General features: G+C 45.8%; 3 protein-coding genes across 4 annotated transcripts; 2 read left to right on the forward strand and 1 right to left on the reverse strand.

The window, feature by feature from the left end:
* Positions 1-23,206: 23,206 nt before the first annotated feature.
* Positions 23,207-23,959, forward strand: RNF186 (ring finger protein 186). Its single transcript, XM_066609260.1, has one exon. The coding sequence runs from the start codon at positions 23,207-23,209 to the stop codon at positions 23,957-23,959; it is 753 nt and encodes a 250-aa protein (XP_066465357.1).
* Positions 23,960-26,373: 2,414 nt separating this feature from the next.
* Positions 26,374-95,675, forward strand: TMCO4 (transmembrane and coiled-coil domains 4). 2 transcript variants are annotated; one of them, XM_066606374.1, is made up of 14 exons: positions 26,374-26,470; positions 40,117-40,269; positions 40,379-40,553; positions 43,308-43,335; positions 53,463-53,595; positions 64,008-64,105; positions 65,287-65,430; positions 65,591-65,710; positions 65,789-65,953; positions 74,309-74,445; positions 81,604-81,688; positions 82,358-82,475; positions 85,020-85,137; positions 95,061-95,675. In XM_066606374.1, exons 2-14 carry the CDS (start codon positions 40,139-40,141, stop codon positions 95,472-95,474), a joined length of 1,866 nt encoding a protein of 621 aa, XP_066462471.1. In that variant the 5' UTR covers positions 26,374-26,470; positions 40,117-40,138; the 3' UTR covers positions 95,475-95,675. The 2 variants fall into 2 exon arrangements, with proteins under 2 accessions (XP_066462471.1, XP_066462470.1); XM_066606373.1 differs by lacking the exon at positions 26,374-26,470 and adding an exon at positions 38,040-38,127.
* An 8,339-nt stretch (positions 95,676-104,014) lies between these two features.
* Positions 104,015-116,779, reverse strand: HTR6 (5-hydroxytryptamine receptor 6). The gene is made up of 3 exons (XM_066572620.1): positions 116,039-116,779; positions 108,543-108,686; positions 104,015-104,434 (listed from the first exon to the last, which is right to left on the reverse strand). Exons 1-3 carry the CDS (start codon positions 116,771-116,773, stop codon positions 104,033-104,035), a joined length of 1,281 nt encoding a protein of 426 aa, XP_066428717.1. The 5' UTR covers positions 116,774-116,779; the 3' UTR covers positions 104,015-104,032.
* Positions 116,780-137,622: the final 20,843 nt, after the last annotated feature.

Below are 137,622 nucleotides of genomic sequence, written 5' to 3' on the forward strand. Positions count from 1 at the left end.
TTTTAGCGAACACTAACCCAGACAGGTGAGAACATGGCGGAACCACTACTCTACACCCCCTTCTGGTTTATACAGCAAAGCATTAAACCCATTCCAGGCTTCTCCAGAATGGCACTTCCTGTGTTAAACTTTATTTTATGACAGCGCACTGTGAGCATAAGGACTGGCCAGTCTTTCTTTTCTGCTGAGTTGAGCGGAACTCGAGACACTTCAGCACTATGGGACCCTTACATTATTCTTCTCCCCAAAGTCTGAAATTTAATTGTAGACTGACCTTAATCCTGAGATAGCGAAACGTGTCTGGTTAGGAAAAATACAGATGAAAGCGGCATGACCTTCGCTCTGCCTTTTTTTTTTTTAACTGAGATGGGGTGGGGTGTGCACTAAGATTAACAGTCTCCCTTTTATGGTTCATTCTCACTCACACACGTACCCCAGACCTAAGCAGTAACACTCCTCCCACACTCATCTCCAGCACAATAGATTTTAACGTTACTAACAATTCCTGGCAAAATTATGCACAATAAAGAATTCTTGTATTACAAATAGAGATGAGCGAACGTGTTCGGCCCCGCCCCTTTTCGCCCGAACACCGAACTTTGCGAGGACTTCCGTGCTCGGGCGAAAAAAGTTCGGGGGTCGCCGTGGCAGCGCGGGGGGGTGCGGCGGGGAGTGGGGGGGGAGAGGGAGAAAGAGAGGGCTCTCCCCTGTTCCCCGCTGCTGCCGCCCGCGCCGCCGCGCCTCTCCCCGCCCCCCGACGCCCCCCGAATCTTTACGCGCGAACACTGAAGTCCTCGGAAAAGCCGGTGTTCGGGTGCGTAAGTCCTCGTTAAGAACACGTTCGCTCATCTCTAATTACAAACATACACATTATTATTTAGAATAGCAAAATTAAGGAATCAAGACACATTCAAAAACAGAACAAAGGAAAATACCAAAATACCTGGTAAACTTAGAAGTGCAAATTTTAAACAAAAGCAAAGTCCAAAATGTTTTTTCCGGAACCACTCAAACCCACTCCACTGTACGAGTCCCCAACGGAACTTGAGGTTCCTCTGTTTCAGAGTCCGTGGTTGTGAAATCGGTGGGCCACTTTCCCAAGAGCTGATCCCAATAGAAGTACATATTTCACAGTCCTCTGCAAACTCACCCCTTCTCTCTTCCTCAATCCTGACATCCCGGAATACGAACCCAAAGTTCTGGTCACCATATTCCTTTATAAAGCGACGCAGATGTGGAGTAATGGCTTGTTGGGCTTCCCGGGAGGATACTATGTCATTAGGACGCCCTCTGCAGAAGTGAATTGGTGTAGTTTTTGAGCCATGGAAACGGGTTGAGTTTGCCCCGTCTCCTCTCGGGCAGGCTCAATCAAGTCTCTACCCCTCTGCCTTGTCCACAGCAGTTGGGGAGGACCTTTGCTCCATAAAGGTCTTTTGCTTCCTTACAGCCGACACTGCAGTTCCCTCTGAAGAATGGTACAGTCGTTGGCTGGGCGCTATCTTGCGCGTCCATCACAGTACCCGTATTCTCAGGCATAACTTGAATGTCCAAAATCACTTTTCCCAGAAACACCACACAGTCCTTTTCCATTCGATAAGGCATTTTAGCAACCACAGGCATTTTGTCAGCCATTATTCTCAATAGAGTCAATGACATACCTTCAGGCAGCGAAAAGTCCAATCTCACCCACTTTAACACGACAGGCGCAGAGGTTTCATCCTGGTTGTGATACCTCAACTACCTGAAACGTTTAATCACATCACTCACGCAGTTAAAGGGGCATACACACAAGAGTCCCTCACAACAGTCAGTCACATGCATTCACACCACAGCTTCAGGCCACTACAAATCCCCCCTACTTAAAGAAAGCCGACCCCCGGAGTTCTCTAAACTTAGAGCCAAGTGGCTGAGATGAAACTTCCCCCCAGAACACTAACCTGCAGCCCCAGGATTACAACCAGTCTGTAAAGAGAGTCTATACTAACTCCAGTAAAGAGCAGGTTGTACCCTTTTAGCGAACACTAACCCAGGCCACTTCTTCCAGTTCCGCGTGGCAGGCACTGGGGCTGCAGTGCTGGACGGAAGCCACCAGGAGAGCGGAGTATTCCATTTTTTATTTTAAAGCCATTTAAGCCTTTTCTTAAGTTTCGGAAAACCCATTTAGCTGTACTGAAACATTGTAACAAACAAGTAGGACAGAAGGGAGATTTGTGCTGCTGATGCGTGTCACTCACAGAGGACTACAGATGGTCCCCTACTTGTGAACATTTGAGTTACGAACGTCACTAGATACGAACATAATTATCCTGCAGTATGATGTAATGCTATAGCAATCTGTGTCTCCTCCCTTCCAGTTTCATCCCATTGCTTCTAGTCTTTCCTTGTGCAGATGAGAATAGGGCTGATCCCTCTGCACTGTGACAGCCCTTCAGATATTTGTAGACCGCTATTATGTTTCCTCTCAGCCTACTTTTTTGCAAGCTATTAGTAAATTTCCCCCTACATTGAATTTCACAGACGGTAACCGGTTTGCTCCTCTTTCACATTTTTTTTCCTGCCTGATAGTCATTGATTGTTTGTGCCAGGCTCCATTTTTTTGAGGTCTATAAGCTTAGAAGGGGGGGGGGGGGGGGGTTCTTTTTATCCTTTTCTCGCCATAATAATAATCAACTTTATTTGTATATCGCCAACATATTCCACAGCGCTTACATAGACAGGGGGGGATACAGAGGGACAAAATACAAAAATTACAGAGCCACAGTTACATATAGTAATCAGTTGATTGATACAATAGGGGTGAGGGTCCTGCTCCAACGAGCTTACATACTACGAATAGTGGGGTGATACAGAAGGTAAAGGGGCTGGAGGTGTGCACAGTATGGCGAAGTGGAAGAGTGAGCGATGTTATACACATAGACAATGGTCAGACGTTTAGCCGTGTGACAGCAGAAACAGTGTGACTGCAGGAGCGGTTAATGATGGCTAGCAGGGATTGCAGTCAGTAGGTCAGGGAGCATGTTATCAGGCGGAGAACAGAGGGGTTTGTTTAGGGAATGCGGTCTGCCTCCCTGAGAGGTGCGTTTTTAGAGCACGCCTGAAGTTCTGCGAGTACTGGATTGCTCGGGTAGCCTTTGGTAGTGCGTTCCAGAGGACTGGTGCTGCTCTAGAGAAGTCTTGGAGGCGGGAATGAGAAGTTCGAATTAAAGGGGCGCTCAGTCTGGTTTCATTAGCAGAGCGGAGAGCCCGGGCTGGTTGATGGATTGAGATGAGGTAGGCGATATAGGGGGGTGCTGAACTGTGGAGGGCTTTGTGGATGAAGGTAGTAAGTTTAAATTGAATTCTGTATTTAACGGGCAGCCAGTGCAGTGACCGGCACAGGGCAGAGGCGTCAGAGTAGCGTCTGGACAGGAAGATGAGCCTGGCTGCCGCATTCAGGATGGATTGGAGAGGGTAGCGTCTGGTCCAGGGGAGGCCGATCAGCAACGAGTTGCAATAATCGAGCCGGGAGTGGATGAGGGCAACAGTAAGCGTTTTTAGCGTGTCCACAGTGAGAAAAGAGCGGATTCTTGCGATGTTCTTGAGGTGCAGCTGACATGTTCGGGTGAGAGATTGGATGTAGGGGGTAAATGATAGATCAGTGTCGAATATGACCCCAAGGCAGTGGGTATGTTGTCTAGGAGTTATGGTGGCGCCACACACTGAGATGGAGATGTCAGGATGAGGTCGGTTAGTGGAGGGTGGAAATACCAGTAAGTCAGTTTTAGAGAGGTTTAGTTTTAGGTAGAGAGAGGACATAGTGTTAGAGACAGCAGACAGACAGTCGGTGATGTTTTGGAGGAAAGGTGCAGAGATGTCAGGGAAAGAGGTGTATAGTTGGGTGTCGTCAGCATACAGGTGGTATTGGAGGCCAAATCTCCTGATGGTTTGTCCAATTGGGGCTGTGTAGATAGAGAAAATGAGAGGGCCAAGGACCGAGCCCTGGGGGACCCCAACAGCAAGAGGAAGAGGAGGGGAGGTAGAGCCAGCAAAGGAGACACTGAAAGAGCGGTCAGATAGGTAGGAGGAGAACCAGGAGAGAGCAGTGTCCTTTAGGCCAATGGAGTGAAGCATACTGAGGAGGAGTTTGTGGTCAACAGTGTCAAACGCTGCAGGAAAGGTCGAGGAGGATCAGTAGGGAGTAATCGCCCCTTGATTTGGCTGTCAGTAGGTCATTGGATACCCTAGTAAGGGCAGTTTCTGTCGAGTGTTGAGGTCGGAAGCCAGACCGTAGGGGGTCTAGGAGAGAGTGCTCTGATAGATGGCTTACAAGGCGGGAGTAAACTAGGCGTTCTAGTAGTTTGGAGATGAAGGGGAGGTTTGAGATGGGTCGGTAGTTGGCAGCATCAGTCACGTCCAGAGTTGGCTTCTTTAGCAGTGGGGATATGATGGCGTGTTTGTAAGAAGAGAGAAAGATGCCAGAGGTCAGAGAGAGGTTGAATATAGTGGTGAGATGGGAGATGACCACTGGGGAGAGGGAACAGAGGAGGTGTGAGGGGAGAGAGTCACTAGCGCAGGTGGTGGGGCGAGCAGAGAAGAGCAATTTGGAGACTTCTTCCTCTGTCGCTCGTCTGAGTACAGACAGTGAGCAGGAGCTAGACGCAGTGCTGACAAGACTAGGGTCAGGGCTAGTTTGGGATTGGGAAGTTATTTCCTGACGGATGTCATCTATTTTCTTAGTAGGTTGTGGCTCACATATAGGTAACACAAACCACTTTAGTATTATGGCACTGGCTCAGCAACTGCGTTCACACCATTACTTGCAGGTGTCGGCTGTATTATGCCGATGGCACCTCACATGAATAGCCAGGATTGGAGATAACGATTATTCCTTATGTTTAACCCTTTAGGATTGCATGATCAATGCTGATCTGCAAAATATTGATCAGAAAAAATACTGTCATTTAACGTTAAGATATAACTTTTATTAAATCTTTTTCTAAAAACTATAAGGCCCCCTGTCCACAGCCGTAACGGAATATCGCTAGCGATATTTCACCGCGGGTGGGGGTGGGGGGGGGGGCGAGCTGTCAGGTCTCCGCACTGAGCCTATCTGACAGGCTCACCGCAGAGAATGGCGTCAAATCGCAGCATGACGCAATGTGAATCCCCCGAGAAGAGAATCGCTATGATTCTCCATTTGTGGACGTCAGGGCTGCGCTTTCCATAGCAACGCAATGGAAAGGGTTTACTGCGTTACCCGCAGCCAGATTATCGCCGCGCGTAACGCAATGAACAATCGCCCGTGGCCGCCTAAGGCTGGCGATTTGTCATTGTGAGATCTGTGGCGATAAATCTCCTGTGGACCTCGCATGAAAATGCAGCCGACGTCCACGAGAGGAGAATCATAGCGATTCTCCGCTCACGGGATTCAAATCGCAGCATGCCCCGATTCTCCACAGAGAGCCTATCTATTAAATAGGCTCATCATGGAGACCTATCAGTGCTCCTCCCTCCTCCCCTACAGCGGAATATCGCTAGATGGGTATAAATATAAAAAAAAAAAAAAAATCAATCATCAATCTTACGATTACTGTTACTAGTGGGGTACCACAGAGGGCAGTATTGGAGGGGTCACCATTAGTAGTTGGGGGCCACAGGGGACAGTATCGGAAGGGTCACTGTTACTAGTGGAGTGCCACAGGGGGCAGTACTGGAGTGGTCACCATTACTATTGGGGTACCACCGGGGGCAGTACTGGAGGGGTCACCATTACTAGTTGGGGGCCACAGAGGGCAGTATTGGAGGGGTCACCATTACTAGTTGGGGGCCCCAGGGGGCAGTACTGGAGTGGTCACCATTACTATTGGAGTACCACAGGGGGCAGTATTGGTCCCTATTCTTTTTAATATATTTATTAATGACCTGGTAGATGGATTGTGCAGTATAATATCAATATTTGTAGATGACACAAAACTATGTAGAGAAATTAACACAAGAGGGCAGAATGCAGTTTCAAGAGGATCTGTGTGGGTTCTGCACATGAGCAGGAAATACATGTCACCATTACACACTAAATGGGAAACCACTGGGGAACGCTGACATGGAGAAGAACTTGGGGATTTTAGTTAACTGTAAATTTAACTGGATTTGAGCTGGATCATATTTTCCTCCAGCAGGTTTCGGGTTATTCTGTAGCTTCCAAATTGTATAGTGTGCACACATCATCGACCAGATCAGACACAAGTGCCGGTCTAAGCCGGGAGTCTCTCTTTGTGTAGAGCCTCAGGCTTTTATTGTAATACATGACACCTGCCCTTTTATGGGCGTGCAACAGATTACATCAGTAACATATAGGATTCTCATTTGTCGGATCATATAGAATCCCCCACCCCTCTCCAAAGTCCACTGTGTGTAAGCCAGTCCTTTGTTCTATCAGCATGTGGTCAGAACTGAAAGTATCTCTTTGTTGGAGAAGTTTCTGTGGAGGAGGGGCTGGATACTCTTCTTCAGTATTGGAATGTGACTTAACTCTTTAAGAGGCTGCTTGTGGAACGTTTGTATTAGGCTAACATTATACTACACACACATCTTTCACCATGCCATTGTCCAGCAATTACTATAATGAAATTATGCAGTCATTAGCCTCTAAGAGTTAAAGTCACTACAGCTGCGTAATACATCTAGTTTAGTACAAATCGATAGACATTTTACACTAACTAATTATGTCTATCACAGATTAACCAGTGTCAGGCAGCTGCTGCCAAGGCAAATAGGATCTGTAGCAAACGGGGTGCACTCGCCTCGGGATCGCTGACCTCTGATATGGAAATGGCGCACCACACATGTAGAAACTCCAGAGACGTGGATTTCTTTATCCCTGGCTCCTGCCAGACTTTATTTTCACAGCACACAATAAAAACACAGTTCATATGCACCCCACTTTGGGTGTGAGTCCAGGGTTGTCGTCCCTGTCAGACTCTGGCATCTGCTAGGCCACCAGCCTGCAGCACCTCCCTCCTCTGCTGCACTGGTCCTCTCTCTCCTGCTTCCTGCACAGCTGCCGCTTTTGTAGCTAACTGTTGCTACAACTAGGGTATTAACCCTTTCTTTCCCTCTTGCAGGTATTAGAATGCCTGACTAGCACACTCTGCAGGTCATTTTGTGTAATGCACCGCTGCATACCCCCTGCCCCCCCGCCCCCTTGATATAGGATGTATCACACTTTCTTTTGGCCCTCCAGGGTCAAAACTCCAAGCTCGGGGGTCTCTTTCTATTTGTACTTGTCTGACAAGTTCTCTCTTGTCTTCACTCGGCTCATCACATCCTTGCAGATCTTTCTCAGAATGTGCCCTCCCAGCTTGCAGGTTGACTTCAAAGTGCAACTTTGTATCCTCTGTGGCTTGTAACTCATCTTTAAGTTCCTCTAACTGAATCTTGCTTTCTTCTACTTCTTTAGCCTTTTCTAGTTCATGTTCACCCTTTTCACCATCATCCTTGGAGCTAACACAGTCCTCCATTTCAGTGCACAACGGCTTGTTGAGACTTTCAAACGTAGCCTCCATTTTGAAGGTTTCTTCTAGCTTACGAACCTTGACTCTGTATTCTTCCAGTTCCTCTTGTAGCTCATGCTCCAGCATGACCTTGCTGTGGATTAGACCGGCTTCACACGGCCGTGACGGGCTCCGCTGCGGAATTCGTCACGGCGGCCCCCAGAGACCCCAATACTTACCTCTGGATCCGGCGTCCTACTTCCCGCATGACGCTTTGGCGCGTATGCGCAATAGAGCGCGTGACATGCCGGCCGCGTCATATGACACGCCCACAGCGTCACATGAAACGCCGGCCGCGGTAGGCGGAGAAGCGGTTTCACGCCATCTTCCGCTGTGCTACACACGGCGGAAATCCGTCCGTGGGAAGGAGCCCTAACAGTCTCTAATTCATTTTTCAATCCATTCAGCTTTATAATTATCTTTTCCTCACTTTGTAACAATTTTATTTCTTCTCTTAGTATAGTGTTATCGGTTAGACCCATTAGCATTCTTCGAAGTTCCTTCACCTCTGAATCTAACTTTTGCATGGTAGTATTTAGTTCACTGATGAGTTGGTCCTTGGAGCCAGCATCCCTGTGCTACCACCTGGACAACCTGTTTCTTCCCTTTCTGGGTTTGCTTTTTGAGGTCATTATACTCTTGCTGCAGTTCTCCCAAGATTTCTGCTGCCACTTCTAAGACCTTCTCAGGTACAGTAGCCTCACTTTCTGCCTTCTACTTGGCCTCTTGTGCTACAGAGGTCTGTTCAGTCTGCATATTTTGCTCAAGTCTCACCTGAATGACTTCTCTTTTGTTTACAGAAGTGATTTCTTTCCTCCAGACCGTCCACGTCTTTACAAACTGTTCACCTGGAGTGCCCAGATCACTTCACCACTTCACCACTTGTGTCTTGTTTTTACAATTCTTCATTCCTGCCACCGGTTGTTGGACCACATCCTTGCATTTTCTTTGTACCAGAGTTCGCTTTCCAGCATCATTATCAGGAATCTGCCACAAGACCTTCTTCTCTTTTACTTGCTGTCTGACCTGGCTCCTAGACCGCACTAGTCTCTGAACCCTCTTTTCAGCAACATGACACTGTGCTGCCCAGCATTTCATCTTCACGCTTGAATTCGTGGCGAACTTTTGGAACAGCCCCTTTTTCTCTGACATCATTTTCAGGGTGCGTGTCAAAGTTAACCCTTCCGACTTTTCCATACAGACCCTTTCTTCAGCACGCTCACATTCAGTGACATATCTTGCAGACCTGATTTTCTGCTCTGTAAGCTGCTGTTCACATATTTTCTGCATCTTTCTTAGTTTGGACACAAGCTCCACAGAAACATCTTCTATCTCATGCTGAAGACTTACTTTAACCTTCTCAAGCTTATCACAGGCAGCTGTCTTCTCTTCATACTGCTGCCTTGTAGCTTTCAACTTCTCTTGTATTTTTCTTTTCTGCTCTTCCACAAAATCCAAGCACACAGCACTCTTCTCCAGTCTATCTTCCAGATCCACCACCTCAGCCTGAAGTGTTGCAATCTGCTCTGACAGGTTTCTCTTAGCTTCTGCATCTTCCTCTACCTGCTTAAGGAATACATTTTTCTCATCCCTCATAGTCTTCAGGTGTGCACTGATACCAAGCCTCTGCTACGTCTCTTCTTGCAGTAACTTCTGGGACTCTTCACTCTGAGCTTCCAGCTCCACCTGCAGTCTGCTCAGACAACGCTGTCTGCACACTGTCACCTTTAGTTATTTTTATTTGTAGCTCTTGAAGCTGCATCTCTACTGTATTTCTCTTGCATTCAAACTCTTGCTTAGCCTGCAAAGGACCTTCAGCTTATGGATAAGCTCAGTACACTTGCTTTCCACAGGCTGTTTGACCTCTTCCAAGGTTTCATTCATCTTTTCAGCTTGCTCTAACCGTTGGGACAGTTCCTTCATAGCTAGCGCATGGGTCTGATTAAGGTCCTGGATCTGAGCTTCATATTCTTCAGCTTCCTCATCCAAGCTCATCTGTAGCTGAGACAACAGTCTCTCATGCAATGCCTCCTGGTTTTCCTTGTAACCCAGTACGTCTTTCAAGATCTCTGCTTGCTTCTCTGCCTGACTGCAAGCAGCTTTTTCTAGTTCCAGCTCTTCCTTGAGCTGACTTATTTGGCACTCCAAGTCACCAGTTTTCTTTGCCACCTGCATTTTCAACTCTGCCACCTGATTCTACAAACCTGTAGTTTGATTCCGTGCATCTGTAGAAGCTCTTTTTAACTTGCAACACGTCATCTCCAATTCTTGGGTTTTCATTTGCAGTTTCTTACAGTCCTATTCATACTGCACAGATTGTGCCTCCAGACATACTCTGCGTTCAGCCTCATCTCTCTCTACATCTGAGGTCTTTTATCTCTTCATGGGCTGTTGAAAGATATCCCTCATACTTCTTCTCACTTCTCATCTCTTCTAAACTCTGTTCACACTGAACATTCTTCTGTTCCAGCAACACCCGGTGATCAGCTTCCTCCTTAGCCAATCTCTCAAGACGCTCATTCTCCTTTAAGAGAGCTGCATTCTCTGCTTTCTGCTGCTCAGCTTCTTGGAGAGTACCTTCCTTTTCTGTTAGAGGAGCAGACAGATAAATTCCTAACAGCCTTTGCTTCTTGGCCTCTTCTCCAAGCAGACACAAGATAGTCCTTTCTTTCTGTAACTAAACTTCATAATTTCTATTAGCAGTTTGCAATGCTTCCTAAAACTTTACATATGCTTGCATTGGTGCAAATCCCTCCTGAATTTTAACCAAGCGTTCTCTTGCTGTCTCACCCTGAACCTCAGGATCTGCACTGACAACCTCACTTGTCTCACTAGCAGCAGCCGCCTTTTTCTTCTTTTTTTTGCAGATTTAAAACAATCTATCTTTTCTCTCTTTCAAGGCATAGTACTACTTACTCCAGCAATTCTAGTCTTACACACACTATCTTCATTATTACTTCCCTCTTTCACTAAAGGTGTACTTGCCCTGACTCACATGGGCGTTGGCTGCACTCCTCATTGCACCCTGTTCACATCCTGACTTTATTTGCGAAACATATCTACACATATTGGGTACCAAATACATTCCACCATCCCCCACACATGACATTTCAGGGTTAATGGACTTTTCTTGCACCACCCGGTCAGCACACAGTTCTCAGACAACTCTTTCTTAAATGTCCGTGCACACTGTACGGCTTTCATGGTATCATCGTGCACAGAAAGCGTATCCTGCAACACATTATGTACCGTACAGTTTTTGAACTTTTTTGCACCCAGTGCAGACACTGCAGTTTTCTCAGTACTCCCCTGCAAGGAAAACATTCTGTTATGCAGCATTTTAACCACATTGGCACCAATTTTTTCACTTTCAAGTCTATACCGCACAGTCTTTTTAGTGGTCTCACCATTCCATAGAATGTTATCACAGTCCTTTGGCGGGGACACCTCCTGTTGTGCCCTCAGAGCGCTGTAGTCAGCCTCCAACACTGACCAGTGGGGTTTTACTGGCCACTTTGCCACTGGACATCCAAAACATACATAAGTCCATCTGCAAACACCCCCAGCATGGCTCTTTCTGGTTGCCTCCTACACCACCCGCCATCTTGACTGTACAGTCCATAATAAACAAACAAGTTCACAAACTTGCCTCGCAGACTTCCTCTGCCTGGTCCTTTGCAACTGCAAACTTTGGCCTCCTGGCCTTTAACCGCAGATTCGGCCTCCTGGCCCTTTAAACCGCATCCAGCACAATCGAACACTCGGCCTTCGGGCCCTTTAAACGCTGCATACAGCAGCACTGCTCCCAGCAAACATCCACATGTTGCTTCTGCAGCTTTGTGCGCCACTCCAGATCTTGCCAGCGCATCCTCCACCATATGTAGCAAGCGGGGTGCACTCGCCTTGGGATCGCTGACCTCTCTTATATGGAAATGGGACACCACACATGTAGAAACTCCAGAGACGTGGATTTCTTTATCTCTGGCTCCTGCCAGACTTTATTTTGACAGCACACAACGAAAACACCGTTCATATGCACCCCACCTTGGGTGTGAGTCCAGGGTTGTCGTCCCTGTCGGGCTTTGGGCTTTGGGCTTTGGGCTTTGGGCTTTGGGCTTTGCTAGGCCACCAGCCTGCAGCACCTCAGCTCTGCTGCACTGGTCCTTTCTCTGCTGCTTCCTGCACAGCTGCCTATTTTGTAGCTAACTCTTGCTACAACTAGGGTATTAACCCTTTGTTTCCCTATTGCAGGTATTAGAATGCCTGACTAGCACACTCTGCAGGTCATTTTGTGTAATGCACCGATACAGATCATAGGGCCTAGGGACACATGACGAGGAAATTGTTCTTCCTCTTTAGAAGTCACTGGTCAGACCACACATGGAATATTGTGGACAGTTTTGGGCACTGGTAATCAAGAAGGACATATCAGAGGTTGAACGGGTATAAAGGCGGCAACTAAAGTAATAAATGCAATAGTGGACTACAATACCCAGAGAGGTCATCAAAATTGGGGGTATTTAGTTTAGAAAAAAGATGGCTGAGGGGCGACCTAATAACTATGTATAGATATATCAGGGGACAATATAGAGATCTCTCCCATCATCTATTATACCCAGGAGTGTAACAAGGGGGCGCTCTAATAACTATGTATAGATATATCAGGGGTCAGTACAGAGATCTCTCCCATCATCTATTATACCTAAGACTGTAACAAGGGGGCGCTCTAATAACTATGTATAGATATATCAGGGGACAATACAGAGATCACACCCATCATCTATTATACCCAGGACTGTAACAAGGGGGCGCTCTAATAACTATGTATAGATATATCAGGGGTCAGTACAGAGATCTCTACCAGCATCTATTATACCCAGGACTGTAACAAGGGGGCGACCCAATAACTATGTATAATATATCAGGGTCAGTACAGAGATCTCTCCCATCATCTATTATCCCCAGGACTGTAACAAGGGGGCGCTCTAATAACTATGTATAGATATATCAGGGGACAATACAGAGATCACACCCATCATCTATTATACCCAGGACTGTAACAAGGGGGGCGCTCTCTACGTTTAGAGGAAAGAAGATTTGTACATCAGCATAGAAGGGGGTTCTTTACTGTAAGAGCAGTGAGACTATGGAACTCACTACCTGAGGACATGGTGATGGTGAACTCACTAAAAGAGTATAAGTGGGGCCTTGATACCTTTCTTGAGTGCTACAATATATATCACTGATTACTTCAGAAGGGTCGGTGATCCGGGGATTATTCCGTTTGCCAGATTGGAGTCGGGAAGGAATTTTTTTTCCTTAAATGAGGAAAATTGTCTTCTACCTCATTGTTTTTTGGGTTTTTTTGCCTTTCTCTGGATCGGCATTGGGGAGTGATCGCCTGAACTGGATGGATGTCTTTTTTGGAGCTTGCATACTATGAGTTTAATCATTAGTTTCAGCAGTGCTGTATCTATCTGTTATCTGGGGTAAGATATCAGTGTATCCGCGGCTCTTGAGTTATATGGATATGTTATATGGCATGTTGTTGGATGTCTGATTTATAACCCTGATCCGTTTTATCTGAGGTGAGCCCACCTGGATTTGGACTTGGTTTTGCACTTTGGATTTGATTGAATATTGACTAAAGTATGGATTATTTTATCTTGGCTACTATATTGATGCTTTGTGATCTTTGTTACCATGACAGGCGGATCCCCGATGAGCCCTTGTGATTAAAGCGTAAGCTTTCTCATATGTACGACTATTGGTCTGTAGTGTCATGGGTGGCTGTGGGATTTCTGTGTAGCATTGGTAACTCCCTGGATTTACCATAATGTGTACCAGTCGTCGTATGATTGATCGCTTCCTGATTTATAACCATGTCAGCTGTTACTATATATTTCAGAATCTATCATAAAGTTACCATCTCCGGTTTACAGTTTTGTTGCGGCCCAGATCCATTAATACGGCCCCTTTCATGTCTCTTCTTCCTATTAGGGGTAGGTTCCAGTGCGGGGTCGACGTTCCAGGATGGCTACCCCGCTCATTCATTTAGAATATAGAATATGGGGGATAGCAGGGTGTTATAGTTTTCTTACTGCTTTTTAGAAAAAGATTTAATAACATTTCTATTTTAAAGGGGACTGATGTATTTCTTTTCTACTCTCCCGATCCAGCAGTGTTCCCCCCCTCTAAAGATCGCGTTGTACTGGAAAATGTGACTCTTTTCAGAGTCTTGTACATGTGCTTCTCCCATAGACTTGTATAGAAGAGCATACGCATGGGATTCTGAAAAGAGTCCAATTTTCCAGCACCGTGCAATTTTCAAAGGGCAACAGCATTGGATTGCGGAAGCTGGGGGAGTATAAAAATGAAATTACCCGACTCCCTGTCCACTCCCCTAATAGCACCATGTCTTAGTTTATGATGCTGCGGTGACAGGACAGGTTCCCTTTAACAATAAGTGACACAGTATTTTTATGTGACTCCTAGTTATAGTGACTTTGTGATGTCGGTTGGTCGGGGGCTCTGTGAAATGACCTTCAGAATAGGTCTTCCATGTTTGATCGGTGGGGTCTGCCATACAGGCACTCCAGATCTCCCTCCTGATGTCATCTTTACAGACTGCAGTTAGCCTGAACCATCTCAAAACAAGCTGCTGCAGCCAATGTCAGAATCAGCTCTGTTATTGGCTGCAGCAGCGGGTTTATGGGATGTCACAGGCTGATTGCAGTCTGTAAAAACAAACCGTACAGCAGAGACCTAGAGCCGCCCAGTGGGGGACAAGCAGCTGCTTTGTTTTACACCATGGGGGACCCCATAGGATGCCCTTTCATAGCTTGAACAACCTTTTAAGGTCCTGCTTTTACATGGCCCAATGATCAAGCATAAACGTTTGCCACTTCTTGTAAAAGAGCCAACAATCAGCAGAGAAACGAGCAAACGCTCATTCGTCGGCCGGTCATCTCATTTATATGAGCATACAAATGTTCCCTGGACGGCCTCACATCTCCCCGTATGAACAGGAGGATGTGCAGCTGACCAATGACTGCAGTACGGGGACAAATGGGCAACGCGAATCAGGCATGGGCCGAAGAGAAATAGGAGGGAAATATCTTAAGGCTGGCATTTCATACGCTGGTCTTAATATTATTTCCTGCAGCGCCTGATGTACATAATATATTTATGAAGAGACATGCAGCTTGTCGTATATTGGGCGCATCGCGGTTGCACCTCCACAAAAATGTACTCCAAGTCCAACCTGGTGTACGTTTCTGGTATAATTTACAGCAGTTTTTGGTGTACATTTTATAAAAATTTGTCTGTCTGTGGTAGCCATGCTGCTTTCTCAATAAGCCATACCCACTTGCTTTTTTCAAAAATGGAGACTGCAGTGCCAAAAGCTGAAAAATTACAAATTTTTGTATAAGTGCCTATTTGTGCAAAAAATTGCGACTTCTTTATGCCAGAAACTGGCATGTCCTAATTTGTTTAGTGTGTGTCTGTTCCGCTCCCCACCCGCACAAACCGCTTGTTTGATCGGCTATTTTGCTGTCTCACTTTTGTTTTTTCTCTTTGCTGTGTACCCTGCAGTAAAAACAACAATTCAACCTCATTCTATGAGTTACTATGATTGTAGCAGTGGCAAACATGCATTTTTTAATGTAGTCTAATAGGCGAGTGTTAATGGCAGACCCGTAGGTCTTTGTTAGACCCCTGGCTACCATGGTTAACCATTGGTCCCCCACAATCACATTGCAGGAGGCCAGTGGGCTGATAGAAGGAGCCCCCTTCCTCTGTCATACTGCTTAGATACTGCATTCACAATAATTGCGGCATTTAGAGGAGTTGTACTAGAATTGCAAGTTATTACATTCTGGTGCAACCCCTTAAATGCCGCAGTCACAGTGACCGCAGCATCTAAGAAGTATGACTGAGGAAGAGGGCCCCCTTTTATCAACCCACTGGCGGATCAGAAGAAATAAGGCATTTTTGTTTCCATTTATGAAAACCACTGTCCAAATAGATCCCTCCTAGGATAGAACCGAACAGCGTCTCATTCCCCAGCATTACTTCATGCTGTATTTTAACCAAAATCAACAATGGAGACTCCAAACGAAACTTCATACACTGATGTGAACAAGCTCCAACCTGAGAGGCCTTCTTAAAAAAAAGCCTATATACGATTTTTAAGGGGTTAATGGCTCAGAGTTAAAGATCATCTGATGCTAAAGATCATAGGTGATCATGACGTAGTGTTGGGGTCTCCAACTAGACATCCGGATCACAGGGCCTGTCTGCATCGCAGCGGTCCTGCACTACTACGTTGGGGGGCTGGAGCAGGGAGCGTGTCAGGTCTTCGGCTGCACGTTGCTCCTCGCTATTATTAATAGGAGACTTTGCTCGTCATTTATTGCCCTGTTTTCCAATTAATATTTTGCTTTCTCAGCAGATGGAGTTGTGCGAATCCCGGAGATTAGCGCTCCGAGAGGCCAGAGAGTCTCCGACCGCCGCCATCGTAATAATACACCTACTACTGCCTATACAGTGCATAGACCTCTTTCCTTATTAACCCCTTAGGGGGCTCGTTCCGGTATTGTATAACCAGAAAAAAAGGATAAAATAGGTCAGCACTTCCCAATAGAGCTATACAGGTGCACGTTAAACCACGGCTGCAACATACAATAGAAGCGGAACCCAAATACAGCAACAGCACTCATCATATATTTACTATCAGAGGTATACATACCTATAATAGATACTCTAACCACATTAAATAATGCAAGGTTCTTGGTATATAATTTGATCAAATTACATTGGCCCATCTACCAACGTCCAGGTGACCAAGCTCCTAAGGTGGTTTAATCTTAACCTGGGAAAGTTGGGTGCCTACCTCTCAGAATGCTCCTTTCTTGGAACTAAGCCTACAAATAAAACCAGGGAAGGTAGGATACCATTCATATGGTCAGTAGGAGGGACAGAATGTGGTTAGAGTATTTATTATAGGTATGTGTACCTCTGATAGTAAATATATTATGAGTGCTGTTACCGTTTTTTTGGTATTGTATAACCAACAGCTCTGCAGATTTCTCAGTACTGTCTACTTTGATTCCTCCTTATTTTTAAAATTTCTGCTTGCTGTCATTGAAATGCAACCCATGTTATGTCAGAATTCGACTGCCACAAGATCCCTAGCACAGCAGCCATCACCTTGATATAATCACAGGCAGGATTACAATGAAATGTGACATTTATATATAGATAACACAGGATCCACCGTTCACAATAGGTTCCAGAGGCGCAACTTGAGGCTCCTGGGCCCCACTGCAAAACCTGCACGGAGCCCCCAATTATAATGCTTGATTCATAGTACCTGGCTCCCTAATGTGGAGAGATAGGCCTTATGGGCCCCCTAAGGCTCCTGGGCCCAGGTGCAACCGCATCCCCTATAGTTATGCCCCTGGTGATGGTCACAGCTTACCTCCTCTCACTCCCTGCACAGAGCATGCCCACAACATTCTCCCACAGGCATCAATGAAAATCCTTTATTTCTTATGGTCCATGTGGCTGCTGTAACACAAATCTCTGAATGCTATTAGCAGCTCAAGTATGATGGCCAAAGGCATAGTTATAGGGCTTGCAAGGGTCACAATTGGAGCGTGTCCTTTATGCTAGGGGGGGCCCATGGGAAGTATGTAGTTATACACCGCTGGGTGGATAGAGAAGTTCTATTACACTGGTCTACAGCTAAAAAGCTTCAGAAACAAAAGTAGCCGAATATTACTAATTTGAGAGTGCTGAGCAAGAATATGACAAATGTTTTCTATCTACATATAATCCTGTTTTTAGTTTACTTTATTTTTTAAATATTTATGATATATGTTGTAACCATTATAACACATTTGTTGTAACCATTGTGCAACAACTCTTATACCAGCTGAGCACTCCGTGAACAGCTGGGGTATGAATAACACAGCGCTCCAGCTGTGTTCTGCATACACCGCTCGGAGCGCTCAGCTGTATAACAGCTGGCCGCTCTGAGCAGAGAACAGCTGGATGCAGAAGACAAGCGGACCCACTTGTCTTCTGCATACCCCGCTTGGAGCGCTCAGCTGTATGCCAGCTGGGCACTCCGAGCAGAGAATACCTGGATGCAGGACAAGTGGCCTCGCTTGTCTTCTGCATACCCTGCTCAGAGCCAAAGTGATCGCTCAATGTTTGAGCAATCACCTTGTGCTATAAATGCACACAACGATTATTGCTCAAAAGTGGCTCAAAAGAATTACAAAGAACTGCCAAACAATATGCTGTCACGTTATAAAAAAAAAACGGGCTGCAACATGTCTTTAAAAATACATTTTTTACATTTTACATAACTTTTATTTATCCTATTAAAAATTGACAAACATATATGACAACTAAAAATTTTTTTAAAAATAATGCCTCCGTTATCAATGCTGTGTTAGCACAGAATAACAGTAATTTTGATATTTGTTATTTCTTTTGTGGAGGTATCAAAGTGTAATAGGGAACACCCTGAAATTGGTCTGTTACCCAGAGATACAAGGGTCACAGAGTAACCAGTTGGCCCAGATTCGGCCTTGACTGTATTAAGGAATAAACCGAAGGTCTCGTATAATTATTCCACTACTTTGGTGCAGTTTATTATAATTTGTTGAAACTGGTACACACGTAGTTATTCTTAAAAAAACGTGGATATTTAGGAAGATATTGCACTCCTAAGGCGCAATGATTGATATTTTTTTGCAATCGATGCGCCTTCTTTTATTAAAACGATCGACGCGTTTCCTCGGCTCCTAATTATTTAGCCGATTCATCAGGATCAGAGTATCATGTTGTATTATTGTCCACTCAGGGATATATAACTGGGTGTTTACAAGATCGCACGAGGGGCGTGATGCTCAAATTACGATAAAGAGCAGTTAATTTTCCTAGCAATAATAGCCCACTTTGGTTACCAAGTTAGAGGCTACTTTACTGGAAAAAGAGATGTTTGCTCAGATACAGATATGCGATTGAGTCTATGATGACGTCTGATGAATTTAGGTCGCAATCATAGAAACATGTAATGCACTGCGGTGCTGTCATGCGTGTTATGTTTGCCGTTAAAGAGGCAATTATAGATGAGTGAATATGTTTCCACCATATAGTGCTGTAAGGTTATTCAAACGCCGAAAATGAGCTGAGGTAGCTGAATGAGCTAGATAACATTGCTCATTGAAAAGTCAGCTAACCTCCTAAGTTGATTCAGGTCTGCCAGAATATCATGAGACACAGATCTCAGCGGTTGCTCTGCGATTGTGTGTGTGTGTATGTGTGTACATTTGGAGTGGGCAACATTAAGCTAAACACTCCAAACGTTTGCATAGGCATGAATCAACTTAGGAGGTTAGCTGATTTCCAATGAGCAATGTTATCTAGCTCAGTCAGCTACCTCAGCTGTTTCATAGCACTTGAATAATTTCAATGGGCTATATAGTGGTGAGCTGACCCCCAATGAGCAATATCACCTAGCTCATGCAGCTACCTCAGCTGATGCATAACACTTGAACAATTGCAATGAGCTACATAGTGGTTTGCTGACCTTTAATGAGCAATAGTATCTAGCTCATTCAGCTACCTTAGCTGATTCATAGCGCCTCAATTATTTCATCTGAGCTATACAGTGGTTAGCTGACTTTTCAATGAGCAATGTTATCTAGCTCATTCAGCTACCTCAGCTCATTCTCGGCGTTTGAATAACCTTACAGCACTATATGGTGGAAACATATACACTCATCTATAATTGCCTCTTTAACGGCAAACATAACACGCATGACAGCACCGCAGTGCATTACATGTTTCTATGATTGCGACCTAAATTCATCAGACGTCATCATAGACTCAATCGCATATCTGTATCTGAGCAAACATCTCTTTTTCCAGTAAAGTAGCCTCTAACTTGGTAACCAAAGTGGGCTATTATTGCTAGGAAAATTAACTGCTCTTTATCGTAATTTGAGCATCACGCCCCTCGTGCGATCTTGTAAACACCCAGTTATATATCCCTGAGTGGACAATAATACAACATGATACTCTGATCCTGATGAATCGGCTAAATAATTAGGAGCCGAGGAAACGCGTCGATCGTTTTAACAAAAGAAGGCGCATCGATTGCAAAAAAATATCAATCATTGCGCCTTAGGAGTGCAATATCTTCCTAAATATCCACGTTTTTTTTGAGAATAACTACGTGTGTACCAGTTTCAACAAATTATAATAAACTGCACCAAAGTAGTGGAATAATTATACGAGACCTTTGGTTTATTCCTTAATACAGTTAAGGCCGAATCTGGGCCAACTGGTTACTCTGTGACCCTTGTATCTCTGGGTAACAGACCAATTTCAGGGTGTTCCCTATTACTTTTATACCTCCACAAAAGAAATAACAAATATCAAAATTACTGTTATTCTTTGCTAACACAGCATTGATAACGGAGGCATTATTTTTAAAAAAAATTTTTGTTGTCATATATGTTTGTCAATTTTTAATAGGATATATAAAAGTTATTTTTTAATAATAAAAATTAGATTTTCTAGTGGGTCCTTTTCAGTGAATTAATCTATACAATACTAGAACCCTACTGTCTCAGTGAATAAATTAGTTAATATATCTGAGCTAATCCAAGGTTTTCATTGTCATTTTCCAACTCAGCACATCCAAATCATAAAAAATTGACATATTTCCTTTCTGAAGCAAACAAAACGTTAACATTTGTTGACCACTGTTATGGTAAAGGGGCACATTTAGAGGCACTATGTCCAAAGGGCCACTATCATTACTATTAAAGGATTTGTCCGAGTGCTAATTTTTTTTAAATTAATGCCTGAAAATAAGATCCTATACTCCCCTCTCATGGGTCCACTCAGCTTTGATCTCACCAGTGCTATCATGTGTACAGGATATCACAAGCTGCTGCAGCCAAGTTAATTAGGTGTCAAGTTCTGCTATTGGATGCAGCAGCCAGTTACATTCCTTACACACGCTGACTGCAACCTGTAAATACTGTCTTATAGGGGAGATCAGAGTTGCTGAAACTGGACAAGCGGGCACACAGGGATTTAATTACGGTATGACGGTATTACTTGGTTATGTTTTGGCAATGTTATCTAGTCCGTGTACAGTGATAGTATTTAGTCACAGTATGCAGTTGATAAGTAGTCACAGTATTGCAAGGTTATCCTATCACGATATGGTGGTAATATGAAGGGGGGGGGGGGGCAAACTAAACTTTTGCATTGGGGCTCATGAGCATGTAGCTAGACCACTGATGATGATCACCCCCATAGTCATGTACAGAAAATAGAAACAGGTTAGAAAAAAAAATATGCGTCACTATCTGTTTTCTATTTGTAAAAAAAGATATAGGTGATACATTCCCCTTAAAGTTTATCCACATTTCCTGGTGACTCCTCGGCATAAGCTGCCATGTGTACATGAGTAAAATCACTGTATCTGGCCACTGTATGACATGTATTCTGCCTTTATCACTTGTTTTCCTCTCTGCAGGACTCATTTCTGATTCTCAGTTTTCCCTGAGCTGGTAGGTGCAGACTGCTGCTATGATGTCTCCATATACTGCACATATAGGAGAGCAGAATTGCTTCTGTGCTATCTTTAAGCTGGTGGATGTAGGCTACTGTTATGGTGTTTTCGTAAACTGTATGCAGAGAGAGAGAGAAGAGATCCTACTCCTCTATGTCTGCAATGTATGGAGACATCATAACAGCAATCTACACCCACCAGCTGAGATATAGAGAAGAAGAGATCCAATTTCGCCTATGTGTACAGTGTAGGAAGACATCATAGCAGCAGTCTACACCTGCCAAGTCAGAGTTAAAGGGATTCTGTCATTAAAAAAAAAAATCTATACTCACCTATTCCTCCCCAGGCAGTCTCCTTACCACATCTTCTCCCCGCCGATCTTCTCCTGTCTCCTGTAGTCCCGGGGGTCACCTCGCCTCCAGCCGCCACTTCCTGTGACGAAGCGCCCATTCTCTTTAGTCTTCTTCCTGACAGCTAATGTATGCTACGTCACTAGTGATGTACCGTTCATAGCTTAGCAGGGAGAGCCGAGCTATTGTAGAGACTGTGCATGCGTGAGGTCTCGCTGCAATGGTATATGAACTCTGGCAGCGAAACAGCACGCATGCACAGTCTCAGTATTAGATTGGCATTCCTTCCTAGACGTAATCTTCACTGACCTGCCAGAAGAAGACTGCAGAGAAAGACTGCTCCATAACAAGAACAGGATCCGGCCAGCTTGCGGTGAGGTGACCCGAGGGACAGGAGAAGAACAGCGGGTAGAAGATGCAGTAAGGAGTTTGCCTAGGGAGGAATAGGTAAGTATTGATTTTTTTTTTTTTTTAATGACAAAATCCCTTTAAAGAAAATATCCTACTCTTCTGTCTCTGAGCTGCTTGGTGTAAACTGCTGCTATGATGTCTCCATACACTGCATACATAGGAGAGCAGGATCTCTTCTCTATCTCTGAGCTGGTGGGTGTAGACTGCTGCTTTGATGTCTCCATACCCTGCACACTTGGGAGAGCAGGATCTCTTCTCTATCTCTGAACTGGTGGGTGTAGACTGCTGCTATGATGTCTCCATACACTGTACACATAGGAGAGCAGGATCTCTTCTCTATCTCTGAACTGGTGGGTGTAGACTGCTATGTCTATATATACTGCATCCATAGAGAAGGAGAGATCCTGGTATTCCAACCGCTGCACACACAGAGAAGAGGAGATCCTGCGCCCTTACCTCTTTCTCCCATACACAGTGCACATATAGAGGAGATCATGCTCCCCTATCTCCATTTCTCCCATACAAATCACACATAGAGATAGGGGACCAGGATCTCCTTTTCTCTATTTCTCTCATACATTGGACACAGGGAATAGTAGATTCTGCTTCATGTGTAGATGTGATTCCAGTATCTGTGAGACAATAAGACTGATCTACTGCAGTGTCTCTGTGTATCTCTGCATTTTTCTTTCTTCTCTCTCGATATACACTTCGAGCAAACATTCTTATGCTCATAATGGAGGCGAAAGGCCAACGAATACGTGTTTGCTCGGTTCTCTGCTGATCATTGGACCTTTTACAGGGCTGGATAATACAATCTAACATTCAGGCAAATGTTCATGTCTGGGCAGCATGTAATGTGATCACTCAGTGAGCTGTTAGTCCATCTTGCTATACCAAGATAGATTTTATCAGTTTTTCAGATGGAGCAAAGTGTTTTGGAGGAAGAAAAGGAGCATTTTTTCTCTGATAACATACTGCATATTGCTAAATTTCTTATATTTGCCCGTGCTATTGATTTTTGCAAGGTCTATTGAAAGCTCAGTGACCATTTCAGTAGACAACTTTTCTGGTTGCTATAAAGACTAGTAATTTCCTGTGTCCACTGGAGAGTCAAAGATAAATACGTGCTCCCATGAAGAGGCTCATTATCCATAAAACTTATCAAACGCTAGGTTAATGTTTAAGCTCTGGGAGATAAGGGACATTTGCTTCTGAGCTGGAAACAGTTGAGCTCAGCTGCCTGAATTCCCCACAAGGAAACAAACAAGGAAACCAAAGATACAGGCGAACAAACTTGACCCGACATGGAGGATTCTCCGCACCTTCATCCTACCTGCACTGAGGATGTAGAAGCCGAGACCCTACAAAGCCAGTTAGACTCTGGTGAACTACCGGGTCCAGATGTACCAAAGCCAGAACCTATGGAAGAGCAAAAGGCATCACTCCATGATACACTTCCATCATCCCGTCCATCTACCAGTAATGGGCCTGACTCTTACCTTACTGACATGGACTGCCCGGTCTGCTTCAGCAGATATAACATCTATAGGGTTCCGAAGGAGCTATCCTGCAAGCACAACTTCTGTGCCGTTTGCCTTAAGCTGCTGATCCACAATGAGGTAGGCACTTGGCGCATCGTGTGTCCGGTCTGTAGGGCGCCTACCCCAGTTTTTGGAGGACTTGTATGCACTTTGCAAAACCAGGAATCACTTATGAGCAGACTAGAAGAGCCAAAGACTAAAGCTAAGGTTCTTGAGCCTTCTGGGACAACAGAGATGGCTATAAGGTTGGACGGCGATGGCCATTTTGATCTGGGGGATGATGAGCGACATGGAAACCTCAGAATTGCGGCTAGAAGACTCGTCATACTTTTGCTAATTTTGCTCATTCTACTCATTATCATCCTGCAATTTATCTACACGGGGATTATGAAATGGGTTCTTGGGTTCACCCTTGGTGTGGTCGTGATTATTACCGTCCTGCTCTGCTTCAACCCGTACTGCAGGATGCGCTTACCCCAGGTGGACAGTCAACAAAAGGACAATGATGCTGTGTGATGCATAGACTGAATTGCATGGGGATATAGATTCACCAGATGAAATGCATTAATGCACAGACTGAAATGCGTGCAGCTCAACCTTTGACCGAAATACATTGGTTGATGGATAGACAACTACGTTAGACTGATACACAGCCTCAAGTGCATGAGTGGCCATATTGATTGATGTGTGGTGATGATACACATATGAACCAAAATGCGTGAGCTGCAATGTGTATCTTGTATTCATTGTTGCAGAAGCAAATTGGTAATAGTACAGGGGAACCTCACGATGTGTCTGTCACTGGGGGGCAGTCGTGATATTGTCTCATATGTGTGATGGGCAGGTTTGTTTCATACATTGGCCAAAATGCATAGACTGAAATGTGCTAAGAGTGCTAAGCAAGCTCACGCGGTTACATTACCCCTGTGTAAATAATGTAGATGCAAAATCAATAGTTCAATAAAATAATTCATATGCTGTAACCATAGCAGCCAGTGACCAAATTGGTTGTTCCGGTTTTCTCTGCCGGGCGTCATTTTGTATCTCAGTTTCATTTGTATTTATGCAATAAAAGCTACTAAGAATAAAGAAAGTGCAAACAGACTTGTTATAAATCTCCTTCCATTTTGAGTTTACAGCTCCTTTACAAAACTATGTGTCTCCGTGGCAACAGACCACAAACTCTGTTTGTCAATCTATGTAGGAGCCATATGGAGTGGAGTATGTACCTCATCCATATAGCTACTTATGGGCATGGTTAAACAAATATTGCCAGGGAGGAGGAATATGGTGACTACTGCATACCCGTTTCCTAATAGTTGATATCATATGGGGCATGAGGATGGGAGAGGGGGGCATTGTGTTACCCTAAGGGACAGTAGAAGAACCTCAATAATAACTCTAAGGAACGTCACAGAAACCAGAGAACTGAGCTGCTGGAGATGATTCCCCCTTAGTGCCCTTGTGCAGTAGTGATGCCCTCCTTGTGCGCCCACACAGATTGCCCTGTTACTGCCACTAACAGTGAGGATGTCCCCTTACTAAACCCCTCTCACAAAGTAATGATTCCCTTTAATGGTACTATTGTATCTTGTCACTACCGGAAGTAGTGGTGGAGACAAGATTGACAAGCCGGTGACGCCACCTGCACCAGATTGGCTGCAGAGCTGCCTCCTGTGCAGGTCCTGGCAGGCTTCTCTGACAGAGGCAAGACTGGGAGCGGCGGCAGCAGGAGATACAGAGGATCCAGAGGCAGCGGCAGCAGGAGAGTGCAGTCCATCAGGGACGACAGCGGCAAGCCTGGGAGCGGTGGCGGCGACACCGGCAGCAGCGATAGGAAATCCAGTGGCAGCAGGAGAGGCACATCCGTGTTTAATTCCCCAAGTGCCATTCTGACACACCACTCCGTCGGGGACGACAGCGGCAAGCCTGGAAGCGGCGGCAGGAGACTCGCAGCCAGTGGCGGCAGCTGAGCTGGAGCAGTTAGGGAGTGTAGGCACTGCCTCACTGCAGGGGGATTCCTCCAGCGCCACCAGGATCACACAGTGAGTGGATGTGGTGGCTACCGGTTGGCCAGGGGAGATGGAAGGGGGATGTCTGCTCTGGGGAAACTCATTGCTGCAGCGCGTTTTGATTTTTTCCAGGGCTGGAGGGTTAGGGTTCATTTTCCTGTTAGGCTTAGATTATTAACTCTAAATGCTTCCATGTTACAGTTGTAACATGGAAGTATTTACTGCTAATAATATAAGCCTAACAGGAAAACGAGCCCTAACACTAACCCTCCAGGTCAGCCAAAAATCAATACTGACACTGCTGATAGGACCTTACAGAAGTCAGGGTGTGACAGGGGCGTTCCTCCATGCAAGCCCTGTCAAACTCCTAGCTTCCGGTGGTGTCAAAGTACAATAGTGCCCCCTTCAATTGCCCCCACACAGAAAAAGTGCCCAGAGCAATGTCCATTTATGGTATAATGCCCCGTTAGTGCCCCGCACAATATGATGTCTCCCCATTAGGCTGTATTCACACGGACAAGCGATTTGCAGGAGAATATAATTTTAAAAATCGCATTCAACTGGCATGAATATTCGAGCACAATGCGATTTTTAACTCGCCCATAGGTAATAATGGCAAGTTTTTTAACCAAATCAGAGAAAAATAGCTGCAAGAAAAAAATGACACGCAAATAGACCCATTGAAAAAAGTGACTTCTAATTCCGTGCGAGTGATGTACATCTGACAACGCACAGAATTCCCATGGGAAACTCGCCTGTGTAAATACAGCCTGAAAATAACATCTAAAACTCGCCTAACCACACTCCCAAAGATCAGGTGACTCTGCAGGTCACCTCTGCTGTGTCTGCGCCTCGGGGCAGCGGGTGTGATGTCGTTACTACACCATGCATGCCTGTCATAAGCTGCTGCCAGAAGCGCTGCATCTCCCATTACGTTTAACTGTGCCTGCGTCCTGAAGATACGAATACAGTAGAAATGAGAACATTAGGCGTCTGAGAATCCGGACGATTGGAGGTTTGCACCGCTTTTTTTATGTTACAGAGCTAAAATCTCCCAGGATTCCCTGCTTGTCTGGTGTCTGCACAGAGCTTGCTCTTGTGATTTGCATTGTAGGAAGTGGTTAATGCCGCCTGCATTACAGGAGCTTGGCTCGCTCACATCTGCTTTGGGGCTCTGCTAGCGCTTTCCATCTCTCTGCCCCTTTTTTGGAGTAGAGAAGTGGAATTAAAACAGAATAAAACGTTGATTTTAATGGGCTTTCAAAAAAACGGAAAGCTTTCAGTTTGCTTCCATTCCGTTAGCGCTCTTTGTTAGGTTTCTGGGTTTTTTTTTGTTTTTTTACGCAGAACAAAGAGCGTAACGGAATGGAAGCAAACTGAAAGCTTTCCGTTTTTTGAAAACCCATTGGACTCTAATGGAGCCCTGACACAGGCGTAACCAAACCCTAAACTGTTGGGCTGCTTTCACACTGGCGAGAAAATGCAGAATTATGACAGCCATGCTTTACAATGACTTCATTCCCATCTGCGATCTTTTCTGTCCTGCGATGTTGCGAGATTTGAAAATCGCTGCCCGCCCGATATTTCTGCGTTTTGCTTTTTTTTTCCCGGCCATGTTTCCTTATGGAGCCTCCGACTTATCGCATTGTAACACACGAACTTGCGATGTTCGTGCGATACGTTTTTAACATTAGAAACTCCTATTGTCTATCGTGCAAGAAAAGCGCGGGCGGCAGCAATGCGATGCAAGATTATTTTCAGGAAAAAGCATTGCTGACACTCAAAAAAAAAATCGTGTGAACCACAATGTGATTTTGCCGCTGTTGTCTTGCAGTGATCTTGCACTCACCAGTGTAAAGGAGCCCTTATGGTTAGAACTGTGATCCAACTTGCTGATTGTTTCCAATGATAGCATCATTTTGAATACCGCTCTGCTGCCTGTCTGAGGAGCCGTGTAAAACTCAGAAAAGGCTGCAAACCCATATGCCTTTAACCCCTTAAGGACCAGACACTTGTTAGGGATTTTACCCATGTGGTGGTTTTAATGCCCTTTTTTTTTTTCCTTTAGCTACCAAAATAATTTGTCCACGGATGTGTATAGCATTGCTATGGAAAGCGCCGGCCCCTGTCCACGAGCGGAGAATCATTGCGATTCTCCGCTCGCGGCGGGCAATTCGCAGCATGCTGCAAATTGCCCGGATTCTCCGCGGCCAGCCTATCTATCAGATAGGGCTGACCGGCGGAGATTCGGCGGCGGCTCCTGCTCCCAGACGGCGAGGCGACTTCGCAACGCCCGTGGACAGGGGGCCTTACACTGTGGGAATTTGCCTGTGTGATCTGATGCATTGGAATCCAATGCATCAAATGGTAGCGTATCTTGTCTGAATAAGCCCTAAGGGCGTACGCCCACAGTTGGTTTAATTTCAGTCCACAAACAACATGGAAAAATCATCCGTGTGAATATACTCTAAGGATGGATTTATATGACCATATTGTGCGCAAAATTTTCAAGCGCAATACGCAGTGAATAGAACCCAATGATTTAACTCTCTCCAATCCACTGTCTGACGTCTGAAGACATTCTGATTGAAGGCTGCACAGCTCCAATGTCAGAAAACGTTCGGCAGGGTAATCTTACTGTATATTACTGGCAGCTATGTTATCAGGGGCCTCTCCAGTATGTCCCATACCGCAGTACTGGCTCTAGCCAGCGGACGGCACAATTGTATAATGGCAGAAAGAGAAAGCCCCCTAGGAAACCCTGAATTCAAAATTGGATTGCAAAGGGTTAATGGGATTGTTCACAATTGCATATTTTGCGTGCGCAATTCTATTGCACAATAAAATATGCAGCATGCTCTATTTTCCTAAGCATTTGTGCAGGGAAATAGAACACCTGAGACTAATTGGGCTAATCGGCCATTTCAATGTGCGGAACCAAGGAAGCGGGCTTTTTAGTGTGAACAAATTTGCGCAAGCGAAAAGCACAGTCAAAAATGCAAAGTGCAGGCAAATGGGCAATGCCTGATACGCTCAAATGTGGCACAAATGCGCATGCGCTTCTGTGAATCCGGTGTATGAGCGGTTGGTTTTTTTTGGTTCTGAAATGTTGGACCAATTCTTCGTACGATTTTCATTCAATTTTCGGGTGTTTCTGTGATTTTTCTGCGCAATCTTCATCCATTTTGTATCCGACTTTTGCGTGCATAAAAATGCATGATGGGCTAAATGATGTCATTAAATGTTCTCTGCACTTTTTTATGGTTACATGTGATAAAAATGGAACACAAACACATGCAATCCGTTTTTGTAATCACATTCATTATATGGCGATTTTCGCCCGAATATTGCAACAAAAAAGCACATGCTGCAGTATATATGTATTTTTTTTTTTTTGCCTGGATTATTTATCCGATGAAATAATCACTCGTCTGAATAAAACCGTTTAGAATAATACCGTATGTTGTATTTCTGTTCAATTCTGGTCGGATAGTAGTTCAGCCCGAAAAACGACCAAAAAATCGTTCTTGTGAATATTCTATAAGGCTGTGGTTACACGGGCGATTTTAATACGCGGGTTCCATCTGATTGCAATATGGCTGCTGGTGAAAATAACACATTACCGTAATTTCATTTGTTTTAATCACATGAACAGTTTTTTTCTCTGTCTGATGATCCGAGATCGAAAAGTGGGTCCTATGAATGAATTTTCATCAAAGACATCATCGAGAGCCATTTCATCAAACGAATGAGTTTTCTAAGGCTGGGTTCACACAGGGCGGATTTGCCGCAGTTCTGCCGCAGTTTGCCGTTGCATATCCGCACTGCGGCAAAACCGCTGCGTTTGCAGTACAAATGTGTTTAGGCAAAAAGCTGTTCTCACAGGACGGATTTTTTTCGCACAGCCGCAGTGCGGAAATGCAACTGCGGTGCAGTTTTTAAAGACGCAGCATGTCAATTCTTTTGACTTTTCCGCAGCGCTTTTTTGTCCATAGACCTCTATGGACGCAGTAAAATCCGCTCCAAAATCCGCTGCAAAAGTAAAAAAGCGCTGCGAAAAAAAAACACTTGTGCAAGAAAATCCACAAGACAAAAATAACCTTTGAAGCGGTTTTGCCGCAGAAGCAGTTCTTCTGTGGCAAAACCGCAACGGAAAAAACGCAGCAAGACCGCAACAAATCCGCCCTGTGTGAACCCAGCCTTAATATTTCATCATCGGCCTATATCTAGCCGCTTGGTCTTTGTGTTGTATCGTGCAGAAACTCAACGGGATGCAACAAGTGTGAGTCAAATTTGGAGATATTGGTCCGCGGAACAAAATGTACATCATTTTTTTCCTCTCGGCATTTAAACGCGCATTACTTAAAGGGGTTCTGACACTAAAAAAAGAAAATTGTACTCACCTTTCCTGGCCAGGACCAATCGCCAGACATGTCCCTTCCAGCCGGCATCTTCTTCTGTGGCTTGTAGAAGCAGAGCAGGAGCAGTCAAAATGACCGCTTCCTGCTCTGCTCCGTCCGTCAGCCACTTCCGAGGTGAACGGACGGGCCGCCCACAGCAAGCACGTCACAAGCAGTGCTTGCTGTGGGCGGCCCGTCCGTCCTGGCTGAACTCGCAGTGGAGACGTGGCCCGTCCTGACTCCTGTCAGAGGGCACCTCTTCACTGCGCATGCGTGCGATCCCGCAGCGGCGCGGCTCGTGGAGGAAGAAGCAGAAGAACAGCGCCTGCCGGGAGATGACCCCCCCCCCCCCCCCGATGTCAACAACAACAGGAGACAAGGTAAGTATCATGTTGTTATGCTTTAACAGCCATTAATCGTGGATTCCCTGTGTCCTATAGGCAGGCCAGGGAACAATGGCTGATAAAGCATAAAAACATTATTCATGTCAGAACCCCTTTAAGCACTGGTTAGAATGAACAATGCCAGATGTAATGGAAGTAGAAGCACAACTCATACCTACAATGACGCTAGAAAGACTAGAAGTGGAGTGCAACAAGAAGAAAGGGGCAAAACACAATTTTTAAAAATGGAAACATTTTCTGGTATCGCATTTCTCAGATTCTGAGATTTCGGCTATAGTTGCTCCTTTCAAATACACGGCATAGTATCTAACAGAGGAATGGAAAGAAACATTACGAAGACTAGCAGAGCGAGAGGAAAGCTGATGTTCCCAAAGAGAACGGACAGATCTGCAAGAAAATCGCAAGGATCTGACAAATGGATATGACAGATCATCATTATCTTTCCCCCCCAAACCCATATTTTCCCCAAGTCAACTGTGCTACCCCCAATACAGGAGAAAAGGGTCATCTAAATATTGACCAAAGGGATCTAATCTAATCTTTACTTAGGAAAACATTCTGAGTACAATTGTTTGGGTAACGGGGTAAAAATAAAATACTGAAAAAAAATTAACATTTCGTTGGAAATTACTAGTTACATGAATATGTACAATACGAGTACGGTGCAGCTATGTATTCTTCGTAACACAAACAGGTGGTTTAGTATTTATAAGTCACACTTGGTCTTTGCTATGTAAAACAAGCGTGATGTCAATATTTTTGTACTTATTTTTATTGAAAAATATACAAAATCAACAAATAATGATAAATTTGAAAAAGAAAAACCTGCATTGCACTCACATGCAAACTGCATACATGTGGAAGGGTTAACTCCGTGAGAAGCAGGATGATGCGGGATTTTACTCATGTGATCAGCATGTTTCCCACTGCTAATGCAAGCGCTACAGCGGACATCAGGCTGCACTCTGGTCATGTGATCATGGGTAGGGGGTGTCACAATGCACATCAGCCAATATTACATTGTTCAAATCTTGCGGGATCCTTCTCCTTCTTGCGGGATTATCCATTCCCGTGAGATGCTACAGCACCATTTCCTGAATCTCGTGGGATTTCTCACTTCCGGCTAGGCATTTGCGGATTAAAATTAAAATAGGTGTGCACCTTACTGGCAGGAAAACACCTTTTTTCCCCTCCCTCATCCCTCCCCCTTTTCCCCTCCCTCATCCCTCCCCTTTTCCCCTCCCTCATCCCTCCCCTTTTCCCCTCCCTCATCCATCCCCCCTTTTCCCTCCCTCATCCATCCCCCTTTTTCCATCCCTTTTTTTCCCTCCCTCATCCCTCCTCCTTTTCCCCTCCCTCATCCCTCCCCCTTTTCCCCTCCCTCATCCATCCCCCTTTTTCCCTCCCTCATCCATCCCCCTTTTCCTCCTTCATCCATCCTCCTTTTTCCATCCCTCTTTTTCCCTCCCTCATCCACCCCCCTTTTTCCTTCCCTCATCCCTCCCCATTTTCCCCTCCCTCATTCCTCCCCCTGTTCAAGACAGTAAGTACCCTGTTTCCCTGAAAATAAGACATAGCATGATTTTCCAGAATTTTTGAGGATGCAAAATGATTTTTCAGGCTTTTTGAGGATGCTTGAAATATAAGCCCTACTCCAAAATTAAGCCCTGCTAACAGTTAATTAAAAAAGTCAGTTTAAAGGGGTTGTCCCGCGCCGAAACGGCTTTTTTTTTTTTCAATAGGCCCCCCGTTCGGCGCGAGACAAACACAAGGGATGGGTTAAAAAAAAAAAAAAGTTTAGTACTTACCCGAATCCCCACTCTGCGGCGACTTCTTACTTACCTTACCAAGATGGCCACCGGGATCTTCACCCACGATGCACCGTGGGTCTTCTCCCATGGTGCACCGTGGGCTCTGTGCGGTCCATTGCCGATTCCAGCCTCCTGATTGGCTGGAATCGGCACACGCGACAGGGCGGAGCTACGCGATGATGCGTAGAAGGGGCGGAGCCAGAACGCCGCTCGTGCCGAGACCCAAGAGAAGGGAGAAGACCCTTCTGCGCAAGCACGTCTAATCGGGAGATTAGACGCTGAAATTAGACGGCACCATGGAGACGGGGACGCCAGCAACGGAGCAGGTAAGTGAATAAGTTCTGTATGGCTCATATTTAATGCACGATGTATATTACAAAGTGCATTAATATGGCCATACAGAAGTGCTTACCCCCACTTGCTTTCTCGGGACAACCCCTTTAAATAGTGTCCAGGCAGCTATACATGTAAAAAAGTTAAACCTTTTTGAACAAAAATTAATATAAGACACTGTCTTATTTTCAGGGAAACGCGGTATATATATATAGCTGGCATTCATACTCAACAGACTATGCTTGATGAAGGAGGCTAGCTCAAGACCCCCGAAGCGCGTCGCTACGTACACATGCTTATTGTATGTTCAGTCTGTTAAATTGTTCCTCTTGTATGTGAATTTAAAAAAAACGGATTTCTACAACCTGACGTGGGATCATTCTGCGCTTCCCTGGATTATAGAGGAGTCTGACTTACAGGGATTTTATTTTACGTCCTTTTATCCTTCATTTGCACGACCGAGATATTCCGTGTTTTCCTGCGGCGCTCTGCCTGCATTATGAAGACGTTCTCAGGGATCCGGTGTTTTGAACATGTAATTTCACTCAAGGCTAACTGGGACGGTCGGTGTGGATGCTTGTCATCTGATGGGCGTTCCCGCCAGGTCAGCCCCTTCTATATTCATTTCACTATACTATCCACATATTGATTTATGTAAATATATTTGGCAGAACTCAGGCGCCTTAAGTGCATTTTTAACCCCTAAAGGTCCATTTAGACGCAACGATCATCGCTCAAAATTCGTTAAAAGTCTCGAAAGTGAGCGATGGATTTGCTTTTAAAGACAACCGTTTAAATGTAACGATCATTGGAAAATGGACGATGAACGGTAATTGAAGGATAGTTTGTTTGAATGGCGTGTGCATCAGTGAAGGTAAAAAAAATGAGGTAAGAATCGTTGAACGACTGAATGATTTTCGTTTAAACCAACCGATAAGCGAACTGCCAAACGATGGATTTTAAGCGGGCTGAAAGACAATAATGAACGAATTACTAGCGAGAAGTGCACGATGGGCGCGTTTACACGTAACGATTGTTGTTCAATTGCGACACGTTTAACGAATTTTGAGCGATGCTCGTTGCATCTAAATGGGCCTTTAGTGACATAAGTGATAAGAGACAGGAAATCGATTCCCCTTTTGTGTTCCAGCCGTCAGTGTGACTGCAGGACACCTTGTAGTTTGTGGGATCAGTTTTAGTTTTTGTAGGAACTAGAGATGAGCGAACGTGCTCGGCCACGCCCCTTTTTCGCCCGAATACCGCGATTTCCGAGTACTTCCGTACTCGGGCGAAAAAATTCGGGGGGCGCCGTGGCGGCACGGGGGGTAGCAGTGGGGAGTGGGGGGGAGAGGGAGAGAGAGAGGGCTCCCCCCTGTTCCCCGCTGCTACCCCCCGCACCGCCACGCCTCTCCCCGCCCCCCGGCGCCCCCCGAATCTTTTCACCCGAGTACTGAAGTACTCGAAAATGGCGGTACTCAGGTGCGTAAGTACTGGAAACGAGTACGTTCACTCATCTCTAGTAGGAACCAATTTCAGGTCCACCTAATGTATTGAAAAGGGTCTTTTTTGGTGGGGGTAATGGAAAAAATAAATTTCACCCTTTTTTGCTATTTTTATGGCATTCACAGTGTGGTATAAATACTATGTTACCTTTATTCTACGGATCACTACGATTACGACAAACCACATTTATAAGCTTTTATTAAAGGAGATGTCCCGAGGCAGCAAGTGGGTCTATACACTTCTGTATGGCCATAATAATGCACTTTGTAATGTACATTGTGCATTAATTATGAGCCATACAGAAGTTATAAAAAGTTTTTTACTTACCTGCTCCGTTGCTAGCGTCCTCGTTCCCATGGAGCCGACTAATTTTTGGCCTCCGATGGCCAAATTAGCCGCGCTTGCGCAGTCCGGGTCTTCAGCAGTCTTCTATGGAGCCGCTCGTGCCAGAGAGCGGCTCCGTGTAGCTCCGCCCCGTCACGTGCCGATTCCAGCCAATCAGGAGGCTGGAATCAGCAGTGGACCGCACAGAAGAGCTGCGGTCCACGAAGACGGAGGATCCCGGCGGCCATCTTCAGCAGGTGAGTATGAAGACGCCGGACCGCCAGGATTCAGGTAAGCGCTGTGCGGGTGGTTTTTTTAACCCCTGCATCGGGGTTGTCTCGCGCCGAACGGGGGGGGGGGTTAAAAAAAAAAAAACCCGTTTCGGCGCGGGACATCTCCTTTAAGTTTTACTACGTTTGTACAATATAAACACCTTTTTTTTTCTCTTTCAAAAATACTTTTTGTGTGGCGCCACACGCCCGGAGCGGAGCAGTTTTACTGTTCAGCCGACGGAGCTGTGTCAGTCAGGCTTGTTTTTTTGTAGGACAGCTTGTAGTTTTTATTGGTACCATTATGTGGTTTATGTGATTTTTTAAAATTATTTTTTATTCCCGTTTAGGAGAAGCAAGATGATATTTTGGCATTTTTTTTAAATTTTTTTTTTTCACGGAATTTACCTGTGCAATATTTTATAGGATTATTATGGATGTGACGATACCAATTATGTGTAGTTTCTTGTTGTTGTTTTTTTATTGTTTCAATATTAAAAGCCTTGTGTAAGCGGAAAAAACTTAAATTTACTTTTTTTTATATATTTAAATGCCATGGTAAGCGTCTGCAGGGGTATTATACAATGTTAGATGAGCAAGTTCTCATTATTTCTCTTATTTTTTGGAGAAAACCCCATATGTGACAATAAGAGAGCAAATACAAATATGCTCTCTGATTGGCGAGGGTTATAACATGAACATAAATTCATGTCCTCCCCCCTCTTTTGGGACAGGCAGGAGAATCGCAGGTATTATCTGCTGCCCCCCCCCCCCCCCCTTTCTCTCCTCTACATATACTGACTGAAATGACAGCTGTACATTCAGTATTCCTGATTACATTAAGGCCTCTTGTCCACGGGGAAAATCAGGCCCGCTACTCATCGCCCGGAGCAGGTGAGTTTAATTCAGGCGCGGGTCTCCTGCGGATCCGGACGGCTTCCATAGGCTTCATTAGAAGCCTACGGGAGACCCGCACCTAAATGGAGCATGTCTGGATTTTTTCCTGCACACGGGACCCGCGCCTGACGGGAAAAATGACATCCGCAGGTATTTAACTACCTGCGGGTGTCTAATGCATTCCTATGGGGCGCGGATCCGCGTGCAGGAAAAACGCTGCGGATATTAAATCAGAATTTGCCCGTGGACATGAGGCCGAAATCGGATGTATCTGCAGTTCTGTAGAAGCTTCAAAGAAACGTTTGCTGTCATTTTAAAGCCAAGAATCTTAAGTTTACAATGACCCGACAGGAATGCTGGTAGCCCTGAGAGAACCTGAGCTACAGCCATGAAAAATAGAACGACCTCTGTCAGCTGGGGGTTAGTGTCTGTATCACCCAAGATGGCGGCCACATTACTTACTGACTGTCCAGGTTCTGCGTCCGCAGGAGACGAGGAATTGTTTGACATTAAAATTGATTGTGCAGAACTTTATTCTCCATCTGCTGGATGTCTGAACATTTCTTCATGATACAGCGTTTTCCCTGTGAGGCAGTGCAAGGCTGATTGCACGTGAGCGCGAAAGTCGTTCGTGTTTTGTGCGTTGTGAGACGCACAAAACTTGCGTGAATGAGTTCCAACATAAGCGATGTTTTCTAGAGATGAGCGAGTATACCCGCTAAGGCACATTACTGGAGCGAGTAGTGCCTTAGCCGAGTATCTCCCCGCTCGTCTCTAAAGATTCGGGGGCGGCGCGGGTGGCAGGTGAGTTGCGGTGGGGACCGGGGGGGGGGGGGGGGGAGAGAAAGGGAGAGAGAGATCTCCCCTCCGTTCCTCCCCGCCCCTGCCGGTCCCCGAATCTTTAGAGACGAGCGGGGAGATACTCGGCTAAGGCACTACTCGCTCCAGTAATGTGCCTTAGAGAGTATACTCGCTCATCTCTAATGTTTTCCCTCACAGCGATGCTGCGAAGCAAAAAAAAAAATGGCTGCATGTCCTATCTTTTCATGTTCCTCGGAACGCATCGCTCATTGTCCTCAATGGGACCTTAAAGACATCGCATGGTGCTCGCATGCTGAGTGATGTGTATGCGAGTGCGAAACACTTGGAATCCTTTATCGCGCGTGACGATCGGAATGTCACAGAAGCTTTTTGTATGAAAAACGCCTCAGCTCCGCGGAAAACCCCCCACTTTTTCTCGGCCCAATATAGCGCCTTCTCACGTGAATGTAGCCTAAAGGTGCGTTCACACAGGCGAGTTTCTCACGTGAGTTTTGTGCATTGCGAGACGCACAAACCTCGCACTGAAATATACTCCGTTGTTTTTAATAGGTCGCAGTGATGGTGCGAGATAGAACACGCTTCGATTTTTCTGCGAGTCCGCAGAAATCTCGCCCATTAATTCGAATGTATGAGAAGTAAATCACATCGCACTTGCGAGTACACGCGAGCGCAATTTTTAGTTTTTCCTATTGAAAATACATGTGATTTTCACGCGTACAAAAAAATCTCATAATCAGCCATGCGATACGATTTTCTCACAAATCGCGAAGCACTTACAGTCAACATCCCATTTTTAGAGGCGATGTGACATTGCGCTCTCCCGTATGAACGCACTCTAAGGCGCCCCTCACACAAGGCCTTGCAGAACGAACAATGCTTTTTCTTCGCACACGCATCGGCTTATTTTACTGTACCTTGCGCGGCAAACGAAGAGGCGCCGATTGAAATAGCTAATGCATTGCAAATGTGTTCTTTTTCCTGCACAATTACGCAGCTTTTCACGCATCTCCTTGCATATTGCGTACATTTGCACACCCCTTTATTGACTTTTATGGGGGCCTTTGGTGCGAAAATACGTGAAAAAATTAAAAAAAATTCTATTTTTTTTTGCGCGACTAAAATACAGAAATGTGAATGGCGGTTGAAATCAAAGGGTTTTATTCTCCATGTATTGTGGGCGCAAATATATGAAACGGACTTCAGGATGCGTTCACACGAGGGCATGTGTATTTCGCTCCGTGAAAATACAATATATTCACAGATCGAAATATTCGTGCGTTTTTCTGCTTATCTGTAGACTTTTTACTCACACAGCGTATTTATGCACATTGATTTTGTGTATAGACGCAGCAAAAACGCAGGCTTCCTGCATATTTTGCGCATCGCATGAAAAAATGTGCTCAAGCGAACAAAATGGGTTCTATTCACCGCGAATTCTGTAAGCAGATATTATGCAGTAATACGCTGCGCAAATGCGGTGTGAATGAGCCCTAACTCCCATTATGGCTTCTCCCTAGCTTAGTGGGCCAAAACCGCCATAAAAACAGCTTAGTTGTCACCCAGCTTTCCCAGGGACAGATATGATTAGTCAGTCATAGGCTGGAAGGGTTTGGGCACCGTCTGAAGCAGGCAGCTTATTGTGTCAACACTATGAGGACATGGAAGTACAGCAGCTGCAAAAAGCCGGAAACGTCCCGTCTCCATAGCAACTCCTCAAGGACTCAAAGTCCGTCCGCCAGCTCAGCGCTGATTTCGCAAGTCACTCTATTCTACAATCAGGCGTAACCTACGTAATGAGCGTATCTTCCGCCAGAGCCGCTCGTGACCTGTTACGCTGAGGGCGTAACGGGGGTATTCGCGGAGGTTTACGCTAATTCCGTAGATGTGGCCTGGCGGTGTCGGGGCTCGGGTGAGAAGCGTCTTCTGTGTAATGATGGGGGTTGTAGTACAGCTGTTTGTGCTGTAGTATTCGGGTCTTACGGTGAGGTGGTATATCATGGCGGGTGGAGAGGTGAGCGCTGTACAGCACTGCGTACAGTTCTCTTCAGGGCTCCATTTAGCAATGTCTATCATACAGGAAACTGCAGCTCACCAGCTGTTGGCAGGCTATAACTCCCAGCATGCCCTGTCAGAACATGCTGGGAGTTGTAGTTCCTCAAGTGCTGCCCATCACCACCCTGTATATAGTGGAGCAATATGGAGGCTGAGGAGCTCGCCGTTATATGGGGGGAAGAACTTCGCACACGTGAAAAAAAAGCCAATCTGGTTACTGCAGGCGTTGTCCTAAGTGCATCTGCGAAATGTGCGCTGGAATCTAACCGGTTGCTATGGGAAACGCCATGTTATGACTGGGTTTTTATAAGCCTCTCGCTTGGTTCACGTTTTCGTTGTTTTTTGCGGTTTTCTGTCCACTCATTTGAACCGAAAAACGGAATTATAATTAGCGCCGTAGATTTTATTTTGACGGAATCTGCAACCGCGGCTCTTAGCGGAGCACATTTTTTCGGGGGGCACAGATTTTTCGGGGGGATGGGGCGCACATGATTTTAAGAAATGCGTTCTCACCAGTACGTCTTGCATTGTGTATATAGATGTTATGGCGTTTACTCTTCAGAGGGGGGACACGTACCTTTCGAGGAGCGCACGCACTATTGGGGGGTCACGCACATCCTCTTTTTGCGGAGCGTATATGCTTTTCAGTGGGGGGGCATACATTTTTGGTGGAATTGGGTGCGTATGTTTTTTGGAAGGGGGCTCACTTTTCAGGGGTTGATGTATTTACTTAGTGGGGGGCGCACAGTCTTTTTGGGGAGGGATGGGGGGGCATTAACATTTCAGGTAGATGGAGTACACATACTTTTCAGAAGAGAATGCAGTTTTTGGAGGGGACACTACATTTTCAGTGGCATAGGTTGCACCTGCTTTTCGGAAGAGGATGCACTTACTTTGCAGAGGAGGGTGCACATACTTTTTGGGGAGGAAGAAATTTTTTTTTCCAGTGGAGGGGGTGCACATACTTTTAAAAAAGTGAGCCGTCAGCAGTCTGCTTTTTACATATAAGGTTAAGGGCTGCTTCACACTGGCGAACGCGATATCGCCGGGAGAATATCGCGGCAAAATGGCAATTTTGTTCATGAGACGTTTTTAGCGTCAGCGATGCTTTTTCTTGCAATTTTTCCACTTTTTTTTTTCATGCCAATTTTTGCAGCGATTTTTTTTAACGCCCAAGTCGATAGGACTTTCTAAGGCTGCCTGTCCACGGGCAATGATCCCCCGCGGATCACGCTCTGTGAAGCTTTCCATAGTGTTGCTATGGAAAGCACTGCACCGACATCCACGAGCGGAGAATCATAGCGATTCTCCGCTTGCGGGATTTAAATCGCGGCATACCGCAATTGCCGCGATTCTCCGTGATAGGCTCATCGCTGAGACATGTCAGCTCTTCACCCTCGTCCCCCGCTGCAGAATATTGCTGGCGATATTCCGCCTCGGTCGTGAACTGGGGGTCTTATGTTGAAAACGCATCGCACAAAAAACGCAAGTTTGTGCTTTACGATGCGATAAAAAAGAGGTTCCATAGGGAAACATGGGAGATAAGAAAATAAAAAACGGAGAAAGATAGGACATGCCACAATTTTTTTTTATTGCAACACCACAGGAGTGAAAACATCACAAATGTGAAGGAAACCATTGAAAAGCATGTGTTACATAATTCTGCGTTTTTACTCTTGCATCGCGCGAAAATTATGCGATTTTTTTTTATCACCAGTGTGAAGACGCCCTAAGGGCAGGACTGCGGGCCGTGCGCTCTTTTTCTGCCGCCTGTGTTTCCATTTCTTCCATGAATTCTTTGTCTTGAAGCTTTTCCTAAATACTATTCTTTGTCCTGTATTTGCAGGCGAGCCGACGTCGATAACATCATGCAGGACGAATCTGATGGAAGCAAAAGTGCAGCCCTGCTGGGGAGGTCGCTGAGTGAGCCAGCGCGTTTTGCTTACGCCGGGCTCTGCGGCCTGTCACTGGCTCAGCTGTACCCAGAGAAGGAACAGAGGTAATCAGTGCATTATTTCGAGGGTCTTCTCCCACTGCCCATCCCCTCCTGTCCAGTATGACGCTGTATATTATCTATGGTCAGTATATGCTGTCTTCCCTCTGCACAGGGAGTTCTGCAGGAAGTTTGTAGAGGATCTGGTGCAATGGCTGGATCTGTGCCCTTCAGTCATCCCCGCCATGGAAGCGTTCGCTAGTGGCCTCGGCAGAGAAGGAACAGACACATTCGCCCATGTTCTCCTGGAAGATTCCACCATAAAGACCAACCCAACTATAATCACTCAGGTAACGTGTGGTGGTTACCCCCGTATCATGTGTTGTGTTAAAGGGGTTGTTTGGGACTTTACTTTTGATGAAGGGGTCTGCCGTTTGGGATCCCTGCTGATCAGCAACGCGCTGGGCCTGCTGTTAGTGCAGACAGTGCAGAAAGCAGATAGTGCTGTCCTTAGTGCAGCAGCGCAGGCTAGTATTGCATTGCAGTCAATGGGAGCTGCGGGGCCGCTGCCTGCTTTCCGCTCTGTCTGCAACGACAGTGTGCTTGATATCTGCTAATCTTCAGGCATCCCGAGCAGTGGCCCGCCACTGATCAACTATTGATGACCTGAGAATAGGTCATCAATAGTAAAGTCCCAGAAAATGTCTTTAAAGGGGTTGTCTGATTACAAATTGCCCACTGGATACCTGATGTTTTCCACTATCACCATGCTTGCTCCACACTGAACATGCAGGCGCATACCCTGTGACTCTTTCCTGGCTGGACTGACGTCACACGCATGCTCCTGCTCGCTCTGTGCGGCGCAAGCACTGTGAAAGTGGAACGCACCACTCATTTACAAATAGCGTGCAGCAAAAATAAAGACCTTAATATGGAGAATGAAGCTGCAGTGAAACACAAAAAAGGTAAAAATAGGTTTCTCATACCATTGGACGTTTAGAAGTGTATTCAGTTGATACCCTAAAAAGTATGTGGCAGACTTTCTTTAACTACTTTCAGAAGTTAAAACCTTTCAGTCTTGTTCACATGGGCTTTAAACTGTCAGATACACTTCAGATTTTTCCGACAAGGATCTGACAGTGTATTCCATGGCAGAACTGTAAGGCTGGGCTCACACGAACAGGTTGGATTCCGCATGCGGGAGGCCCGCAGTGGATTCTGACTGTGAACCTGGACGGTGACCCTGCATACATCACAAAACTGTATTGCGGATGACCACGGAGGCTCGCAGGCGGTTATGCGCAGTACAGTTTGAGTTTTTTTTGTTTGTATTTTCCGCGCTGTCGCTTAGCGATAACGTAGGTACCCGCAGCCATACGCAATGTTAATTGTGAAGGAAAGATCTAAAATGCATGCCTTTTAAGGCCTGCATTTTACCATGGAAAATCTGCGTGGACGCGGATCACAGAATCTGCAATACAAATCCGCATGTGCGTAGACCGGCCTCATGCTGAGTCTTGGAGTCTGGCACAGATTTTGATTAGCTCCACATCCTTAATTAGCTCCAGGTAAGGCTACTCACACACATGCGCTTTTTACCATGATTACCACAGCATTTTGGACGCCACGGTACAACGCACCTATTGATTTCAAAGAGGCCTCCCAGAGCTGCACTCGAACAGAGCGCTGTTTGCTCTATTTTCACGCTTTTTAACGTCCCTCATCACCCATCATATTGATGGGGTGCATTAAGAAAATGATGTGGAATGTAGTAACCTGCATTCCAGAATGCCAAAAACAGTGTGGATTTGGGCACAGAATCTGCACCCAAATCCACTGCTAAATTACCCTGTTCTTGCCCTGCTCACACAGCTGAGAGTTTGTTACAGTTGTTTCCAGCAATCCTCTGCAAGATAAACTGCCTGGACTCTAAGACTACACTGATACATTGTAACAAAGCCATCAACTGAGTGAGGGGATTCCTTTGTGTCCAAGCAGTCGTTTAGGTACCGTATGCCTTTTTACCTTTAGGCCCCGTTCACATATCGTAGTCCTAATGCGGATTCTGACGCAGATTCCGTATGGAAATCTGCATCAAATCAGGGCCATTTTAGCCTTATATTGACTTCCATGTAAAACCGTTCCTTCGGCACAGATTATTCTATACACAGATTTTGAAATCTGTGTCTCAGAAAAAAAAGAATTACATGTCCATTCTTGATGTGGTTCCCATGCAGAAGCTGCTTCAGGCAGTAGTATGCAAATGTATCCCCTTGAATAGTTCTAATTCTCCATGGAGGTCCACATGTAAATCCGCAGCAGAATTCTGAGGCTCAGATTTCTGCCATAGATTTAAGGCCGCCTGCAGACGGGCGGAAATTCCACGGCGGGATTCCCCGCAGAATTTCCGCCCGTACACGCCTGCATTGGATTGCATTACAATACGCAATCCTATGCAGACGGCCGTGGTTTGTCTGAGTGAAATCCCGCGCAGCAAACAAACGGCGGCATGCTCTAAGCCCCGCACAGAAACGTTACTCACCGGCCACCGGCTCCACTCAGCGCATGCGCCAGCTGCCCGGCAGCCGGCACATGAAAGAGCTGGAGCTGCGGGAGCGGGTGAGTTCCGCGCTGCTCTCTGCAGGCGCTCGGGTCGGGTTCGGCTGCGAGAATTCTCACAGCCGGATCGGTCCTGGCCGTCTGCAGGCGGCCTAAGTGTCATATTCATTGCAGAAAAATCCAACGTACAACTAACACTAAAAGAAGTCGTGTAAACGTGCCCTTAGCTTAGAGAACCGAGCATGTATCTGTCTCATGAATATAATGTCAGAACTACAGTGAGGACTGACATTCCAACAAAGTTGGAGGTGAGGCTTGGGTTTGAGGTGGTGTAACTGGATAAAAGTGCAGATGAACTTGTTATTTAGGCTCTCTATCTTTCTGTCTGACAACTTTTTTTGGAAACTGTCATGGCGGCCAGTAGCGGCGGTCACCCAGCGTCTGTTACTCAATAACAACAGAGTAGAATATTGGGAGATTTCATGGCGTTTATTCCACAAGTTGAACACTCGCCTTCATTGTAACAACACCTTTCTTTATTTCAGGATCTGGTGTCTTTCTGCCTGCGAGACGGTGAGTTCTGGAACTTTCTTCCTACACCTTGATGATGATATCAGACAATAAGCTCCCAATCCTCCGTCTCACTACTCTGACAGCGTAATACCCAGACCTCTGTAAATCCTGATGGATAGGCCACTGACGTCACTGAGTGGTAATCGTGCGGCACGTTGTAAAACTCGCCGCTGACAGACGCCAATTCTCACAGCTGAAATTGTGTGATTTAAATGCTAATTCCAAAATCCATCTGTGTTATCTGATGAAAGTGCAGCCAAGGAGATTGTCGTCTTTTATGTCTCCCTATAAATCGATGCGCAGCCAGTGAAGGACGAGGAGCTCATGTCAGACCTCGTCCTATAGCGTAGAAAGAAGAGTTCCTATTAGGTAGAAGTTCCAGTATCTTAAGGCCTTTTTACACGGCCGATGATCACGGTACGTATGTTCATTTGCCCGATCGTTGGCCTGTGTGAATATACCGCTAATGAGCCGATGAGTAAGCAGACGCTTGCTCACCAGCTGATCGAATGCCAATTTAAAGCCCTTGTACATCTGCAACAACTGTCGGGCAGGCAATCTGTTCAGGGAGGCAAACTGCAGCTAGCCCGCTTTGGCGGTGGTTTATCTTCCAGAGAACAAAAGGTCAGGCGTTGAAATTTAATGTTCCCATTCCTTCTTTTCCCTGACTACCATGATGATGTTGAACCGCCCCCATACATGTTAGAGTCGTCTGCCATTATCGGTAGGTTCAGACGAATAAACTCTCCCATATAATTAATGCGTTCTGAATAGGGACCAATGATCGTAGTGCTGATCGCTCGTCAGCATACTATCTGTGTAACCATAATTAAAGAGATTCTCCAACTAAAGACATTTCTAGCCCATATCATTGGGAGACACAGCAAGACCTTGGATGCTGCCGAGTGTTAAGACAGCAGAAATGCAGTCCTAAGGTCTCGCTCATGACCTCAAGGTTGTGAGTTCCATCCCGCATAGTTTAGGTAGCCGGCTCAAGGTTGACTCAGCCTTCCATCTTTCCAAGGTAGGTAAAATGCGAACCCAGCTTGCTGGGGGGTAATAAATAAATTGCCTGAAGGTGCTGCAGAATAAGTTGGTGCTATACAAATAACAAGATTTATTTATTTATACCTGCTACCACTAGGTGGCAGACACTAAGCGCAGAAGAATTATTCCCCCTGCCATCTATACCTCTCCTGCAGTTTTCCTGCTCTGGAGGTCTTTTCTGCTTTTGTCATTTTAATTTATTTTTGCTTTTTTTTGCCCTGTAGGTGGGAGTCAGGGAAGATTTAACTTTCCTGCTAGTCCCAAAGTGGGGAGGGCGAACACATTCTGTTTGTGATTTTTTTTCTCCATTTTTCTTGCCCAGATGTAGGACTTTGCATTTCTCCTTGTTAAATACCTTTCTGTTAGTCGCCGCCCACTGTGCAAGCTTTTCTGGACCTCTCTTCTCTAGTGTTAGCTATCCTTCCTAGTGTTTAATCAGTTTCCCCTCAATTCCCTCCTCCAGATGAGGTTTAGCATATTCTGCTAGTCCCTGTATCTGACTACTGGTCATAAAGCGCATCCTCACTCATTTCCCTTCCATATCAGTGATAATGGTATTTGTGACTGATAAGCCCATGCAGTTATTACAGCAGCAGCCGCCTCGTTACCCCTTCCATTGGAGCAGTAACAGTATGAACATCATTGCTAGATTGTCTCAGAGATGATTATACAGTGAGTGGCATTGTGACTAGACTCTCGTCACATTACCTTTTATGCCCTTTCTGTATAGGAGTATTGATGTTTCTGCTACTATACTTAGGGTGACTGCCCACTGCAGTTTTTTTTCACTGCGACATTCGCAGTGGGTTTTTTTCTGCAGGGGTCTATGGGACTTGTAATGTTAAAATCACAATTGCGCAAAATCGCAATTTACCGTGAAACTGCGATTTTAACATTACAAGTCCCATAGACCCCTGCAGAAAAAAAACGCTGTGAATTTCGCAGTGAAAAAAAACTGTAGTGGGTAGGCAGCCTCTATGTATTATGCAGTGAGCGCAAATGTAGCGGTATATTCACACGGGCGAGAAAATTGTGCGTTGCAAGACGCACAAAATGCGTACGGAAATAGAACCCATTATTTGTATTTACATGGCCGATTTTTTTTCTCGACGTGATACTGTGGAATGGAAAACTCGCAGTCTGTTGTATTTCTGTGCGAGACTCACACGAGAATAGAATTTACACATATGCGGTCACCCACATAGCGCTCAGCGCACAGATGGGGTGTCCGTGTGAAGTGCGATACAAGTCTCTGCCGCGACTCTCTGTTGCTCATCTGAACGTACCCTAAGACTGCCTCCTTCCTCCCTCCTAAGGAGGCACAAACATTTGCATCGAGGAATAACCATGTTCCTATTAGAGTCTGTATCCGACATGGTTACATATTGCCTACAATGAAAACAAAGATCTGGTACCGTGTTAGCCAGTAGAGCAAAATGTGATTGTTCTCAGCAAGAGAAACGACGTAATCTTGTAGATATGATACCTTTTAATGGCTAACAAAAATACATGATGTAATAATAGCGAGCTTTCGTACCAACGCAGGGTACTTCTTCCGGCTTAAATGGATTGGATCTGAAGAGGCATGCATATTTATACACACTTATAACATACATACTTATGACAAGGCACAGATATGGATGTGATTGGTTCGCACTTAAAAGGAATTCTGCAAACCAGAAAACAAACTTTTTTTGTCTAGGCACTGATAGCGGAGTGAAAGTTTTATGGTCTCTAAATTACTGTTGGAGGGGGGGAAAAGGTCAACAGGCTTGAATTGTTATAAGAGATACACAAACATTTTTAGCTAAATACTGATAAGGGAGTGAAAGTTTATGGTCCCTGAATTACTGTTGATGGGGGTCTTATCTGTGCAATCAAGTCTCACACTTCCCATTCACGCATAAATCCTGGGGAATAATTTAACCCAGTATTCAGCGTGTCAAAGGTTGTTATCACAGAAGAATTTGGGAATATAAATTGATAACAACCTTTGACACGCTGAATACTGGGTTAAATTATTCCCCAGGATTTATGCGTGAATGGGAAGTGTGAGACTTGATTGCACAGATAAGACCCCCATCAACAGTAATTCAGGGACCATAAACTTTCACTCCCTTATCAGTATTTAGCTAAAAATGTTTGTGTATCTCTTATAACAATTCAAGCCTGTTGACCTTTTCCCCCACCTCCAACAGTAATTTAGAGACCATAAAACTTTCACTCCGCTATCAGTGCCTAGACAAAAAAAGTTTGTTTTCTGTTTTGCAGAACTCCTTTTAAGTGCGAACCAATCACATCCATATCTGTGCCTTGTCATAAGTATGTATGTTATAAGTGTGTATAAATATGCATGCCTCTTCAGATCCAATCCATTTAAGCCGGAAGAAGTACCCTGCGTTGGTACGAAAGCTCGCTATTATTACATCATGTATTTTTGTTAGCCATTAAAAGGTATCATATCTACAAGATTACGTCGTTTCTCTTGCTGAGAACAATCACATATTGCCTACAAGCACCACATTCCGCCTCTCATCACGCAGTAATTGTATTGCTGCAAGCTGCCGTATCTGACATGGTTAAGTGGCATCTGTAAGCGTCAGCCATCCAAAATACATTTTCTACATGAGGATCTTCTGCGTTAGTACTAGATTCTATCTGGCACAATGACGCAGTTTGGGAGCGTCAGGCGGTAAGGTTACCAGGTCACCGAAGAATTAAAGTTTGCTGCTTTTGTTCCCTTTCAGCCGGAGGGTCGCTGGATTCTGGCAGTCTGCATCCAACACGGTTTCTCAGGGACCGTAAATATCAGTCAGCCGTATCGAACCTGATCACATGGTTAGGCGCGCATCATGCAGCTATTTTCTAAGAGGAAGTTATTGTACTGCAATCAGGTTTCTGTTTTTTCTCGCTTTGTTAACCCCTTCCTTCCGGGGGTAATTGTCTAGGCTCCTAGCATAACACAGTACCTGTGGGCATCAGCTTTTTTGCTTCCTTCCAGAGGTGGAGCCGGGTGATTGCAAATCCATTGCCAACTGGTGTGATACGCAGTCATTGCTGGCATTAATCATCTTATATTCTCTCTACACTAAGGGTTCTGTTTTCGCCCTGTATCACCATGTTGTTCGCACGCATAATACCCGGTGAATGGAGGCAATGAAAGTCAATGGACTTTCATTCTTCCATGCACACCGGTGTGTGGATACTGCGTATCTGTACGCAAGAGGAATAAATCACAGCATGCTGAGTATGATACGCTGTCCATAGGCAATACATTGCGTACAGGCAGCATTTCGATATGCATCTCCACTTTGAACAGCTCAGCGTGCGAGAAAGTCCTGGATACTAGTCCAAGCACAGTTCCTGGTCATATCCTTTAGGATGACGTTCTCTAGGTGATCCGTCTGGTAACGCCAACGACAGATCCTTAATCGCCCTTCCGTAGATACGTATGTTTGCCCTGTCTTATTTTACAGTACACCTAGCAATGCTAAACAGTCTACCCCATCAGTTACCTACTGCGCCCCCTCCCATGGGGGCACTATTGCCCATTACTATCCTCTGTGCCATTAAAGCATCCATTTCTCTGTAATCCCTTATAGCGCGGTGTTCACATCTGCATCAGGGAATTCGGTATTCCTGCTCCGTTATGGGAGATCAGGATTCCCTGGCCAGTCACACCTGTTGCATGATGGAATCGAACGCCGCTGCACAGTTCCCATTGACTTTGATGGGGTCCCTTCGTCTTCTGTCCCCCAGCTGAAGTTTTGCAAGATTGAGGGTCCTGCATACAGGGTATTTTCCATCTGGCTTTTCATGCTGGAGCTGCACTGGGGTCTCTGAATGGAGTCTCCGCCACAGATGTGAATGTGACTTCAGCGACTTCAGCAGTGTCATGGTGGACAGTCATGCAAAGTCAAAGAGCTGTTTCTACCTTCTGCCGTGAGTAAATAGGCAGATTTTAATCCTGACTATTAGGTGTTTTCCGTCTTATCTAGGTCTCAATATCTAAGCTTTAGATGTTTTAGGCCTCATGTCCACGGGTGGACATCCCACCCTGCCCGCGGCCGAGGACAGTGCTTACTCGTCTGGGTCTTCTGCGTGGCTGTATGGGTCTTCTATTTTCTTCGCTGTGGATGTGTGCGGAAGCGATGGCCAGCACGCCGCCGCACATGCGCAGTGTTTTTTTTTTATAAAACCCCTGTTCTTTCGCAGAATCCGCGGCTCGTCTGCAATTCAATTACAGTTCAGACGGCTTCCATTAACTTCAATGGAATCTGCATGCTTTAATTCATGTGCGAACACCCATGCTTCCCTATTGGCAGCTTGATTTGCGGATCTTCCGCACTAGTGGCCTGCGCGGATTCTACAAATCAGATCCGTCATTGGGCCTTACTCTTTAATGGTCATTCATGACTTTGTGCTTTTAGCACACATTAAGATATGTTCATTTTCATTTCTTTCTCTGGGCAAGACGTGTTCTTTGATGTAATTTAAAAGAAAAAAAAAATACAGCAGGCAAGCCCATACGGTCTACTCCATGCGGATGAGCCTTCTCTTCCCTTCTGGGAGCCATACCAGTTTGGTGAAACAGAGGCTTGAGCATCTTGGGCCTCTTGATTCTTCGGTGCTGTTTGCCGTCCAGTGGGACTACTTTTGTCTCCAAGAGGATTCTGGGCATTCTCTCTTAACGTTCAGGTACAGATCCCACAAGAATCCTTCCCAGCAGTAAACATCCTAGAATTTCAGGCCATCCTTCTGTCCCTCACACACCAGACTTAAGGTCCATTTAGACACAACGATTATCGCTCAAAAGCCATCTTTTAGGCGATAACCGTTGCATCTAAACGTGCAGCCATCGTGCACTATTCGTTCATCAGTGATTTCTAGCAAGCTAGAAATCACCGATGACTCTTATTAGCGCTGCATGCTGATTTTCTCAGCGGGAGGTGCTGATGGCAATGTTTCAGCTGGTATCTCGCGGGCAGTTCTCAGCAGGACACCAGCTGAAAGCTCCGAGAACGATGCAGCTGTTTGCATATACAAAACAGCTGCTTTGTTCTCGGAGCTATCGTGGCAGTATCCCGCTTCACCTGCATTAACTCTTAAGTAGCTAATTAGCTACTTAAGAGTTATGCAAAGATTGCTCAAAACTTTCACTCAGACTGTCGTTTGAGCAATTTTTGAACGATCATCTTTCAGTGTCAGTGGTCCTTAACTCTTTGTTCTCTCTATACTGAGTTATTTGCACAATGCTGACTACCTAAGCAACCGAAAAAACAAAAATGCTACAGATATCAGAGACAGCCCACTCGCATAGTAGGGTGGATTAAGTCTGCCGTTACAATTTTCCTTGCCTTCTCCATCCGAGATCCAACAGCTGGAGGGCCAACATCTTCAGTCAAGATCAGAGCGGCCCAGAAATGGGTCCTGCTTTCCTTGAGAAAGTCAGGGTGGTAAGTCACTTTCTTAATTCCTCTTTTATCGATATCAAACAAAGAAGTCACTATCTTTGCTCTTTTTTACTTTTCCTGGCTGTTCCTTAGCCTTTTGAGGGTCGAGTTCTGTCTCTTCCTTCAGCTCCCACAGTGATCAAATATCCTCGCTAAGCAGGGGTTATTCTGTACCTTCTGTCTGCTACTCTACCTTTCTTGGGACCTCAATCGGGTCCTGGATACTTTTCTAAGACCCCGCCAACACAGGATAGTCCGTCCTTTCTTCTCTTCCAGCCTAAACTACATGCATCTTGTAGTACACTGTCCATATCTTATCTCAGCAGAGCAGGCCTAGTAAAGGGTAAGCATCCCACTGCATTGGCAGACACCTTATTGCCAATTAGATGGATCTTCGGCCTTCCTAATGATAGGGCTATCTTTATCTAAGTCTTACAGATTGTACTCCTCTGCATCCTCAGTCGCTTGCACGCTCCCACAGGGATCAATAGGCTGACTGCACTTTTCCTTTTCCCTTGGGTGCTGCTCTGGGACATCCCACGGTCTTGTCGTGTCCCTCAATGACAGAGACGCAAAAACTGGATTCTTTTTGTTACTTACTGTAAAATCCATTTCTCGTCACGTTCGTTGGGGGGCACAGACCCCACCCAGTTGTTTGATCCTTGCTAGTTTTCTCCAGAAGATTCCTCAATCTCACCTGGTTTTTACCTGTGTTTCTTTTTTATGGTCTGTGTTGATTGACTTTATGTTCTTTTTTTGTTCTCTCCTTCTGCCTACAAACTGATTTAGCTCAGTACTGGTAGGCGAGACTAACTCTTTTGCGTTTAGTGTCACCTCCTAGTGGTAGCAGCTATACCCAAGGTCTTCTGTTTCCCCCAGTGAACCTGATGAGAAATGGATTTTACAGTAAGTAACAAAGAAATCCAGTTTTATCCCCTATCCATAGGACAGGTGATACATTTCTGATCACTGGGGGTCCGGAGGTTGGGACCCTAGGCAAGCACGAGAACAAAGCACCCTGAACCCCCCCCCCCCCCCCCCCCCTTGTGAATGGAGTGTCAATACACCAGCATGAGCGCTGCACTCTTCACGCCTGTGGCACAATGGGAGATAGCCAAGTGCATCAATCTCCCTCTATCCTATAGAAGTGATTGGAGTGGTGGGCATACGCACTGCCGCTGCATTCACATGGAGCATTCAGTGGCGCTGTTCCTGAGGATCCTAACCTCTAGACCCCGATGATCAGACATTTATTAGCTATCCTGTGGATGAAGAATAAATGCCTTTAGCAGGAAAACTTATTTAACCCCTTAATGACATGGCCTATTTTGGCGTTGAGGACCAAGCGATTTTTTGGTATTTTTCCATCTCCATTTTTCAAAAGCCATAACTTTTTCATTTTTCCGTGGACGCGGCCGTGTAAGGGCTTGTTTTTTGCGTGGCGATCTGTAGTTTTTATCGGTGCCACTTTTGGGTATATAGACAATATCGTAAATTTTTTTTTTTTTTTTAGTGATAACAGGGAGAGAAAACGCATCAATTCTGCCATAGATTTTTTTTTTTTTTTTTTACAGCGTTAATCATGCAGCATAAATGACACACTAAAATTTTTCTGCGGGTCGGTACGGTAACAACGATACCAAAATTGTTATATTTTTTTTAGGTTTTTACACTTTTTTGCAATAAAACCCCCTTTTTTTGGAAATCTTTTTTTTTTTTCTATAGCTGCATTCAAAGTCCTGTAACTTTTTTATTTTTCTATGTACGGAGCTCTTTAAGGGCTTATTTTTTGCGAGACGAGCTGTAGTTTTTATTGGTACCATTTTGGGAAATGTACGGCTTTTTTGATCACTTTTATTGCATTTTTTGTGAGGCAAAATGCTAAAAATTAGCATTTTGCCTCTGTTTTTTAGCGTTTTTTTTAACGCTTTTTGTCGTACAAAATAAAAAGCGTGTTCAACTTTTTGTACACGTCGTTACGGACGCGTCAATACCCAATATGTGGGGTTTTAGTTTTTTTTCCCTTTTTTTATGCTAATATTAGAAAAATCATAAAAAAAGGGGTTTTTTTACATTTTTTTTTTTTACATTTTTCTTTTTTTTACACTTTTCTTTTCTTTTTTTTATACTATTTGAGTCCCTCTGAGGGACTTACATCACTGTGCCTATGATCGCTGTCATAAGGCATGGCAGAGCTACTGCTCTGCCATGCCTTATCGCTTGTACAGCGATTATAGGCACAGGCAATACAGGACTCCTGTTGCCATGGTGACAGGCCGGGCTCTCGCGATAACATCGCGAGTTCCGGCCGGAGACACACAGGGATCGCGATCCCTCTGTGAACTCTTTCCCTGCCGCGATCTACTTAGATCGCGGCAGGGAAGGGGTTAACAGCGGCGGGCGCATCTCCGATGCCCCCCCGCTGTTGGAGCGGGACGCCGGCTGTGACTGACAGCCGGCTCCCGCTGCGGGATAGCGCGGGATCACATGTGATCCCGTGCTATCTCCAGGACGTACCAGGTACGTCATGTTGCGGGAAGTACCAGGCTGCCATGACGTACCAGGTACGTCCAGGAGCGGGAAGGGGTTAAAGGGGTTGTACCAAAAGAGACTTTTAGTCCCTATTCACAGGAGACTGATTGGGGGGGGTCTCACCGCTGAGACCCCCACCAATACCAAGAACAGGGGTCCTGTACTCCCGTCTTCTCCTCACTGCATGTTTCCTGCTTCTACTCGCAGTTCCATCAGCTTGAATAGAGCGGTGGACGTGCGGTGCCGCTCCATTCATTTCAGTTGGTCTGATGAAATAGTTGAGTACAAGTGCTCGGCTATCTCTCCCATTGAAGATAAATGAAGCAGCACCACACATATGCGACTGCCGCTCCCTTCAATCTCCTCTTCACTGCAAGGGGTGCAGCGAGACTGCAGGGAGGAGGAGAGACACGGGACCCCTGTTCTCAGGATCGGCAGGGGTCCCAGCAGTGAGACTCCCACCGATCAGACTTTTATTGCTTATATTATGGATAAGTGATAAAAGTCAATTTTGTTACAACCCCTTTAATGAGTGCCATTATGCTCATTGCTGGTCAGCTTGCATTGCCCCCGCAGATGATCTGCTCATGTATGACCACCCTTAGAAACTTTCTGTACGAATCTGGAAAAATAAACCTCCAGGCACGTTCCATCGTATATACAGAGGTATAGGGAAGCATTACTTCTAAGAAAAAGTGTCTCCATATGTATGGCAGAAGATGGAGAACCTGTGACATGACGTATGCATAAGTACTGGCCGTATACCTGCCTGTCAAGCTCCCACAATGCACTGGGATGTGAAAAAAATAGACCGTTCGATACCATTGCAGTTTTCATATGCAACCCAGACTGGGTAAGTTCTACACTAATGGCTTGTTCCGAATTAGAAAAGCATAGCTTTATTTCACAAACAGCCCCATCACTGTTTACAGGTTGTGTGTGGTACTGCAGCTCATCTCCATTCATTTTAACATAGCTGAGCTGCATGAAATGGTCTGCATGTAATGCTGCCGACATAGAGTCCTCCAATAGAAAAGTTGCAATAAAACACACCATCCATGCCGCGGCTTGTAAATTGTCTCTATGTATGTGCAGGGTACTACGACTCCCGGAGCAGAGTACTGATCTCCCACGTCTCCTGGCTGCTGCGTGTCCCCCCCGAAACCATGGAAGTGAGTGAGGAGTCCATGATGGAGAGTCTGAAGAAATACACCGAGGAGCCATCAGAGTAAGCACGGCTAAAGCAGCCAATCATAGGGTATCGTAAAGTGGGACATTATTTTTTAACCCCTTCCCACCCAGGGCATAAATATACATCCTGGGCGCAAAGGGGCTCCTGCGAACGTGTGTAAACTTATTTCGTAAGGATGGTGCGAGCCCAGAAACTGAGCCCGCACCATCTGCAGTGATTGACAGCAAGGCTTCTACTGCAATAGAGGGGATCAGTTCCCTGCTGTTAACTTCTCGTATGCCACGATCAATGTTGATCGCGGCATGTAAAAGGGCAACTGAGGGAGAGCATTCCCTCTGTGACACCATCGTCCCTCTACCATGTAATTGCAGAGGGCTAATGGATTGTCATGGCAGCGAGACGTCAGTCAATGGCGTCCAGGTCTGCTATGGCCTGTGATTGCTATAATACAGTATAGTACAGAAGTACTTAAGTATATTATCAGAGCGATCGTGCGATCACAGGATCAAGTACCCCACAATTTCAGTTTTACAAAACGTTTGGTATCGTTGCATCTGTAATGACCCATACAATAAATTGAACAGGCAAACGCCATAAATAAGCAAAATGCTTTTTGGTTCGTTTTGCCTTCCCCAAAAATGCAATAAATGCAATAAAAAAGTCATATGTACCCCTAAATTCTTCCAATAAAAACTAAAGCCCATCATGTAAAAAACAAGCTCTCACTGTTATGGCGTTTTAAAAGTGGAAATAACAATCCCCCCAAAAAACTTCTTGTCCTTAAGCCCAAAATAAACCTCTACCATGGATCAAAGCGATTGTGGAGCGGGGAAACACAACGTGAGATAATTGGCACAGCTTCATTACAGATATTAGTTACTGGTACCCCAATAATAGTCCAAGACTGAGTGCAGACCTGGGAGCTGGGCATACAGAGTCAGGACTGCAGGACACAAGCCGTGCTAATGAGCGGATCCTGTGCTTTATGTGATGTGATTATTACTGTTCTCTAATAATATGCTATAACGATGTCTCTACTTATTGTGCTGCCACCCCAGGAGCAGACAAGGTATGTACCTCATGACTACTTATCACCTCACCTTCTATGTGTATGTGAATTTGTCTGAAAGAGCAACTCCAATCCTATATGCAAACTCTTCTATATTATTCACATCCATATTCTAATCAGTATTATAGTAGTTATATTCTTGTACACAGGGGGCAGTATTATAGTAGTTATATTCTTGTACATAGGGAGCAGTATTATAGTAGTTATATTCTTGTACATAGGGGGCAGTATTATAGTAGTTATATTCTTGTACATAGGAGCAGTATTATAGTAGTTATATTCTTGTACATAGGGGGCAGTATTATAGTAGTTATATTCTTGTACATAGGAGGCAGTATTATAGTAGTTATATTCTTGTACATAGGGGGCAGTATTATAGTAGTTATATTCTTGTACATAGGGGGCAGTATTATAGTAGTTATATTCTTGTACATAGGAGGCAGTATTATAGTAGTTATATTCTTGTACATAGGGGGCAGTATTATAGTAGTTATATTCTTGTACATAGGGAGCAGTATTATAGTAGTTATATTCTTGTACATAGGAGGCAGTATTATAGTAGTTATATTCTTGCACATAGGGAGCAGTATTATAGTAGTTATATTCTTGTACATAGGGGGCAGTATTATAGTAGTTATATTCTTGTACACAGGGGGTAGTATTATAGTAGTTATATTCTTGTACATAGGGGGCAGTATTATAGTAGTTATATTCTTGTACACAGGGGGCAGTATTATAGTAGTTATATTCTTGTACATAGGGGGCAGTATTATAGTAGTTATATTCTTATACATAGGGGGCAGTATTATAGCAGTTATATTCTTGTACATATGAGGCAGTATTATAGTAGTTATATTCTTGTACATAGTGGGCAGTATTATAGTAGTTATATTCTTGTACATAGGGGGCAGTATTATAGTAGTTATATTCTTGTACATAGGGGGCAGTATTATAGTAGTTATATTCTTGTACATAGAGGACAGTATTATAGTAGTTATATTCTTGTACCTTGGGGCAGTATTATAGTAGTTATATTCTTGTACATAGGGGGCAGTATTATAGTAGTTATATTCTTGTACCTTGGGGCAGTATTATAGTAGTTATATTCTTGTACATAGGGAGCAGTATTATAGTAGTCATATTCTTAAACATAGGGGGCAGTATTATTTTAGTTATATTCTTGTACATAGGGGGCAATATTATAGTAGTTATATTCTTGTACTGTGGGACATTAGCTCGGTAGCGTGCGGGTTTAGCGATATTCATAGACGGAACACCAGCGGATGCAGTCCAAAGCAGGCGTGTCCTGCATTTATTTTTATAACAGTAACATAAAAAGTCCAGCCTTAGTTTCAGGCAAACAAATAATAGTCCACAATCCAGCAATCAGTTAGTTTCAGGCAAACAAATAATAGTCCACGATCCAGCGATCAGGCGAACAAATAATAGTCCACGATCCAGCGATCAGGCCGTCCCGGCCTAATCAGGTCGCACTTAGCATTAGCAGGTGCGGCGCACAGCGGGGCTTCTATGTCAGCTGGTCACACAGGCTGCCTGGTCCCAGCAGCCATCTTAGCCCCCCTGTGTCCGTGCACCTTCTATTTATGTGTACACTAGCACTGGCTCAGCCTCAGCACCTGTGCTGATTGGGCTTGCCCACACCCTGGAGTGGAGGAGGTGGAATGGAGAGCCCCACTACCAACCTGCCATCCATTCCAAAAAAAACAGGGCCGGATATTTTTTAAAGAGCAGATCTCCAGCAACTGGAGACCACATTATGCGCCTGGTTTCTTATGTCTGAGAGCGAGACATGACCTTCCTCCAGTCCCTTTATGCATAGTACCGGTACCTAGGGGCGACGTAGCGACCATCCACCACTACGCCCCTCAGCACCCCACAGTACATAGGGGTTGTATTATAGTATTTATATTCTTGTACATTGGGGGCAGTATTATATTAGTTATATTCTTGTACATAGGAGGCAGTATTATAGTAGTTATATTCTTGTACATAGGAGGCAGTATTATAGTAGTTATATTCTTGTACATAGGAGCAGTATTATAGTAGTTATATTCTTGTACATAGGAGGCAGTATTATAGTAGTTATATTCTTGTACATAGGGGGCAGTATTATAGTAGTTATATTCTTGTACATAGGAGGCAGTATTATAGTAGTTATATTCTTGTACATAGGAGGCAGTATTATAGTAGTTATATTCTTGTACAGAGGGGGCAGTATTATAGTAGTTATATTCTTGTACATAGAAGCAGAATTATAGTAGTTATATTCTTGTACATAGGGGGCACTATTATAGTAGTTATATTTTTGTACATAGTGGGCAGTATTATAGTAGTTATAATCTTGTACACAGGGGGTAGTATTATAGGAGTTATTTTCTTGTACATAAGGAGCAGTATTAAAGTAGTTATATTCTTGTACATAGGAGGCAGTATTATAGTAGTTATATTCTTGTACATAGGGGGCAGTATTATAGTAGTTATATTCTTGTGCATAGGAGCAGTATTATATTAGTTATATTCTTGTACATAGGGGACAGTATTATAGTAGTTATATTCTTGTACATAGGGGGGCAGTGTTACAGTAGTTATATTCTTGTACATAGGGGACAGTATTATAGTAGTTATATTCTTGTACATAGGGGGCAGTATTATAGTAGTTATATTCTTGTACATAGGGGACAGTATTATAGTAGTTATATTCTTGTACACAAGGGGCAGTATTATAGTAGTTATATTCTTGTATATAGGGGACAGTATTATAGTAGTTATATTCTTGTACATAGGGGGCAGTATTACAGTAGTTATATTCTTGTACATAGGGGACAGTATTATAGTAGTTATATTCTTGTACATAGGGGGCAGTATTATAGCAGTTATATTCTTGTACACAGAGCGCAGTATTACAGTAGTTATATTCTTGTACATAGGGGGCAGTATTATAGTAGATATATTCCTGTACATAGAAGCAGTATTATAGTAGTTATATTCTTGTACATAGGGGGCAGTATTGTAGTAGTTATATTCTTGTGCATAGGGGGCAGTATTGTAGTAGTTATATTCCTGTACATAGAAGCAGTATTATAGTAGTTATATTCTTGTACATAAGGGGCAGTATTGTAGTAGTTATATTCCTGTACATAGGAGCAGTATTATAGTAGTTATATTCTTGTATATGGGGGCAGTATTGTAGTAGTTATATTCTTGTACATAGGAGGCAGTATTATAGTAGTTATATTCTTGTACATAGGAGGCAGTATTATAGTAGTTATATTCTTGTACATAGGGGGCAGTATTATAGTAGTTATATTTTTGTACATAGGGGGCAGTATTATAGTAGTTATATTCTTGTACATAGGGGGCAGTATTATAGTAGTTATATTTTTGTACATAGGGGGCAGTATTATAGTAGTTATATTCTTGTACATAAGGAGCAGTATTAAAGTAGTTATATTCTTGTACATAGGAGGCAGTATTATAGTAGTTATATTCTTGTACATAGGGGGCAGTATTATAGTAGTTATATTCTTGTGCATAGGAGCAGTATTATATTAGTTATATTCTTGTACATAGGGGACAGTATTATAGTAGTTATATTCTTGTACATAGGGGGGCAGTGTTACAGTAGTTATATTCTTGTACATAGGGGACAGTATTATAGTAGTTATATTCTTGTACATAGGGGGCAGTATTATAGTAGTTATATTCTTGTACATAGGGGACAGTATTATAGTAGTTATATTCTTGTACACAAGGGGCAGTATTATAGTAGTTATATTCTTGTATATAGGGGACAGTATTATAGTAGTTATATTCTTGTACATAGGGGGCAGTATTACAGTAGTTATATTCTTGTACATAGGGGACAGTATTATAGTAGTTATATTCTTGTACATAGGGGGCAGTATTATAGCAGTTATATTCTTGTACACAGAGCGCAGTATTACAGTAGTTATATTCTTGTACATAGGGGGCAGTATTATAGTAGATATATTCCTGTACATAGAAGCAGTATTATAGTAGTTATATTCTTGTACATAGGGGGCAGTATTGTAGTAGTTATATTCTTGTGCATAGGGGGCAGTATTGTAGTAGTTATATTCCTGTACATAGAAGCAGTATTATAGTAGTTATATTCTTGTACATAAGGGGCAGTATTGTAGTAGTTATATTCCTGTACATAGGAGCAGTATTATAGTAGTTATATTCTTGTATATGGGGGCAGTATTGTAGTAGTTATATTCTTGTACATAGGAGGCAGTATTATAGTAGTTATATTCTTGTACATAGGAGGCAGTATTATAGTAGTTATATTCTTGTACATAGGGGGCAGTATTATAGTAGTTATATTTTTGTACATAGGGGGCAGTATTATAGTAGTTATATTCTTGTACATAGGGGGCAGTATTATAGTAGTTATATTTTTGTACATAGGGGGCAGTATTATAGTAGTTATATTCTTGTACATAGGGGGCAGTATTATAGTACTTATATTCTTGTACATAGGAGCAGTATTATAGTAGTTATATTCTTGTACATAGGGGGCAGTATTATAGTAGTTATATTCTTGTACATAGGGGGCAGTATTATAGTAGTTATATTGTTGTACATAGGAGCAGTATTATAGTAGTTATATTCTTGTATATAGGGGCAGTATTATAGTAGTTATATTCTTGTACATAGGAGGCAGTATTATAGTAGCTATATTCCTGTACATAGGGGAAGCAGTATTATAGTAGTTATATTCTTGTACATAGGAGCAGTATTATAGTAGTTATATTCTTGTACATAGAAGCAGTATTATAGTAGTTATATTCTTGTACATAGGGGGCAGTATTGTAGTAGTTATATTCTTGTGCATAGGGGGCAGTATTGTAGTAGTTATATTCCTGTACATAGAAGCAGTATTATAGTAGTTATATTCTTGTACATAGGAGGCAGTATTATAGTAGTTATATTCTTGTACATAGGGGGCAGTATTATAGTAGTTATATTCTTGTACATAGGAGGCAGTATTATAGTAGTTATATTCTTGTACATAGGAGGCAGTATTATAGTAGTTATATTCTTGTACAGAGGGGGCAGTATTATAGTAGTTATATTCTTGTACATAGAAGCAGAATTATAGTAGTTATATTCTTGTACATAGGGGGCACTATTATAGTAGTTATATTTTTGTACATAGTGGGCAGTATTATAGTAGTTATATTCTTGTACACAGGGGGTAGTATTATAGGAGTTATTTTCTTGTACATAAGGAGCAGTATTAAAGTAGTTATATTCTTGTACATAGGAGGCAGTATTATAGTAGTTATATTCTTGTACATAGGGGGCAGTATTATAGTAGTTATATTCTTGTGCATAGGAGCAGTATTATATTAGTTATATTCTTGTACATAGGGGACAGTATTATAGTAGTTATATTCTTGTACATAGGGGGGCAGTGTTACAGTAGTTATATTCTTGTACATAGGGGACAGTATTATAGTAGTTATATTCTTGTACATAGGGGGCAGTATTATAGTAGTTATATTCTTGTACATAGGGGACAGTATTATAGTAGTTATATTCTTGTACACAAGGGGCAGTATTATAGTAGTTATATTCTTGTATATAGGGGACAGTATTATAGTAGTTATATTCTTGTACATAGGGGGCAGTATTACAGTAGTTATATTCTTGTACATAGGGGACAGTATTATAGTAGTTATATTCTTGTACATAGGGGGCAGTATTATAGCAGTTATATTCTTGTACACAGAGCGCAGTATTACAGTAGTTATATTCTTGTACATAGGGGGCAGTATTATAGTAGATATATTCCTGTACATAGAAGCAGTATTATAGTAGTTATATTCTTGTACATAGGGGGCAGTATTGTAGTAGTTATATTCTTGTGCATAGGGGGCAGTATTGTAGTAGTTATATTCCTGTACATAGAAGCAGTATTATAGTAGTTATATTCTTGTACATAAGGGGCAGTATTGTAGTAGTTATATTCCTGTACATAGGAGGCAGTATTATAGTAGTTATATTCTTGTACATAGGAGGCAGTATTATAGTAGTTATATTCTTGTACATAGGGGGCAGTATTATAGTAGTTATATTTTTGTACATAGGGGGCAGTATTATAGTACTTATATTCTTGTACATAGGGGGCAGTATTATAGTACTTATATTCTTGTACATAGGAGCAGTATTATAGTAGTTATATTCTTGTACATAGGGGGCAGTATTATAGTAGTTATATTCTTGTACATAGGGGGCAGTATTATAGTAGTTATATTCTTGTACATAGGAGCAGTATTATAGTAGTTATATTCTTGTATATAGGGGCAGTATTATAGTAGTTATATTCTTGTACATAGGAGGCAGTATTATAGTAGCTATATTCCTGTACATAGGGGAAGCAGTATTATAGTAGTTATATTCTTGTACATAGGAGCAGTATTATAGTAGTTATATTCTTGTACATAGGAGCAGTATTATAGTAGTTATATTCTTGTACATAGGGGGCAGTATTGTAGTAGTTATATTCTTGTGCATAGGGGGCAGTATTGTAGTAGTTATATTCCTGTACATAGAAGCAGTATTATAGTAGTTATATTCTTGTACATAAGGGGCAGTATTGTAGTAGTTATATTCCTGTACATAGGAGTAGTATTATAGTAGTTATATTCTTGTATATGGGGGCAGTATTGTAGTAGTTATATTCTTGTACATAGGAGGCAGTATTATAGTAGTTATATTCTTGTACATAGGAGGCAGTATTATAGTAGTTATATTCTTGTACATAGGGGGCAGTATTATAGTAGTTATATTTTTGTACATAGGGGGCAGTATTATAGTAGTTATATTCTTGTACATAGGGGGCAGTATTATAGTACTTATATTCTTGTACATAGGAGCAGTATTATAGTAGTTATATTCTTGTACATAGGGGGCAGTATTATAGTAGTTATATTCTTGTACATAGGGGGCAGTATTATAGTAGTTATATTCTTGTACATAGGAGCAGTATTATAGTAGTTATATTCTTGTATATAGGGGCAGTATTATAGTAGTTATATTCTTGTACATAGGAGGCAGTATTATAGTAGCTATATTCCTGTACATAGGGGAAGCAGTATTATAGTAGTTATATTCTTGTACATAGGAGCAGTATTATAGTAGTTATATTCTTGTACATAGGAGCAGTATTATAGTAGTTATATTCTTGTACATAGGGGGCAGTATTATAGTAGTTATATTCTTGTACATAGAGGGCAGTATTATAGTAGTGATATTCTTGTACATAGGGGGCAGAATTATAGTAGTTATATTCTTGTACATAGGAGGCAGTATTATAGTAGTTATATTCCTGTACATAGGGGAAGCAGTATTATAGTAGTTATATTCTTGTACATAGGAGGCAGTATTATAGTAGCTATATTCCTGTACATAGGGGAAGCAGTATTATAGTAGTTATATTCCTGTACATACGGGGTAGTATTATAGTAGTTATATTCTTGTACATAGGAGCAGTATTATAGTAGTTATATTCTTGTACATAGGGGGCAGTATTATAGTAGTTATATTCTTATACATAGGAGCAGTATTATAGTAGTTATATTCTTGTACATAGGGGGCAGTATTATAGTAGTTATATTCTTGTACATAGGAGGCAGTATTATAGTAGCTATATTCCTGTACATAGGGGAAGCAGTATTATAGTAGTTATATTCTTGTACATACGGGGTAGTATTATAGTAGTTATATTCTTGTACATAGGAGCAGTATTATAGTAGTTATATTCTTGCACATAGGAGCAGTATTATAGTAGTTATATTCTTGCACATAGGAGCAGTATTATAGTAGTTATATTCTTGTACATAGGGAGCAGTATTATAGTAGTTATATTCTTGTACATAGGAGGCAGTATTATAGTAGCTATATTCCTGTACATAGGGGAAGCAGTATTATAGTAGTTATATTCCTGTACATACGGGGTAGTATTATAGTAGTTATATTCTTGTACATAGGAGCAGTATTATAGTAGTTATATTCTTGTACATAGGAGCAGTATTATAGTAGTCATATTCTTGTACATAGGTTTGAGTATTAAAGTGGCCAGTGCTGAAAGGATGTTTGAGGAGCAGTTGTCAGTTCCTTATCCCTTGCATTACTCAGCAGGGGGCAGCAGTGAGCTCAGAATACTTTTCCCAGGATAAACACAATAAGAAGTCTTTGCTGCATCTTCCAAGTTATCCGCTCAGACTGAAAATTCATTTGATAGCTCCTTTGCAGTGTGAATGGTTCCTGTAGAACTCAACTTCATATTAGTAGTGAGCGGAGTTGTTCTTTAAAGGGGTTGTGCTATGGATATAACTGTAGTCGCCTGGGGTCTAACTATTGCGACCTCACTGATCACAACAACTGGATGGTTGGTATGGTGGTCAAGCTTCTGTTCTACCATTGCATTAATTTCTGTGGAATTGCTGGAGGTAACCGGGTACAAGTAATCTGCTGTCTCTGGGAGTCCCATAAAGATGAAGGCTGCAGTATTATTCATGCTCGACTTCCAATTTATTCATCCAGGGGCACAAAGAACCCTGTTCTTGTAATCAGTGGAGGTCTCTGTAATTAAACCCCCACCAATCAGACACTTGTAAGCTATAATTTTGGCACAGACCCTTTAAATAATTGTGTTTGTTCCTTTGTGTCCTAATTGTTCATTTCTTCTATTATATCGCAGTAGGGGGCCCTGTAATGGTGGTATTTGCACTTTGGACACTCCTTCACCCCATGAGTCCTTTGAAGTATTTGCTTATATTCATTTCTCCGTTCCTGATTGCGTTGGCGGATATCGCGCTGATCCCATCCTTCTCTTGTGTTGTTGTGCTTCTCAGCACCTAATTGTGTGACTTTTAGAAGGCGTCACCTGATTTTCCTGCCTGTAATTATACCGCTTGTTTTCCCCTCCTTGTCGCCGGGTTCGTTTGTTTGTACACATGATCGGAGCAGATTGTGCACATCAGGGACTCTCCAGTAATAATAGCAGACATTAGATCGGGCTTCATGACTCTGAATGTGTTCATTTGCAAAAGTTCTTCACATTTAGACTGTGCCACTCCAGCAGTGAATGGGTTAAACTGTATTTTCCCCTGCGAGAGGAAAGCTGGATAACAGCTAAGATTGCCACCATTATGGCTGCCACCACAGTGGCGCGTATACTTAGTTATGCCACAATCCATCTCCTGCTCCGATCACTGGCAGATATGCCATTCAGGATGGAAGGAAAGTTTGGAGACTCTTAATATAGACACCATTTTAGTTTCGATTTAGCAGTATTTGTTTCATATCGGTCTATGCTGTATTTCAGGTCAGTGCAGGCATCTCGCAGGAAGAAGGAAAGTCGGAAGAAGATGAAGAGATATCTGCTCATAGGCCTGGCTACTGTGGGCGGAGGGACAGTTATAGGTGAGGGTCATAATGCAAACAAGTCACAGAAAGAGGACATATCAGTTCAAAGAAAGTCACTGTCAGTGGCCATACTTATGGATATGCTGATACAAAATATGAGGGCACGTGCAGAACCACAACTCTCAGCATGCAGGCAGCTAAATTGCAATGTGGAGGAGCACTGCACAGAAGCAAAATACTGATGAATAACCTCACACGCCTACCACATATTAGGAGGGGGGCTGCTTATAATTATACTTGCACATAGATAAACCGTACAAAGAGTGGCAGATCAACTGATACGTGTGGTGCACCATGCAGGCTTACAACCTATTAATGAGGCCACATACGATTTAGCCCACAGTGGGTTACCCTGCCACTCTGGGCTCCCCAGCACTTAAAGCCAGACTGCTCGCTGCAAAAATAACGATAAATACGGGGTATTATTTAATACTTTGGCCAAAATACGGAAGCCCACAAACCCACGTCAAGGGTCCTCATTCTCTCACAGGTCTTTACACTAACATTACAAAGACATCCCAGAAACATAACATATCAATTCTACACCTGCCTTTGTAGTTTGTATCAGTAAGTATGGCCACTGGCAGTAATTTTTTTTAATTGATATGTCCTCTTTCTGTGATGTTAGTGTAGGGACCTACAAGAGGACGAGGACCCTTGACATGGGTTTGTGGGCTTCCATATTTTGCCAAACTATTAACTTCTATCGTATATTTATTGTTATTTTTGCAGCAAGCAATCTGTCTTTAAATACTGGGGAGCCCGGGATGACAATGCCAGTGTGGTTCACTTTTGAGGTGCAGGGCAACCCACTGGGCTGAATCATATGTAGCATCGTTAATAGATTGTAAGCCTGCATGGTGCACTACACATATCAGTTGGCCTGCTACTTTTTGTATGACTTATCTATGTGCCAGTATAATACTAAGCACCCTCTTCTCCTAATATGTGATAGGTATGTGAGTGGTTGTTCATCGGCATTTTGCACCTTCTCTATATTGCAGTTTTGCTGTCTGCATACTGAGAGATGTGGGTCTTCACCTGCCCTTGTATCTTCTATCAGTAGGCATGGCCACTGCATTGATTTTTTTTTGTGAAGGTCATAATGCTCCACACTATCATCATGTGACCTGGTTCCATCATGTGACATCTTTCACCCATTTCTCCTCTGAAAACAGGACTGACGGGAGGACTGGCGGCTCCACTTGTAGCTGCAGGAGCAGCCACAATCATTGGGAGCGCTGGAGCTGCAGCACTGGGATCCACCGCTGGCATTGCTATCATGGCATCTCTCTTTGGAGCGGCAGGAGCTGGGTTGACAGGTAAGGGGTAATTATAAACTTCCAGAATCATAGACTTGTCTTTTGGAATCTATAAGATCTTGAGAAGTAAGTCCAGTGATAGAACAAGGATTTGGGGCTTTTTTTCTGTGCTAGCTGGGTCATGTAGTGATTTTTACATGATGGCGACCCCCTTGTCCAGGTTATAAGATGAAGAAACGTGTTGGAGCCATAGAAGAGTTCGAGTTTTTGCCGCTGACCGGTGGGCGTCAGCTCCACATATGCATCGCCATCACTGGGTGGCTCTCCACAGGAAAATACGGTGAGAGGAGTTCTTTCTGCCAATGCAATATCTGAATGACATAGGTGGGCCCTATAGAAGTTGTGATATTTTTTGTAGGGAGTTTTGCCGCCCCATGGCAGAGTTTGTTGCACTGTACTGAACAGTACTGCCTGGCGTGGGAGTCAAAATACCTCATGGAACTTGGCAATGCACTGGATGCTTTACTGAACGGCCTGGTGAATATTGTAGCACAAGAAGCCCTGAAATACACTGTCTTGTCAGGTAGGAGTTCGCTATGTCTCTGTCTGGCTAAAGAAAGTGGGACATTTTGTATTATACCCCAGAGCTGCACTCACTATTCTCCTGGTGGAGTCACTGTGTACATACATTACTTATTCTGCACTGATCCTTAGTTACATCCTGTATTATACTCCAGAGCTGCACTCACTATTCTGCTGGTGGAGTCACTGTCTACATACATTACTTATCCTGTACTGATCCTGAGTTACATCCTGTAGATCTTTTTATTATAAAAGTGAAAAACATAACAATAAACAGAACATAAATATCGCTCACTTGGCATAAGACATAAACATAAAACAAAACCAAATCATCACTTGTGTTATCTGTACTTTGCCTTACTTCAGGACAAAGGAACAAAAGCAAAAGGTCCATCTGGTCCAAATAATACACACCGCACACTACACCAACCTGCACTCCAAAACTACACTCACTCATCCTCACCAATACATATACACTACATACTACATATAACAATATACACACGTTAGAAAACATCCCTAACTCTCAGGATCCAGCCTGAAATCCCAAAAAAAGAAGAAAGAAAACGACTAATAACCAAAGCAATTATATAATAACAATAATGCAAATAACAAAAGTAGTAACAATAAGAACAACCCAATACCTTTTTTTTTTTTATATTTTTTGCAAGTTTTTTTTTTTTTTTTTTTAATGCCCACCACCTAAAAAAATAAAACCTTACATAATCCTAAACTAACCCTATATCCAGACCAAACCACCACACACCCCAAACAACCCCCTACGGTGCAGCCTGGGAGCCACGCCTGCATCCCAAGTCCGTGCTCAATGTCTATGTCCAGGACGAGCCGAGCTGCACCGCATACACACACCCTGCCCGCCGCAGCCTGAGGGCCACGCCCGCACCAACAGTCCGTGCCCAGTGTTCATTGTCCGGGACGTGTCAAGCTACGGCTGAGGCATAAATCCCCCCCCCCTCCCCCCAATAAACCCCCACCCAACCTATCTATAACCCCTAACCCTATATACAAAACAAAACATAACATAACATAACATATAACATCTCTTATACTACACAACTACAAACCAACACTACATATTAATACCCGAAAGCCTAAGGTTCAGTTACCTGCAGCCGTACATACTTTATCTTTGACCGAAAACAAAAACTCTACTAGTGTCACACACAGCCCTCCACAAGGACTGGATATGATAAGCTGGGCACCGACCAAATAGAGAAAAACTATCCCTATGGTTAATCTGTCCCTACAATGTCCCTACTCCTTCCCTAAAACTTACTCCAGAGAAACTGTCCCTACCTCTCCCTATTCTGTCCCTACAAAGACCCTAACAATAAGAAAAATGTCCCTAACGAAATACAAACCCTCTCCATAGGAGAGAGGCCTTAGTCGTGCCCAACCTCTCATAATCCAGAGAGCGCACCTTCACCAGGTCACCCAGGATGTTTCTATTCACCTCATCCACGGGGAGGATTTTCTCTTCCGTCGAAACTAGACACCGTGCGTTCCAAATGTGAAACCTGACCACTAGGCTGACTAAGAATAAAGTGCACCGGTCCCTGCGACCAAGGTCCCCGAATGCCCCATAGACCCATTCCGCATACGAGAGGCGTGCCAACCTGGGCCAACCAATGGAGGCTCCCACCCGTTTGTACACCTCTGTATTAAAGGGACACTGAAGCAGGAAATGCTCCATGCTTTCCAGTACGTTGCTGCACTCCTGGCGGGGGCAACCCCTATCCACCAGTGGCCTGCTCTTCAAGTTGCCCCTTACATACAGTCTCCCGTGGAAACAGCGCCAAGTCAAGTCCCAAAACTTCAAGGGGATCCTGTCAGAATTCAATAAACGTAACCCTCCCTCCAGGTCCCGACTTGGGCAGTCCTTGAGCGCCAGGGGCTTCTGGAAATGGGTCAACAGAACCCTCTTATCGAGGAGTTTCCTCGACAGAGTTCTGATCTCCCACATCCCCAGACCCCACCGACGTATCATCTTCAGAACCACGGTAGCGTAAGCCGGAAGATGCCCGTGCGGCGTGCGAAGATCCTTCACTCGCCCTCCTGTCTCCCATTCCTGGAAGAAAGGCCGAAGCCATCCCCAACAGGAGAATACCCACGGAGGAGCCCTCTCTTGCCAGAGGTTGCCTATATTGATCTTAACAAAGGTGTTTACGAGAAACACCACGGGGTTGACCATAGATAACCCCCCTAGTCTCCTCGTGCGGTACGTGACATCTCTCCTAATTAGGTTCAACCTGTTCCCCCACAACATGAGGAAGAACAGGTTGTAGACCCGGGTCCAGAGAGGTTCTGGCAAAATGCATACGCTGCCCAGGTAGATGAATAAAGGGAGCAGGTATGTTTTGATCAGGTTAACCCTTTCCCGAAGGGTCAAAGACCAACCCTTCCACTGGGCCACCTTCTGAGTGGCACCATCGAGCCTGACCACCCAATTTTGCATGGGGTAATCTCCCCGGCCAAATTTGATGCCGAGAACTTTAGCCGAGTCCTGGGGCACTGGAAGGGTGTCCGGGAGACCAAATGTAGGATCTCCCCTTCCTAACCAGAGACTTTCGCACTTATCCCAGTTGATGCCGGACCCGGATGCTTCCGAGTAGCGATCCACCTCTGCCATCACGTACTCTGCCTCCCCCCTCGAGGACACAAAGACGGTGACGTCATCAGCGTACGCTGCCACCCTGAGGGCGGCTTCCGGCACCGCCCGATCCATCCCGACCCCCGCCATAGGCCCACCATCAATCATCCTAAGGAAAGGATCAATGGCAAACACGTACAGCAAGGGGCTCAGAGGACAACCCTGACGGACGCCAGACCCAACCTCAAATGGGTGACCGACCCAACCGTTCACTAGCGGGAAAGTCTCAGCCCCCGCGTACAATGTCCTGAGCCAATTGACAAACCCCACTGGCAGGCCATATCTCAGAAGAACAGACCAGAGGTACTCGTGATTAACCCGATCAAACGCTTTGGCCTGATCCAAGGACAGCAGGTACCCCTCCCAGTGACCAGCCCTACCCTGCTCCACTGCCTCCCGGACACCTAGAACAGCACTAAAGGTGCTACGGCCTGGAACAGAGCAATGCTGGGCGCCCGAGAGGAGCCGGGGTGCAAACTTGACCAGCCGATTAAACAGCACTTTTGCCAGAACCTTCCTGTCCGTATTGAGAAGCGCTATGGGACGCCAGTTCTCAATACGGCTCGAGTCTTTACCCTTTGACAGAAGGATCAAAGCCGACCTCCTCATTGACTTTGGGAGAGTGTCCGAGGAAAGACACTCATTGAAAACCTCAGTCAAGAGGGGACTCAAGAGGTCCTTAAAGGTCTTATAGTACTCAGATGTTAAGCCATCCGGTCCTGGCGATTTTTTGAGCGCAAGCCCATCAATCGCCAGTTTAACTTCCTCTATGTTGATCTCCTCTGTCAAAACATTAAGGGAGAGGTTATCCCCTGGCTCAGGAACAGCTTCAGCCAGGAAAGCCGACATCACATCTCGATCTAGATCCCTCTTCCTCAAAAGGTGCGAGTAGAAGGATCTGATGACTTCCAGAATCCCTGATCTGGACCTGTTCAGAGATCCCGTACCGTCGATCAGTCCAGTGACAACTTTACGATTCACTGACATCTTGCAGTTTCTGTAAGGGTCAGGTGAGTGGTACTTCCCGAAGTCCCTCTCAAAAACCAAAGATGCGTGCCTATTATACTGGCACCCTTTGAGCAAAGACTTCACTCTGGAGATCTCCTCGCGGCTACCTCCAGTCGAGACGAGATGTTCGAGTTTCCTCCTCAGGCCCTGATAAAGACGATACTTACTCAGGCTCCTGAGGCTAGAGAGCTGGCGGAAGAACCTCGCAGCCCTGATCTTGAACATCTCCCACCACTCTGACGTACTGCTACAAAGATCCAGTAATGGTACCTGGCTCTGCAGAAAATCCTCAAAGGACTGTCTTATCTCTGCTTCCTCCAGGAGTGATGAATTCAGCCTCCATAAGCCTCTACCCATCCGGGGGGTCTCTGCAACATTCAGGGAAAACAAAATCAGACAGTGGTCGGAGAATTCCACCTCAACAACAGAAACTGGTGAAGAGATGGCTTCCTCCTTCAAATAAAACCTATCTATTCTAGACCTGCACTCGCCTCTATAATAGGTGAAACCCGCGTGGCCTGGGGTGTGCCGGATGTGGACATCCACCAGGCGAGCTTCGCTAGCTATGCTATTAAGCGCGACGCTATCATAAGTCAGCTTGCCTAGGGAGCCTCCCCTGTCACGGGTCCTCGTGACTGCGTTAAAGTCACCCCCAAAGATCACCTGCCGATTAGTAAAAAGGTACGGCTTGATCCTCATAAAGAGATCCTTGCGGTCCCGCTTGGTTTGGGGACCATAGATGTTGATTAGCCGAAGCTCTTGTCCCTTCATGAGAACATCCAGGATCAGGCACCTCCCTATTTCTAACTCAATAACCCGTCGGCATTCAACTGCTGCGGTAAAAAGTACCGCCACTCCGCTATATGGCTCGGCCGCAAGAGACCAATAAGATGGACCAGACCTCCATTCCCTCCTTGCCTTGTGCACAGCTGCCAAATTTGGCAGCCTGGTCTCTTGCAAAAACAAAATGTCGGCTTCAACGCGGCCGAGAAAATCAAAGGCCGCAAATCTAGCCATATCAGACTTAATGCTGGCAACATTAATGGATGCCAGCGTCAACGGAGTGGGTGCCGCCATCATTGGTGATTGAGTTAGATGGCTTTCTTCTTCCCACCCCCCTTCTCATCAGGGTCTGAGGATGACCCCTTGCCACGTTTCTTGGACACTGAAAGGTCCATGGCAAGGGGCTCCTCAACCTCGTCCTCCTTGCCACTGGGCTCTGGGCCAGCCCTCCCCCTGGATGTCACCAAACCCCCACAAGAGGAAGGCTCAGCACCCCCTGTAGGCCTCACGCTTGTCCTAGGCACCTCTCCCTCCGAGGACGAGAGAGCTTGGTACCTGTTGGAGAGCCCAAGAAGAGGAGAGTTTGGATTGCCTTCCTGCACCTGGCCCGTTGCAGGGGAAGATTTCCCTTCCCTTTTTTTCATTTTCTTGGAGCCCTGCTTGCGCTTTTTCTTTTGCCACTCATCCTTGCCCTCACCCACACTTTCATAGTGGGAAGAATCTGAATAAGTGGCATCCTCTTCCCTTTGGATCCTCCTGACCTCCTCATCCAGCTCCCTGTCCCCTGGAGCCTCAGCCACATGATTTGCGTCCGGAGCAGGGGCCAGCATTGACCCACCTGCCACCTGGGTTTCTACCAGCTCCCTGCCCCTTCCGCGCTTCTCTTGGCGCCTTAGCTTGGCTGCCCCAGCATGTTTGTTCTTCCTTGGCTCCTGGGCTCCATCGCCTCTGCTGGTCCCCTCCCCTGCAGAAGCAACCTCACGGCTCTCCTCCGCTGGGGCCATGACCGCATTGGCGAAAGAGCGCGGACAGCGACTGAATGGGTGACCGAGGTCACCACACAGGTGACACCTAATCTCTGCACAAGATGCCGCAAGATGACCTACCTCGCCACACAGAGCGCACTTGATGACGTTACAGGCTGCACTCAAATGTGTGGGGTCGCCGCACTTGTGACAGAGCTTCGGCTGCCCCTGGTAGAAGGCCAAGATACGATCCCTGCCAAGGAAGGCCGCGGATGGTATGTGGGCCACCGAATTCCCTGAACGCTTAAGTTTTACCATAAACGTCCAGGCTCCGGACCAGATGCCGTGTTCGTCCCGGTTCTTATTGGGCATATCCACCACCTCTCCGTACCGACTTATCCAAGTCATGATATCATAACAAGAGAGGGACTCGTTACGAGTCAAAACGGTCACTCTCTTGACTCCAGTCTGGCGGGTTACCACTTGTGCAGTGAAACCGCGCCAGCCGGGCTCGTCCTTCATCAGCTCATAATTCCCCCAGAAGAGCTCCAGGCCCTCCGGGCGAGCAAAGCTGATGTCGAACTCAGACGAGCCGTAGGGGTGGATCAGGGCATAGATGTCATTTGCCCTGAAACCCATCTTCAGCAGAAGCTCCACCACCTTACTCCTGGATGGGCACGCGTCATTGCCTCTCCACTGAAGACGAGCCACATTCCTACGGCCAATGTCCTGCCCGGTTGTCGGCAGGGACCAGACAGTCTCCCCCCTTTGTTCTCGGAAGGCACCAAGACCATGTCTCTCCACCCAGAGAGACAAATCCACAACTCTGCCCCCTACATTCATCGAGCTCTCCCCCCTCCTCAAGGCCTCCAGGAGGCGCTGTTGCAAAACGCCGTCCCCAGAGCCCAAAGACAAGGAGGACGCCTCTCCCGTCCCTCCAGCGGCGACACTGGCATAACTTCTACCAGATGTTGTCGCCGCTGGAGGGGCGACTGGATCCTGACCCACGCCCTGACTACCCTCCGAAGCCCCACCCACCCGTACACAAGGTGGCATACTTGCCGGGGAACCGGGGACAGCTGTTCCTGCAGGAACAGGGGCAGCAGGAACAGGGGCAGCAGGGGTACCAACAGCCGCATCCATTACCTCACTCACTTCTCCATTCGCTGCTGGACCAGGACCCATGTAATCTTTACCATTAACTTTCCCTTTATGCCCTGAGGGCAAGTCCATGGCACTTCCGGTGGGTGGCTGAAGATGCACTTCAGCATTTCTCTGGACATTGGTGGCTGTAGCTCCGCCCACCTTAGCCACTCTAGGAGTTGTAGTTCCTCCAACTTTCCTTGCAGGATCTTTACCATGTGTGGGAGGATCGGCAGACCCAGCCACCACCCCCTGCGCCCCCTCCGCACCGGAAAGGCGCTTTAGGGACACAGGGGGGACAGCTAAGCCACCACCGGTGGGACCTGGTGCCGGATCACGCCCCCCTCCCACTGGGACGTGACCAATAGCGCCAGCACCTCTGGACTGGCCGCGACTCTTCGCTTTCCCAATGCTCTTCTCCACCTCCTTTACTCCTCCATTCCCACTACTAGCACAAGTGGGCTTGGAGTTTTGGGCCGCATTAACCCTCTCTTCCCCAGTCCCCTGCACCGGACCCACCACAGAGCCCGGGACTAGGAGCTCAGGGTTACCACCCTGGTTTGACTTTGCAGCCAAACCAGAGTGCTTGGTGACATAAACAAACTTTTCTTCAATATACGTTTTTTCCTTTTTCCTCCTCTTTTTGCTTGAGGTCTCCGGGGGTAAATCATTCCCGAAATAGCAAGACTGCAGCCTCTCTGGGGACTCTTGCAGCTGTATCTGCCGCATTATCAGCGCCCCCTCTCCACTGCTGCTGCAGCTGTCATCTGTGTCCTCTGAATCAGACTCGCCTGATGTGGAGGGCAGGCTGACCTGTTCAGCTGGGATGCTGGGCCCTGTAGTCCCACCTGGCAGTGCTGATTGCTGCTCTCCAGAGCACCCAGCTCGACCATCCTGAGCAGCATCGGATTCCACCGAGCTGCTGCTGCTTGAGTGCCTCGCAGAGCGCTCTTTAATAGCACCGCTGCTCACAGATGCCATTTTGATAAACCTCTCGTCATTTAACAGTTTTTCTTTGAAAGGCCCGCTTCTTTCCAGGATCCTTTCCCTCTCCTCCGCATAAAACTCAATGGCCTCCTCACAAGCTTCAATCTGCCGTGATATGGCCAGTTTCCTGGTACGGGATTTTGCCCGCTTCGCATCATGTCGGGCAGCGTGCAGCTCCTGCGTATATTTATTCAGCTGCCTCCCGACATGTCCATAGTCCTTCATATATTTGGCGATACGGGTTGCCACATCCGTTACAGACTCGCCCTCCCTGCGATCAGCCCAACTTGCCTGCAAACGTTGTTTTGCCGCATGGTCCTCCACTCTCTTCCTCTGGCTGCGGGTCCTCTTGGGCTCCTCCAGGGGAGTCAGGGTGACATTGCTGCCACTCCGACCAGGTGTTCTCCCCTCCTGGGGTGCAGTCCTCCCTCCCCCTGACCGAAGCCAGAGGGAGGAGGTCCGGGACTCCATGGCTGGAGCAAGCCCAGCACCTGTAGACTTTTCTGGGTAAGATTCCTCTCAGTGGTGACCACACCCTGGATCCTGCAGAGCTCTCACACACCCAACCTTCTCCAGAGATGCACTCACTATTCTGCTGGTCGAGTCACTGTGTACATACATGACTTCTCCTGTACTGAGCCTGAGTTACATCCCGTATTATACTCCAGAGCTGCACTCACTGTTCTGCTGGTGGAGTCACTGTGTACATACATTACTTCTCCTGTACTGAGCCTGAGTTACATCCCGTATTATACTCCAGAGCTGCATTCACTGTTCTGTTCTGTTCTCTTGTCTCCAGGCATAGTGACTGCCCTGACGTGGCCGGCCTCGCTCCTCACCGTGGCCAGTGTCATTGATAACCCGTGGGGTGTGTGTCTTAGTCGATCTGCTGAAGTAGGGAAGCATCTGGCACATATACTGCTCAGAAGACAGCAGGTGAGGAGGGAGATGGGAGATGGTGTCAGACAGGGGTGGTTCTGGATCAGTGTGTCAGTGCTAACCTGTCAGGTTCCGGATTACTGGACTCTGGAGTGGAAGGACATTTGTGTAGATAGAATCCCCTCTCTGTGATTTTGTACTCCTGTAGTCGGTCTCATGTATTATTTCCCCTCATCCTGCTGTCTCTTTTCTACTTGCTGCTAGATCTGTCTCTTTCTGCCTTTCTCTTATGTCTCTTGTGAGACAAAAAATGATCATAAGGCATAGAAGACAGACAGCGTATGAAGGTGACAGACAACCGAGATGAGAGATAATCTACCCCGTCTTACTACACATACGGTAATAGATAATTGTCGGCCACATCTGCTGATTATGGCAGCAGCGGCCGATCGTATAATGTGACTGCGGGTGTCCTGACTGCCTCCTGATGGCAGAAGATTCTTTCCAAGCAGGCTTCATCAAGTGTTTATTGGGTGCCGGGAGGGATGGCTGCCCCAGCTGACGACTGTCTGATGTATACGGGCAGATTTATTCTCTTCCTCTCTCTCGCACCCTCTGTTTGTTGTTATCGCTCTCTCTTTGGCCGGTCTCACACAACTGGATTTGTATTGTGGATTCTGAGATCGCATTGAAAGGCATGTAGTTTCAATTTTTTCCTTCACACTCGCGAATATAAATTGCGTATTCTGCAAGCAGAGGAAAAATCGCAGCATGCTCTCTTTTGCCAGAATTAGCAAGGACGGCCTCTATTAAAGGGGTTGTCCCGCGGCAGCAAGTGGGTCTATACACTTCTGTATGGCCATAATAATGCACTTTGTAATGTACATTGTGCATTAATTATGAGCCATACAGAAGTTATAAAAAGTTTTATACTTACCTGCTCCGTTGCTAGCGTCCTCGTTCCCATGGAGCCGACTAATTTTCGCCCTCCGATGGCCAAATTAGCCGCGCTTGCGCAGTCCGGGTCTTCTGCAGTCTTCTATGGGGCCGCTCGTGCAGAATGCCGGCTCCGTGTAGCTCCGCCCCGTCACGTGCCGATTCCAGCCAATCAGGAGGCTGGAATCGGCAATGGACCGCACAGAAGCCCTGCGGTCCACGGAGACAGAGGATCCCGGCGGCCATCTTCAGCAGGTGAGTATGAAGACGCCGGACCGCCGGGATTCAGGTAAGCGCTGTGCGGGTTGTTTTTTTAACCCCTGCATCGGGGTTGTCTCGCGCCGAACGGGGGGGGGGGGGGGGTTAAAAAAAAACAAAAACCCGTTTCGGCGCGGGACAACCCCTTTAATGTAAATGGAGGCGTCTGACCCGCAGCCCATACGCTATTAACATGGCTTATGGGCTGCGGGTGCATGTGTCATCGCTAATCGACGGCGTTGGAAAATACAGACAAAGCAACAAAAAAAAATGAGTACTGCGAATGACCGCCTACAAGCCTCCGCGGTCATTCTGCAATACAGGTAAGTGCAGTACACAGGGTCACCAGCAGGTATCCGCTGTGGACTTCCCACCTGCGGACTCCGACCCATTCGTGTGAGTCCGGCCTTTGTCTTTCTGACTCTTCCCTCTGTGTTGTCTTGTAGTCTCCCCCTGCTTCATCTCTCTATTCCACTCCACATTTCTTTTGTCTCATCTTGTACTCCCTCCTCCTTTCACTCTCTGTCTGTCCATCTTTCTTTGTCTCTTCCTGATATTTCACTGTTCTCCCCTTTCTTTTCCTCTCTGTCTGCCCCAGTCTTTGTTTCTTGTTCTTTCACTATATCTCATTTTATAGCCCCCCCTTCTCTTTCTCTGCACCCCCCATATTTGTTTGTCTCGCGCTGACTTCTTCTTTATGTCTCATCTTATATTATATTCCCCTTAATTTCCCTCTCCCACGCCCGCCTTTGTCTTATTCTTCCTTGCTGTCTCTTTCATTGTCTCTCGTCTAAAGGACCGTTCTCACGGAAAATTCGCTCCAAGCCATCTTTTGAGCAAGAATTATTGGGTCTAAATTCATGGACATCGTGCAGTTTTCGTGCACAAGTCGTTCCTCGTACAATTCTAGTTTTCTTGAACTGAGCGATGAACTCTTATCAGTGGTTCAGGCTGTTATCACAGTCAGCAGTGCTGATGAGATTCTTACAGCCCATGTCCTGCTGTTAGTTCACAGCGTGACAGGAGCTGTAATCTTGGAGAACAATACAACTGTTTGCTTATGCAGAACAGCTGTATTGTTCGCTGAGTGATAGCAGCGGTGTCCCGCTCTGACTGCATAGCTCTTTAGTAGCAACTATTTAACTACTATAGACTATGCAAAGATGATCCCTCAAAACTGTCACTCAAACTGTCGTTTGAGCGACTTTTGAGCGATCATCTGTCAGTGTAAATGGGGTCTTACAGTCACCTCTTATGTTTACTCTCTCTCTTGCTGTTTATTTCATCATATCGTTTTGTATGGTCCATTTACACGGGACAAGCTGTCGGGAAAACGATGTCTAGCACTCGCCCCAGTGATACTCATTCCTGTGCTGTTACACAGAAACGTGTATCGCTGGCATCGCCCACAGCGCTGCTTGCATGGAGGTAGAGTGAGCCGGGGAGCGTTCTACCCCCGCCTGCCTCCATTCACAGTTAGCAGACGGTTGTTCAGAAGTGACCGACTGTTGATTACGCAGTTTTCTGCATGCAGACTGAACAGTTCTCGTTTAGTCGCTGCATGTATTTACACAGAACGATTATAGTTCAAATTCCTGTGGAAGCGCGAGAGTCTGAATGATAGTCATTCCGTGTAAAAGTGCCATTACAGTCTACCACTTACTTTATCTCTCTGCTGCTCCCTGTCTCTGCCCTATTCTTCCTTGCGGTCTCTTTCATCATGTCCTGTCTCATATCCCCCCACTTACTTCCTCTTTTTCCCTCTCTATGTGTTTTCTCTCTTGCTGTCTCTTTCATGTATCTTGTCTTGCAGTCCCCTCCCCAACTTTTGTGTTCTCTTTCTGTCTCTCATCATGTCCCGTCTTACATCCCCCTTACACTCTCTCCCGTCTTTGTCTGTCTCTCGCTGTCTCTTAAATCATGTTTCGTATTGCAGTCCCTCTTGCTTTTGCTGTCTCTTGCTTCCTCTTTATATCGCCCTTAATTTCTCTCCCCTCGTCTCTGTCTCTTCCATTGTGTCTCATCTTGCGGTCTCCCCTGACTTTTACTCTTGCTCTGTCTCTCTCTTGGATCGTGTCTCATCTTGCAGTCCTCTCTTGTTATGGCGTTGTCTCTCGCAGTCTTTTATCGTGTCCTGTCTCATACCTCCCCACATGCTGCTGTCTTCCTGTGTGGGGGTACTTGGATCCCTCGGTGCTCGTCCCCCTCCCTGCCAGCATGGTGCAGTATGGCTGGCTATATGCAGATACATGAAGGCGTGATGAATCACTGCGTGTGAAGGGGTGGGGGTCACACACCTGTGTTGGGGGCCGCTTCTCCGACGTCTTGCATGCGTGTAATTTCATTTCTTGACAGCTATCTCTGTAATGACCATATGCCCTCTTAGCTGAAAACTGGTAATTAAAATGCTGAGTGCGGATTAAATGCGGTGATGTGATGACGGGGGCTTCTGCAGAGCTGCAACTGGCACTTCTCTGCTGTTCTCGTGCGGACACTCGGTCGTCACAGCCGTATGGGTGATGATGAGCCTGTAGGCAGGGGTGATGGGGCACACAAGGGCCATAGAAAACTAGGAAATGATCATTATTGCCCCCAAGAGGTTTCCAGTTTTGTTCTGCAACTTTTTCAGCTTTGAGACGTCACCGTTTCAAACATCTCTGCTAGCTGTCAGTGAATGGGTGGGTGGGGGTATATATTTGAATCCGGTGTCTGAAAAATGACCTGACCTAATACTTACAGCTGAGGGTTTGTTACACTTGTATCAAGTCTAGACAATCTTCTGTGACTCCAGACTGATACACTGTTACCTGCACTGATACATTGTAACAAACTGTCAGGACAGGAGAGAGATTTATGTCGCTGATGTGTTTATCTCGTATAGGATTCTCTAGACTGAATACAATTGTAACAAACTCTCAGCTGTGAAACGTATGAGGCCAGAATGGGTTTTGAGACTGCGAACAACTTGCTTCTGCCATACCAACTGGGCCGCTGCAAAGTGAACGGAGCTGTCTGCTTCCATCTCTGTACACTGTGACAGCGACACGGAACAGCCGATGGGCAAGGATCCCGAACAATAGACCCCCCCAATGATTAACTATTAATGACCTATCCAGAGAATAGATCATCAACCCTTCAAAGCTTGACAACCTCTTTAACCCCTTGAGTGGCAGGTTTCCTACCTCCCTGTCGTGCCCACCAGGGCAGGTTTTTTAAAATGGTCTAATCATTGAATTTCAACTAGTTTTGCAGTTGCGTCTCAAGAGCCATAACTTTTTCATTTTTCCATTGACATGGCCATATAAGGGCTTGTTTTTTGCGGGACAAGTTGTGATTTTTTAAACAGGGGGGAGGAAAAAAAGAAATGGGGAAAAAAGAAAAAAAGGGGCCATGTCATTAAGGGGTTAAATAATGTATTAACTTCCTTCTCTGGGTCATTACGACGCACACGGATACCACATGTGTGATTGTATTTTTGATTTTTTACAAAGTAAAGGGAGACAAGTGTTTTTTTTTATTTTTTTAATAATTTTTTTACTTTATTTTTTAAATTTTTTTTAAATTTTTTTTTTGTCCCTTTAGGGGACTTCCACAGGGACCCATCAGGACCCCTGATCACATTCCGGGGGTCCGATGGTGACAGCCCTTTACATGCTGCAGTGACAACACTTTACATGCTGCAGTCACATAGACTGCAGCATGTAAAGGGTTAACACAGCAGAGATCGGAGGTTTTCTCTGATCTCTGCTGTAAGAGCTGGTACCTAGCTGTCCTCTGACAGCCAAGCACCAGCTCTCCCTGCCACAGAGACCATCGGCTGGCTTCTGACAAGCCGATGGTCTCTATGGCAACTTGTAAACAAAGCAGGACATTGACGACATGTCGGCAATATCTTCTGCTGGTTTTTCAAAGCCCTTGCACTGCTCTGTGTGGGTCTGTGCAGGCAGAGCACACTGTCACAGCTTGTGGGACTGTGCAGGCAGAGCACACTGTCACAGCTTGTGGCATTGTGCTCTGCAGCTCCCATAGTGATACATAGCCCGGAAATCTTCTGGGCTATGTTGCTATGAGCAGTGGAGCTCGTCCCCGGAAATTTTCCGGGCGTGCCACTCAAGGGGTTAAGGGGTTGTCCCATTAAAGACATCCATCCCTTATCCACAAGATGGGGTATAAATGTTTGATCACTTGGGTTCAAACACTTTCAATACTGAGACTGGCACACCCGAATGCCCCATGTAAACGGAGTGGCGATGCACATGCTTGACCGTCACTCCATGCACTTCTGTGGAATAAATGGAGATAGTCAAGTGCGTTGATCTCCACCTGTCCAATAGAAGTGAATGGAGCGGTGGTCACACATGTGCACCACCTCCCCATTAAAATAGGGCAGTTGGGTGTACAGCTCTCAGGGTTGCTGGTGGTCCCAACAGTTGGAAACCCAGTGATTAAATATTTATCCCCTATTTTATGACTAGAGGATAACTGTCTTTAATGGGAAAAAACCCTTAACCCCTTTGTGACCGCCGATATGCAATCCACAATCACTGAACAAATTGCTAGGAGCCTTTACACAGGCCAAAATATTGTTGATCGACTAGTTAGGCGGGTGTGTATTTGACAATTCGACCCCCTCCTCAATGCATGCTCATTGGTTGCTGAGTCCACTAAACGCACATAAACACTTTCGAGCGGTCTTTTGCTAGTGCAGCTGAACAGTCGGTGCGGCAGCTTCTCGTTCTTCTCGCCTGCAAGGACTTTGTTTTTTGTTTGAGCCCTGATTCATCTGTTATCAGAGGTAAGTGAGTGTTCTTCGAAGCAGCCGGGACCGTTCAGTCGACGATCACTCACACGTATGCATGTGGTTTTGGAAACGAATGAGCAAAAAGTGGCGGAACCAATAGGCGCCCGATGAACAAGCAAACATCCCCCTCCAAAGTTCGAAAGCCAACGATTACTTGTTTACACCAGACCACAATTAATCAACCAGCAACTCTTTAGGTGAGCTGAAACAAGGCGATTAGTGACTGAATTTCCACTCGTCACCCGGTTGGTGGCCGTGTTTACACAGGACAGTGTCACTCATTGCCTTTTTACATGAGACAACAGTTGACTAAACCTCTGCACGAGCGCTGACACCGCCGCTAAGTTCGCTAGCACTTGTGCAGAGTGTTTATACTGACAGACTTCACCGCTGGATCGCGGGTTTCTCGTTCAGCGCTTCACCTTCTATGTGATGCGCTGAGCATTTACATAGAACGACAAGCCAGCGATCCAGCGATGGTTTCGTGCTGACTGTTAGGCTGCATTCACACAAACGTTTATCGGCTCGGTTTTCACGCCGAGCCGATATACGTTGTCTCTCTCTGCAGGGGGGGGGGGGAGGATGGAAGAGCCAGGAGCAGGAACTGAGTTCCCGCCTCCTCTCTGCCTCCTCTATTTGCAATGGGGAGAGGCGGGACCGGGGCGGGGCTAATTCTCAAAACTTAGCCCCGCCCCGTCCCGCCTCCTCTCATTGCAAATAGTGCAGAGGGGCGGAGAAGAGGCAGAGAGGGGGCAGGAGCTCAGTTCCTGCTCCTGGCTCTTCCATCCTCCCCACCGCCCCCCGGTGAAGAGGAGGACGTATATCGGCTCGGCGTGAAAACCGAGCCGATATACGTTCGTGGGAATGCAGCCTTAGTTAGCAATAACCAATAGTGAATGAATAGGAAACGACTTTTTTGTATTCACACTGAACGATTATCGCTCAAATTAGTTCGTTTGAACAAACCTTTATTGATAATCGTCCTGTGTAAATGGCCCATTACATTCGCTCTATCCAGCTTCTATTCAGACGATAATTGTCCCATTTATGTTCAAAATATGTTTATTAATTTCCAGGTTTAACTTCACATACAAAAGGTAAAGTGTTTACATCAACAAAGCCGGCAAGTGGCTGCTTGACTTACAGATGAAACAAATCTTCAATGGTTTAATTGTCCCATTTAAAGCCACCCCTACAGTAACACTATTGTCCTATTTCAGGGGAGGCGCCCGGTCACACTTATAGGCTTCAGCCTTGGGGCCCGAGTCATATATTTCTGCCTGCAGGAGCTGGCACAGGAGGCAGGTAAGAACCGCAGTCGTCCTTGGCATGGTGTACAGAGCCATGCCGCTGCTGAGGGCATTACTGCGTATCACTCCCTGATCTCTGAAGGTCTGGAGTCGTCCCGTCCCTGGGAAAGCTGGGTAACAGTGCCTTTGGGTTCTGAACTTTCCTCATATCCTGATACATCTGCATTGACATATAACCAGCTCTGATGCCACTACATAACTATGTAGACTTGTCATTCAGGAGTTTAGCAGTGCTGAGTGGCAGTGCCTGTAGGTGCCATATTGGTTGTCACCAGCTCTTCCAGAAATATACCGTAACTATAACATGTCAAGCTTTAACCCTTTGCAATCCAATTTTGGATTCAGGGCTTCCTACCGGGCTTTCTCTTTCTGCCATTATACAATTGCGCCATCTGCTGGCTAGAACCAGTATTGCAGTATATGACATGCCGGAGAGGCGCTGACAACAAAGCAGACGGCAATATATAGTAAGAATACCCTGCTGGACATCTTCTGATATCAGAGCTGCACAGCCTTCAATCAGAATGTAGGAAGATGTCAGACAAGGGATTGGAAAGGGTTAATGCCAGTTTAATTAATCTTTGAGCCTTGGTTATGTGTTATATTATAATGCTATTGGTATAACCTATAGAGAAATGAATGCAAAAATTGCTCTTCCCTGCAGGCACTGAAGGGATCATTGAAGACGTAGTGCTACTTGGAGCCCCTGTAGAAGGCGACGCAAAAAAATGGAAGCCCCTCACATGCGTTGTAGCTGGCCGGATCATTAATGGATACTGCAGGTACACTGTATGCCATCAGCCCTCCCCTCAGATTGTAGCTATAGACATGTGTATATACAATGATCAGCAGCCTTCCTAATGTTGTGTGGCCCCTCTCTGAATTCCACGAGGCCTTTGAAGTGTCCTGTGGGATCAGCAGCACATCCTGTAAGTTGTTCAGTGCAGCCTCCATGGATCGGACTTGTTCCTTCCTATTGGATAAGATCTGGGATCTTCATCTCTCCGTCATGTTCCTGAAGGGCGGCCCGCTGCATTATCCTGCTGAAGATGCTGCCATTAGGGAATTCCACTGCCATGAAGGGAGACTTTGTCTGTACATTGTTAGGTAGGTGATAAGTGTCATATCCATTTAAATCCAGGACCCAAGTACCCAGCGATATTGTCCATCTTGCTGCCCCCGTATTCTTTCCATCCTGGTGCCATCTCTTTCCCAGGTAAGTGCCGCACCCGGCCATCCACATGATGTAACGTGATTTATCAGACCAGACACCTTCCATGGCTCCAGTTCTGATGGTCACGTGCCCATCGTATTCACTTTCACTCGTGGACAGGGGTCACATGGGCACTATGACCAGTCTGTTGCCCTGTACACAGCGAGCTGCGATGTCCTGTGTGATCTGACACCTTTCTATCCTCGCTAGCCGGAACGTTGTCAGTAATTTGTCCAACAGACGCTCTTCTGTGGGATCGTACCAGACCCATGGCCTGTCGCCGTACCACATACCGGGAACATCCCAGAAGACCGGCCGCTCTGGAGACACTCTGACCAGTCGTCTACACATCACAATTCATCTCTTGTCACGGTCACTCAGATCTGCACATTTCTCCATTTTTCCTGCTTCCGACAACTTCAATAAGTGACCGATCACTTCCTGCCTAATCTATCCCATTCTAATATATACACCACATAATCTATTCCCCCGACAGACGCCATTGTTACCGGATGCTCACCTGTCAGTGGGTTTATGTTCTGGCGGAGCGGAGTATATGAGTAGCACTATGTACAGGGATATATATGTGTATATCTGTAGTATATTTCTTCCCCTCATTTCTTTGTATACAGAAATGATTTATGCGATAAGTAATTACTGATTACAGAATAAACCCAAGAATAGATGTGAGAGCAGAGATTGTGTGGGAGGGCCGTGCCGCTGATATCATACATCCCCAGACTGATGCCGCTGATATCATACATCCCCAGACTGATGCCGGAGACAATCCCCCATCTATCTCCCCCCTCTAACCCAGAAATAAAGCTGGATCAGCATTTAATAAACATTTTCAATATCATTGCTTGCTATCAGTTAATGGAAACTGTCATGCTTGCACCCGGAGTTTAAAAGGCTGTCCTGATAGTAATACTAGTGATGGGTATATACAGGGTTAAGTCATCTGAAATGCTCATAATTCACGTCTAATGACACTCAGATACAGAAATTTGATATCAATTGAAGCAGAAACACAACATTTTTTATTTAGTAAAACTGTCTAACAGTACGGCGTTCTTGTTGCCCAAAGCGACCAATCACGGCACAGCTTTCACTTCTCAAGCTGAGGTAAAATGAATGCTGCGCTGTGATTGGCTGTTATGGACAACAAGGACCGTCTTATTGTTAGACAGTTTTGCTAAATGAGGCCCAAAAAGTTTTATTCTGCTGCAGTCGTCGCTAGAGGAATATGAGACATAATGGCGGTCAACGAAGACAGGAGAGCGTTTTGTGTCCTTAGCAGACTGGTAGATGTGAAGATTATTAGTCTGCAACATCATTTTCAATCAAAGTTTGCTGAAGATCTGCCCAGCGGGCGCGCAGTTTGTAAGCGGTGCTCCAATTTTAAGGAAAAGGTTGCATCTAGAAGAAAAAAATCAACTGGCCATCCACGATTAAGCGTGGAAACAGCGGAGTGCAACCATGCAAGTTTCACACAAAGTCAGGGCAAGCAAAAAATTGGACATCCTTCAGCTGACTGTGTGGAAGATTTTGCGCAAGTGCTTGCGATCTTAACCCTACTGATTGCAATTGTTACCGGCCCTGAAACCGGACAACAAGGCGCGGCGATTCTTTCTGCGAGAGTATGTAAACTGTAATATACAGCGATGGTGTCTTGGAGTCTACCTTCCCCTTCCCCATCATTGTCACTGTGAAGTCAGAAGAATAAGCTCAATAGGTGACTACAAATGGATGGATTGGCCGTGCCGGTGGTGACGATAGTGAACGTCTTTGGTCTCCACGTTCCCCAGGCCTTACCCCTTGTGATATATATTTTTTTCCTCTGGGGGAGTGTTAGAGTCTACATGCCCCCCTCACCACCCACCATCATCTGCGGCATCCCAGCAGCCACTGCACCCGTCAGTCATGATACACTATAACGTGGGAGGCATTAACTTAACCCCAGGCTCCATGTGTCTCTAGTGGCAAAGTGGGCCACACTGATCTATAGTATGAAATTAATCTGAACAGTTTAGACCTAAAAATAAGTGAAATAACAGTTACTTGGAGTTGAGGTCACCCTATAAGTGTTTATATGCTTTTTTTCTTGTGGCAGAGGTGACTGGCTGCTCAGCTTTGTCTATCGCAGCTCTTCAGTGAAGCTCAGTGTGGCCGGACTACAACCTGTTGACCTGGATGACCGCAGGATGGTTAATGTGGACCTGTCTTCTGTGGTAAGTGCCAGAGACTAATGAAATCTTTACAGTCGTTTGTTCAGTGACTACCTCATCCTCATCGTCTGTTGGAGTCTTATGGCCCTTTTACACGGGACGACAGTCGTCCTAAACGACTGCACGAGCGCTGACGTCACGGTTGGTGCTGGTGGAGAGCGTTTAGACAGGCAGATAACACCAGTGGATCGCGGGCTTCTCGCTGGATTGTCGTTCAGCGCTTCATAGTCTATGTGAAGCAGGGAGCATTTACACTCAGGGATAAGCCAGCGATGTTTTTTATGCTGACTTAAAGTCAGCGATAACGAGAAGTGAACAAATAGTGAACAATTTTTTTTGAAAATTTACACTGGATGATTATTCCTCAATTTGGTTTCTTGGAGCGATATTCGTCCCGTGTAAATGGCACTTTCTGTCTTATCACAGGTTCAGGCTACTTGCAGCTCTGCTTGTTCATATTGGCTGCTGTGTCGTCCCCCCATGAATGGAGTGGTACTCACACATGCGCACTGTTGCTTCATTCCATGGGACCACCGGAGATAGCCATGTTTAAGCATTCAGCTAATTCCGGCACTCCTATTGAAATGAATGGAGCTGGAGTGCACAAGTGAGACAGAGTGCATCAACTGCTCTGTTGATTCAAGGACGCACCGGACCCCACTGTCAGGATTGGTGGTCCTCCGGTGTGTCCTGATTCCCGACACCCCAACTAATCAGCTGTTTGAAGTAGTTGAAGCACTTCGGTGAACTCTGGGATCCTCTTCATTGGCCTGTTGCATCCATTGGTCACATGGCCTTTGTGCAAAGCACAAGGTTGCGACGCATCGTTACTACAAAAAGTTTGGCGCTATGCTCACTTGCACACTGTGGCCTCATCAAACTTTGGCGGGAGTACTAGAAATCAGATTCCCACTAATATGATATTGATGACTTTCCTGAAGAGAGGCGGTCAATATTTGAGCCCATACGACCCCTTTAACTATCTTCATAACATGATATTCTCTGACATTACTTGCATCATTTGTGTGCCTTCGATCTTCCATAATCTCTACTTCCCGGGGATCAGCTATAAGATCCATCCGCCATGTTTCTTGCTCTTCACTCACACTCTACTTCGTGTTACTTTTCTTAGAACTGAAGGAGCGGCTTTATTTCCAATCTTAGTCAAATGTAATTATTGCTAAATCCACTTTGCTTTCGCTCTCGTATGCGGAGATGTTAATAAGGTTCAGGATTAATCCAGCATAAGAGGCGAGCTCGCTCTTTTTACGAACTGCCTTTTCACAGCTCCTAATCCCCATAGAGGGCGAGTCGTGGGAGCGCACTGCCTTTATCGCTGTCCGTGCAGCCACTTCACTGTAGGCAATTATCCCCAGTACATTGTCAAATTAATAGATATTCCACCATTTCTTAGTTTTATTCTGCTCTGGATAAGTTTGCGTGACGACCAATATGGCTGCCAGCTTACTGGTCTCAATGCCTAAACTATAAGGCCTCATGTCTATGGGCAGATCAGATTCCGCATGTGGGAGCTTGCAGTGGAATCCAGCCCTGCCCGCGGCCGAGGACACTGCGGGTGTTCTGCTTACCTGTCCAGGTCTTCTATCTACTTCACTGTAAATGTGCGGAAGCACTGGCCAGTATGGCATCGCACATGTGCAGTGAAGTTCTTTTATTAAACTCCTGCTTTCCTGCAGAATCCTTGACCCATCTGCAATTCAATTGTGGATGGGCCACGGATCGGCCAGCTTCCATTGACTTCAATGGAAGCTGTCCGTGTGGGATCCGCACTGAAATGGAGAATGCTGCAATTTGTTTTCCAGACAAAAAGGTCCACAAATCAAATCCGCATGCTTCATTTCATTTGCCATAATGGAGGTTTGCCTGATCATAGAATCCTAGAATGGTAGAGTTGGAAGGGACCTCCAGGGTCATCGGGTCCGACCCCCTGCTCAATGCACTAAATCATCCCAGACAGATGTCTGTCCAACCTTTGTTTGAACACTTCCATTGAAGGAGAACTCACCACCTCCCATGGCAACCTGTTCTACTCATTGATCCCCCTCACTGTCTAATATCTAATCTGTGTCTCCTCCCTTTCAGTTTCATCCCATTGCTTCTACCCTTTCCTTGTGCAGATGAGAATAGGGCTGATCCCTCTGCACTGTGACAACCCTTCAGATATTTGTAGACCGCTATTAAGTCTCCTCTCAGCCTTCTCTTCTGCAAGCTACACATTCCCAGATCGTTTAACCGTTCCTCATAGGACATGATTTGCAGACCGCTCACCATCTTGGTAACTCTTCTCTGAACTTGCTCCAGTTTGTTTATGTCTTTTTTAAAGTGGGGTGCCCAGAACTGGACCCAGTATTCCAGATGAGGTCTGACTAAGGAAGAGTAGAGGGGGATAATGACCTCATGTGATCTAGACTCTATGCTTCTCTTAATACATCCCAGAATTGTGTTTGCCTTTTTGGCTGCTGCATCACATTGTTGGCTCATGTTCAGTCTACGATCTATTAGCATACCCAAGTCTTTTTCACATGTGCTGCTGCTTAGCCCAATTCCTCCCCTTCTGTATGTGCTTTTGTCATTTTCCTTGCCCAGATGTAGGACTTTGCATTTCTCCTTGTTAAATACCATTCTGTTAGTCGCCGACCACTGTTCAGGTTTTTCTCGATCTTTTTGATTGCTCTATTTCTCTTCCCTAGTGTTAGCTATCCCTCCTAGCTTCGTGTTGTCGGTAAACTTGATCAGATTCCCATCCATTCCCTCCTCCAGATCATTTCTAACAATGTTGGCCAACACTGGGCCTAGGACAGAGCCTTGTGGTCCCCACTTAATACATTCTACCACTTGGATGTGCGGCCATTTATGACCACTCTTTGAGTACGATCACTCAGCCAGTTGTGAATCCCCCTAACAGTTGCCTTGTCAATCCCAGATTTGGTCATTTTTTCGATACGTATGGTATGAGATACTTTGTCAAATACTTCACTAAAGTCAAGATCTACTATATCCACCGCATTTCACAGATCAACCCAGTCGGTGATTCTGCCATAGAAGGAAATTAGATTAGTCTGGCATGGCTTGTTTGATCCCAGCCATTGCAGCACGAGTGATCAGTAACAGCTTCTATGGTCGCGTGATCATCATGATATGAGTGTACATCAGGCAATCCATGACATAATGGTGCATCATGGTTTGTCAAGGGGTTTTTAAGCAGGACCTGTCATGGTGGTTGCATTGTTCTGCAGCTGCTGATTCTGTACACATTTTTCAGTTTTTCTTTCATGCTCAGCTTAGATGGGCTTTACTTAGGTCCGGCTCCTGGTGAAGTCAACTTGTCAGTCAAGTTCGATGTCATGCAGTGAGAGGGAGCCATGGGGACCACTCACGTGACACATTGATGGCGCCAGGAGCCAGACCTAAGAAGAGCCCGTCCGGGTGCACGGAGGTGAGTATAAAAAAAAAAGGGCGGTAGGGACAGCAAGGCTGTTGCAGCAGAGCTATGCCGGCCTCGCTGACATGAATACATCAGTGATACTCTTTTTAAGTAGGAAGATTTGCATTTCAATTGTCTGGGAAAGCTGAGTGACTGGATATATTGGTTGTCACCCAGCTTACCTAAGGAATAGATACAAGTAAGGGCCCAATTGTGGCACAGCCTATTGTCACAAATAGCAGGTCCATTCACACTCATCAGGTAGCTTTTATACCGCATATATGGGGATGAACATTCTCTAATATGAGCGTTTGTCCCAATATAGATAGCACTTGTTGGCAGCACACACCCCCCCCCCCCCCCCCGCGTATACATGGGAGATGTGCTGCTGGCGAGCGAGCATTTTGACTTCTATGGGAGTTACTGAAGCAGCTTAGCACATGGCGCTCAGCTATTTCCATCCTCCTGCAAATTCAGGGTGGCTGACGGCCATGAGGTTCCTAACTCAAGATAACCTGCACCCATCAGAGTTTTATGGTGTATCCCGTGGATCAGATGGGAAAACACCTATAAAAAATGGCTGCAAATAATTTTTTTGAACATTTTTTTTTAGAAGTAATTGCATTAGTCGCACTAGGAAATTCTTGATAAAATTGTCTTGCATAACTCAACCTCATTGTATTTGTGTCATCGTTAGCACACCGGCTGCGTACCCGATTGGATCTAATGCACGGATGTAGCAGAGCTGAGATTGTTTGGGGCTGCACTGTCCCACTTTACATGACACACCGGGCTCTGCTACATCTCCAGATATATTTATTGTGAGATCTCTCTGCTGCAGATGGTCACATATAAGATCTCAGTAACAAGTGGCCAGCCATCGCTGAGCGCTGACCCTGTGGGGCAGAGTATGGAACAGCAGTCTCCAATCTTTACACATCGTCCATCAGGAGGCATCGGCGTCGGTCTGGAGGGTGATGCCTGAGTGCGCACAGTGCCAGTTATCAGGCTGACAGTGAAGATTACAGGAAGTCTGCAGGCTTTGGACTCCAAGGGGTTTTTCCAGTTGCCACATTGATGGCCATACTACGAAACGTTATCAGAAGTTTAACCCTTTTCCTGCTTTTTTTTTGTTTTTCAAAAAGTCCTACATTTCTTCTTATTTTTCCGGTGACGTAGCTGTATGCGGGCTTGTTCATTGCGGAATTAGTTGAATTTTTTATTGGTACCATTTAATGTATTGGAAAACTTATATAAAATTATGGAAAATTGCCCCTCTTCATACATAAGGTGTCTCTTCCGAACGGTGGAACCATATTAGGACCATTTAAAAATCTAGTATGAAGTTCTTCCTGTCACGGCGGATGGCGGGGGTCCTTGTATACAGTGGGCTCGGGAGCTGACATCTATGCTATGACAGCTGGTATCTGGCTGCAACTACCAGGGATCAGAGAAGACTCTGATCCTGGCAGTTAACCCTTTAGGGGCCCTAATAAAATATAAATAGAAAGCGCCTCGTGTGGGACCGATATAGCACCAAATAGGGAGGTATCTTATTAAAACTGCTCATTCCTGCAGGGAATGAGATTGCAAGGCTACTTTCAGTTACCGTTGTATTGCAGTCTAGGTCCTTGTGAAGATTCCCTCAGGCTTGATATTGCTGTTTGCCTATTAAGCCCTGCCTGTGGCTGGGCTGAAAGGGCTTGTGTGATTAAAAGAAATGACAAAATTAATAGCTGGGTAAGTGATAAAATAAAAAAAGACAGCATACCCACCTTTCTTTGGCTCCCCGGGACCCCGCTGAACAGCTCTTGCTGCTCAGTCCTCGTTCCTTGACTTCCCTGACTACTGTCCCGAACCCCTGGTATCATGGATCCCAGGATGTGAGCACTGATGCCAGGAGTTTAGACGGTGACGCTGCAGCCTCTGATTGACCACAACAATTAACTGACTCCCCGTGGTCTTCTGTGCCAAGGAATGGGAGGGCAGCGTGAGCCGCTCAGATGGGTCCTGGGGGACTGAAGGCAGGTGAATGTGTTGTCTTTTTTTTATTTTGTTACCTGCCTGGTCGTTAAATTTTTCCTTTAATCACAAAACTCCTATAATACAATGTCTGTAAATGTATAATACTGCAATACATGAAATGAGACTGTTGCTTCAAATCCTCCTCTATGGGAAATTTAAAAAAAAAGGTAAAAATAATTAAAATGAAGATTTTCTAATTATTGGTCGATTTAAAAAGTAAAAAAAAAAAACTTTACAATTTTCCACATCAAAATAAATGAAGTTGGTATTGCTGCTGCAGTAAGAATCCAGCTTACAGAAAGATGACGTTATTTAACCCTAAATGCTGTCAGAAATTTTAAAACAAAAACAAAAACCTAACAACAGAATCGTGTTGTTTTTAATTACCCTTGCTCCAAAAAGTATTGAATCAAAGATAATCAAAAAGTTTTACATATCCCAGTATGGTAGCAATGAAAACTACAGCAAAAACCGAGCTGTCACACAACGCCACGAACGGGAGAATAAAGTTATGAGGGTCGGGAAGCATTTTTTTAAGCCGTGCAACATGAAAAAAACTGTATAAGGCTGGATTTAGATGAACGTATATCGGCTCGGTTTTCACACCCAGCCGATATACGTTGTCTCTCTCTGTAGCGAGGGAGGCTGGAAGAGCCGGGAGCCGTGCACTGAGCTCCCGCCCCCTCTCCGCCCCTCTGCACTATTTGCAATGGGGAAAAGTGGGGTGGGGCTAACTCAGCACTTAGCCCCGCCCTGTCCCACCTCCTTTCATTGCAAATAGTGCAGAGGGGCGGAGAGGAGGCAAAGAGGGGGCGGGAGCTCAGTTCCTGCTCCTGGCTCTTCTATCCCCCCGCAGATGAGGACGACGTATATCGGCTCGGCGTGAAAACGGAGCCGATATACGGTCGTCTGAATCCACCCTTAATGTGGTATCCTTGTAATGGCGCTGACCTGCAGAATAAAGACAACATGTCATTTTTGTCACACTTTAAGCTTCCTCCAAAAATGCCAAATTGCATTTCTTTTTGAACAACTCGCCCCACATAGAAACTTTTAAAAGTTTTCCAATAAATGATATGTTACTTTACATGCGACCATTGAAAACTTGTCCTGCACATACGAGCCCTCGTGTAGCTCTGTTACTGGGAGAGTAAAGGAAAAAGTTAGGAAAAAATTAAAATGTTGAAAACAAACAAATAATGGCTTAATATGCCCCCCTCCCCTTCAATAGTGTTCGCTCCCAGCTGTCAGCTCCCAGATATTTCCCGTCTCCTTCCATCATCAGTACTTGAGCGGCATCACACAGAGGACCCCGGAGGTATGAGTGATGTACCTTGTCAGTCTTGTCTCCGTTCCTCAGTACTAATTTGCGCTTCCCCCGGGACTTGCTGATATATATAGTGTGCGGTCGTCTCTGCGCAGGTTATCCAGCGGGATATATAGGCGGCCTGACACCTGAGTATTGACCCTCGGAGGGACCAGCACCGGGCGTACGGCACACGGTTTGTACTAAGGGCTCATTCACAGGGGCATGTTCAGTTTCGATCCATGAAATACGCAGCGTTTTCATGGACCGTAGCTGTGCACATGCCCTGCGTATTGTGTTTTTTTGCGCACTTATTCATTGGGTTTTTCATGTACGGAAAAAAACCCAAAACCACCAGAAGGCCCCATTGATTTCATATGTAAATGTGCAGTAAATCCCCGTGTATCCTGCGCATTCACTGCGTATTTACCTCATCCCATTGACTTTTATGGAGAATTTTGGTCGGTAATGCTGACAAAAATGGCGCATGCTGCGATTTTTATTTCTTAATTTTTTTTTTCACATATGTAAATAACGAAGGTCTGAATACTCCAATACAAATCAATGGTTTCAGATTTCAGTTCTCTGTCTTACATGCAAAAAAATATGTGCATAAAAAAGAGCGAATACGTGAATAAGGCCTTAATCTATGCAAGAACCATCAGGTTATCGATGGCGCAGTATTAGCAGCCCTCCTACCTGGTGCTTCTGTAGAACTACAAATCCCAGCCATCCATAACTTATGCAAGATCCTACTGTCCAGGATATGCCTTCTTTATTGATAACACATTGTGGAACTACAAGTCTCAGCCACCCTGGTGTATTCCATGTGCTCTAGAGCCTCTTTCACCTGTAGCTCCTTTATAAACCTGCCAGCTCTTGTAGGACCACAAGTTCCAGCTACCTCTTTATTATTTCATATTTTCTAGCACATTTGACTCCAGCCATTGCAAAACTACAACTCCCAGCATGCCCTGACAGTGCACACCTTAACCTTTCCTTTTAGTATATGCTTTACTGACAACTTGTTATGTCACAGCACCTGTGAAACTACAAGTCCCAGCCACCCTTACCTTATTCCTGATACTCTAGAGCAGTGGCCTCCAACATGTTAAGTGAGGCTACAACTCCCATAAATCAGGGATGCTGGGGGTTGTAGTCTCACCGCATTTGGAGAAGCACAGGTTGGACTCCTTGCCCACGTATAGGTACTGGCCGGCTGCTGTGGAACTGTAAGTCTCAGCCATCCTCAGCTGATTCTATGTACTCTACAACCTCCTCCTCAGTGCAGACCAACTCTTTCTTTCTGTCCCACGTAGAACTACAAGTCCCATCAATGCTGCTTTCTTAACTGATAGTTTGCAGCATTCCTTTAGTATTGAGTTTTCTCCTCGGTATGTTTCTGCTCTGTGCCTTTGTCATTAGCGGTAAGCTCAGACGTTCGCAGCAGTTAATTAGCGAGCCGCCCCCACTTGGCAGAAACTAATAACACCTGAAGATTAAGAGCCGACCCGCTGTCCTTTTCATGGTCCCTCAGGAGGTGGAGGAGATCCCAGCGGGTCTTCAGGTCAGGAGTTTGGGGGAGACGGGCAGAGAGCAGCAGCGCCGTACAATGTCGCAGCGCCGTCCCTCATAATTATCCACAGCGGACAATTCGGCGCCTTTTGTTTTCTGCTTTAAGATCTTAATTCTCTTCTCTGATTTTTGCACTTGGACTGCTTTGCATTCTTGAGTCCTCAGCTTCATCCGTCATTAACTTACAGCCGCACCGCAGTGGAAAACAGTAGACTATGTCCTGCCCTTTGCTGAATGATCCTCAGTCTTAAAGAGGTCACACCAGAATATCCAGTCACCCCATTTTAGGATAGGGTATAACTTGCTGATCGGCGGGGGTCTCAATGCTGCGATCCCCATCGACCTTAAGAACGGGACTACCTTGCCCCGTTCTCCTATCACTTGCTTCTCCACGTGCGTGGTGAGCGCTCCATTCATTTCAGTGGAAGTACCTGATTGGCTGCCGCTCGGCTATCTTGTCAGTCCCATTGAAAGTGAATGGAGCGCTAGTGCGCTTGCGTGACCAACGTTTGATTTAGGGGGTGCAGTAACCCCGCAGTGCGGAGGACCATGACACGGGACCCCCGTTCTCAAGATTGGCTACAATCTCAGCATTGAGACCCTCCACCAATCAGCAAGTTATCCCCTATCCTGTAAATAGAGGAGAACGTGAAATTCTGGTAAACCCCTTTAAAGGACATTTGCACCATTTAGGATGTTAATCAGCTTTCTTACCTCCTGGGGTATCGCTGATGACCTCTATGGATGCTGTGACAGCAGCCATATTGCCAGTCACTCAGCTTTCCTGGGAACAGATACACCGCCTCATAGAAAAAATGCCGCACCATGAAGAAATGTTCGAAAGGAGATGAAACTCGGCACATGACTATGGTGGCAGTGAGAGAGGCGGTCTTCACAATGGATGGCCCAACAACATACGTGCGTCAGCAAGCAATGCGAAACTGTCGTCATCGATACCAGTATCCGGATCTGTTATGCCGCATAACGACACAAAAACCAATCAGCTGTACGTAGCCCCATGGTGAAAGCTGTAGAAACCTCGTCCGTATGATGAAGTGGCTCTTGTCCGTGTTTTAAAGGCATCTTCACTCCTTAGGCTGCGTTCCCATAGGACAGAAATCTCATAGAGAGGAAAGAGTCCGCAGTGGAAACGGCGATACAGTTGACATGCTTTGAATTCTGCGCTGCACGTCGGTTTCTGTACGGACTGGCCGCAGCGTGTGGACGAGATTTTTGCTAATCTCATCCACTTTGCCGCTTCGGCTCAGGCTTTAAAATGCATGTGGAATCTCTGTGCGACAATTCTGCCCCGTGTGATCCCAGCCTTAAGCTTTATAGCAAGTTTTTGTGAGTGTAACATTGCTAGAGTCAGCCTCACAGACTGGCTTTCCCTTTTTTTTCACTCTCCCTGATCGCGATTGGCCTGAAACGGCATAAATGTAGAAAAAATTGCGCAATGCTGTGCCAAAACCTTCATGGCGTCGTATTTTCTTGGTGACTCCATGACGGTTCAGTCAGTTTGTACGTATATCGGCCTCACCGCACGTTACTGATGTCCACGTCTTTTCCCCGCAGGTAAATGGACACCTGGACTACATGAAGCAGATGGACACAATACTGAAGGCCGTGGGCATTAAGACGAAGGAGTGCCGCCTGGAAGAGCACAATGGACTTCTCCACCCGCTTGCGGGACTCCTCGCTCCGACTCAGAGCAACGATGCAGGAGAAGAAACGCGCAGCGAGGAGGAAGTTTCACCATGGGACTGGGAACCGGTTACAACTGCAATCACTTCCACGGACTTGCCCCATTCCCCCTGCGCCCGGTGTAGTACCGCACAGGCGGAGGAATCGTTCTGTAAGGACTGCGCTAACAATAACACTGCGACAAAAGATCAGGAGCCGAGCAGCACAGAAACAGACACTGACAGTCCTCACCCGCTTAAAGAGACAGAACACGACCCGGGGATCGGCTGCAGTTCTGTAGGGTGACCCAGACTCGGTGTCCTAGAGACTGTGATGTACGGAGACCGTCCATGGCTACAGATCGGTCCTTACAAGATGCACTGCATCCTCCCAGAGGTACAAAGTTAGGTGCAGTTCGCTGTACTGAGGTGTTAGCGTCGCTGCCTGATAGTAACGGGGACACACGATCTACTGCCATTAAAAAGAGCAAGAAAACTGCATCCGTAATATGTTATATGTGAAGCTTTATAATGCTGTCCTTGTTCTATGCCGGGAGTTACACAAACGCTACCGAACAATGAGATACACTGTTTCCGTAACCCGAGAGCTGTGGAAATGGCGTTCGCTATGTTTTTGTAACTCCCATTGACTTCTATAGAAATTAGGTAAACAGCTTAGCAAAGCCCACAAGGCAGTGGGGACCAGGACTGGTAATCCTGCAGTACCCGCACTATTACCAGTCCTGCATTACCAGGACCTGCATCTTTAATGCCTTCATTTCCTGTGGCCTCAGATGAGAATACCCATTTAAATGGGTTCTCTGAGATCCAGATTTGGTATTAAAGGGGTATTCTGGGCATTTAACCCCTTTTTAGTACTGATCACTAATCCACAGGATAGCTTATCCACCACTCAGGATACCCGGGGATCACCTAATCTCATCCCAAACACTCATTGCGCTTCTGTCTCCCGATGGAGAAGGAGCCGTCAACATCTGACCCACTGCACTAAGCGCGGGGCTGAGATCAAGTGATTGTGGGGGTCCAGAGCAGCGATCACCCGACAATGAACGACTGATTACCTATTCTGAGGATAGGTAATCAGTACTAAAATGGGTTAAATGCCCGGAATACCCTTTTAATATAACTATGACAGTGAGTAGTAACAGCTTTTTGTAACATACTTGCCATACTAAGTATGTCCCCATCCACCGATCTACCAGATGGTCACGTGTCCCGATTGTCAAGAATACCGACCGTCTGCTGACGTCACATACACAATCCGGGAGCCCTCGCGGCTTGGGATGTACGTCAGCAGCTGTCTCTTTGGCCGTGAACCACGCAGACTCCTAAGAAGACTATCAGCACGTTTGCAGGGATGTAGCTGCTGATGTATACCCCAGGCCACCAAGGGCTCCTGAATTGTGTATGTGACGTCAGAACAACCCGGACATGTGACCATCTGGCAGATTGGTGGGCGCGGGCATATAGTAAGTAGATTACAAAACTGTTATAGGTCATTGTAAGGGAGCGTTCACATGTGACCGACATCAAACTCCACAGCATATAGTATGAATCCTGAAGTGGAGTGTGACATGGATCCTCAGGAGACTTCACACCTTCAATTAACAGGATGGAGCCTGCTGCAGAAAAATGCACCCCAAATCTGTTACATATGAACATACCCCAATGGTTAATAATAAATCTGAGTCTCAAACAAGTCCTTAAAGGGGTTGTCCAGCTGTAAACTATTGATGGCCTACCATTGCCATAGGCCAATAATAGTAGGTCAGTGGGGGTCTGCTGCCTGGGATATTCACTGACCAGCAGTTTGTCAGGCCGATGCGCTCATGCACTGATTTCTGCAGGAAGCAGATGGCTTCATTCTTACAATTGTGGCTTGGCGTGGTATTACACATAGTGACTTCAATGGGAACTTGGCCTGTAATACCAAGCCTGTCCACTACAGTTGGAATGGAGCTGCCTGCTTCTATCAGAAATCAGCTTGGTACAAAAGCAGACTGGCCCGGCTAACAGCAGGGGTTCTTGGTGGTAGAACTCCACTGATATACGATTTATGGCTTATTCTGTGGATAGGACTTCCATAGTATACAACTAGACAACCCCCCTTTAATGTAAACCCAGCCGGGAATGCACGTAACTGGCATCCTGGTAAACACGACTGCGCTCTAATTCTGTGCCATTTGTGGGGTGTTTCTTCCGGATCTGTATATTTTCGTAAACTAAAGACCTTTACAAGCAGAATAGAATCGGAGTGCTGCGGCCGCCTCGTTTGTATCTGCATCGGAGCCTCCAGCGCTGATCTGTCCCAAGATCCTGGACGAAGCAGAGCGGCGCACTCTCGGAGGACACGACGGAAGCCGGACGTACCCCGTTATACCTGGTGGAGTTGGGCACCATTCTTTTTTGTCATATGATTGATCTGTTTTTCTGCTCCCTTGACAGAACAGGAGAATGGAAATCCCAACACTGGTGTGAACAGGACTGTATCATGCAGTTTAATCCCTCTTTCCCCTCTCAAGAGTCTCCCCCAATCCATCACATGTTCTTGCACGGTACACTCGGGGCGCTCATTGGCCCTTTTCTCGGCTTTGTGATTGGGGCACACAGGGAAGACATCGGGTACAGCTCATGACGCTAGGAGGTGGACACCAAGCAAAAGAAGGGTTGACTTCTACCAGAAGACATTCGGTTAAGTTAGTTTTAGCTTGGTGTCCATAGGAGGCATCTTCCTGCTGCAGGTCTTCAAGATCCTGGGGTTTCTTGGGTTCACAGGGTGACAGAATGTCCCTATTACCCTACTGAAACTGGGACACCAGGGTTGTCCTAACTTCTCTGCTGCTTCCCTACCTCCTGAAGGCACAGAGAAGCCACAATGTCAGATTCTAGGGGAATTTCCGGTAAACGGAGCATGGCCATTGCAACATACTTCTTATGCTCCTGTTGTCGCACCAAATTCTCATGTGGTCTCAGGAGCCTCTTTACGCAAATACCAGCTTCTTAGAACAGCCAGTGAACCTGTCTCAGGGACATCCACCGCCATGCCCATACAGGGCCCTGAACTCGAATAGTTTTAGCATATAGAGGTCTATAGCACTTCTGTATACCGCCCGGTGGTCCGTCTTCAGCTGCCGAGAGGAGCCCAAAACTACCGAAGACAGACGAGGAGGAACAGCGCTTGGGTGAGTCCTGCAGCCCCTCATTCTAGTAGTCGTGGGGGTCTCAGCTGCAAAATCCCCACTGATCAAAACTTTTGCCATGTCTTTGTGACATGGCAGAGGTTTCTGAAAAGTGTAGTTATTTTACTCTTAAAGACTGGCATTGCCAGCACAGGTGTTAATAGTCTCCCTGGCGGCACCCAATATTACACACCTCTTCATACGTCAGGCACATCTCGGGGCTGTCTGTACGCCGACACACCACTAGTGAGTTGGAGCAGATTTATGGTATAATCCATGGCTGTTGGTAGTGTACATTATACATAAATCGGTCGGACCGGGCCGGGCACACGTCCTCCTACTAAAAAGTGGCATGAACAGGCATAAATCATTTGCGGCTTTCGTACACCATTTTCCCCCACGTTCGATGCCCCCCTTTCGTTCTAGTAAAGCTTTGTGCTTAAACTTTTTTAAGAATCGTACACGTTGATCACAGAGAGGTACGGCTTTACATTTCTATACGTTTCTTATTGACTTTAATGTTTAAAAAATTGTATATGTGTCCATCCTTTTTTTTTATTGTTAGACAGAAAAGCGTGGCGTGCTATTCCATCGCACAAAAAACGTACACAGACGTCAGGGGGGTCATATGTCTTACTGAAATGTATGGGTACAACAAGTGAGGCGTTTCAATACGTTTTTGTTATTTTTTTAAATGAAAACCTATACACGTAACACATGGGTAAAACATGATGTGAACGGCCCCTTAAAGATCCTGTCGCAAATCTTGTCCGCTACAGTCGGATCAAAGTAACAAACCCTCAGCTGTGAGAAGTAATAGGTCAGGAGAGGTTTTTAGCCTAAAGATGTACATAAGAATGTTCCCATTCACTGACAGCAAGCAGGGATCTTGTCATAAAGTTGCAGAACACTTCATCATACACTTGTTAAAGGAGTTTAGCAGACTAGCAAGTTATCCCCTATTCTGAGGATTGGGGATAACTTCCTGATCGGTGGGGTTCTCCCTTCCGAGGCCCCGCCAATCTGAAGAACGGAGGTCCCGTGCCCCCTACCTGTAGGCTTACGCAATGAGTAGAAGACTGAATGGAGCGCTGGTCGCGTCCGCACTCCATTTACTGAGCGGCAGCCTCTCAGGTATTTCCGTCACTAATATTGAAATGAATGGCGCATGCTCGCCAGCTCTGCATTCAGAGTGATATTACTGCGGGGGATGAAGCGACCCCCGCAGTGACAGGCGAGCGGGACACGGGCGTCCTGTGGATGGGCGATAACTTGATATTCTGTAACTCCCTCATTTACATAACGCTGGGCGTGCGCTTTAATGTATGAATTGAGGTTTATCCAGCGTTGACCCTTTTAACGACTTAATCCCCCGCACTACAAACACCTGACATTTATCTAATGTCATCGAGCTTGTTCCATCGGTGCCGGCGGCGAGGACAGACGCCATCCCCTCCCCCATGTTCTCTGGTGCGAGCTCATCAAATATCACTGCATTTATTAGTAAAAAGTACAGAAATAACTGGAAGGAGCGTTACATGACCGTACAGAATGTCCCCACTGAAGCCTCCGGACGGGACATGAGCGACCCCGGCGCAGGGCCAGAACCAATGTGACCACAGAGCAGTAAATGACCGTACAGAATGTCCCCACTGAAGCCTCCGGACGGGACATGAGCGACCCCGGCGCAGGGCCAGAACCAATGTGACCACAGAGCAGTAAATGACCGTACAGAATGTCCCCACTGAAGCCTCCGGACGGGACATGAGCGACCCCGGCGCAGGGCCAGAACCAATGTGACCACAGAGCAGTAAATGACCGTACAGAATGTCCCCACTGAAGCCTCCGGGCGGGACATGAGCGACCCCGGCGCAGGGCCAGAACCAATGTGACCACAGAGCATTGAATGACCATACAGAATGTCCCCACTGAAGCCTCCGGACGGGACATGAGCGACCCCGGTGCAGGGCCAGAACCAATGTGACCACAGAGCATTGAATGACCATACAGAATGTCCCCACTGAAGCCTCCGGACGGGACATGAGCGACCACGGCGCAGGGCCAGAACCAATGTGACCACAGAGCAGTAAATGACCGTACAGAATGTCCCCACTGAAGCCTCCGGACGGGACATTAGCGACCCCGGCGCAGGGCCAGAACCAATGTGACCACAGAGCATTGAATGACCATACAGAATGTCCCCACTGAAGCCTCCGGACGGGACATGAGCGACCCCGGCGAAGGGCCAGAACCAATGTGACCACAGAGCATTGAATGACCTAAAGGATGTCTTCACTGAAGCCTCCGGACGGGACATGAGCGACCCCGGTGCAGGGCCAGAACCAATGTGACCACAGAGCATTGAATGACCTAAAGGATGTCTTCACTGAAGCCTCCGGACGGGACATGAGCAACCCCGGTGCAGGGCCAGAATAAATGTGACCACAGAGCAGTGAATGATCGTAATGGATGTCCTCACTGTGGCCCCAGGACGGGCTCACGGGATGATGGTGGGACAGCAAAGAGACCCCTCAACAGGGCGAGAACCAGTGTGACCGCAGAGCATTGAATTACCTATAGGATGTCCTCACTGTGGCCCCAGGATGAGACATCAGGGACCCCGATGCAGGGCAAGAACTACTGTGACCACCGAGTATTGAATGACTATATAGGACGGGAGGTCCAAGAGACCTCATGGTAGGTTGAGGGGAAGAGACTACAGAACGGAGCTGTAGTAAAAGAGGTTTTATCGCCAAAGACCTCTACATCCTATCCACAGGATAGGGAATCAATGATGGCTGGGGTCCGACCGCTGGGACCCCCTCCAGTCTTCAGATCAGTGCACTGAAATGTCCCATGTAAACAGAGCAGTGGTGCGCATGCGTGACCTCCGCTCCAATCACTTCTAGGGGACGCAGGAAGGTTGACGCACCTGGCAATCTCTCTCCATCCCATAGAAGTGAATGGAATGGAAGCCAGGCATTGCACAACAGCTCCATTTACATGGGGCATTCGAAGTACGCCGTTTGCAGGATTGCTGGGGGTCCCAGTGGTCTGGCACCCAACGATCATTTATTCCCTACCCTTTAAAGGACAATACTGATTGTGATTGCTCAGGAAAACTACCTAAAATATTGAGTAACATTGAACATCTTGTTGCTCCAATCACTTCCAGAGCTGCATTCACAAGCTCACGTCAGTAAAATAGAGCAGAAGTGTTTGGTCACTCTTAGTCGGATGGAGCTAAACCATGTCTGTTGCTAAGGGGCATCCAGCGGAACTTTGAAAGCAGCTCTGGATGTGTTTGGAGAAAATAACTTAAAGTGACCCTCCACTCAGGGATTGCAGGAGGCAGTTATATTACCCGCCATCGGTCTTCTGCACCTTTGTCCCTCAGAGCCGCTGGTTCCAGACCCTGTTATTACAATATTATGACTACCTAAGGGACCTTTAACGGAATCTTCCGTGGCCAGCCTTGTCCCATGTTAAAGGTCCCTAATGCTAAGAGTGCATTGGTAGTGTGTTAGACACTGATGTTTTATTCCTGTTGTATGGTTGGCCAGCGCGGCTCACATGATCAGCACCGGTCAATCATAGACTACCGATGCACAGTGGGCATTAGGTAGTTTAATAGATTGTGACAGCTGTCTTGGAACATTGAGATCCAAGCCCAAGTCTGAGGGTCGGCGGCGCAGAAGACAAACAGCAAGTGTTATGACTCCTCCCCTCCGGGACTGGAGGGTTACTAAATTTGCATAAAAAACGGGAAAGGCCGGTGACGCACCACCACATTTTGGCCATGTTTTTGCAAATTCTAGCCAGCGACTGTAAATAAACTCCGAGCATTGTAGATTTGGTCAAGACAGGATCCAAAAACATGGCCGAAAGTGGAGTGTTGCTAGAATTCTCATTGATGTTTCACTTGGCTCACAGCGAATTATCATCACCTCAAGACATGCGTGCCGATCACATGATTGCGATTGGAACCTGGAAACACAAAGCCAACATGACCGTGCCCCGTGAGTGTGTAAGGAACCCCGTCCACCGCCACCCCAAATACCAGCTAAGGCTCCGTTCACACCTACGAGGTTCCATACCGTGTTTCCATTGTGAAGGGTGAAAAAACAGCACAGCATGCAGCGCCATCTTTCCCAGTAAAACAACCGGCACCATGATGGAAACCTGACAGAACCCATTATTATCAGTGGGTTCCATCAGGCATCATTGGTGTCTGTAATAAGACGGATCGGGTGCGCCATTATTCTTCCATCATAGGAACACAAAACGCAGCATAAGTAACGGAAATGTGAACAGAGTCTTACGATCATGCTGCATGTCCCGGGTCTCCATGTCGAGAACGTCTGCTACCTGTTTCTCCTGGAGGTCTTCCCTACTCATACCTTCACTTTTATCCAGAGCAGCTCCATGGCCTCTGAAATCAGCTCCCCCCCCCACATGTGTGCCATATGCTAATTAGGACTAAACAGTCCGATGGGCGGGTCAGTTCTCAGCACAAGTCCACCTTCCTCCTCAATAGCCCCGCCCTGTCCCTGTAGTACAAGACTAAATACACATGGATGTTTTCTTTCACAAACAGCACCACACCAGTTCACTGGATGTGTCTCATTCACTTCAGAGCTGCACTACCAGACACAACCAACGGACAGGAGTGGCGCCGTTTCTAGAAAAAAAAACATGTTTTTCTAATCCTTGACAGCTCCCTTTAATTGGTGACGTCTCCAGCTTGTAGATGCTGTTCTGTCATTATAGTGCGCATGCGCTGCAGGTCCGAGAAAGGTGCAGGTACAGTGATTTGTCCTGGTGTCATCGTGGGTCCTCCGAGGTCATTGCGCATGTGCCTTTCCTGGAGGTGTGGCGCATGAGCATCATTATGAACACATAGCATCTATGAGCCGGAGACGTCAATTAATGGGCAAGGTTATCGTAAAAGGAGGTGGAGGAAGCCGTACCAACACCAAGGACTGAAGCGCCCATTGGACAGTTTGGTTCTAATTAGCATATGGGGCGGGGATTGAAAAAAAAAGCTGATTTTGGGGCCATGGAGCTGCTGGGAATTATAGCAAATGTATAGATAGGGTTCACATGGGGAACGGGTGACGGACTGTCGTTAATGTGAAGGTTGCCCTCTATGCATGTGGCAGCTACCAATACCAGCTGTCATCAGGCTTTACACAAGTCCTAAAGGGCGTTTGTGTGTTTTGTTTTGTAAAGTCACATGAACACCCTCACTACTGCTCCACCTGCTTAAAGGGGAAGTACAGGATTAAATAAACATGGCTGCTTTCTTCTCAAAACAGCGCCACGCCTGTCCACATGTTACGTGTGGTATTGCAGCTCAGTCCCATCCATTTGAAAGGAGCTGAGCTGCAATACCAGACCCAACCCATGCACAGGAGTGGTGCTGTTTCCAAAAGAAAAGAGCCTTGTCTTTCTAATCCTCAACAGTCCCTTTAAGTGTCGGTCTTCACTGCAGTTTTGAAATTCTGTTGGTGAATCGGGAGGCTCAGGATGAACATGCCTACAGGTCCCATCCCTATAGGAACAGAGTGTGATATTGTGGGAAGAAATAGAACATAAATAGTGAAATAAAAAAGCCCAACAGTTTTGCTTGGATTTTGAGGGGTGCCGTCACACGATGAGGGGTTCATGTGTCCATGGGCGTGTTCAACTGGTGGACCTGCATCTCCTGCTCCAGGTCAAAGAGGTTGACAGAATCGGCAGCGGTGACGGGCAGCGGGTCGGTGCTGTGGTCCTTATAGTTCTGTAGCAGATGTTCGTTGCCCAGAGTGGCAGAATAGATGGAGTCCGTCTCCCCGCGGAGGGTTAGGACGTTCCTCAGCGACAGCCCCAGACGCGGGGCACTGTTGGAGTTGCGCACGGATAGTGAGATGACTCTGGAGCGTCTGCAGCAGGGCAGGTACTTCCCCATGGCACGTTTGAAGTCTCTCATGAAGAGCGGGTAGATGATGGGGTTCATGGTGCTGTTACAGTATCCGAGCCATGTGAGAACGTCAAACAAGACCGGGGGAATGCAGTCACAGACAGCCTGTATGGCACAGCAAGAGGATGGTCAGCACACTGGGTACAATGTATAGGATACCCCTATAGCATTCCTAATAGACATCCTATCTGGGCCGACCATGCTATATAAGGGCATTCTTATAGATGCACCAAGAATACTGGCACACTGGCACCAGCTGAACAGCCTTCATAGTACCAGAGAACTTGAAAAATAGCTCCTCTATATGCCCTGAATACAGTGTGTACAGAGCTATAACTAAGATAGGATACAGAGGGGGCACTAACAGAGATACCACAGAGTAGGCACTATAGTTAAGTGGGGCCACAGAGGCAGCACTATATGGGGCCACTAAAGGTTGGGCCACTATTGATAAGTAGAAGTTACAGAGGGTACACTACTATTATGGAGGTACTGAGATTTTTCTTTGGGTAGGGGCAGGATGCTGTGTTGAGAAAAGGCAAAGCTGGAAGAAGTCTTCATGGAGGTCTGGGCCCAGGTAGAGTAAAAAAATGGAAAACACGAATAAGAAGAGACATCACCTGTGATCACTGGAGGCAACTGCACTGTTAATCACTATTATTGTATAGGAATGGTATCTATTATTTGGAGGTATCCTAGTACTGATGGGCACTATTAGTATGAAGGGGTGACTGAGGGCCATTATTATTGTGATGGTCACTGAGGAGTACTATTACTGTGAGGGGATCAATAAGGGGCACTATTACTATGAGGGTCACTGATGAGCACTATTACTTTGAGAGAGTCACTGAGGGGGCACTGTTACTGTGAACGGATCAATAAGGACCACCATTACTGTTAGGGGGTTACTGAGGGGCACTATTACTGCGAGGGGGTCACTAAGGGGCACTAGTACTGTTAGGGTCACTGAACAACACTTACTGTGGGGATCACTGAGGAGCAATGTTACTGAGGGGCACCATTACTGTTAGGGAATCACTGAAGAACACTTTTACTGTAAAGGGATCACTGAGGAGTACTATTACTGTGAGGGCGTTCACCAAGGGGCACGATTACTGTGAGGGGATCACTGAGAGGCACTATTGATGTAAGGTAGTCACTGAGGGGTACTATTACTGTGATGGGGACAATAAGGGGCACAATTACTGTAAGAGGGTCACTGATTGGCACTATTACTGTTTGGGGATCACTGAGAGGCACTATTACTGTGAGATCATCACTGAGGCGCACTATTATTGTGAGGGTCACAATGGAGCAATATTACTCTGGGGAACATCACTGTAAGGGAGTCACTGAAGAACACTTACTGTAAGGGGATCACTAAGGGGCACTAATAGTATGAGGAGGTCACTGAGAGCACTATTACTATTAAGTCACTATTACTGTGAAGTCACTATTACTGAGAGGGTCATTGAGTGGCACTATTACTGTATTACTTTTTGAGTGTCACTGAGAGCCACCAATATTGTATTACTGTTTAGGAGTCACTGAGGGGCACTATTATTGTGAGGGGGCCATTGAAGAGCACTATTAATGTGAGGGGGTCACTGAGGAGCACTATTACTGTGAGGGGGCAATAAAGGGCACTATTACTGTGAGGCAGTCAATAAGGGGTCAATAAAGGTTATTACTGTGAGGGGGCAACATTACTGTCAGGGGGTCACTGAAAGGCATTACTGCGAAGAAATTATTTAGGGGCACTATTACTGTGAGGGGGTCACTGAGGGGCACTAATTTTGTGAGGGGGGTCACTGAAGAGTACTATTACTATGAGGGGGTAATTAAGGGGCACTATTACTGCAAGGTGGATACGGAGGGGCACTTTTATTGTGAGGGGGTCAATAAGGAGCACTATTACTCTGAGGGGGTAATCAAAGGGCATAATTACCGTGAGGGGATCGCAAAGGGCATTATTATTGTGAGGGGGTCATTGAGGAGCACTATTACTGTGAGGGGGCCAATAAGGGACACTATTACTGTGAGGGGGTCAATAAAGAATACTATTACTGTGAGGGGGCAACATTACTGTGTATTATTGTGAGGGGGTCAATAAAGGGTACCATTACAGTGAAGGGGTCACTGAAGGGCATTATTACTGTGAGGGGATCACTGAGGGGCACTATTATTGTAAGAGGCTCACTGAGGGGCACTAATACTGCATTACTATTTGAAAGTCACTGTAATTTTAAGTGTCACTAAGTGGCATTATTACTGTGAGGGGGTAATCAAAGGGCATAATTACCGTGAGGGGATCACTGGGGGCACTATTAATGTGAGGTGGTCATTGGCGGGCACTATTAATACGAGGGGGTCAATAAGGGCACTATTACTGTGGAGGTACAAAAGGCTTAGCATAATAATAATCTTTATAGCGTCAACTTATTCAGCAGTGCTTTTGGGGCGCAGGGGAGCTGAAACAATACAAAGGTTATAAATGGTATTCAAAAATTATGGTTGGGCGATGTACGGATAGAAGGGAGTCAATGTTCGCTGGTGCAGCACCATGGAGAGCTTTGTGGGTGAGGAGTTTAAATTGAGTTCAGTAATGTATGAGCCAGCCAATGCAGTGACTGGCACAGGGCAGAGGAGTCTGAGAAGCGGCTGGATAGAAATATGAGTCTAGCTGCCGCATTTAGTATGGATTGGAGAGGGAAGAGTCTGGTGCGGGGAAGTCCGATGAGCAGTGAGCTGCAGTAGTCGAGTCGGGAATGGATGAGGGTGACAACGAGTGTCTTTCGTATGTCCGTGGTCAGGAATGGCTGGATGTTTGGGCCAGAGATTGGATGTGTGGGGTAAAGGAGAGGTCAGAGTCCAGTGTGACTCCAAGGCAGCGGGCGTGCTGTCTAGGGATTATGGTGGTGTCAGATACTGATATGGAGCTGCTGGGGGTGGGGGTGGGGGGAATGGGTTCGGTTGGTTGAGAGCGAAAAGATAAGAAGGTCAGTTTTAGAGAGGTTAAGTTTGAGAAAAAGGAAGGACATGGTGTTAGAGACAGCAGACAGTGATGTTTTGGAGGAATGGTGCTGAGATGTCGCGGGAAGAGGTGTATAGTTGGGTGTCGTCAGCACAGAGGTGATGTTTGAGGCCAAATCTGGGGATGGTTTGTCTAATTGGCACTTTGTAGATGGAGAAGAGAAGCGGGCCAAGAACGAGCCCTGGGGACCCCGACAGCGAGGGGGAGTGGAGAGGAGATAGAGCCAGAAACACTGAAAGAGCGATCAGAGAGGTAGGAAGAGAACCAGGAGAGAGCAGTGTCCTTTAGGCCGATAGAGCGGAGCATACTGAGAAAGAGGTCATGGTCGACAGTGTCAAATGCAGCAGAGAAGTCAAGGAGAACAGTAGGGAGTAGTTGCCCCTCGACTGCCGTTATCAGGTCATTTAATACTTTTGAGAGAGCCGTTTCTGTCGAGTGTATGCGGCGGAAAATTGACTGTAGGGGATCGAGGAGAGAGTTGTTAGAGAGAAAGCATGTGAGGCAGGAGTAGACCAGGCGTTTTAGTAGTTTGGACATAAAGGGGGGGGGGAGGTAGTTGGTTGCATCAGTCGGGTCAAGGGTTGGTCTCTTTAGCAGAGGGGATATGATGGAGTGTTTAAATAAGGAGGGGAAGATGCCAGAGGCCAGAGAGAGTTTGAAGATGGTGGTGAGGTGGGTAATGACCACCGGGGAGGACCGGAGGAGGTGTGAGTGGAGAGGGATCGGAGGAGGTGAGAGTGGAGAGGGTCGCTAGCGCAGGTGGTGGGGTGAGCAGCGGGAACTAGTCTGGAGACTTCTTCCTCTGTAGTTGGTTCTAACAGATAGTGAGTGGTAGATGCAGTGCTGAAGAGACCGGGTTCTGGGCTAGCCGGATAATGTTTGGAGATTTCTTTACGGATGTTTCCGATTTTTTTTCTTTGAAGTGTGCGGCTAGTTCTCCAGCACTGAGATCTGTCACGGGGGGATGTTCATTGGGGCTGATGAGGGAATGGAAGGTGTTGAAGAGTCGTTTGGGGTTATGGGATAATGAGGAGACGAGGTAGGTGAAATAGACTTTTTTGGCGTGGTGGAGGGGGGGATTGTAGGTTGTGGCATAAAAGGCTTGTGACCTAATGCAAGAATTCGCTAGTCTTCCTTGTTCAGAAGTTGGGAGGAATGCTTTTTATGCATCTGTCTTACCTGAACCACATTGGCGACAAAAAATGGAAGCCAAGCCACAAAAAACATGCCCAGTAGGATGCCCAGGGTGAGACTTGCTTTGAGAGCCTTCTTGCTGTGCTTTGTGACAAACTTCCTGCCCTCCATGACCGGAACTGCGAGTACCTGCAAAGCCAACAGAAAGAGGCGGGGTTAGAGCAGAAAGAGGCATCACCTGGAGGACAGGACTGAAGGATTGTGTGGATGCAGAGTTTAACCCCCTCTTGGTATCTGCCAATCACTACATTCACTATTCTGCTGGCTGCTGCCTTCTGCTGCATTGCATCTCAGGATACGTTGTGTTTTGATTTTTCTTTATAGCACTTGCAATATAGTAGGACATGAAATGACTAGCATCTCCTATTCTTCCAGAAACACAGTGCCATTATATTTTATGGGTGTACCTGGTATTGCAGCTCAGGCCCATTCAGACGTGGTCAATGGACAAAAATGTTGCTGTAACAAATAAGACTCTGTCTTCTGCGTACAGCTGGAGGAAGCAGTGAGATTTGAGGCTCCATAACCTGAGAGCTAACAGAACCAGTCGAATTGTGAATGCAGCTCTGGAGGTGACTAGAGTGTAAGACATGATGTACAGTTACAAGAAAAAGTAAATTATCCTTTTGGAATTCTTCAGATTTCGGCATTGATGACCAATGCAATGTGACAAACACAATGCTTTAACTGATAACACACAGACCATTCATGTTTTTTTCTTATTGAGCACATTGAGTAACATCCATAGTGCAGAACTTCATAGCTGTAAACAAGATATGTGCAATGTTGAGGAGAAATTCCTTCCTGTAAAGTGTGTTTCAGTTCATCACTATTTCTGGGATGCCAGTTCACATTTCCCTTTCAGCTTACATCGAGACACAGCTCACACTGACCAGTTTTTCTTGAGAAGAAGAGATCTGTCAGTAACCAGGCGTTGTGTGCTTTTGTTTAATGGGCAAAGCACCTGTGAAGCGCACAACTCCATCTCCTCCTTTGAAACAGCTTTTGCCAATTAGCTCTTGGAGAAGTATTAACACACTTTTCTACCTGCACTGTGAATGATGAGTTATCAGTTACATTATATTTGTGTCTTAGATACAATCAGATCACATTGTTTTTAGTAATCAGTGCAAAAATCCAGGGAGTTCCAGAGGGTTCACTTACTTTTACTTACAGCTGTAACCCTGTAGCCATAAAAGGCACATTACGCAGAGCTGTTCAGTATGGTACATAGATCGTGACCTCATCCAGTAATGTAAGAACAGCTAGTGATATGTAATATTATATAATCAGCTCTCCATTACTGTAACCTGTGGCAATCCATCAACATAAATTCAGATTACTCGCACATCATTTATTCCGGTCATGCAAAATCCCCGTGGCACCGCGCCCGCGCTCACACGTAACATGCCGACCTTCCATCTGTCACTGAATTACATGCACATCTGCACTGGAGCTCTGAGAACTCTAATGTAGGTCAACAGCAGCGGCTCTGGAGATCAGCAGCGTCGCGGTGACTCGGATCGGCTCCGTACTGGTAGCTCGAAATTTCAGCCATGAGAGTGCCGCACATCGGGATGGCGATGAGAGGCTGCTGCTGCAGCTCAGGCGGCGCCACATTCCATTAGGGCTCATTCACACGGCCGTAGGCAATTTTGGTCTGTGAAAAACGCTCCGCTTTCAATGCGTGTGTATGTGTGTTTTTGGTGCGTATGTGCGTTTTTGGTGCGTATGTGCGTTTTTGGTGCGTATGTGTGTTTTTGGTGCGTATGTGCGTTTTTGGTGTGTATGTGCGTTTTTGGTGCGTATGTGCGTTTTTGGTGTGTATGTGCGTTTTTGGTGTGTATGTGCGTTTTTGGTGTATATGTGCGTTTTTGGTGTGTATGTGCATTTTTGGTGTATATGTGCGTTTTTGGTGTGTATGTGCATTTTTGGTGTATATGTGCGTTTTTGGTGTATATGTGCGTTTTTGGTGTGTATGTGCATTTTTGGTGTATATGTGCGTTTTTGGTGTGTATGTGCGTTTTTTAGGTCCGTGTTGCATCTCTTCGCTGCATTGTTCATACAAATACAGGAAGGCCCAAGTGTTGTCGGTTTTGTCCCAATCCACAGAAAACGAGGTGCGTATTGTAATGTATATTTACGCACCCATAAACTTTAATGGACAATATTATTATGTGAATACGGACCATAATAGGACACGCTGCGATTTTCGTTTTACGCGTAACTTTGGTCCCGGTAAAAACACACATCTACTTCAATGGGTCCGTATTCTGTCCGTCCTCGGTCAGTAAGGCCGCCTGCACATGAACGAAACGCATTCCGCCTGCGGGACCCGGCAGTGGAATCCAACCCTGTGCCCGGCCGTCGACCCTGCGTACCTGTCATTTCTCTGTATTGCGGATGGTCGCAGTGAGTCGCCGTCTGACATGCGCAGTACAGATTTTTTTATGTTTATTTTCCCCGCGCAGTCGGTAGGCGTTGACACGGGTATCTGCAACCCTTCTGCAGTGTCCACTGCGATCCATGAAAAAGGGTCTGAATTTTTGTGTGATTTTTTAATTTTTTTTTTGCAATGGACACCCACTGATCAACTATTGATGACCCATCCGAAGAAAAGCTCACCAATAGTGCAGCGCTGGAAACACCCCTTTAATAAGGGGATTGCTTAAGGGGATCCATCCCAGTGACAGGTTATAGTCGAGCTGAGGCAGCGCAGAGTTTACAATCGATGGTTTTCTTATAACAGACAGATCAGTCTGCAATAAGATCGGGGGCATAGAAATCATTCCGCAGATAGTCGCTGCTCGCCCTCCCCCGGCGCACACTGAGTTGGCGCCAGTTACCCTGCAGCAGAGGGTAGAGGGGTGTGGATGTTTTATGCATGCATGGTGTGCAGGAGCCAAGCCTGGCAGGAGCCTGGAGCCCACAGTTCTCATGTTCTGGACTGGAAACATATTACAAAGCGTTTGGGTGGGCTGGGGGGGGGAGACATGTGACTCATCGCAGCGGCTGTTCTGCAGACCCGTGCTGTGCTAGCAGAAGCAAAGAGCTGTCAAATGAGAGAGAGAGCAACATTGACTAGTAATGGATGAAACAATCTGAACATTTTCACCTTCTTGCAAATATTGCCTGAAACACACCACCTGCAGACGGCCCACAGGGCATGCTGGGATATGTCATTTAACAACAGCTCACCCCTGGTATATCTGACTCCTGCCCATCAGACTGTATAAACTACAGATGATAGATGTCACTACCACCAATGACCACAAGGTGTCACTGTTTTGAATGATGTTTCGCCACCTTATGGTCATAGCTGGTAATGCAGCCCAGTTTTATTTCTAGGTGCTGGTCAGTATTTGACAATAAAAGGAAGTCTGTCAGCATGATTGTTGTGTGTATATCAAACCTAAAAGTAGGTTGGGGGGTAAGAAGGGGAGTAAATACATCCAGTTCAAACTTCTATTATTGTCCCAAGTAGTCCCAAACCAGTGACAAGTTGATGGATGGTCGGTCCGCTCCGTCTGACTGTTCTAGGCTTTCCCCCTATTTATTCCAAAGCATGCCTTCTTCCTAATGATTGACACCTCCAACCCTTCGAGCTGCCCTTCACATCGCTCACCTACTATTAGGTTTGATTTACATACCAGAATCATGCTGACGGGCTCACTTTAATTATTTCCTGGTTAGTGAGGAAACAATAGTAATATTACCGGCCATAAAGTCTAATGATTCACTAGATTTAAAAAGCTAGATAGAACGGTATTACTTCCATCATAATAGTCACATTGTGCGAACTACAGCTCCGCAGGGATCAGCTTCATTAATTCCCTTTTACAGCCTGAAATCATCAATCACAATTATTTCTGTATCTGCCAAGTGATTCCGATGTTCTAATCCCTAGCACTAAATTATAAGCCCAGTATGAAGGGTATCCTTATCCTCTAGTGTCTCTCCTGTCGTAGACATAGAACATCACAATTTTTCCATTTATTTTTGACATTAACACAGTTCAAGTCCAGCAAATAACGTGAAATGATGCAAAGGTTGTAAAGTTAAGAACATAAAAATATTATGAAAATTTAACCTGAAACGCAGTGATACTCTGCATTTATGATTTTAACCAAAGGGCTTTTTTAAGTGAACATACCAAGTTTAGCTGCTCTGCAGCAAAGAAAGTAAATTATGGTTTGAAAGTGGATGCAAACTATTTCAACAGGTGTCACAACATTTGCAGATTACTTTCAAACCCTCTGATGCTATATAACCAGTGTTGGAACAGACTGTATTACAACACCCTCATGGGCAGGATTTGGACAGTTTTGCTCTTCAGAATGGAGAACGTTGCTATCATAATCGCAGGGGAGGAGGCACGACGGGACAGAAGCAGTGCAATGAGCTAAGTTCCGTCCCCCGTCCCGCCCCCTCCCATTGCAAATAGTGGCGGGAGCTTAGTGCACTGCTTCCGGCCTGCCTCCTCCCCCTGCAGCGTATATATCGGCCGGGCGTGAAAACTTCTATGGGAGCCTATGACAGCTGCAGGAGAATGCAGGTGGTAGGGAGTTTAGCAGAATGACTGCTAAACTCCTACCCCCTTCTCTGCTCTCCTCCGCCCCTTGCTGGCTTTTTGCAATGGGAGAGAGCAGAGCTAAGCCCCACCCTGCCCCATTGCTGGCAGCAACAAGGGGCGGAGAGGGGGTGGGAGCTTAGCACACTAGCTCCTGCCCCGTCTCCTCCCCTTGCAGAGAGCCGACGAGAGGGAAGGAAGGGGGAGGATAGTTTAGCAGAGCTAAACTGTCTCACCCCGCCCAACGGCACTGCAGGCTCGGTGTATATGCGCCGGGCTCAGGCCGTCTGAACGGGCGCACAAACATTAGCTTTGTAAGCGGCGCCGGTTCACACATTTTTACGGCGCTGGTGGGCGCACGTAAAAGCGCCAACGGCCATGTGAACAAATCCTAAGGCTCTATCCACACAGGCTGCGATATTGCTGCTACCCTGTTTTCCTGAAAATAAGACATACCCTGAAAATAAGACATTGCATGGTTTTCCAGAGTTTTTGAGGATGCTTGAAATATAAGCCCTACTCCAAAATTAAGCCTTGCTAACAGTTAATTAAAAAAGTCAATTTAAATAGTGTCCAGGCAGCTACACATGTAAAAAAGGTAAACCTTTTTGAACAAAAATTAATATGACACTGTCTTATATACACATAATTTTGGGAGAAATGTAGCTTCACGTCGCTGCGGCCCACGATTTTTTCACGTGATAAAATCAAGACGATTTTGTAGTGAAAGTTAATAGGACTTTCTAATGTTAAAATCGCATCACATAGCATGAAAATCACAAGTTCGTGCTATGCGATGCGAGAAAGTAGCAGCCACCATAGGGAAACATGGGCTACGAAAAATAGCGGCTTTTTAGAGCATGCCGCGATTTTGTAGTCTCGCAATGTAGTAGACTACAAAACATCCCTTGTGTGGACGAGCCCATAGGAAAGCATGGGCTCTAAATACATGTGATTTGTAGCTATGTTGCATTGCTACAAAATCATGTGACAAATCGCCCCTGTGGATACAGCCTAAGGCCTCCTTCCCACGAACGGATTTCCGCCGCGTAATTCGCGGCGAAAATCCGCTGCGTTGCCCGCAGCTATTAGGTTCTGTTGAACCTAATAGCTCAGGGCTCACGGTGCAGAATTCCACACCGTGAAATCTCCCATCCTCACCCGCAGCATGCTCTATTTGCTGCAGGTGTACGCATGGAAGGCTTCCATTGTAGTCAATGGAAGCCGTCCGTTAACGCTATCTTCCGCTTTAGCACAGCGGAAGATAGCGTGAAAACGCTTCCCCGCCTGCCGCCGCGTCATGTGACGCGGGGAAGCGTCGCGCGGGAGCGAGGACGCCGGATCCGCAGGTAAGTATGGGGTCTCCTGGGGGGCTGCGCGGAATTTCGCGGCGGAGCCCGTCATGGCCGTGTGAAGCCGGCCTTAGAAGTGTAGGTCTGTCCTACAGAGGAACTGCCAAGAATCTAAAACATACTTCTAGATTATCTCAGAACTACTTAAGAAGGCAAGAAGAAGCCAGTAGACTTCAAAGAATGGAATGGCCTGCATAGTCTCCAGACCTAAACCCCATTGAGCTTGTTTGCGGTGAACTGGACAGAAGGCTGAAAGCAAAGCAACCTACGAGTGCAGCACATTGTGGGAACTTCTACAACAATGTTGGGAAAAACTTTCTGAGCAATATCTGAATCCATTTGCATAAAGAATGCCCCGATTGTGTAAATCAGCTGGAGGGGCGACTGTGAAGAGTCAAACATCTCGATTCAGTTTGGTGAAACAAAGTGAATCTATAATTTGTATTCATCTTGACTTGTTTATTTGTTCTCTGCTTTCATTTCAAAGAACATTTAAGACATTAAACCGTAAATATCAATAAAAACTGGAAAAATTGAGATGTTCCAAAACTTGCGTAAAAGTTTTAGGCAGGTGTGGAAAAAATGCTGCAAAGTAAGAATGTTTTCCAATACGGAAATGTTAATAGTTTAGTTTTGTCAATTAACAAAATGAAAAGTGAACGAACAAAAAGGAAATGTAAATCCCATCAGTATTTGGTGTGACCGCTGTATACCTTCACAACAGCATCAGTTCTTCTAGGGACACTCGCACACAGTTAGGGATTTTGTAGCATTATAGTCAGGTGTATGATTAACCAATTACACCAAATGGGTGATAATGATCACCATTTTCATATATAGGTTGAAACAGTCAAAGAGAAACTGCTGTGTAGGTTTTAAACTGGGGAAGGAACAGCCAAACTCTGTTTAAACGTGAGGTTGTGGAAGACAGTTTCATGTCATAGACCATACACCATAGCAAGACTGAGCTTTTGCCCATCATGCAATACCATCAGGGAGGCGTCTGATTGGCTCTAGATTTATTCTGCAGCAGGACAACAACCCTAAACATCCAGCCAATGTCATTAAGAACTATGTTCAGCGTGAAGAACAAGGAGTCCTGGAAGTGACACTATGGCCCCACAGAGCCTTGATCTCACATCATCCAGTCTGTCTGGGATTACACGAAGAAACATAAGGATTGGAGTGAGCTGACATCCACAGAAAACCTGTGCTTAGTTCTTGAAGATGTTTGGAGCAACCTCCCAGCTGAGTTCCTTCAAAAACTGTGTGCAAATGTACCTGGAAGAATTGATGTTGTTGTGAAAGTAAAGGGTGTTCACAACAAATAGTGATGGGATTTACATTTCTCTTTTACTCAGTCACTGTCCATTTAACTGACAAAAATAAACTATTACTTCTATTTTTGAAAACGTTCTTACTTTACAGCATTTTTCCACACCTGCCTAAACTTATGCACAATACTGTATAAACATATATATATATATATATATTGCACAGTACCACCTCTCCTGTCCTGTATATATATTCCACACAGTACCACTTCTTCTGGTACTTACCTGGACATGGTCTTCAGATATGTTTGGTACATTGGTGGTCAAAGAAGCTACCTGAACTGCCTGCTTCCTGGCCGCCAGCAGGATCCTGCAGTAGGTGAATGAGATGGCCGCTGACGGGAGAAAGAAGGTCAGACAGGAGGCAACCAAGGCATATGGTAAGCTGACTAGCAGACGACATTGCTTCTCTTCTGGTGTCGTCGTCATGTTGGATGTTTGCAATTCAAAGTCCGGTTCATGCCAACCCATCTCAATAGGCAAAAAGGAAGCCATAGCAGCCAATGTCCATGTGGCCAAAATTAATCCCAGAGCCCTACAGGACGTCATCCGCAGCTTGTACTTGAGTGGAGAAATAATGAGCAGGTACCGGTCCAGGCTGATGACACACAGGTTGAGTATGGATGCGCTGCAGCACATGACATCAAAGGAATACCAGATGCAGCAGAACTCAGCTTCTAAGATCCACCTCCCATAGAGTTCGTTCAGCATGGCTGGTGGCATCACCACCAGACCCACCATAAGGTCCGACATGAAGAGAGACACCAGGAAATAGTTGGAGGTGTTGCGGAGGGACCTCTGGGTGAAGATGAGTAAGATAAGTAGAGAGTTGCCCAATGTGGTGAGAAGGATGATAAAGCAAAGGAAAACTGCCATCCAGACCCGTCGCCCGTTGGGAGATGCCCACTCTGTCTCTTCACTATATAGTCTATCCCAATGGGCATCCATTTGGTGAGCCATAAAGGATTATCCTACCAAGAGGTGACCAATGCAAATGTCTTCTTTTTGCCAAGTGTTTCTCCATTGATCCCAGACTTGCTCCAAAATCCCAACCCTGGTCCTGTCTTATTTTCTCCACCATCCCCACTCTGGTACCATCTTCTCCACTATTCTGGACTGATCTTAGCCTCTCACCTTCTCAGATACTAGTCTCGTTCTATCTTCTCACCGTCTGCACCATACTGGGATGGTCCTATCTTTTCACCTTCTCCACCACCAAGATACTATTCTTGTTCTATCTTCTTACCTTCTCCAACATGGTCCTATCTTAGCTTCTCATCTTCTCCACCACACATATACTGTTCTTGTTCTATCTTCTTACCGTTTCCACCACTCAAATATAAATCTGGTCCTAGCTTCTCACCACCCAGGTACAGGTCCTGTCCTATCTACTCACTTTCTCCACCATTCTGGTCCTGTCTCAGCTTCTCCACTACCCAGGTACTGGTCTAATCCTATTTTCTTACTTTCTCCACCACCTAGATACTGGTCTCGTCCTATTTTCTCCACCACTAGATATTGCTCCCATCCCATCTTCTCACCTTCTCCATCCTCTAGAAACTAGTCCTGCCCTATCGTCTCACCTTCTTCACTACCCAGATACTGGTCTCATTCTATTTGCTCAACTTCTGCACCATACTGGTCCCATTCTTTTTACCTTCTCTACCACCCAAAAACAGGTCTTGTCACGTTTTCCACCATCCTAGTCCTGTCTTAGCTTCTCACCTTCTCCTCTACCTACATACTGGTCTGGTCCTATCTTCTCACCTTCTCAACCACCTACATCTTATCTTCCCCTCAACCCAGACACTGGTTCCAACCTATCTTCTCACCTTCTCCACAAACCAGGTGCTGGTCTGTTAATATCTTCTCACCTTGTCCACCATCCTGGTCCTGTCTTAGCTTCTCACCTTCTCCACCACCCGAAACTGGTCTGGTCTTATCTTCTCACCGTCTCTACCATCCCGGCTCCGTTCTTTTCCTATTCCATCCACTTTTTCCTTGATCTCGTTGATTGTGATGAGTCTTTGTCCTCCGTCTTCGCGTCTCTGATAATAATCTTCGTTCAGTAGTTATTCCTTCCCTGTAATTATTCTGCTTTCCTGCAGTTTATTGTGTCTTCCCCTGTCTCGCTGTCACTTCTCCTCTGTGAGACTGTCCTCGCCATCTCCGCCATGCCTCCCCCTCCAGCAGGAACAGTCGAGCTGGCAGAAACGATTTTAATCACATGCAACAACCTTCGAAAGGCAGCAAATGTGAGATGTGTACGAGTGATCGGTGAATGAGCAGGGAGGTTATGGGAACTCCAGCTCAGCGTCTCGCCCCTCCTGAGCCCCCTCCTCTCACAACAGGGGAAAATCACAGAATCTCCTGCAATGACTGACTCTTCCACTAAAACCAAACATCACTCAATGCCCATTAGATGCCAATTCAGCATATGACATCAGCAGTGACCAGGTGCCACAACTACAGTAGGCGCCTCTATTCTTCCTCAACAAGTTGCAACTCTGGAGTGGTTTATATATTGGATAGCGCCCCTCTCAGGTGTAAATGTTATGAATGTTCGGGGGAACATAAATCTGTGAGGCTGTACACTGAGTACAAGGAGCTCAGGAGGGATTTCTAATATTCTCATCATTTATAGCGGGGGAACATTATATCATAGAGTAAATCAGCTGCTGTAGAACATCACATATAATACATACCTCAGCTGCTGCGGAACCTCATAATACCTCAGGTGTTGCAAAACATCATATTACACACATCACCTGCAGCAGAACTTCATAATATACACCCCAGCTTTTGCAAAAGCTTATAATACACACCTCAGCTGCTGCAGAACTTCATAAAATGCACCCCAGAGTCTGAAAATCATATAATACACACTTCGGCTGCTGCAGAACCTCATAATACATACCTAAGATTTTGCATAATATTATATCACAGCTGCTGCAGAACCTAATTCACACCCCATAGCTGCTGCAGAACATCATAATACACACCATAGCTGCTGCACGACTTCATAATACACACCTCAGCCTCTGTAGATTATATCAAAGCTGCTGCAGAAGCTCATAATATAAACCAGAATTCCTTTATAATATAATACAGACCTTGCTGCTGCAGAACATCATAACACACTTGCATGGCGCGGGACTGGGTGCCAAATCCGATCTATACATGCCCAGTGTAATCCCAGCAGCAACAGTTGCGATCAGCGTTCACGTTAATTGCGCTTGTTAACCCTTCAAATGGCACTATGAATTAGGATAGCGGCATTTAAATCCCCCAGTCGGTGTTCAGGGGTCCTGTATGGCCCACCTGCGATGAGATCATGAAGTGTCGTCTGGGTGTCATGGCAGGCAGGGGCCCCAGGACTGTCATGTATTTCTGCTGTCAGGACATGTCTGCAGCACATCTTTATACAACCCAGGCAGAAATACCATACACTGCAATACTGAAGTATTCCAGTATATAAGCGATCAAACAATTGCAATTTGAAATCCCCTTGAGGCTACGTAGACACGGGGGAGCGCGATATCGGGCTGAGAAACTCGTTGTGATATCGCGCTCGCCAACTTGCGTTCTCATGCCCATGTGAGATTTTCTGGTAAAACTGCCTTCCATTACGTCTCTGAAATAGCGATCCTCCGGAGCGACTTTCTGTGGTGTTAGACGATCAGCAAGTGGGAAACCTCTCATCGCACGCCGTGTGATTGTTTAAAACGATGGGCGATGCTTTCCGAGGAATACGAAAAGACACATCGCTCATGTGTGTGATCCCATTCAACACAATGGGGTTCATATTTGCATGAGATTTGTGCGTCTCGCAATGCACAAATCTCGCGCAAGTTTCTCGACTGTATGAAACTGACCTAAGGGACTAAAAAAGACAAAAAATTAGTGATTTTTTTTCTTATTACTGTAAACAATAAAAAATATAAAAAGTTAAAAGAAAAACAGAAAAATATATTTTTCATTAAAAAAAATCAAAATAAAACACATTTAACATCGCCGTATCGGTAAAAGTGCTGCATTATTTATCATCATGAGAAAGGGAAAAAAAAAACGTCAGAATGCGTTTTTTTTTTAGTCACCCCTTCTCTAACAAAAAATGTAATAAGAAGTGGTAAAAGCTGTATGTACTACAATATGGCACCGCAAAGAAACGAGCCCTCGCATCACTATGCGGACGGGAAAATAAAAAAGTTCTGGCTGTCCAAAGATGGCGGCAAAAAATAATAGTTTCCAAAGATATTTTAGTTAGTACAGAAAAAAACAGCGTTTGAGTTCGGTATCGTAATCGCAGTGACCACAGAATAAAGTCATTATGTCATTTTTGCCGCAGTGTGAACGCTGTGGCAGACTTGTGGTTTTTTTTTTCCATTTCACCCCACTGAGAAAATGTTAAAGTTTTCAAGAAAATTACATGGTACATTACATGGCACTGGTGAAAAATACAAAAGGAGCCCTCAAAAAGCTGCATCACCGGAAAAATCAATGTGGGAGGAAAAAACAGAAATACAAAAAAAAGATTGCCACAAAAAAGGGTGATTCCCAGCCCAATATTGCAGTCGCCCATGAGAAGTTAGCCTAAGGCCTCATGTCCACGGGGACAGATCCGCAGCGGGTGTCCTGCAGGGTGATCCGCGCCCCATAGGGATGCATTGGACACCCGCAGGTAGTTAAATACCTGCGGATGTCCTTTTCCCCTGAGGCACGGATTGCGTGTGCGGGAAAACACCCGCAGCATGCTCCATTTTAGTGTGGGTCTCCCGCGGGGATGGCTCGCGCAGGCTTGTATTAAAACCTATAGAAGCTGTCCGGATCCGTGGCACACCGGCAGCTGAATTCCTGGTCTCCAGCGTGGGAGAGCAGGAGTTCAAAGACAAAAAAAGTGCATGGGCACGTCTATACAGCTGAGCGCTCCAAGTGGGGTATGCAGAACACAGGCAACCCTGCGGTGATTTTTCCGGGAAGGGCTTTAAATATAAGCCCTTCCCTGAAAAATCATCCATAGCATGCGTAAAAAATAAAAAAATATATATACTCACCTCTCCGCTGCATCTTTCTTCTCCCTGCACTGCTCTGAAGTTTTTTCTTTGAATTCAACGAACGGCCGAGCACTACCTGTGATTGGCTGAGCGCTGTTTCCAATCACAGGCAACGCTCAGCTGTCGTTCATTGAATGGCTGAGCACTGCCTAGAATTGGCTGAGCGCTCAGCCAGTCAGATACCGCTTTCAGCAGGGGATTTTAAATATATACTTTTTATTTATATCAGCTAGGGATGATTTTCAGGGAAGGGCTTTTTAAAGCCCTTCCCCGAAAATTACTGTGGGGGTGCCAGCATCCTATACTCCTGCTGTGTTCACGAAGCACACAGCTGGTATACAGCTGAGTGCTCCAAGCGGGGTATGCAGAACACAGCTGGAATGCTGTCTTCTTCATACACCGGCTGTGTTCTCCAATCGGGATACCAGCTGAAACACTAGTATCCGCAGTATCTGGCTGAGAACTCGTCGCGCAGCACTGATAAGGCTCATTGTTCTCTTCCAGCTTGCTGAAAGAGAACGATGAACGACTCGTTAACGAAAACTACACGATGTCCGTGCAGTTAGACCCAACAATTGTATCACAATAGAGAATCCATTGGGAGGTAAACACATCAGCAGCACAAAGCTCTCTCCTATCCTAATAGTTTGTTACAATGTATTAAGATAAAATGTATCAGGTCAAAGGACTGTCTAGACTGGATACAATTGTTACAAGCCCTCAACTGTGAATAGTATTGGGCCTGCCCTCTCTGGATGAAACTAGCAGCAAGCAGAGGTTTTGAAAATAGTAAAAAACGGAAACATACAGGGGCAGATTTACCTGTGCTTATGACAGAAAATTGGCAAGAGAATGGAATGGAATATGGAGGCTCTAATACCCTCTTGTACTGCGTTTAGCTGAGATACAAGATGTGATATGGGGGGGGGGGGGTCAGGGAAACAGGCGCAGGGGAGCTCATCAGAGGGCTGGGTAGCTAAACAGGTAGAGCCACGTGCCTGGAGCACAGGAGCTCCTGGGCTTGAGCCCTGACAACCCTGTTGGGTCGCCTCTAGCTTGGATACAAGATGTGATACAGGCGAGTATGGAGGCTCTAGTATCCTGTTTGGATACAAGATGTGATACAGGTGGGCATGAAGGCTCTAGTACCCTGTTGTACCGCCTCTAGCTTGAATACAATATAGAATATGAGTGGGCACAGAGGCGCATAGGCTCTGTATGGTATCCTGCCACATATCGCTTCACATTTGCTGTAACTGAGCCTCTAGATTGTGCAAACTCGTTTTAATGTCCACCTAGCGAGCTAAAGCGTGTCTATTTAAAACCCGCAAACACACTTATATAGTATTTGCACTACAAACTACACCTCTCCAGGCAAGATGGAAGGACCCCTGTCCCTTACTAATCAGGGAAAGTGGAGCATCCCTGCCTAAAAGCAGGATAATTGTCCTGATAAGGTCGGCCCCACTGTCTTCATCTGGGACCTGGCTATCCCTGATTAGGAACCTGGAGAGATGCACTAAACACACAGGACACAACACTATACACACACTGAACAAAGAACAGGACTGCACATAAAGCACACATCTGGCCACTTGCAGAGACAGACCACACAAACACACGTCACTGTTCACACCTACATATCAGGTTGTGCATACAATATATAACGGGAACCCCCCCAGAGCTCACATGCATACAGACAGTAAACTAGAACCAGTCTAAGTGTCCTCACACCAGGGTAATAAAGAGTCAGCCACCGTGCTGACATAGGGAACAGTGTCAGGCATCACCTATCTGACACACACAAGACATAAGACGTCTGGAGGCCGCACCTGTCAAAGGGAAGGGAAGAGGGGGTCTGCATATGATGCAGACGGGGGGCTACAGGTGTCCAGAATGTCTTCAGGGAAGGAGAGAGGGACACTACAGACTAGCATGCACCACATCAGCTCTGAGTGGGATTAACGTAGAGATACAATGAAGCACTAAAATGACCAACAATCTCTCACAAGAGTTTGCTGGTATTTATCTGCCACAGACCAGGGGGATCGGCTGGTGGAGAATACGACACCCAGCCAGCTCAGTTAACCACTACCTGTGAAGGTGTGCACAAGGAAAACACAGGTCCCAGATGCACAACCTTAACATTCGTAGGATGTCGAAGTTGGCATCCCAGATTATCCAAAATATGTTCTGTTGGCAATAAATCCGATGACGGGCAGCCATGGAAGTGTGACAATGTTGTGGGGGCTTTCAGTGACCCCTGAGCATTATCCTGCCGGAAAAATGCCTCTTGGAAACCACCATGAGAGGAACACATGTGACTGCAGGATGTCCTGAACATATCGCTGAGCTGTCATTGTGCCTCGTACCACTACTAGGGGGGGCCAACTGTCGTGTGCGATGACACCCCATACACTCACACCAGCAGGGGGCAGTGTGCCGCTCCACAGCAAAGACAGAATTGAGGCATATATGACACCACTGCAAACAGAGGTGACGGTGGGTATCAAAGGCCATACATAATGGGTGTCGTGAGACCAAATGTCCTTCAGCCAAGCACCTGAAAATGGTTCCAGCAGAGAAAACATTTGGAGCTGCTCGTGCTTGGCGGACAACCAGACAATCCTCCTACTGGTGGTCTGTTCGGGGTGTCCTATCTTGTTCGTGGGGGTCCAATGGTTGGGGCCCACACTGATCGCTAGTACAGGGGTCTAGTGTCCCCTGCATGATTGGCAAAAAATGAGTGGCGGCACGTTTCTTCAGCCACTATTCCGTTCATTTCAACTGGAGCTCCAGAGAGAGCCGAGTGCAAGAACCTTGACATGAATGGAGCAGTGCTCAAGGAATGCGTGCTGCCACTCCAGTGACATATGGGGCCAATGGACTCCAGTTCTGGCAATTGTTGGAAGTTCCAGAGGCTGGACCCTATTCACCATCCTGTGCATAGGGGGTTAATTTAATATTAACGGTACACCCCTTAAAGCTTTATATGAACCTGGACTGGCCCCTTATGTTATAATAGAACGTAAGTGGAGTTCCCCTTTAAGAGCTGAGCATCAGGTATTCCAGCAGTGTCCATCCAGCGCCCACACTACTCAGTGACATTTAATTACTCAGGATGGCATTATCCCCTCAGCTCCTGCATCTCATTATAAAGCTCTTTCTTTGAGGACGGATCCTGCAAGTGATAATAACCTGACTGCGCCCCTCGTCCTACACTCCACCACCTCGTCTAAGAGCGTACAGCTGATCCTCTCAGTATACACAAGGCTGACAGCCCTCTGATATGGCTTCTAGGGGATGTCTGGCTGTAAACTACTAATGACCTATTCTTAGGATTGACCGTCAAAAGTAGATCGGTAGGGTCCACCAACTGGGATCCCTCACTAATCAGATGCTTGTGTGCTAATGCATTTCGCTAATTTCTGAAGGAAGAAGAGAGCTCCGTTCCTACTGTGTCCAGGTTTGATATTACTCCCATTCAATTTGAGCTTGGCCTGTAATACCAAGTCTGGCCACTGCAGTGGAAACAGAGCTGTTTGCTTCCTGCAGACATCAGCTAAATGCACGTGTGCACTGGCCTAGTACACAACTTATCAGTGGGGTCCCATGTGTCAGACCCCTTCAGTCTACTATTGATGGCTTATTTTGCAAATAGACCATCAATAGTTTACAACTGGACAACCCCTTTCATTCACTTGGCGTTATCACCACCCGTTTGGGGGTTCTGTTCCAGGACAAAAACAGCATCCGAATGGCATCCTAGATGACTCCATAGACTGCTATTACTAAACAGAGACTCAAGCTGCAGTTTTATCAGGTTTCCACTAAATTACGGCATTTGTGTGGTATAGTGTAGTGTAGGTGACTATGCCATTCTATCCACCCAAAGTGCTGAAATTGAATGAAAACTTGACAAAAATGGAGACTGAAGCTTGCAGCTTTGATCTCCGTTTCACTAATATTACTTTATGGAACCATCCAAGGTTTTGTCTGGACCCTTTTTTCAGGCTTCCAGCTGAAGCCTCAGAATGGAGCCCCTGAATACATATGAACACACCATGTGAATATAGCCTTACATGCCCTTCTATCTGTATGATCCCTGTGACATTCTGCTTAGGGATTGTCACCCAACCTCCCTGCGACCCAAAATGGTAAATCTGGTTCTGCAGGAAAAATAATAGCGGCATTTCTGGTGCCCACCCAACTCTCCTTACAAAGCCTGGATAACATTATAAACTGGGCAACCAGTATGTCATGTCTCAGGTTTTAGTGCATTTGGGCTATCCTTCTTCCATGCCTCCTTATTCCTGCAAGAACACCGATTGATGCAAGAACAAGTCCTACTCAATAACGGGTTGGTCTTTTTTGGGCAATCACAGCTTCCAGATGGCAGAGAACAGATTCCACAAGGTGATGAACATCCTCCATATTCAACTCGCCCCATGCTCCATAGGGGCACATGTTGTGGATAAGTTGGAGAAGATCTTACAGTTCTTTCCAGCATATCTCAAACATGTCCAATAGGGTTACAGTCCGGTGAGTTTGGGGCCAAGACAATGTAGAGAATTCATTGTTGTGCTCCTCCAACCACCCCCTGGTGATCCGGGCTTGATGACACAAAGAGTTGACCTGTTGAAAGATGACACTGTGGTAGGGGAAGATTTGCTGAGGATATGGGTGCAGATGGTCAGGTCCTTGTAGTGTTCCCCATTCAAGGATTGTGGTATGATGACCAGCGGTCCTAGATCATATTCCCCAGACAATGACACTGCCGCAACCAATGGTGCACCCACGGGGTATAGCTGCAGGTTGTTTACACCATATGCAAACCCGGACATCTGTATGGTTCAGCAGAAATGAGAGTCAGCATTCTGTCTTGTTCCAAAGTCCAATGATGACATTCCTGGGCTCATCCAAGGCAGTGATTATGTGAGATCATCAGGGCACTCTTGTCAGTTTTCAGCTATTGAACTCCAGTCGATGCAAGGTCCACTGCATGGAGCATGGTCATTGTGGCAATTTGTCTGATTCTCCCGCTGTTGTACTGCTGGGTCAGTTGGTCCACTGTGGCACGTCGCTGCTCCCTCTGTTATGTCATTGGAACGCTGTCATGTCATCACGAAGAGCTGATGGGTTGCCTGGCATCCAGGTCTGCCATGGCATATGATCGCAAGCAATAGCGATAATGCATTGCAGTATAGAAGTATTGCAATGTATTATCATAGCGATCACACGACTGCAGGTTCAAATCGCCTACAGCGAAATAACAAAATATGTAAAAAAATATTAAAATAGTAAAAGGAAAGTGTAAAAATAGTGTAAAAAGACTCTTCTTCAAAAAAATATACAAAGAACAAGTAAATCCCACCCATGTTTGGTATCGCCACTTCCGGACTGTCCTGTACAGTAAAGTGAACACACTATTTATTTTGCATAGCAAAAAATGTAAAAAGAAAACCCCCCAAAAAAGTCTAAAATAAAACCGAGCCAAAATGCTCATTTTATTTATTTAACTCCCCAAAAATGCAATAAACGTGATTACAAAAAACTGTATGTACCCCAAAATTGTATCAATTAAAACTACAGATTGTCACTCAAAAAAGCCCTGACAGAGCTCTGAGCATGAAAAAGTTAAAAAGTTATGGGACTTTGAAGGCAGCAACGCAAAACAAAAAAAAAATCCAAAAAAGGACTTTATTGTGTAAAAGTGGAAAAATCTAAAAAAGAGATACTGCAAAGGTGAGTGATCCAACTGGGGCTGCAGTGAGTGATCCAACTGGGGCTGCAGTGAGTGATCCAACTGGGGCTGCAGTGAGTGATCCAACTGGGGCTGCGATGATCAGAAGACGGCACCTCTGGACGGGAGACTGCAGTGTTAACCCAGAAAGTTATCCTCTTATTGTCCTGACACTGATATCTCCCTTCTTCCTGCCTCCATTTATTCACCTGCTACATAGGCTACAATAGAAACAAGACAGGCGTTCCGACTACATATATGGACTCTGCTTCCACCTAGTAGCTGGATGTGGAATAACAGCCTGCTCTGCTCACTCCTTAACACCACAGGAAGTCAAGAACACAGAGACCACCTATTTGTCTCCTATACTAAGCAAGTACACAGACTGCAAGTACTGCCTAATTAATGAGAGTCTGCAAACACAACACCAACTTAATTTCTTGCACCTTTGTGGCAAGATTCGGACGACCCAGCAACCTACTCAAGATTATGGAGTCTCAGTGAGGTCACGCCCATATCAAGCTCCTCGAAGAAGATAACTTTTCGAAGAGACCCATACTTTTTTCCTACTTTCCTTAACCCCATTTCTTCTCACCCCTTTATTTGGAACTTTACGGCATGTTAACCAGAAGTCAATCTGAACTCAAGTCAGGAGACCGGTCCAAGCTGTTACTCATCAGTCAAACGATCTGCTAAAGTGCTGCCCAACCCAGACCCTCAGGGCGACTCCTTACGTTAAACTTATTTTTTTAAATATTTTTTTTACATCTATGTCTCCCATGACGTCATATAAGACATATGGGGGTCATTCACATTGTCTTTTTTTTTTTTTGATCTCACACTTTTCCACTGTAGCTGGGGGCTCCCGGCAGTCATGTGATTGATGTGTCGAATAACCATAGTGGCACTCACTTTATCTCTATTCAATACATAGTGCTTATTGAGCGCTATGTAGTTTGCGAGAGACAAGGCAAAAGCCGTTAAAAACCCCTTCTCACTTCTCCTCCAGGTCCTCAGCTGTGAGTAACAGCCGAGGACTTAACCTGCTCCTACTACCTTGCTGGAGCTTTAATTCACGCCATATTATTACCATTGACCAAGATTAAAGCCCAGGACCAAGCGCCATAAATTTACGTGCTTGATCTGTAAGGGATTAAGCCCAAAATAGGCCGTGTTACTAAGGGGTTAAAAGCATGACCAGCATCAGCAGCACAAAATCCTCTGCTGCCTACAACCAGATGTTGAGTCTGTAACCATGGAGATACATGTGACTGCATAGGACCTGCAGACACTAGATGGTAGGAGACGCCAAGTTGCTTTATTTCTTATTTGCCAACCCCCCCCCCCCCTCCTTACTTCCTTGAGAAATAAATCAACAACAAGTCATCAGTCGTGTAATAAGATGTGCGGCACTTACTGGATACACGCTGTATTTTTTCCCCGTAACTACAGCATCAAGGACGAGCGCCGGGCTGTTATGACTGCATTGTTATGGGAGAAAGCAAACAAAACCCATACATATTATGTGTTCTGCACCCGGAATGACCCGAACTACACGGCTAATGCGCTGTAAAAAAAAAAAAAACTGCCAGAATTGCTGTTTTTGTTCGTTTTGCCTACCAAAAGAAATAAAAAAAAGTGTTCAAAAAGTTACATGTGCCCCAAATGATTTAAGGGGGATCTACAGAGAGAGTCACAAAGAATAAGCCTTCAAGCAGCTCAGTTGACAGAAATAATTGAAAATATTATGGCCATCGGAGCGCGGACACGAAAGAGACGAATAAAAGGGAAAGTCTAAATGTAAGGGGTAGTCTTATACACGAATTAACTTATCGTTGGAACGAACAAAACAGCAAAAAAGTCACTTGCTCTCATTTACACGCTCAGATAATCGCTTACATGGTTTGTCGTTCTCCCGTTCGGTTCATCGCTTGTCTGTCGGGGTTCTGGAAGTGCCTGGGAATGGCCGGCAGATGACTGAGCGATCGCCTTTTACACGTGACAACCGGCAAACGATGATTTTTATGTCTGCGTGAAATAAACAAGGAATAATAAGCAAACAAATTATCGCTCATCGTTCAATGATTGGCCGCGCTTACACCGAACGATTATCACTCAATGATTGGCCGCGCTTACACCGAGCGATTATCGCTCAATCATTGGCCGCGCTTACACCGAACGATTATCGCTCAATCATTGGCCGCGCTTACACCGAACGATTATCGCTCAATCATTGGCCGCGCTTACACCGAAGGATTATAGCTCATTGATTGGCCGCGCTTACACCGAACGATTATCACTCAATGATTGGCCGCGCTTACACCGAACGATTATCACTCAATGATTGGCCGCGTTTACACCGAACGATTATCACTCAATGATTGGCCGCGCATACACCGAACGATTATCGCTCAATCGTTGGCCGCGCTTACACCGAAGGATTATAGCTCATTGATTGGCCGCGCTTATACCGAACGATTATCGCTCAATCATTGGCCGCGCTTACACCGAACGATTATCGCTCAATGATTGGCCGCGCTTACACCGAACGATTATCGCTCATCGCTCAATCATTGGCCGCGCTTACACCGAACGATTATCGCTCATCGCTCAATCATTGGCCGCGCTTACACCGAACGATTATCACTCATCGCTCAATCATTGGCTGCGCTTACACCGAACGATTATCGCTCAATCATTGGCCGCGCTTACACTGAACGATTATCACTCATCGTTCAATGATTGGCCGCGCTTACACCGAACGATTATCGCTCATCATTCAATCATTGGCCGCGCTTACACCGAACGATTATCGCTCATCATTCAATCATTGGCCGCGCTTACACCGAACGATTATCGCTCATCATTCAATCATTGGCCGCGCTTACACCGAACGATTATCGCTCATCATTCAATCATTGGCCGCGTTTACACCGAACGATTATCGCTCAATCATTGGCCGCGCTTACACTGAACGATTATCACTCATCGCTCAATGATTGGCTGCGCTTACACCGAACGATTATCGCTCAATCATTGGCCACGCTTACACCGAACGATTATCGCTCAATCATTGGCCACGCTTACACCGAACGATTATCGCTCAATCATTGGCCGCGCTTACACCGAACGATTATCGCTCAATCATTGGCCGCGCTTACACCGAAGGATTATCGCTCATCGTTCAATCGTTGGCCGCGCTTACACCGAACGATTATCGCTCATTTTTACATATTTTCATGCTCCCTCTGTGAACCCTTTCCCTGCCGCGATCTACTTAGATTGCGGCAGGGAAGGGGTTAACAGCAGGTGGGCGCATCTCCTATGCCGCCCGCTGTCGCAGCGGGAGGCCGGCTACTAGTGCCAGCCGGCTCCCATTGCGGGATAGCGCGAGATCTGCTATGATTTCGCGCTATTCCTATGACGTAAGCGTACGTCATTTTGCGGGAAGTACCAGCCTGCCATGACGTACCCTTCCGTCATGGGGAGGGAAGGGGTTAAAGACATATTGCAGCCAAGTTTCTGATGCATCCGCATGTCTTGCTCCTTGTAGTTTTCTACCCTAACATTCCCGAGAAAGTTTGTAGACATGAGGCGGAGAGCATTCCATGCTTGTGTCGCATCACCCTGCAGCAAGCTGTTGGACCGGTCATCTCTGAAGAGCTCTCGAATCTGAGGACCCCCCCCAAAAAACTCCCTCTTTAATCTTTGCCTCGCTGAGTCGGGGGAATTTATCATGGAGGTATCGGCAAGCTGGCGGAGTTGGGTCCATGGCTTTCACGAAGTTCTTCATCAAACCTAGTTTGATGTGAAGGGGTGGTAGCAGGATTTTGTGAGCCTCGACCAGAGCTGGGTGCTGGATATTCTTCTCCCCAACTGCTACATTTTGTCCATTCCTTCCGCAAGTAGCGCAATTCTCTATATGAAATATAAAGCGAGAGCCAATAAAGATGTTCATGGTCATATTCGTGTTCAGCGCTCCGAGATACTTCAGATTAGGACCTTTTTAAATTAGTAACAATTTCTAGTGTTGACCAGTGTAATCGTTCTGTGTAAAAGGGCGCTAATAAATCAACAAAATGGCCGCCACATGGAACCTGTGTAAACTAGCGTGTAACTAGGATGGCTGATAAGACCTAAGAGGAAGTAGGTGGAGCCAAGTCCAGGGGGTGGAGCTTAACACCACACTATTGGTTCCTGTTACCATGACACTATGGTGTTAAGGTTGAATGTCGGGCAAACGATGCCTGACACTTGTCCCTATGTTTCCTCGCTCCTGTACGGGAGCTAGCAGAGCTGTCTCGCTCCGGGGTGGTCAGCAGGGGGGCGGGCAGTGTAGAAGATTTCTCTCCCCTCGCTCCCCCGCCCCTCTCCATTGAGATAACACAGCGGCCGTTTGCTATGGAACGGCAGCTGTTTAAACTTAACAATGCAGCATAAAAGACAAGCGATGAAGCTGATCGCTCATCGTGCAGTTTAAACAGCGGCCGTTCAGTAGTAAACGACTGCTGTGTTATGTGAATGGAGAGGGGCGGGGGAGCGAGAGGAGAGAAATCTCCTGCACTGCCCCGCCCCCTGCTGGCCGCTCTGTGAACCAGCCAGCTGTGCTAGATCCCGTGCAGCACGGGGATAGAGACGAGTGCCGGGCATCGCTTGCCCAACATTTGTCCTGTGTAAATCGACCTTTAGGGTTCCCCATGCCTCCAGCTCTAACCTCCTCACATGACTCAACCCCTCACCCCTTCGTCTAGGTAACCCCTCAGTGACACGGCCTATTGTCATCTAAAGGACGTAACTGTTACCATGCGGCGGTTGCTGGTCCTCCTGGGGCGGCGGTGTGCGGGGTCCTGCGGTCGTGGCACGTCCCCCCGGCTTGTTGTCCAGCTGCCGGGGCGCGGCTGGCTGGCGTGGTGCTTTTGTTTAAAGGTTGGGCAGAGACTGGCAATCACTGCCAGTTATTGGTTTCCCTCAGTGTGCTAGCTAGTCTGCCTCTGTTGGTCTCCTGCTTCTGTCATCTTGTCTGCTATACTTTGCTATTGTCCGCCAGGTTTTTCCATCTGCCTCAGTTCTGCTTAGTATTGTTCATGTTAATTATTTACATCTGCCTTTTTTGTCGGTATTCTACCCTTTCCATCCAGGTACGCCAGCGTCCCTTTTTCGGTCCCTAGTAAGAGTAGGGACCGCCACCCAGTTGCCCGCCTGGGGTTAGCCAGGAGTGGAGGCAAGTAGGCAGGGACAGGGGTTGTGGGTGAGATCTAGGGCACCCGGGCTGGCATATCCAGGGTAGTATACCGTAACATAATAACTGTCCCTAAAAACAGTAATGCTTTTTGGGGCTTTTCATTTCCACTTTTTCGTTCAATCCAATGATAAATTCCTTTGTGTAGAAGGACTCTTGGGGTCCCTCCCACGGGGGTAGCCTATTCAGTTGCGTAATGCGCTGCACACATACGCGATTGAAATGTGCATATTTTGGTAATCCCCCCCACGCAGCTGTCACAGCCGTGGCAGAGAATCACAATCTTCTCCCATTGTTTTCAATGGACGATATCGCAAAAAGAAAGGAGATGCTGCCATTTTTTCCTGCATAGCATCACAACGCCGCACCATGCAGGGAAACATCGCGGCAATCTAGCAGTATGAAATCAGCTGCGGATACGCTGCTGACTGCCACTCAAAATTCGCACCAGCGGGACGGATTTTTACAGTTCTTTTTTATGCGGAAATGCTGCGGAATTTGCTGGCTGTCTTTATTGAAGCGGCCCTGTACTTTTTATAGCAACAGAGGTAAAATCATATGTGTGATAAGCCCCGCCCCTGACCACACCCATTTGCCCCGCCCCTGGCCACACCTTTCTGTCACGCTTTGACCTGGGAAAATCTGGTCACCTTAGTGTGGTCTATAATAGGATATGCTGCGATTTTTTATTTTCACATGCGTAAAAAGTGCAATACCAACCCCAACGGAAGTCTACGGGGTTTCAGCGCCATGTTTTGCTCGTGTAAAAAATACGCACGTAAGGGCATATTTGCACCGCGTACCATGCGCACAATTTTTGTGCATGCAATACGCAGTATTATATATGGGCCTTTCTGCATGCTAATTGCGCACACAAACATCCACGGAAGAAGGCGAAATACTCGAGCGTAAGCGATTTACGTTGACGTAAATACGCAGCATATTTACGCGACCAAAATACACTAACGCCCCGTGTGAATGAGCCCTAATATGCAGAGAAAATCCGCGCATGTGAGTGCGTCGTTAGACTACTCCTTTTAGGTAGGTGTGACACGGGCGTAAGCGTATTTGTGCAGTGGGCGTTGTATATATGCACCCGATTTGTGCGCACAACTAAAGCACGTAAGCGTTCTCCCATTCATTAAAATGGGCAATTAAGTTAATTAGTTCAATATGTGCTATATTCGTTCATGTGACAGACGCCTAACTCAGACTATCTCTTATTTGTTTTTTCGTGTCCGCACTCCGACAACCGTAACGTTTTTATTTTCTCCGCCAAGTGAGCGGTGTGCGGTCTTATTTTTTGCGGCACGACCTGCAGTTCTCATTGGTGTCATTTTTAGTCCTAACAGCCTGGCGCCGGCACTTGTCCTTGTTGCCGTAGTTACGGAACATAAAATAGGATGCGTATCCAGTAAGTGCTGCACATCTTATTACAATAGAGCACTTGGCAGAATGCTGGCGGGCACAAAACGGGGAGTTTTCAGCTCGCCTTCTGTCCGAGCGTTTATTGTCCCCATTGTAGTAGGATGTGCGGCGCTCGCTGGGTACACGCTCTATTATATCTCCTGTAACTATGGCGCCAAGGACGAGCGCTGGCGGCAGATTGTTGTTCCCACATGCTACATTTGCATAATTGAACCGCACATCAGGAAGCGTGGGGGTCAGCTGCTGTTCTTACCAACTACTGTGAGAGTTGCAGGCAATCGTGGTATAGGGAGGAGCGCGCACATGAGTGGACGCAAGAGCGGCCGGCCTTCAGAACTAACTATATTCCATACTTGCCGACTCTTGAGAAGGGACAGCGGGGAGATTCCAAAGACGGGAACACTCTCAACATCTGGGAGGCTCCCTAAAAAAAAGAGGGGACACCTCCTGGACTCCTGAAAGAGTTGACGAGTCTACAAGGTGCTGCAAAATCCTCCCAGAAGGCAGCGCTCCATCAACATTTAGGCCAGTAGCACATGAACGGATTTGAATGACAGAAACAGCGGTCGGCCTCTGCACCAAGGATCCGCAGCAAGTGCTCTTCGGAACCTGCTATGCAAAACCGCTTTTTCCTAAAACACTTGTCGAAACGAATTGCGATTTCCGCGAGCGAAGGAAAAATCACAGCATGTTCTATTTTCCTGCGGTGTCCACACGGACGGCTTCCATTGAAGTTAATGACCCGCAGCCCAACCGCAATTGACATCGCCTAGTGATGGTGTGGGAAAAACAGAGATTTTAAAAAAAAAAATCTGTACTGCGCATGTCTGGCGGCGAGCATGTAGGCCATCTGCAATACAGATATTGTACACGTGGACGCCGGCCGGGCACAGAGACGGATTTCACTGCAGGCTCCCGCATGCAGAATCTGACCTATTCGTGTGCTTACTGTGCATGGCGCCGGGATATTGCATCATGCGTCCTGACATCCAAACACACATAGAGTGGCTTGTGGAAAGGGCCATATGCATGCTCAAAAAGGGGTCTCCCAGGGGCCAGAGTTCACAAAGTTGGCGAGTACGCTGCAGGTAAGGTGAGAAAAAAAAAATTCTCAAAACCTGACAATTTTTTATATGAGCGCAGCTCCGTGTGGCCTCCGTATCCGGTCAATGTTCAGTCCGTGTAGCTGGTTTTTCTTTCTGAATGCGTTTCCACGTCTGCAAAAAAAAAAAAACTGCCACAAGGCCAATTTTTTTTATTGCAATTTAAAAAACAACAACAAAAAAGACATCCCAAAGACCGCGCAGAGATGGCGTCCGCGCGCTGTCCGGTTTCTTTTCTCTCCCCATTGATTTGAATTAGCGAATCTCGTCCGTACCACGGATCAGAATAGTGCGTGCAATGAGTCCGTGTCCGCGTGAATTAAATCAGTAGTGTGCGCCATACAATAATAGGGCTCCGCATGCAGACTGCTCAAGGATGTGTCGGAGGCCATACACTTACCCCAGACTCCCTTGTTTACAGAATCCAGAATCCCACTTTATACAGAACCAAGACTGCATACTGCATACAGACCCCAGACTCCCCTGTACTCAGACCCCCAGATCCCTACTGCATACAGACCCCCAGACTCACAGGTGTACCAAAACGACAAACCTTTTCTGACTGCACTCCAAACTTACCTTAGAGGCTGGAAAATTACGCAATAAAACCGTGCCCAATTTGGCAGATACATATTGAACGCCTCAGGCCACTGTCACACGGCGCTTGTAAAAAACATTACATTTTTAAACACGGCATTTTACAGCGTTTTAGAATGGTGTTTTTAATGCACCCTGTAATTGCAATGGATAATATGGTGCATCAAAAACACGCTAAACGCACACAGAAAAAAGTTAGAAACGCTTCACTAAAACGCTCGTCTGAAATGAATGAAGTCCCACTACAGCGTTTGGAAAGTACGCTAAATGCTGTAATAAAAAACCTGTGTGAGGCCGGTTTTACACCGCTGAGAAAAATCACTCCAGATCCGCGGGGACATCACATGCTGGCGAGCGCAATAGTCGGCCGAGTTTCACGGCCCGATATCGTACTCGCCGTTTGAAATTAGCCCGAGTGGCCTTAAAATGCACCAACTCATTACCTGTGCCACTTAGACCAGGCATAATCCGCACTTACTTTTTGCGCCCGTTTTCTGGCATTCATCTTCATTAATGTGACGTAAACATCAACCCACAGAGGCCACGCCCACGGTCGTAAGGGGAAAAAATGGTAAAGCCATTCGTGATTTTTTATTCCTTTTGGCGCAAATCAGTTGTGAATATGTAAATACTTATGCTGGCAGCCTGCATCCTGCAGATCCACAGGGAAGCAGTAGGCAATCTGAAAAAAGTACCACATTTTGGCGCTCATCTCTTTTGTGCAAAAATTTGACGCTTTTTCCTTTTTACCTCAAGCTCAGTACTTATCTCAAATATGTGTGAGGCTTACTCGGACAGGGTGGTCACCCACGGTGCAGTCAGCCTCAGGCGGCCACAGCAGGGATCGTGAGAACACCGATCCCCGCTGTTCACACCTAACATGCCACGACCGATATTGATTGCGGCATGTAAAGGGTTCACAGAGGTAGCGCACTCCCTTTGTTATGTCATCAGCCGACTGCAATGTCATGGCGGAGTGTTGATGACGTCTGCCATGGCATGCAAGAGCTATGTATTACAGTACAGCGGTACTGTGATGTATTATCATAGCGATCATACGATCGCGGGTTCAAGTCCTCTACAGGGAAGTAAAAAAGTGTGTTAAATATTTTAAAAAAAGATGAAAAGGAGCAAAAAATAAGTGTTAAAAATAGTGGTTAAAAAAACTCTTGCTCACTCTTTGCTCTTTTGTTTTATTTCAGGGAAAAAAATGCACGTTTTTTTAATCGCCGCATTTGTAACGACCCATTATTTATTCTGCACGCCAAAAAACGTACAAAAAATTATTTTAAAAAAACAGCCAAAATGCTTATTTTGCTTCCCCTCAAATAACGTGATCATGTGGCTGGGTTCACACAAGACGGAAATCTTGTGGAATATCCGTAGTGGGACCGCATGGAAATTCTACAAGATTTCCGCGGTGGAAAGGCTGCTTTAAACACGGGTTTGAAGTGGCTTTTCAATCTGTATTCCGCTGCGGAAATCTTTCCCCATAGAGAAAGAGAGCCCGCAGCCGAAACGGCGGCAAAATTGACATTTCACGGTTTCGAATTCCGCACTACATGTCAGTTTCCATGCGGCTCGTCCCCTGGACTGTCCGTATCGTGTGGACGAGGTTTTTGCAAATTTTGTCCACTTAGCTGCTTTGTCTCAGGTTTAAAAATGCAGCAGAAAAAGATTTGGGACTGTGATCACGGCAGATATGGATAACCTTTCTGAAAGAAATTATAGGCCCCTACTAACGGCCCTCGAGACGGACTTGGACAGATGGAGGACCCTGGGCTGTCCTGTTTCAGGACGGTAAACACAGTCAAAATGAACTCCATTCCATAGTTTTTATATGTCTTCCAAACAGTGCCTATAAAACTATCGGGGGCGTTTTTATCCAGGATTAGGAAGTCCATAATGAAGTTCATTTGGGGAAACCGTAAGCCCAGGCGGAATTGGAGCGCTTAGACTAGCCCTAAAGAGTGGGGCGGAATGGGAGTACCAAATTTCTCGCTATATTACAAGGTCTCTCTGACAAAATGCATACTGGATCTTTTCCATGGTAGGACTCACAGGTATTATTGTATCTTGTCACCACCAGAAGTGTGGGTGGTGACAAGATACAGGCTGCTTGACAGCCTGACCACACCACCAGTATTTTATTGGCTGCAGAGCTGCCTCCCCCTGCTCGGGCTCTCAGGTCCTGACACTCACTAAGAGCGGCTTCCCCGGCTGCACTGTGGGTTGTTCTCTGGCCTTTCCAGCGATGAAAGCTGCTTTCCTGGCAGCACATGGGACCAGAGAGCACTGGCGGACAGTGAGGGAGTCTCGGACTGGAGAGCGCTGGGTGACAGTGAGTGATGGAGGGGGATGGGGAGGCAGTGAGTAAGGCTGGAGGGGAGCTAGCCAGTGCAAGATCCGCATAAAATGAATATATCAAGTAGAATGCAGGACACGGTGGTACAAGACATCGGTATCAGTATCCAGATCTGTGTTGGAGGTGCCTACAGGAGCGAGGGGCATTAATCCACTTATGTTGGTCCTGCTCATTAATTCAACCTCTTTGGCATAAGGTAGCAAGTTTGTACAAGTTGATATGCAGAAGCCCAATCAATCTCATGCCTGAAATTGCTTTGTTGTCAATGATTCCGGGCTCA

This window comes from Eleutherodactylus coqui, chromosome 6, assembly GCF_035609145.1.
Source record: "Eleutherodactylus coqui strain aEleCoq1 chromosome 6, aEleCoq1.hap1, whole genome shotgun sequence".
Lineage (NCBI taxonomy): Eukaryota > Metazoa > Chordata > Amphibia > Anura > Eleutherodactylidae > Eleutherodactylus > Eleutherodactylus coqui.

Excerpts from the sequence above, each read along its gene's own strand:
- TMCO4 (XM_066606374.1), top strand. The coding sequence starts at position 40,139 with ATGCAGGACGAATCTGATGGAAGCAAAAGTGCAGCCCTGCTGGGGAGG. Across the intron at positions 43,336-53,462 it reads GTCTTTCTGCCTGCGAGACG|GGTACTACGACTCCCGGAGC; the intron begins GTGAGTTCTGGA and ends ATGTATGTGCAG. Across the intron at positions 65,711-65,788 it reads GCTCTCCACAGGAAAATACG|GGAGTTTTGCCGCCCCATGG; the intron begins GTGAGAGGAGTT and ends TATTTTTTGTAG.
- HTR6 (XM_066572620.1), bottom strand. The coding sequence starts at position 116,773 with ATGGCTCACCAAATGGATGCCCATTGGGATAGACTATATAGTGAAGAG. Across the intron at positions 108,687-116,038 it reads TATCTGAAGACCATGTCCAG|GTACTCGCAGTTCCGGTCAT; the intron begins GTAAGTACCAGA and ends TTGGCTTTGCAG. Across the intron at positions 104,435-108,542 it reads TTGTCGCCAATGTGGTTCAG|GCTGTCTGTGACTGCATTCC; the intron begins GTAAGACAGATG and ends TGTGCCATACAG.
- RNF186 (XM_066609260.1), top strand. The coding sequence starts at position 23,207 with ATGGAGGATTCTCCGCACCTTCATCCTACCTGCACTGAGGATGTAGAA.